At 34.5% G+C, this 108,690-nt stretch overlaps 6 protein-coding genes across 10 annotated transcripts; 1 reads left to right on the top strand and 5 right to left on the bottom strand.

Moving 5' to 3' along the window:
- Positions 1-18,284: 18,284 nt before the first annotated feature.
- On the bottom strand, positions 18,285-21,417 carry LOC128677210 (acireductone dioxygenase-like). Its single transcript, XM_053757895.2, has 4 exons — positions 21,200-21,417; positions 20,737-20,903; positions 20,139-20,271; positions 18,285-18,989 (listed from the first exon to the last, which is right to left on the bottom strand). Exons 1-4 carry the CDS (start codon positions 21,302-21,304, stop codon positions 18,858-18,860), a joined length of 537 nt encoding a protein of 178 aa, XP_053613870.1. The 5' UTR covers positions 21,305-21,417; the 3' UTR covers positions 18,285-18,857.
- A 217-nt stretch (positions 21,418-21,634) lies between these two features.
- LOC128677217 (acireductone dioxygenase-like) lies at positions 21,635-24,248 on the bottom strand. Its single transcript, XM_053757908.2, has 4 exons — positions 24,022-24,248; positions 23,266-23,429; positions 22,616-22,748; positions 21,635-22,246 (listed from the first exon to the last, which is right to left on the bottom strand). The coding sequence occupies exons 1-4, from the start codon at positions 24,139-24,141 to the stop codon at positions 22,151-22,153; spliced, it is 513 nt and encodes a 170-aa protein (XP_053613883.1). The 5' UTR covers positions 24,142-24,248; the 3' UTR covers positions 21,635-22,150.
- Positions 24,249-26,026: 1,778 nt separating this feature from the next.
- On the bottom strand, positions 26,027-29,255 carry LOC128677201 (acireductone dioxygenase-like). Its single transcript, XM_053757883.2, has 4 exons — positions 29,043-29,255; positions 28,246-28,412; positions 27,648-27,780; positions 26,027-27,307 (listed from the first exon to the last, which is right to left on the bottom strand). Exons 1-4 carry the CDS (start codon positions 29,163-29,165, stop codon positions 27,176-27,178), a joined length of 555 nt encoding a protein of 184 aa, XP_053613858.1. The 5' UTR covers positions 29,166-29,255; the 3' UTR covers positions 26,027-27,175.
- A 3,117-nt stretch (positions 29,256-32,372) lies between these two features.
- On the bottom strand, positions 32,373-86,555 carry LOC128677517 (uncharacterized protein). Of its 2 annotated transcripts, none has more exons than XM_053758441.2 (5): positions 86,372-86,555; positions 52,553-52,613; positions 44,332-44,425; positions 33,443-34,167; positions 32,373-32,931 (listed from the first exon to the last, which is right to left on the bottom strand). In XM_053758441.2, exons 3-5 carry the CDS (start codon positions 44,387-44,389, stop codon positions 32,821-32,823), a joined length of 894 nt encoding a protein of 297 aa, XP_053614416.1. In that variant the 5' UTR covers positions 44,390-44,425; positions 52,553-52,613; positions 86,372-86,555; the 3' UTR covers positions 32,373-32,820. The 2 variants fall into 2 exon arrangements, with proteins under 2 accessions (XP_053614416.1, XP_053614406.1); XM_053758431.2 differs by lacking the exon at positions 86,372-86,555 and adding an exon at positions 68,733-68,928.
- Positions 86,556-90,523: 3,968 nt separating this feature from the next.
- Positions 90,524-98,256, top strand: LOC128679424 (uncharacterized protein). 4 transcript variants are annotated; one of them, XM_053761675.1, is made up of 6 exons: positions 90,524-90,695; positions 91,120-91,336; positions 93,944-94,046; positions 95,375-95,637; positions 96,780-96,902; positions 97,476-98,256. In XM_053761675.1, the coding sequence occupies exons 2-6, from the start codon at positions 91,122-91,124 to the stop codon at positions 97,591-97,593; spliced, it is 822 nt and encodes a 273-aa protein (XP_053617650.1). In that variant the 5' UTR covers positions 90,524-90,695; positions 91,120-91,121; the 3' UTR covers positions 97,594-98,256. The 4 variants fall into 4 exon arrangements, with proteins under 4 accessions (XP_053617650.1, XP_053617658.1, XP_053617677.1 ...); XM_053761683.1 differs by having other exon boundaries at positions 90,542-90,593; XM_053761702.1 differs by lacking the exons at positions 90,524-90,695; positions 91,120-91,336 and adding exons at positions 92,260-92,345; positions 93,110-93,192.
- A 56-nt stretch (positions 98,257-98,312) lies between these two features.
- On the bottom strand, positions 98,313-107,251 carry LOC128679418 (epidermal retinol dehydrogenase 2-like). The gene is made up of 7 exons (XM_053761661.2): positions 107,062-107,251; positions 104,741-104,888; positions 103,115-103,266; positions 102,031-102,208; positions 100,429-100,617; positions 99,456-99,638; positions 98,313-98,694 (listed from the first exon to the last, which is right to left on the bottom strand). Coding segments are annotated over exons 1-7 (948 nt in total). The 5' UTR covers positions 107,064-107,251; the 3' UTR covers positions 98,313-98,598.
- Between the last annotated feature and the right edge of the window lie 1,439 nt (positions 107,252-108,690).

The raw sequence follows: 108,690 nt of genomic DNA, 5'->3' as shown, positions 1-108,690 counted from the left end.
GGGATACGACTTACATAATTTTAATTTTGACGCGAAAAAGTCCCTGTGAAGGTCTAATGTCAGAAAAAAACGTTTCGACTTTGAGTGGTGGCTTTATTCAGCACGATGTATTTCAGTCATTTGAGCAAATACTTCATTTTGATAACCAAAAATCGGAGTTCGAAATCTATTAGCCTGCTGTATGACTCCTGAGTTACACGGGAGCAAATTATTAGGTCGTCTAATTAAAATGAATAGTAAATTCAATAACCAATATCAATATTGTCTCTGGGACATTTGGCTCGTTATCAGCTACATTGGCCAGTAAACGGAGATTAGCTTCAAGGGAATATTGTATATTGTGATTGCCAACACTACGCGTACATAAAGAATGGGGGAGCTATGCCAAGAGTTTACGTCTCCCGGGCTTTTCTGGCTCAATGTTGTTCAGCAGTGGAGGTCGCTGGTTTTTAGATAAAGATTAAATTTGATCCGTTGTACAATACAACGGATCAAATTTTACAATGGTTAGATTCAATCGTTTCATGTGTATTTGTCACAGATTTACTTTTTAACTGTATTTCGATTAATAATACTTAAAACACATAAGCGATGACGCCTGTTTCCCATGGCAGACTAGGCATTTCTTCTTGCCACGATTCTGACAATCTCATTCGTTTCCTTTATACTCATCACTCTCGTTGTGCTTAATAATACTTAAAATATTTTTCGGCTCATGTTGTGAATCTCTCTTCTTTGTTTAAGTTTCTTTAGCTTGTTTTTTAAAATCACAATTAATTAAAAAGTTCCTCAATATCCTATGCCTATTACAGTTTATGTCATACAGTAGATATACACTTTAACTTTAACTAAAAATTATGTGTGCAAAAAGGTTTTTATTGCTTTTGCAGAACATGTATCATTGAGCTTCTTTGAAAGGATTATTATCTTATTCTCTTTGTCTGTAAAGAATGATAAATCCGGCACTTAACAATTCTGCATACCGCATTAGATCACTTGATCTCGTTTCCCATTCCCTATTGGTGCAGCTCCTTATTTCTAATGGCCGGTATAACTCAAGCACTTGTCGTTGACGTTGGAGTCAGGCGCACCCACGTCTCAGCCCACCATTCAGTGAATCAAAGCGGATGGAATTTGCTAACGATGCATTATGCACCAGACATCCGCTCACTGGCAACGGGACTTGGGCAGAAAAGTTAATGGGTGTTGATTATTGGCGATGTCCAACTGCATCTCTGGAAATACATCCTTTACGGTTGTGGGTAATCGCTTCCTGCGAGGAAACCATGTGCCGGTCGGCCATGCCATTTATCTTTGGTCAAGGCAGTGTACATAACAATATTTGAAAATGACAGAAAACTAAGGGAGATACCACTTGACTGTGGTATAACACATAGCTGTGTACATGGTCCATAATAATATCGGAAAATGACAGAAAACTAAGGGAGATAGCACTTGTCTGTGGTAGACACATATAGGTAGTGTGGTATATAAATAAGAGTGACAGAAAAAATCCACTCTACTCGTTATCCTGCTAAAAGAAGGGCTACTAGAAGATTTGATTTACAGAGCTAATGAACCAGACGGAATGAGGTAGATGAAATAAATAAATAATAAAATCAATGAAGAAGAAATGACTAATTATTGCGAAGCTATGAACCACAAGCACACTTTTAAAGCAGAATGATTATAGGAGTTGGAGAAGCCTAACATAGAAGTTCAAGATCATCTGTATGGGTACCTCACTAGCGTCTATGCATGCAATGTAATTACAGGGTACTTAGTAAAAATCCCTAGGCCTCAAATTCGACAACGCGCATGTAAGAACCGCGGAATACGTATAGAGACTTCGTGGTAACAACTCTGGTATTTAAGTGGATTTGTTATACATGTCACACATGCTTTTTAACTTTTTTTTTGAAAATAATAATAATAATAATGAGATAAAAAAATTCTGGAATCGAGCGGCAATGAACCCGCGCCCCTGTATAGGCCGGGACAGTGCTTTTGCTTTTAACCACTGACCCCTGACTTACTTAACCCGCTCGATTCCAGATTTTTTTCATCTCATTATTATTTTCAAAAACTCTGGTGTTGTAGGCGTCCATTTGCTGCGGTAGCCACTTTACACCTATAGTCTAATTGGTAGTATTAAAAGAACAGGAACTAGTGAAGCAATTGCCTTAAAATATAAGATTTGCTTGTGCGAATTACATTTAGATTGTGCAAAGTTATATAAAGATTAAACTTTATAAAGTCTACGAATCATTAATGACCTAATCTAACTATACGAATAGTAGACGAAGCTAACAGGAAATCTATCGATACAGTAGTAGCGGACTTGCTAAATATTGATAAGGTTGGGTATTTTGCAAGCGTCACGTAGCCAACTGCAGCAAAACACGAGTGACGTGACGCGCGTCACGATCACAGGTGTATACGTGATAATTGAATGATTTGTGTTTCAATACACACAGTAAAAAATAAACACTATAAAAAATGAGTCATTCGATTCGTTGGGTTATATAATAAAATTGAAATCGAGGAATTAGGCATCAAACTATAAAAGTATTATGTACAAGGAAATTTGCTTCAGACCACTTTTGCATTGTCCGTTTGTATGATGGAATATATTTAACTACTAGCCGCGCCCCGGGGCTGCGCCGTAAGAATTTCTAGATAAAAAGTACCTGGCTATATTCTACACGTGTATCAAAATTCATAACAATCCGTCCAGTAGATTTTGCGTGAAAGAGTAACAAACATGCATACAAACATACATCGTCATAAACTTTCGCGTTTATAATGTTAGTCGGATTAAGGACCTTCTTTTAGGATTATGTGATACTTCTGATCTGACACGGCTTGTGAAATGTGTATCTACTAGCTTTTTCGCGCGGCTTTGTCCGCGTGAATTTTCAGAGATGAAAGGTACCCTATGTCCTTTTCCATACTTCAAACTACTTGTATGCAAAGTTTCAAGAAGATTGGTTCAGTAAATAGAGCGTGAAGAGGTAACAAACAAACAAATAAACAAAGAAAATTATTTCCCATATATAATATTAAGCTTGACGACCTCGGTGGCGCAGTGATAAAGTGCTTGCCTCTGAACCGAGATGTCCCAGATTCGATCCCAGGTCGGGTCATGATGGAAAATGATCTTTTTCTGATTGGCCCGGGTCTTGGATGTTTATCTATATAATTATGTATATGTTATAAAATATGGTATCGTTGAATTAGTATCCCATAACACAAGTCGAGAACATACTTTGGGGCTAGTTCAATCTGTGTGATTTGTCCTAATATATTTATTTATTTAGGATATTATGGAAGCTGCTTAGAGAAGTGCTTATAAAATAATCCTAACTATGCTAATAGTAAGGATTATTCCATACAAAAGTAGATATAAATCGACAAAACTAATAAAAAGTCTCTCAAAATGAAAATTCATAACAAACTGTATTCAAGACAATATTGATAATTCTTTTTATAGAAAAGATACCTATAAAAACAAATTATATATACCGATCTAGGAACTAACAAGATGATTGTAAATGAGTAAGTAACTCATTCCTGATCAAGGGATTGGAACATTTGTGAATGGAAAGGTAAAATTATTAATTTTAACATACTATTTAAGATCAAATTCTGAAGGTACTATAATGATTTGACTGATACAAAGTGTTGAACTCACAACATGTAATTTAAGGACGAGGATCTTCTCAAATGAAAAAAAGAAAAAACACCAAAGCCCTTACATAAAATAAGATATAATGTAAAAAATATGTCACGTCAAATAAATCAACAAAACAGAATCACAGATGCTATATATAAAAGCTAGAATTCCAATAATGATCCTGGAGACTTGGCGAGCGGTTAGAGTGATCCTGTCTATATCTGGTGTGACCATGTAAGGTGCGCCGTGGGGATCTTAGTCCTGGAATAGTTCGGGGCAATGCAGCTGTTAGGGCTGCCGAGGATGCCGAACTAATATCTAAAAGTATTCAAATTGCGTCAATTTCCATGCGAACATTATTTTTCCAGGATGAGGGAGCAATGCCCTTCTAAGTGAAAATGGTTATATAACAATATGACGATATTGTTTCATTCGACTTCTCTTTTCATAATAATACTATATGCTGAAAATTGAAGCTAGAAGAAGAAAACAGAAGCCAAAAAATACATTCATTAAAGAAATAAATGACAAGAGAACGTGTCGTATAAGTAAAATCAATGAAAAGAAACTGACTAAAACAGAAATACTCCACCGAATCGAACCTAGTTCTGCATTTATTCTGCATAGATTTGAAACCTAGACATAACAAGTCTAGTCGTCATTACGAGAATTTCTTAAAATGAAAGAACAAAGCCTACATCAGAGATTTGGCCTAAGGTTGTATAAGATGTAAACACCAGGCCAATCCAACACTTTCTCTGCGTAGCAGCCCTGCGGCATGCAACCGACGCAAATAAAGTGTAAAGAGCGCCGACGATGCGCGTGCACATTTAGATCATACGCGGCGGGGTATAATTAACTATAAAACCTGTCATCCACTCAATAGATGTTTTATACCGCCATAAAACTGATCAAATGCGAATCTGTTGGCGATGGAAGATTAGGAAAGCTAACTCGAAAGAGAGAGGCGATAAAATTAAGATAAGAATTATAGAAGAAAGAAGATCAACATTGTCTATCAAATCATCGTGAAAGTGCGTAGAAACTACGAAAGAAGGATGTAGCTAAACGTAAATTAAGATAATTACGCTGAGATTTATGACATTGATGGACAAAATTTAAATTATATGATTGAAATACAACTATACCAAAGCATACGTTGAACCTTTAAAGAGGAATGATTAGCCTTGGTTAATTTGTACAAAGTTGATAAACACAGAAATAGGGCATCGCCTTAAGCACAAAAGAAACTAAACCAGTTATCAGTGATGTAAAAACAAAATTGTCAGAAGCTAAAATGTACGAATGAGAAATGATCAAGACACGAAATATAGCTGAACAAAAGAAAGCGATGAAAGAAGCTATACATGTCCATGGACACGAGCCTGAATGCAGCTTGCCGTTGCTAAGCGAACTCCCACATTGCCGGTAACAATAGTTCGCAGTTAAACATAATGGCTGGTCTGCGAGATTGAGGAAGTCTCCGGAGCATACGACCGGCCAGATATTAACGAAACCAGCAGATTTATAGCCGCTATGTGTACACAACATAAGATGATTTCAAATGTGTTTATGACGGTATACTTGTACTTGATTATGGTTAAGATGCTCTTGTTAAATAAAAAATAATTATTTTTTAAGAAGTTTAGGAAAAATTACAATATTTTTCTCTTCTTGCCCTTTTAAAACCAAAATAATCATAATTAGTGTATTTTTACATGCTAATTGGAGATGAGAGAAAAAGTGGAGGGGAGTAATATGTTGTTCTGACCCCATATCAAGTGTGGTAAGGGCAGGCGGATGACGTTAATTGGAGATGAGTAATACTGAGTCATGGATTGGTCCAACTCTTAAATGGTTATGAAATATTGTGGACCTTTGTAAGTCAAATAAAAACTTAATATTGAACACTACTACTAAAGTCACTGCTTAATTTCTATTTTGAATAAGGATCATTGACTGAATTCAAACGACTAGTATCGATCAATGCGAAAAATCGATCGTATTTCAAGGCTAAAGTAATTTTTACTGAGGGTTCGCCATTTGCCGTGCCGATAGATATCGTATGGCATATTTCCCATACGATTTGGATCATATGCGATGTCTCTGTCTATAAAATTAACATATAAGATGACGCGGCTATGGGTGGCCAAGGTCGGAACTGTTAACATTGTTATCAATGCAGCTGCAAATATCTCACGTTTAGTTAGATGAAATTGTAAATAGAATGGAACGTTGTAAACATGTAAAAAATAATTTGTAAAAAGATTAGCTATACGAAGACAACTCAAGTTAGCAACACAAAATTGCGACAAATTTAAAACAATAATTTATTTTAAAACTTACAAAATCGCATGCAATATATAATTGTATGTATACATATTTAATTAGAATAGGGTAGTTGAAAAGGTCAGAATTGTAAAAAACTATGTATATAATCTAGATAAAATAGATATATTAAGATCATTATGATAATTCATAGATTATAACAATGCAGCTGGATCATTATACGAAGAAAGTTGGTTGGAAAGTAAATTTTCAAAAATGTGTTTCACTATTATCATAGTATTTTTTTCACAGGTGTTTCGATTAATATAAGGAGCTTCGAATAGTCATCAAAACAAAAATTTGACAACTAACATAATGCAGAATGGTCAAAAATATATTTATAAGAATACAGTAACAATAAGTATCACCAGTATAATGAAAAATGAACTCAATCGAGTCTTGATTGAGAGCTGACTGATATACAAATGATATAGAAGATTGTTGATCAAAATTACGCAGTTGATATGAATTAAATTGATCCAGGCCTACAATAAGTCGTTACGTTTTATTTGGTCTCATCATTCGACTTCCAAAGCACAGACAGGCACAAAACGTAGTCACGCCTTATGTCGATTCCCACGCATACAGTGAAGGACACTAAAGGTAGAATTTCATCGAAATTGTAATTACGTCCTAAAATGACATACACTTTAGAATGATAAAAGATTCATCAGCAAACATTTTTGAAATCTGAAGAAAAATCTGGAGTAAATTCATTATTTGGAAGGGAATTAGTGAGACCTTGACCTAGAAAACTGGAAAAGAAACTCTGAAATGATCTTTATTTTTCTACTTCAACACACATTTTGAGGATAAAACTATAAAATAGCGGTACCCGTACATATATATAAGTATATATTTAAACGAAGAATTGAATATAATATAATAGATCACAATGATCTTGATAAAGAAATTATGAAAACTGTGGAGTGAGACGTGACACCAATAAAGTTTGTATCATTTCCTCACCAGGATAAAAGCAGATCTATGTAAACATGGTGACGGTGACCAAAGGATGTACAAATACCTTATAAATAAGATAGTTTCAGAACTCCACCTTAACCAGCACAGCATATTGTTGTCTCATTCTAACATGTACTAAGTCAAGTTCAAGGTTATTTCCAATGAAAGGCATTTGACAGGAAATTAACAATTCATGGAAAGTACACAAGCTATTTATATTTCGAATGTTTACTAAGAAGTGAATATTATAATTTGTATGCGTATCAGTATACGAAATCAGTTTTTTGGTAAAATACATATCGTCAAGCAAAATGTCCAGGTAAGGCAGGTATAATAAGATTACTGTGAAGACAAGAAAATAAAAAGACGAGAAGGTAAAGAAGACTACTGCGTTATAGGAAGTAGAAAGATTATGAAGACACAGGTCGAGCTAGTGGCAGAACACATCATAGTATACGGAAGGTTTAATCTAGATGTTTTAGCACAATCACGAGTAGTAATACAAATGGCCTATGTTGCGATATTGATAAAAATGTCATACAACAATTAACCTTTAGTACAATTAGCTTATTGACCGCATAAGACTAACCAGCGAACTGACCCGAGTTTATCAGAAGGAGGCAAATTGACTTGTCTAATTGATGCATTGACTTATGGCTGTTTGGGTTATGATGCTGATTATGAAATATGCAGTACAGTAGTAGAAATTGGTCTACACTATCCAATATTTAGAATATCGAAATTTACCAGCCTTCAGGGACACGAGCTTTGGAGATGGGAAATACTATTCCTGCTAAAACGGCAAACATGTTTTTAAAAATCTTATGATCTCAAATCAATCGTCCATCATCGAAAGTGATCACTAGATTTTCATGACTGAGAAAGTTTCAAGTCAAAAATTGTTTGCTTCTGAATCTACATAACTCATGAGTGAGATTATACCACCACAAAATTTGTTGAAGACAAATATGTATTTGATCCAAATATGCATAGTAAATGTAATATTGCACGCTGAAAATTAAATCTATTACTATTAGCATACAATATTCCACTACAATGGGTGCTTTGGCCTGATGGACGAACCTCAATGAGTCACGTAATGGTGGCTCGTATGTTTTGTACAAACATCATTGTATTTTGTACGGTCAACGCATCAGCCTACCCCAATTCAACGCAAACTGGCTACTACTACCATCACATAGAGGTCTTTGAAGGGTAGCTTGACATGTTGACGTACCACAGATTATACTAATATATTAGTAGTGTTGTATGTGGACTTTGCAACGTAATAGCCACAAATTATACGTATAAAGCTATGGTAATGGGCGAGCACTAAAAATAAATGGGAAGTTATTTAGTTGTCATTCATGAATTTGGATGGTGTTGATAGAAAAAAATGTTACTGTATTCGTGAATTGTTATGCCTCGTAGCAGAATTACAAATATTTATGGAAATTTAAATAATCATTTAAAGTACTAGCAATTCCAGTGACTCCACTATGTTTATTTGTAACTTCAACTTATTATCCAACATGTTTACATCATAAAATGGTCTGTCCGTGTCATTACCTGACTCTTTGTCAGTTAACAAGCTTGGTAGATTGACTAAAGAGTTTGCCAAGGTCGCTAATGCTCATCTACTCCCTGCACAGTGCTATAGGATCACGTGAATAGATCATAATAACTTGCATATTAAACAGAAAAATAAGATGAATCAAATCACAGAAGAAATATTTTTGGCAGATACGACTGTTTCAAAATGTTATAATAAAGCTTATGTCCAAAATTACACAGCATTAAATCGAACAGAAAGAACGAACATACTAACTAAATATCTTAGAAAAAATCAAGCAAGGAAAGCTTGGTAAAAGCAGCAGTCTAGATAAGACTTAGGTAAGCATTTTTGAACATGCGTTGACATAGATTGGGGTGGTACATCAAACATGGGAAACGCTGAATAAGGAAAACCTAGATTGTCAACTGTCATTTTGTGTTCATTCCAAAGCCTTGACTATTAGAAGGTATATCCCTGGAATTTCAACTGTGCGTAATTTCCAAGCCCATCCGTAGCTGATTGGCTCCTCAGCTGTGTCCGGTGACTCACTGCTTCCGGCATCATCATCATCATCACGAATATGACCGGTTTTATAATCGCGCCACTGTCAGGAAGATTGTCCGCTTCTACTTGTACCTATTTTTATTTAATGTATTTCTGTATTTCTTAAACTTGAATGAAATACAAATCGTTTAAAAAAGTACAACGTATGTAGTGTATACAACATAATGTGTAGGACAAACTTTCTTCGATGATTGTGAAAGGTTTTTCCTAATTAGCATATTATTTATATATATAATGTGTGTGCGTAAGTATTTGTCATCAAATGAATGAAATATATGAACACGCTCTGTACTGAGAGGATTGTTCAATTGGCATTGGATGTTTCAATTGGCATGTCACGTCACGTGTTTGACTGCTTTTGCTTGAGTCACCATTTCATATGTTACTTCAGTTTGCAAGTTCAAAGTACGCACTGACAAAACTGTCTCAAATAATAAGTTAGGTAAGGCAATTACACGGAAAGACGTCGAAATTGTTATTTTTAAGAATAAATTTCTGGAATATATTACAGTTAATTTAATAAAAATGTTTTCAAAAATTCCATGGCACACACTTGTCCGGAGAATCTAATTTAGATATCGTTGAAAAGTATCGTTGCGTGTGGACGACGCAAAGAAGAAAAAGTAGAAATCAAAAATACCATCCTGGAGAGTACCCGACTCGGGTCCCATCACACTGGGTAGATTATGGTAGTATTCTGCTTAAAGCTTCGTCTACATTACTGTCAAGAACATTATACTTATTAAACTTAAAATAGCCGTTGTCGTTTGAACAAGTTTCTAATTAATTCCTAAAATACCTACAAATACTGAAACAACAACACGTATTAATGGTACCGTATTGGACACATTAAATTTAACTAGTAATAGATTCACGGACCATTAATCTTTATGTCCCACTCGTTGAGTTGAGAAAAACAATGGACAGATATGAATTATGGATGTACTTGTGATAGGAACTCCACTTTATTGATTTTCTACTCCACACACCGAGGATTATCATCTGAGAACGATTTTGTCCTTAAGTACTTAAATATCGAGTATTTCAAGAACGAAGAACGATAGAAGTCTATAGAAAAAATTAAACTTTAATATCGAAATATGAAGAGAACGCCCTTCGTTCTCTTACATACTAAACCAGAAAATCTTCCGAGAAGCAGGCTGGTAAGATTTCCTAACAGTAGAGCTGACACATGCAAAAATCAAGGAGATAAACTGCTGTAACAATTTGCTACTAACAACTGCATCCGTCCTGGTCTGCTGGCCGACAATGTTAACTTTTGACTCATTCGAGGACAATTGCGTACGGACAAGACTACTGCAGCGGATAATGTAAGTGGCTCGATTTTTACATCATAGTAAAACTCTCTTTTATACCTATTGCAAAAATTTTCATTTATTCAAAAACTTTATTTTTCTGGGATGAAAGGTACCCTGTGTCCTTCTCCATACTTCAAACTACATATGCAAAATTTCGTTTTCATACATACCTATGCTGTCACTATTGTTCCTGGATGCCGAGGTCAAGTAAGAGCAGCAACTAGATTGACGGATGGATATAATAAGGACTGCTATATGCAGCAAAATCCATCAGGTCTTAAAGTACAGGCTACAGCTACTGGTGGTCACGACCTTCAGCCACGAGAATACGACTATGATGATAATGGCACGCTGTCACACAAGTATTTTTTTAACAAATGGTAAAATTTTAATAATGTGATGAAAATTTTCAGAACTCTATAGCTCTGTCAGAAATGTACTTATCTATCTACTAAAAAAGCTCTTCATTCGACGCATGGTTTCGCAAAATATACCTACATGTATATTTTATTAAACAACTTTTACAGACAGAAATAGCCAACTATTTTTGTGAAGAACGAGGCACGAACCTCGTAAACAAGATGCCTATAATATCAAACATCTAACTAACTGTTATAACAAAAATAGTTGTAGACCCAGGAAATCTATTTCAACCACAGCATTGCCAAGAAGGATTGTAGAACGAAGAGTGCAACCTTCCGAGCTATGAAACATTTTAGAAACAATTTACAGAATTACATGACATTTAAAAAACCGAAATGAATAAATGCTAGACTTTAGACATCACCGTCATCTTGGCAAGTCCATGAAGAACAATTGAAAGCAGCTTCAATCTCGTCATATATGGCGTGCCTTGGATCCAGTTAAATATTCACATCGATTGGAGAAGCCAATCATTTACGTTGATAGAGTCCTGACAACCTAACTTGCACAAACTCCTGAGAGTAACGATGCAATGGAATACAATTAGAATTAACAAGATATCCACGAAAGAACAACTTTAGACTAGACAGACATTATAAGAACCGTGTCTTTCAACGATGTTCCCTATTAGCATAATAATCTGTCACCTCGGCTGTTTGTTCTCAAGTTGCACATCTAATGAAGGTAGCTTGTATGCCAGCGATAATTATGCTAATACATTGCGATGTTCACTGCGGGCATAGGGGTAGTGACACCTTTGGTAAAACCTAATGAACAATATTTTAAGATTCGAATTCGAGTCGATTTTGATTTCGATACCAACCAACCAATATTAATATATTCTTCTAATTTCAATGATGAACCAGGTCTTTGAATTTTTCATCTTCTCTAGTTTAAGAGATATGCGGTGTTAATTTGTGGAATGTAGCTAGTGCAACTTCTTTTTTGGTTATTAATAATACGATTAGCATACTTAGTAGGTAAAAATCCCTCTTTGATCGAATTAACTTTACATCGATTAATAAACCTATCTTCAAAGAAATCGATTCTGTTTGTTGTTTCGAATGGAATGAGATTTTATTTCGATGTATCGCCAACCAATTACTATCCCCATTTGTTACTGAAGCCATTAAATTGTTTCGTGGTATAAGATACAAGAACATTTAGAGTTACATGATTGGGACAAATGATGTTGACAATACCTGACAAATAGCGGTTTATTTTATTTCGGTACAAAGCGTAAGCACTAATCGTTTGCACATGCGTAATTTTTTTTACAATATAATTCTAAATTTCAACTTTATAGTCCTACATACATAATGATAAAGCTTAAAATTGTTGTGTTAGTTTTTAGGCATTATTTATTCGCTCTAAAATTTTAAGAGTCATACATATGATTAGATTACAAAGATGCAATATTAATTAGCCAGTCGTTCACCAAAGTTATCCAATAGGAATGTAAAACCGAAGAGGGTGGTTTGCAGAGCGTTTCGACCGCTGCGGTCGCGCTGTCATTACAATTTTTCATATTTCAACAAAGACAAGAATGAGTTTTACTATATGACTTTACATTAATTACTCTGTACTGTAGTGAAAATGGATTTTGGAAATGATTCCTTCCTCAAGAAAATTGACGGATTGTAATGACGCTCGAATGAAACGCTCTGCGAACCACCAAGAACGTATATGAAGAGGGATGTGAACAAGTGATCACGTGACGAGGCGACGACGGAGCGCTGTAAGAATTATAGCGAACCCAATCTTTGCATAACCCGCGAGAAACACTAATATTAGATGGTTTGGAATACGAGGAGGATAAAGAGGATGAGCAAGCAAATATTTTGGTACAATATTTAATACTAAGTGTCCAGTGATATCTATATCAACGTCTTTTGTACTAAATAAACGTTTTTTCTTTTTTTTTTATATCATCTATTATTATAATCTAAAACTAATTTTACATTTAACACTGGTAAAAAACTACTTAGAGATGATTGACGCACATTACAAAAGAGAAAAATATTAAATCAACCACACTCAGTAACTTCATTTTACAAAAAGTTATACAAATATTCATTTTACAAATATTTATTGTACAAAAAAAAATGGTTGCCTGTAAAGTCGGTTTTACGGGCGAAGATTTTACGTGACAACGTCTTTTTACGCGCGCGGCAGACCGATCATAGTTGAGTGGGAGAGAGACGCAAGGCATTCGGCGGGCCTCTCTCTCGTTCGGTGACTCATCGTAACGTTACCGGGCGTTACACTTTTCCATAACACTTTTTCATACCCTCCTAATCTCATAGTTTGTACCACACCCCAAAACCAATATCTCAGGCGCGCGCGCATTCTACCCGATCTATCGTACGTTTAACTATCGTAGTAGTTTTATATAATCTGTGCAATCGTAAACAGCGACTCAGGAACGCGATACTGGAAAGAAGCCAAGTTGATTATACTCTAGCCGGGAACCTGCTCCTTATTATATTAGATCGGAGCTGTAAACAAGTCTGACTTATTTATATATTAGACGGCAAAATCGTTTAGAAGGTAAGGTCAAGTGGACACAGGAAACTGGTGAAATTTTTCACAAAGTTTTTTGGTATCGCAATTAAATTCTCTTCCTAAAAAAAAAAAACTAGATCCAATTCGGTTCAGCCGTTTGTGTGCTACTATGAAATAGACAGATACACAGACACGTTAAACTTATAACTTCCTCATAAAAAATGTAACTGTGAGTTCGAATATGGAGACTAATAGGTAGTAGTCTAAAGCGAAGTTTTGTCTCCACATTCGAACCCGTTTATTTATTCATGAAGTAATACAAGTTACCGATTCAAAAGCCAGGAAACGCCTGGGACTATAACACTGACATATCAGTGTTAAAATAATTGCTGTCACTACATGAATAGGTTTATCCACTTGAGATCTGAAACTGTCTATCCCGTTAGAGCTAAAGCGATGAAAACTGTACTGTGCATTGGAATCCCTCGTCAGCGCAGTTACGCAACCATCGGGTCGATATCGCGACCTTCCGCAATCAGCTACATAGTGCATGGAGTAGGTGTCTAGATGCTATGCTTTACGTAACCCACGTCGATAGACACTGGTGCCGCCATCTGGAGGGAAAACTGGGTAGTCGGGAGGGCTTCTGGGGTAGGGGCTTAGAAGGGAGCCTCCGACAATAATTTATGACCTATTTGACAATTTGATTATGAATATCTTGGTACCTAATTTGTTATTGTTAAACGTGTTTTTTTCAGCATGCACAGATAATATATGATTTTGTTTATTTATATTTGGTATGCAGATGTGCACACCGATTCGAATTGCACCTAATAGTTCCGTATGGAGAACAAGTCTATGATTTTTAGGTGTGATTCGAGAAATAATAATTAAAATTTGTTTCACATGAGGTGAATGATGATGATTTGAACACCTCGACATTATTGACACATACTGGATTACTAGTTCGATATCGAGGGCTCTATTTGTTATGAAGATTTGAAATAAAATAAAAATTTTGTTTCTTTCATTTTTTTAACACGAATAGACGCCGACCAACTGACTTATCGAAAGTTCGGACGCATCGAAGTTGCTCTTTTATGTTGAAAAACTATATACGATGTCTATGTATATGATGACTATGTTGTCAAAAGGTGCCAATCGACTGACTAATTAGGGATATTATTACATATAATGATCCTAATGTAGACAAAGAATTACAAATATCAAACAGATTTAAATACTCGCAGATAGTATTCATATACATGAAAATAATATACATCTGATACATATTTTTGACACTTATAAGTTACGTAATTTGGCAATACACGTGTAGGTACACGAGCCATACATACTATAGTACTATAGGCACACAAAATGGAGAGGCGCTCAGAACTCACGCTTCGATTCATGACAACCTCCCTCTCCCTAGGGGGTGAGGGTGGCGTGGGAAGCGGGCTAGGTCGTTATGTAAGCTGTGACCTAGATTCCAGTTCTTAAGCTCAGTGCCTCCGACCAAATTAAGGGCTTTTGAAAAGCTCAGCTCGCTGAAAAAGAAATCTAAAAAAACAGCAACGTTATGTAAGAGTGAAATTTTTCTTTTATTAAAAACGTTTCAGTGACATATTATAGCGAGATTTCGCACATCATTGGAAAGTACCTATGTAAAACCTATGTACAAATCCTTTGTAAAAAATTGATCAATATGTTTTCGAGTACTTCGCCGTTTATTTATTAAACGTGTTATGTAGATATTTCACTTAAATGCTATAATCATCTTATATTAGGGTATTTTGAAATTGCTATTATTTTATTGTGTTAGTTTACTAAGTATAACTATAAATGAAGTACTTACTTATAGTAATTGTAGGCTATAAAGATGTACCACAGGAGAAAGACGATGATGCCTTGTCCCATTCCGCTCGGAGCTTCCGGCACCGGCTAAAAACGAATTTAAATATTTATTTTTGTTCGGGGGTTTTTACAGTGAAATATAGGATATAATAAACATTTGTTTTTAACATATAAAACTACGTCAATCACAAGACTCCTTCTATTAATTTCAAACTGACAGCACAACAAATATGTATACAATAATATAACTTAGAATACAAATTAATATAACTTAGAATTAATTTATTAGGAGCCTTCCAATTTGGTCTGCGCGTGAAATAAGAACACAGCTACCGTTTTTTGCTGAAAGACGGAAAAATTCAAACGAATGAAAGGGCTATATGAACCTTAAGCTTAAGGAAGGCTTATGCTATATAAAAGCTTAGACTGGATTTAAAGGAAAAGGTTTCATAAACTGGAGATTTTTATCTTAATACTACCACCACCATTGGTATATTTCAACATGACCTTCGTGTTTCGCAGCTCTTGGCACAATCTCCCTTATAAGGTAACAGATAACGAAGTGATACTGTATCTGTGTTATTTGGAGCACAAAACATTTACAACAAAATAATAATATAAGCACATTCGTTTCACAAAATGTTTGTGTTATGATAGAAAGCAGTAAACAGACAGAGATTTATTATAAGAAAATGAGACGACTGGCCTATACTAGGTATAGTCAGAAAACTAAGGGGTCAGAATCTAAGCAACAACTTTTTTTAAGTCGTACATTCTTTTCATCTTTTTTAAACATAGTGCCCATTTTTCGCCAGGGCCTAAGCCACATTTCACATTACCAGATAAACAAAACAAACGCCTGATAAACTGTCATGAGCAAAGCCGCTTATCAAAATCCTATCGACAATAAAATATACAGTTAACACGGAACCAAGTTTCATTTGAATCCACAAATGAAACTTGGTTCCGTGTTTACTTATTAAATTTTGTATAAGTATCGTATGCAGTTCTGGTATAAATGTTCAGTTCAGGTATAAAAGCAATATTTCAGATGCATTTCTTTATTATTCAATCGCGCAAATTCGCATCGTGTAGGCATTTTTCTGGAAATTTATTACTACTAGCCAACCCCCGTGGTGGCCCAGTTCAGCTAGTCCACATTAACAGTATAATGAAAAGGTAAGATATATATTTTTGTAACGAATAAACTCAAAACCTATTCGACCAATTTTGATGAAATTGCGCACAGAGATGAACTAGACCTTGATAGGTTAAGCTATTTTTTATTAACCGCGGACAAAGTCGCAGGCGCAGTGCTAGTAGAAAATAAAACATTATAGTTCAACTTACGTCAGCAGCCATGGTGTCTGTTTGTTTACGTTTGTCTAATTTAAAAGTTTTGATATTATTTTCTTATGTTCTGCTTATCTTATATTTACTTGAATTGGAATACATTGTTGTGGTTGGACGGAGATTAAAACGACCCATGTTTTAAATTAACGTTTTGTAAAAAATATTTTTTCCTTTACAGAAGACATCGTAATTTTGACATATGACATAAGGGCAAGTAAGTCAAACTATACTTTTTTACCCATGGAAGTAATAAGGTACAGACTAAACATTTAGAAGGTTGTAAAAAGATTCCCCTGTCCTGAGCTTTGTCTGTCTGTAATCAAAACTTTAAAGCTAAATCCTACTTCCGCTTGTCCTATAGTCCGTTGTTTCATTTCCATGACAAATATGTCAATGCATTATTATGATAAGTACACACAGGATCGGCTCCCGCGAAAGAATTACTCAACGGTTTAATGCACGGATATGATTTTTTGCCACGATTTTAATGCTACAAGATTAAACGCAATGTAATTTTTGAAAAATATTTGTTAAAGGTGAGACCTGACGATTTCTTTAGGGTCACAATTGAAAATACACGACCGTTTCGCGTTCGTTGTGGGTATGAAATGAATAATTTCAAAATTTAAATTTACAGCATCATACAGATCTATATATCGGTAGACAAAGGAAGAGATGGAATATGAAAATTATTAATTACCTTGTAAAATGTTTAAATATCTTCAAAATGGTATGGTGATGAAGGCAAACGAAACTAAAAATCTACGGGGCCAAGGCTTACTTTTTTCAGTCACTGAGGCAAAGCCGCGAAGGCCTATCCACTCCTCTCTCTCGCATGGTCGCGTGTTTCATCCTTGGCCGTGCCCTGTGACGCCCCGAATCCAGGGCAGGGCATGAAATAAACCTTTTTGCCTGACGTAAACCCATTTCTTGCAATATTGCCTTAGTCGCCTCGTATGACATGCATGGTAGGATTGGTGTGATCCTATTCTAGGGCGGAAACCACACATCAGGCCTAAGGTAAGTAGCCATATACGTTCGGTATACAGTATTATTATGCATCGAGCGAGCGAAGCGAGCGAGGTCTAACATTCTACTTGGGGCAAAAATACATTTTCTGTATGTATACGTACGTATGTATGTTCGTTTGTAACGCGATAACTTTCGAACCGTTGGTCCGATTTTGATAAAATTTAAAAGGTATGTAGGATCTGTTAATAGAATTTTTAAGTTCGTGGGGCATCAAAATCGGCTAAGTCGTTTTCGAAATATTCGCAATTTTGTAAAATCTCATCAAAATTTATTGCATTCGCGAGGTCTACGTTCGCGGCGAACAACTAGTTTATTTGTATCAGATATTGCACTTATTCGGTATAAAGTATATTGTTTAGGATTGACCATGGTAGAAATTATCAATTAGTAGGATAATTTAAAAACAACATTGGTTGTTATTTTCTTTATTAATATGGCAAGTCAGTTTGACACTTCCTTCGGTTCTTCCGGTTAAAATAGACTTCACTTTAATTTTTGTCGTGTCGGAAGTCATAGCTAACCATCTTATAGGGTAGATCGTCCTGCGCAACTAGGGTGTGGTTTCGTATAAAAATCGTCTTTCGTTTCCTAGAAAAAGCTACAGTCCAAGAACATATATATATACTTTATAGCGAATAAGTGCATATAGGCTATAAAGTATAATTTATAAGTCTAGTGAGGGTTGGAATAGATAAAATTGAAAGAATCGCAATGTAAGTACCTATATTATTTTATTTCAGTTAAGAAAAATACCTAATACAGGATTTAGTGGCACTTTCTTTCATGAAACTGTCGTCATAAGCAAGAGCGTCCAACATATATTTTTCATAATCGAGTTGTTTACTTATTTTGTGTTAGTGCAAATACCAAATATGTAAACAATCATTCTTTATTTTCAATAAAAAAATATCTCGCCCAGATAATCACCATTGCCATACAACGTGGCAATGCTGCCAGCCTTCTGGGTACATTGCCTCAAGGCAACGAATTGCCGGGACTGGCATTTTTGTAAATATTTATTTTGTTATATTTTAGTACAAGTTTAATTTAGTTTTAATTGTATTTCTTTACATTTATAGATAAAATGTAATTCAAACAAAAATTCAGTATCAATTTCGGATTTTGAAAAGGAAATGTTAAATGCGCTCCTACTAAGCGCATTTAACATATGAATATATGGGAACATATGGGCCACTTATTCTGACGTCATAAGAGATAGGTCTCATATGACGACAGAATAGGTGTCCCATATGGATGGCGGGAGTCATCTCGCGTTCATGACACGTCAGTTGGCAGCCACGAAGCCCTGCCTGAGTCTGTCCACATACTGCTTCCTGCAGTCCAGCTCATCTGAAGGCCGATTGTACGCCAGCCATACTGGCTCCGCACTGAAGAACCGCCTCATCTTTACGTAGTTCTGAAACAGTTCAACAATGAGGTAAACTATAAAAATTTATATCTGATGAGGGTCTAATAATAGAAACAAAGGAAAAATTCATTCATGTATGTGTGTGTACTAGTATTTAACTTTTGTTCTAGGACTTTTGTCTAAACGTAATAAATACAAAAATATTTTTTTGGTTTTAATGTTGTTTCTATAAAATATTAACTCTATGTTCGATTCCGCTACATAACGCTACTGTACTGTCTCGTGTTGCTTGGCTATTTCATAGAGTTAAGATGTGTAGAATCGAATCGCAAATTAGGTTGTATTTAATTTATATAAAAAAAAAAGCTACGAGTCACGAAAAGTCGTAGAATAAAAGTTGCTTGTTTTGATGTACCCAAGTAGTCTTTAGGAGGTTTTGCGTTTGATACCAGTAACCCTGTATAAACTGGAAAAATACTGGATGTAATCCCGTCTATGGTGTGTTCAAATTAACAACACAAATAGTCATCTTGCGGTCACGAGTTGAACTGATGAAGGACCACCACACCAAGGGATATAATTATTTGATAGCTGATAAGCAACGACAGCATTCCCAAAGAGAGTTGATATGATGTCAGCCTGACAGTCGATCATAAAATCATAGTCGAATCTTCAAATTTAAAGGGTAATGTTTTTAGATGAGCAGGATTGGATAAACTCATGTGGCAATAGTAGTCTTCGAAGCTGAGACCATTAAGAACATAGTTGGATGTCTGCACCACTGGACTACCACCATTTATATTTTTATACCACCACACATATACGTATATTTCCTTAGCGAGTCGACTTTTAATGACGTTCAAAGTGAGGCCCAATCAATATTATCAATACTAATATTATAAAGAGAGCAGATTTGTATTTTTGTTTGTAATGGGTAAACTGTAAAACTACAGGACCGATTTCGATAAAATTCGGCACAGAGATAAACGAAACCTTCTGGAGTGACATAGGCAACTTTTTTATTATGGTTTTACCCGAGCGAAGCCGGGAGAGACCTCTAGTACTTAATAATTCGAGCGCTCAGCTATATGAACAATGAGCCGCGAAGGAAACGCCTGTTGCTATAAAGTCGCAAGTCGCTACCATATATTTCTTTTATTTATGTCGCTACCTAATTGTTTATTGTAAAGTACTCACATCTGGGCCAAGAGTGAACCGGTGGTAGATGCCCCCGGGCAGTATGATCATGTCGCCGGCTGACACCTCGATGCGGATCCACTGGTCGGAGCCATCACGTACATCGAAGTAGCCAAGTCCGTCGAGGATTAATCTGGAAAATTAGTTCAAAATACATATTTTTTATCTTTTCTTCTCTTGTATATTTATTTTCCTAGAAGAAACCCGAAATATGATTAAGTTTGTCTAGTAGAATTTCAGTACTCATTCTGCATTTGCTTCAACGTAATGTGGTGGCATGATGTTGTCAAAGACGATATGCGTCCCAATGGGCTGACTAAGGATGAAGACCGTGAGAAGACGAGAAAAAGTAGGAAAGCGAACTCTGGGCTCAGACGCTTTACTTCAAAGAAATCGGGATATCAGTCAAATGAAGGAGAGAAAGTGAGAGGTAGTGCTTAAACAAGTAGGTACCTATTTTTTTAAACGTTAAAACATAGGTACTCTAAGCTAAAAAAATTGTTTTGTCACTATATAACAGAAAGAGACAAAAAATATTTTGGCTTAGACAAAACTTAGACAAAATACCTAGACCGAAAAAAAAGAATGGATGAAGAACCTGATTTCCTCATCAGAATGCAGATGTTCCGTCTTGAAGGACTTGATCTTCTCCTCGTAGTCAGCCAGGCTGTCCTTGGAGAACACGAGCTCGTCTTCGTAGCTGTATCCTCGCTCCTCTTTTATTTTGTCCAGAACTCCATCGGTTTTGTACGCATCTATGTTTAGCTGAAACATAAGAATACTTGTAGAAATATATAGTCTGATATATATCCACACAAACAATAAATACCTCTTTGAGTAGATATGTATTTATCCAGATGATGTCGATGATATCGCATCATTTGTTATACACTATCGATAACTGATTTCGTATTATCTCCGCCCTTATCGAGAATCATTCGATGCAAAGTCAAACCACTCTCTTATCGTTATACTTGCGATTTTTATAAGAGAGTTGTCTTTTATGTTTTTAAACCAGTTAGAGATCTAAATAAATAAGTTCGAAGGAGAGTAGTACTCACCTTGAAATATTCCACTCCAGTTTTTCTAAATAATTCATCGACAGAAATAAATTTTGGCGGGCTTCGGTCTACACTTTCATCATTTATGTACCACACTTTAACCATTTTAAATTATTGCACAATAAATAATGATCAAGAATCAGTCTGTGATCAAGAATCCAAGAAACAATGTTCTCCGTGATAAGTGCGTCCGAGTTATGACAACAACATGTGGTTTGACGTAGTATATATTTAAATTTTAAGTGTGTCTGTACGTATGACCGCCAATAAGGTCTCTGTCGTGATTGATAAGTGATAGATAAGGATGCAATTTTCAATAATTGTCGTTACGCCTGATGATATTAAAGAGCAAATTATTTTTGAGACATCACTAATAACTTAACTCTGCATTAAAAAGTAAACAAAGAAAAGGAATAGTAAAAAAAACAACTTGAATTAAGTAGGTAGTAATATTTTAATTTATGTTGTGGGCTTATTTAAATTAAATAAACAGAAAAAACAAAATTTAAATTATTCATTCAAATGACGATTTTTTTAAATTTGCCTTAAACCTAATTTTCATTACGATACCTACTTACTCAGTTGTTGTATTTCAGGGCGATTTTAAGACCCATCCGCTATTTGGAGGTCGTGGGTGTATTCCCATCGCGGGCAACTATTTGTACTTGTGATCACAGATATTTGTCTGCGGTACTGGGAATTTAGTGCCCGTTTATGTGTTAGTGTTCATTGGACCCGCGATGCTTTGTGTGGGCTGTTGAGTATTTATTTGACGTTTACACGTGAAAATTTTTGCCACGCCACTTGTATCATAGGTAATGAAAATTAGACAATGACAATGAAAATTAGACTTCAGATCCTCGAATTTTCCATTGCTGACTTAATTTATCCGTGTTAGGTAAGAATAAGAATATTTATTTGTGAGACATAGGTATAGGTAGGTAGGTTTCTCTAAGATACGGTAGTCCTTCCCATCTCATAAGCCGATCGGTTGTATGCGCGCCACACTGGCGAATTGATGAAGAATCGTCTCTGCTTGATGTAGTGCTGAAACGACAGTCTTGTTAACAAACATATAAAGGGTAATTTATCAGTCGTAAGACGTTCAATTGGCAAGGCAAGGCATACTAGTAGCACTGGTAGTACGTTACTAACGTTCACGTATGCTGTCTCCTTTTCCCATATCGTATTGTGTAAAAGTGTGGACGCGATGTCGTGCTACGTGTTTCATTTGTTTCCTCTGGCGGATGTTTTATGAGATGGCTAAAGGACATAATGGGAAATATGTCCTTTAGCTACCTTATAAGACAGCCTATCAGCTGATAAACAAAAATATAATTCCCAGGGAGGGTTAGTATTAGGCACGAGGACCGTTATTACCAACTTTTACCAAATAGCCAGTGTGCAGGTACTCACATTAGAGCCAAATGTGAACCGGTGGTATATTCCCCCGGGCAGGATGATCAGGTCGCCGGCCGACACCTCGATTCGGATCCACTGGTCACAGCAGTCTCGTACGTCGAAGTAACCATGACCGTCTAGGAATAATCTGAATGAAAAATATACTTAAATAACTCAACAAGAATCCTTGGTTTTTGCTGTAAAGAGATACCATGGGTCTGTTTCACGACCAACCAAAATATTTTTGTAAATCTGACAGATGAGGGCTACCTATGCAACACTTGCGAAACACAATTCTTATCGCTTTCTTTTGGATATGTTGTATTTAGACTATCTGATACATTATCAGCAAGCTTTTATTTACTTTCACCTGTCCGGTCCCGATGTTTACCTGTAATCCAATCTTACAAGTAAAACAACTTCCGCTTGTCCTAAGTGCTTGAAATTTTCCACGTGTCGATTCAGTTTCAATGACAATGTAAATGTATTTTATTGTAACATGTTTTATTGTCTCGTATCGAATGCAACAAGATCTCAATAAAAACTTGCGGCAAAAATTACATTTTCGCAAAAAGCTTGTTTTGAATTTGAATTTTTTTGAATTTGAATTTGATTTTAAGTCTTGTAAGACTGATAAAGAAGTACAAGTTTTATTACAATAATACCTGATTTCCTCATCAGAATGTAAATGCTCCGTGGCGAAGATCATGCTCTTCTCCTCATAATCCAAGCACTCCTTGGAGCATACCATCTCGTCTTCATACGAGTAGCCTCGCTCCTTCTTTATCCTATCTAAAATCCCATCAGTTTTGTATGTGTCCAAGTTTAGCTAGAAATTATAAAAATATTGGAGATATTCGTGCCATAATTGCTGAATTTATAACATAATATTACAAATACGAATCTGTCTGTCGCCACATTTTTTACGACTAAAGTATTGGGCTAATTTTGATGACATTTTGAATAGATATAGTTAAAGATCCGAGGTCAAACGAGGCCTATGTATTAACAGTGCTAACAGCGTAGGTATGGTTAATATGGAAATGTTTTATTATAAAAAAATACATTCATTTACTTTCATAAACTAGGCAGCTAAGGTATACATAGCATTGACAGCTGATAGGCAACAATACCATTCCTAAGGAGTGTTGATGTCAGACAGGCGGCCGAATCTTCTAATTTGAATGATTTTTTTAAAGCTGAGCGCGGGTTTCGCGGCATTACAGCACCGAAAGGATGGACAGATGCAGGCGAGGTTCCTGATGTACTACAACTTTTAGTCCATTTTCATAAATGTTTTTACATAACTGGCTACAAAAAAGGGAATTTAATTCAGACGATACTTAAAAAATGTAGTCACTGTGTGCGGATGCGTTATCTCTGCTTTGATCTAAGAGATATCTCAAAAAATGAATGCTTACCTTAAAATATTCCACTCCCGTTTTCTTATACAGTTCTTCCACAGAAATAAATTTCGGCGAGTTTTTGTCATTGTTCAAACATTGGCCACTCTCGGTATCATTGTACCATACTTTAACCATCTTTTTATATTTTCTATATTTCTGCGCAATAAAAAGGCTCACACGGCGTCAAGTTCGTTCGAGTAATGACAAGTGTGATATATTTATAATTTATTTATATTATTTTAAGCAGTGCCACTGCACGAATAACAGAGTACAAAACACAATCATTACTAATCGTTATTAATAGTAAAGGAGATGCGAAGAAAGGAAAATTGATTTTTTTACGACTTTGGCGAACTTGATTTAAAAGCAAGCTGTTGATGATAAATATATCATAAACTATGTGTTTGACTGATGTGTTTCTTTCTTTATAATAAAACTATATGATATTCTTTCTATATGATAAATATCTGATAAACTATATGTAATGTTACATCGGACAGTTATCATTAAAAATTACATTTAAAAGCAAAATTTATCTAGAATAGAATATGATATTTTAATTTCGTGGAAACCTTTGTCCAATTGTCGCTTGCACGTATACTTACAGTATTGGTAAATAAACGTTTTATCTATACGTATTTTATTTGAAAGTGGTGAAACTGGCGCTTATTTTTATGACTGTTGTTTATGGCGTTCTTGTATCCGCCAAAGTATAGTGTGTGTGTGTGTGTGTGTGTGTACTGTTTCATCCCGGAACCAAGTACGGTTCCCGTAGGAAATCACGCGGGTGAATCCACGGGCCACAGTTAGTGAAAAAAGAAAAACTAATTCTTGGTTATTGAAAAATATTTTATATATATTATTTAATTATATAAAAATCTTATAACAATTCTTAAAACATGATATAACCTTGATATATGATACATGATCAGCAAACGATATTCTCCTGGTATGTACATATGTATAGATAGACTTAAGAACAAACAATAAAAAGTTACAATAATATCCAACAGCCTTCAGCACGTCAACGTACCCAAATGCAATGCAAACTCGTTGCTATTACCACACTAAAAGAGGTCATGCAGGGTGCCTTGATTTGCTGTTGACTGTACTAATATCAACATCCATCATTATCTTAAAAAACCATACAATGTAAATATGTTGTTTATTTATTTTGTGTATAAAATATAGGTGCATTTGGAATAGAACGAGGCGTTTATTCCATTTTTGGGCATATTCTTAATGCTGTTTCCCATATTACTAACCACCATATGCTCTCATTTTTCCATATCGTGTAAGCATCGTGTAAAAAAGAGAACGTGCTACGTGTTTTATGTTTCATGCTGTGATTTCATGGTAGCCCCTAGATAGTATTGTACCCGCGTACAAAATTCTCATCGAAATCCGTCAACATTTTCCATGATTGAGTGTGTGAACAAACTGTGTGTGTTTGATTTTGGATTTACATACAAATAGAAAGTAGGATTATAGTATTACTAGATGTTGCCCGAGGCTTCGCTCCCGTGGGAATTTGAAAATAAAATATAGCCTATAGCAATCTTGGATAATGTACCTTTCTAATGGTGAAATAATTTTTGAAATCGGTTCAATAGTTTCGGAGATTATCCTCCGCCTCAAACATACAAACTCACAAACTCACAAACGCTTACCTCTTTATAATAATAGTATAGATAGTAGGTTAGACAGATAGACAAAACTCTTTATTGCACCATTCACAAAGGAGTTATAAGTTACAACAAGATGTTCAAACATAATAAGCGCAAAGGCGGACTTATCGCTAATGCAATTTCTTCCAGACAACCTTTGGATTGAAAGAGAATAGAATAAGATATAGTAAGATTAATTTTATTAAATATCTACGATAACTTTTACGTATAGTTCAGCAAATGTAAGTAATGTTTTTTTAAATAGTAACCCATGTTTAAAATGCATTTTTGCGCCAAATAAATAAGCAAAACATTTTATTTTCGATCATTCATGCGTGTCATTCACATTCATATTGTTTTTTTTTTTACTGAAGAAGTAGGTACAAGGTCAAGACATCTCTGATATGTCGAATTTGCATTTAACTTTTCACTGTAGAATATTTTCGCAGTGAAACACAGCCGACCAATCAGTGTGGCACTGTGACGACAACCCATGGAATTAGTAGGTACTCCGATGAAGTACTTACTAAATCCATGCGACAACCATAACGCAACGCGATCGGTCGACGGCTTCTTAATGCATAAAGAGAATGAAAAGTGAACTGTATACCCGCACTACTGACTGGTAGAGACTGCATGAGTAAATGTCATATGCATATTTTAAAGTGCTTTGAACTTAAAAACAAATTGAAGCCAAATAAAAGACGTAAAATTGGCTGTAAGTAAAAATAACAAACCTAAAATGGTTTATGAAATAAAACGAATATACTCGTATGTACTCTTGAGATAAAATTTAAAGCTTTTCATCCAACTATATGAAGCTAATATATACTCATTATTCTGTTTGTTTCGTGTATAAAAATATTTGAATGCCTATACAATAACGATGTGTATTAATTAAAATATCACTGATTATTATATACTACATAACAACGATTAATATATGTATGTAAATGATATATTTAATATGAAGAAAATGGCGTCAAACGCCTAATTTTCATTAGGACCCAAAAACAGTTTCAGGATTAGGACACATGAAGCCATAGATAATTCAACTGTTTTTTTAATTTATGATGAAGAACTGTCTTTCATCTGTTACCCGACTTCTTGTTGCGCAATGAAAGTTATATTTATATGTAATACCTAAGTATACATATAACTCGCATTACATAAGGTTACAAGGAGATGAGAGAGATAGTAATATATGTATACACCTTGAATTAAAAAGTATCCTATCCTCCTGCTCCACAGAAGATCTGAATGAGGCTAATTGCTGTGACTACATACTGATTTAAATTAATTTGACTGTTCCGACTCGAATTATTATAACGATATTTCATTGTTTTTTCCAATTGTGAAATGTATATTATCTTTACTATTTTAATTTCATTTTTCATTTAGGGGTTCAGTTTGTATTTTGAGAAAAAGATGAAGTTCTTGGAAGTGCGGGTTCCAGTGTTATCTATAGATTCATGGGCTGAGAAATTCCCAAAATTCCCACCTCAGCTGGGTGCGGCGAAGCCCTGGCGAAGCGCGCGGAGGTAGCGGGCGCGGCAGGGCTCGCGCTCGGCCGGCCGGTTGTACGCGAGCCACACCGGCTCGCCGATGAAGAAGCGCTTCGCTTTTATATAGTTCTGTAATCATTCATATCTTCTTCAATACTTACGCTCTTGTCAGTCTTCAGTAAAACTTTTAAATATTTATTTTTGACGAACAAAGTTTTTTACGCCCACACCTAGGTGTAGCCAGGGGACGAAATCGGTATTCACCGAAAAACACAAGGAAAAAATTGCAGGGTAGATGACAAATTTTTATATTGGTTATATTGTAGAATACCACTGATTGTCATTTGTCGCGTATTTGCGACGTTATCGATTTTGTGACATCTTGGTCAGGTCATCACTTACTTACAACATATTATACTTCTTTAAATCAAGAGTAGCAGGCAGTATTAAATAAATAGACTACACTTACATTGGTGTCAAGCGTGAACCGGTGGTAGATCCCGCTGGGGATGACAATCATGTCTCCGGCCGCCACTGCAATCCGGATCCACAGGTCGGACCCATCGCGGACATCGAAGTAGCCAGAACCATCCAGAACAAATCTAAAATAGATTTCACATAGTCATTAAAATTCAGTAATTAAAATTAAAAATATCAGCTTTGTAATTTTTTTGTTATTTTATTTATAACTCATTAGTTATATCGAAATCCTTAAACTTTCCTCAGAAATCATACTATCTATTGGTGAAAACTGTATAAAAATTCATGCAGTAGTTTTTGAGTTTTTCGCAAAAAGACAGACCCTGCGAGGACTTTATTTTGTAATATGTGAGAATAAGGATCATTCTTCCTAGTGCACACAGTTTACAACTTACTGGTAAACAAGACCCTGACCTTAGTAAAGGTAGGCTATGTAACTTCTGAAAGTTTAAGTCTATCTCCAAGCCAAATTTTACTATAAATAATCTTCAAAATTTTATGGTTTATACTGAAGCTGAGCTTACAGGTGCGAATGCAAATGGGAATGTTCCCAGTTGTGAGACGGAAAGAGAGGGATAAATATACACCTGATTTCTTCATCAGTATGCAGATGTTCCATGTAGAATGACTTGATCTTCTCCTCATAGTTGGGCAGGCACTCCTTGGAGCACACAATCTGGTCTTCGTATGTGTAGCCTCGGTCTTTCTTTATCTTGTCCAGCACACCATCTGTTGTGTAGGTATCCACATTTAACTGTGAAACATTTTATGTAGGTGTATGTATTTTGCTTATTAAATTTGTATATGTATTTTGCATAAAGGATGCAGTTTACTCCTTTACATAATATTTGGATCCGGTTACATTTACAATGTTCTATGAGATTCCAATCCACGAGTTACATTTACAATGATCTAGCAAGTGAACACACTAGCTAGATCAATGTAAATCAGACTTAAATGTGCTGAATACCAAATTATAAAAGAAGGACAATGTGTGCCATGAAATATAAGACCTGACATATCTACATTTTGTCTATACTTCTTCTTCTTGGCGTGTCGAAGGCAAATCAACACTCAATTGGGTACTAAATATATTCTTGCCAGAACCGAGCCATTTGATGGCTTCATTGCAAGCTGCCATCAAGTCAGCCCGAGTACGGGCTACTTTGTAGATGATTTATTTATGGGCCATTTTGATATTGCGCAGACAAATCTTTCTACGTTAGATCTCATCTTTCGTGGCGCGTCGTGGAAGTTGTCAAATTATATGTATAAATATGAAGAAGAGGTCTCCTTATATTGTCTTATCAGTTCTTCGTTACGACATTGACTTTCTGATAACAGCAATGGGATAAAAATTGAAAAAATATATTGATAAACTTACGCTAAAGTACTCCACTCCGGTCTTTTTGTATAATTCTTCCAAAGAAATGAACTCTGGTGGATTTTTATGGTGCTCTAAGCGTTGATCACTGGTTTCGGTATCCATGTACCACGCTTTAACCATTTTTAAATGTTATTATATTTGTAATAAATATGAGTAGATAAGTGTAGACCTACCAAGTTAATCAAAGTTAGGAGTATCAATCAAATCATCTTATGATCTGACAGACAGATGAGATGACATTGACAATAAAGACAGAAATTTCGAGTTGCCATTTAACCAACCAGGCCCGAACGTTACGAACTAGACCCAACGCTATGTTAAGGTACAAGTTCAATTCTCAGTGTAGGTAAATGTTTAAACATTATATCCATGGTATCGTTATCAGATACAATACATGCTTACTACATATTATTAGCTTTTGCCCGCGTTAATTTCCTACGGGAGCAGTTATTTTCCGGGATGAAAGGTGTCTATTTCAGTACTTCAAATTAAAACTTCATGTCTATGAAAAATTTCAAGAATATTGATTGAGAAAATAAAGCGTGAAGTCAAAAATACTCGCAATAAAAAGGCATAAAATAAAAAAGAAATGCAAGTAAAAATAGATTTAATACCGTAATCTACAATTTATTACAACACTACTTTTCACAAACACGTCTTCAATTGTAAGGGGTTTGTCGCATTTTTGTCTACATACATAAAATATATCTCCTAGCACCTGGGAATTTCCAATACTTCTGAATACTGCCTTTTAGCCATGCCATAATTTATGGCCACTGTGTAAGTACCAGCTTTATGTAATCTTAAATGTACAAGTAATAACAAGCAGGCCTTGACTTTAAAGGGCTTTTTTGTTAATATAGGTAAGTTCATGACATTATATGAACCACTGACATTTTTAGATTTAAAATGTTAGGTTGTTCATATCATGTTAAGTATCACGATTTAAATTAATATAAATTTTTAGACTGTCTTATTTACAGAAAATGTCTAGTACATCAAGTTACCCAGCTCTATGGCGCGATAATAGTGGCGAGTTTGCAATGAATTTGGGCAGGTTGATGTGTTGTTGACTGTACTTTTTATTTTTCAAATCGAGTATTCTATTCGCACTATTATAGTCAAGACCGCGCCAAAAAAAACATACATGTTATTTTAAATAGAGAAACTTATCCTACAATGACATGGGCAAAAGGTTAAACACTATAACCAGACAACTACAGATTTATAATAATTTTGCTGGCAAATGAATGAGACACAAAAGTATTTTGTCATAACTGCTATATACTATATACAGTATAAAATATGAAAAAAAAAACAGGAAAATTTGAAAGAGCCAAACCAGAGCTCGCATGGTCCATTGACCACCCAAAGTGTGCAAAGTATTTTTTTATGAATTTTCCTGTTTTTTTTCATACTATGTTTTTTCTGTAAAAAAATACATTGACGAAATAAAATGACAATAGAAATATATTCATGGGATTATACTTTTTTTTTTGTACCAGAGGTAATCCATACTTGCCTTATCATATAGATATAGTTGTCGGGCAATTTTAGAAGTGCTACCATCTTAATCTATAATTTCACACAAAATATATTATTTTGAAACACCATATTCAGTATAATTTTTTTTACACTAACTCTGATATGACCATTATATAAATCTAATATAAAGCTACAGACACATATCAGTATGTACTAACAGCAGATATTTACCAAATTAATTTTTATTTCGGAGGAATATGTAAATATATATAGTAGAAATTGATTTTTGATAATAAACAATATGTATTCAACAGTATTTCTGACTGGTTGTTGTAGCAGTTTTGCACATGTGAAATTAACAAATTACGAAAATATAAGTAAGGATATTTTATTTAAAAAATCATGCAATTATTGATTTTATAATGTCATTGTCGGGTCAATCATACAATTTATAATTTTTATTAATGACGTACTTAGTTTAAAACTTTTCTATTAAAAAAAAAACAATTGTTTTGTTTAGTTAAATTAAATGCATTTCTAAAACGAAAAGAGAATACAATGGACGGAAGTTAAAATCACAATTTAAAATAAATATTCGTTTTTAAAATCAACAAATAAAAATAACTTATACATTTGTCTGTTACATATAATTACATACATAATTTCAATGATTAAAAAAAAATAATTTTAAGATTCCTGATATGAATTTAAGCCAACGTCCTAAATTACACAATATAATTAATTTTCATAGTCAAACTTTTACGAGAGCATTAGATCAAAATTAACTTGTATGTAAATATTGTAAAATAATGTGTCTGCTCTAAATATATAACTATATTTAGATACAGATATAACTAGAACAGCAAGTTGATCCCGAATGAAGTATGTTTTAGAAATACAGAATAAAACACTTAGGTTCTAATTCTATATTTGGAAAATTTAATTCAAAACATTACGTGGCTAATACTGCAAATACAAAATACTCATATATTCCTAATTATGATACATACAGATACATCATAACTATGATATATTTAAGCGTTATAAAGGATACACTAATACTAAAGTCATTTAGCAACACATTTTTGTCCCACGTTGTTTTACAAAGTTGTTAAATTCCGGACAAATTAAAATTCTAAGATACTATTAAACAACTTGATGCACTGAGATCACAAATCCACTAAAACTAAACTATAAAAATGGACCCTCTATATCTTTGTCTCCAATAAACGCATTTTTAACTTTCAGATCGCAAGTATGACAACACATAGGACCATAGGACCATTGGTTAGGAAAATTATTTTGTTTACGATGAACAGAGACAAAAATATAGGTAATTATTATTGATATTATTACATAGGAAACATTTTTCACTGTATTAAGTTAATTACTACTTAACTACAATTTTTAGAAGGCAATTTAATATTCAGATTAAAATTTTTTAGCCAACCAAAAATGAGGATTTAAAAATTTTTAATTGGCCATAAAATGTTATTTTTGTTGCTGTTAAGTTATTACTTAACAGCAACAAAAATATCATTTTATATATATATATAAAATGTTAGATAAAGTTGTAGTTATGTAGTAATTATTTATTAATATCGTTATTATATCAGCAGATCAATGTATTAGCTATATTTTAACAATTATAGGCAAAAATAATAAAAGGAAATCCTGAAAATCAGTGGTTTTATTTAACAAATATAGTGAAACTAGACTTAAAAGGTTAAGAAAATTATCACAACGTAAATTATTTACAATTACGAGTATAAACTATATTAAACAATAGGTACAGGATGTACTATAAATAATATTAAGATTAATTAAAATATAATGACATTATTTTTTCTTCTTTTATTATTGAATATGATAGGTAATAATAGTTTTTCATTGTCATGTGTTTCACTGCAAAGTCAGGGGACATTATTTAAATCAAAAATATATAGACAAGTTGCGTTATATAAAAAAAAAAGTTTTTATATAAAGTCTAATGCTCCAAATCAACGAAGAATGTTTAGACTAGCCAACTATACAAACTATTTTTGTTTTTTCTGTGATTCTGAATTTGAAACAATATTTTTAATTTTTTTTGTGAAATTTTGTTAACATTTCTTTGGTTATTGCAAACAAAAGAGATATTTATTTCGCAAAAAAAATTTAAATATTTTATCTATTAACGTTGACATATCAAATTTACATTATAATTGGTGGCATATAAATATTTGGAAAACAGTCTCTGAGCACTTTGTTACACGAAGTCGAGATATGAACGTACAGTCGTCAAAACAAGTTATAGCTTGGTGTGTTTCACCGTGTCAGTCCAATAGTTCTGTATCGTCATGGCTTCCAAAGAGTTCAGGAAGGAATCGTTGTCGAGGCTGTACATCTCCTCGGAATTATCCTGAAATATATAATTCATTATTGTCAAAATATTCTTCAAGTATTTCCATTTTTCGGATAAGAGTTTTTGTTGCTCGTTAAACTTTTGGAAAGCAATTATTTTGCACAAAGATCTGGAAAAAATTTATACAATTTGACAACAGTCAGATTACTTCGGAAAAAACTTTACAATCATAAGAGGAGTTAACAGATTTTTGGTCATTTTAAACTCTGATATGAGTATTAACACTGATATGAGTGCTGACTGTTAGGGAACCGAATAAACTTAACAAATTCGAAAGCAATGTGATTGTTAAAAAATGAAAAAAACTAGCACCGGGCTCCCGCAAGAATTTCGAAATATAAGAACCCTATGGGCTAGTCCAGGTCATATTCTATTATATAGTTGTATTTAAAATTTCATAGAAATCCATCCAGTAAATTTTACTTGATTGAGTAAAAACCATGGTTTAAATAAATAGTTTTAGTACCTATAGCTTGAGTTTTTTAAATTATATTAGTAGCATACATACCCTGATAGTGCTGTCATCAAGATACCCACTGGAATCGGGGTTTGAGCATTTGTCGTTCAAAGTCTGGGGCTTGTTCAAGTACCGCCTGCGATACAGGACGAAGGCTGTACTCCCGGCCAGGGCCCCGAGCACCAGAGCCGCGAACGAAATCCCCGCGATTGCCCCAGTGTCCATCCCACCATCACCGTGGTCCACCACCATTCTAGAAGATTCTATGTTAGGCGGGATCCTCGTCTGGACGAACGCCGTTTCGAGCGACAGAGGCTTCTCCGTCACTATTCTACTCTCAGACACTCCATCTGCGCTGTCCTCTTTGACAAAATCTTGCTTTGTCAGATTAACTTTCTTTATAACTATCGTCGTATTCTCAGCATCCGTCAGGTTTGCGATCACGGGGATCACTGACACATTTCTGCTGTCCGTCACAATTGGAAGGTCCGAAGAATTCTTTATGTCTGTCACGTTGGTATTCACTTGTGTCCATTGTATCGTGGGATGGACAATATCGATTGTTGTATTATTCGCAGTCGTGTTTACATTGGTCACGTCAGTTCTAGTAAGGTTAGTGTCTGTTTGGTTGGTTGGAGGTTTTGCGATGTTGAGTGGGGCTTTAGTGAAGTACATGGCTCGGCCTTGTCTCTCGGACGGCGCGGGGGGTTCGATCATATCTGTGGTTAGGTGCTGCAGCTCTTCAGATTGCGGTGCAGCAAAGGTGTTTGCGCTGCCTGGAACAGAAAAAGTTAATCTCTGAAATAGTCCAATTTATTTAGTATTAATAAAATCAAGGCTTTTTTGGGTCTATTATTCTAAATAGTTGGGATTTAAAAATATACCAGTTATTATAAAACACATATCATCAATCATCAAATAGGAATCAAAATCAATATAAGTATATAGAACTCTTCCGTAGCTGGCTGATAGTCATCCACAGACACTAACGAGCATAGCACGGTTCTTTAGGGTGTGCAGGCGCGCTAAGAGAGGGTATTCCAAAATTTCAAGCCAGAATAATGTCGCACAGGGAGGTCAAAACGATGTCTGAAAATAGAGAGAGATATGGACGAAGTTAAAACTAAATGTTCGAAATGAGTTATTGTACTTTATCGTTGAAATTAACGAACTGTAAAATGACTCATTCATTAGTATACATTCAGTAAGTACAAAAACTTGGTAACGATTTCTTTTTGATTTAATTAATTAATCATTTGCGATTGGCATGTTTTTGTTAAAATTAAGAGACAATAGATAAATCTACATTTGTTTGCACTTAACATCATGTATAGGGACAATTATCGGAATAAAAAAACGTAGGTTCAACGCTCCGATGGATTTGAAATTCATGAAATGGCTGTAGCTATTTACATACACGCGTGTATGAACCGCTGGTGGGGTAAACAATTGTGTAACAAAGACTTGTTATTCTAGAAGTTCATAATTGTTAACTGTTGTTCGGCTTGTTTAAATGTTTTCGTTGAAATACGGAATACATAATTCAGTGAAAATGTGTCCGTCCGTCGCGCTGGTCTTTACACAAATAATTATATTGAATAAAATATTTTGGGGATTATGTTAAAAGTACAACAATTTTGACGTATGCCTAGCAGTGGGACACGTCGCCTAAAGGTTAAATACAAACATTTGAAAAGTAATAAAAATAGAATAAATATTTGGTGAAAGTTCTCTATCGAAAACTACTTTAGTACTTACTACTTAATAAACATTTGCAAAATTTGTGTATGAAAAAAAAAACAGTATTTATACAGTTCTAAGTACATTAATCATGATCAATCACTATCGCGTTCAATGCCACTACAGCTTGCGTGTTTCACCTGTGTCGTTTTCTAATTGTACTTGATTCACAATATTTACAACTACTTAATATTAGTACAACGCAAAGATATATAAGTTTACCTATAAACAAAATCTGTACATTATTCCGGGTGACAAAGGCTATTCAAGTAGTGATGCCTATCGATAGATCACTGTCAATATCGATATTGCGACTGTAATCGAAATATTGAATTTAATAATAAATTTGGCATTAGATTTTATTTATATTTCATTAGAATTTAAGAAGATTTATGGTAAATAATCAAGAAAAGGGTTGGTGTTGATATCTTTTTGTCGTATTAATATAATTATAGACACGAAATCAACAATAATTTTGAGTGTACAGCCTTTTTTCAAACTCAAACAATTCAAACGTCTGCTCTGGTCTCTCCGACTTTTAGGTTTGGCGACCTGGCAACCCTACCCGCAGATATCCTAGCTGAATTTCGAGGTCGATTAACTACAAACCGTTAAGTCAGAATAGCTTTGACATTAAGATATTCTACATAAATTATAATATTTCGTATAGAACCGAACCCCGAACCAAACACGGCAATCGGTAGTTAGCTGAGTAGTCACGTCAATGAAATAAAGCGGAGGATATCCGATGGTTGTGGCATAGATACAATCAAAATAAACATTATTTCCAAGGATGAATGCACGCATAATTTGACGTTGTCGACGTGGAGAAAATATCGTATTCGTACTTGTATTTTTTGTTGATTGATATCTTCGTTAAAAAACAATAACAATAAAAATAGCGGAATGATCGCGTAATTTACAAATATGCCAGACGCTTGTAGCGTCTAAGACTAGACTAAAGGCCGGTGCTCACGAGTACGTGTACGGGCCCCTTGGTTCGGTTTTAAGTAATCTAGCTAATTAGGTACATGGGAACAAATATCTGGCCACATAGGATAAAACTAGATCTATCTATCTAGAATTAGGGCAAAATGTATTGCTCTTGTTAGAGGCTCCGCAAACCCTAGCTATCCATAGATACCCGGTCGCGCCAACATATCACATTTTAACAAATTAATTTTATTTTTATTTAATTTTAATTTAATTTTCTTGTATAAACGTTTCTCAGGCACGGAAATGCAATAAACATTTTCCATTTGTGCGCAAAAAATTACTAAATCACTTCCAACCAACACTGTTTTATGTGCCAATGTCACGAAATGGCCAAGGGAGTGTGAAAATTTGTGAGGCAACAGCTGGTCCTAAAAAAAAAAAACACTTTTCCAGGGGATGAGAGGATGTGAGCCACTTCGGAGTCAGGGGTTGAAAACGAGTAATTTAATTTTTATTTCTAATTTATTTTCAAAGGTTTCAAGTAAATTCGCAATGGAAAAGTTCAATAGATCGGTCCTTTTGATTGTACGTTTTCCATAGTGATTTTCTGTTTAAAACAGACACTGATTCAAAGTTTTAAAAAAAATGGAGATAAATAATTAAATGAGATTCGATTAACTGAGAATCGAGCCCCAGTATAAAGTATAAAACCACCGTCGCACATGCGACGAAATGGTCCTAATCAAACTATAAAATAGACAAACTTTCCAACACAGCGACACCTATTTTGAGACTAACCGTAATTGTGTCATTTGTCCTTATCTAAATTCAATTCAAATCCCTTGACCCCGTAATGTAAAGCTATAATGGTACTATCCATCTCTATTTTCCGTGTAAAAAACAAGCGGGACGTCGATATATTTGTGGAGTTATCAGAAGTGGATTATCGTGTTGTTTCCCGCCAATGCCAGGAAAAGGCTGAAACTGAGTTACAGCCAAATTACATTACTTCAGCGCGTCTGGCTTTAAAGAATACAAGGAAAAATTACATTTTCTGTGATGCGAAATGATAATTGGACTTTAATAACTGAGTGAAATATCATTCAAGTTTAAATATTTAGTGTTAATTCATAACACACTAGTAAAAGGGATAATGGAGTATCTCTATACTATTTCAGATTCTATCAAGTTTTAATTCGACATGGCCCGAATCAGTCATCTAATTTTGTCTTCGAGCTTGTAATATAAAGTCTTATCCATGCTGGACTAGTTGCCAGCCATTGGTTAGACAGCCAGAGTGATAATAAAATGAGCATTCGCTCGCTTGGTGTAAAACAGTCATCTACATACATTTAAAGTTTTGTCACGATCGCGAGTCACGATGTTTTCTTTTCACGAGAAGATAGTTGTCAATAAACATAGTGTAATCAATATTATGTATATAGCATATAACATAGTTGATGTACAGACAACTGTAAATATATTAGAACAATCTAGGTACAGGTACGTGATAGGTTATCACGGTAGATATGCATAGGATGATATGGTATGATGCATAGGTGTTGTTTCTCAGAGCATTTAGACTGCTGCAGTCCGCACTGTCATTACAATTTGTAATATTTTAACAAATACAAGAATTCGTTTTACTATCTGACTTTAATATATTTAATCTGTACTGTAGTAATGTCAATTTTATGAATGACTAGCGGCCCACCCCGGCTGCGCCCCGGTTAAAACCATAATAAAAAGTTGCCTACTACACCCCTGTAAGTTTCGATAATCTCTGTGCCAAATTTCATCAAAATCGGCCCAGTAGTTTTTGAGTTATTAATTACAAACAAAAATACAAATCTTTTTTCTTTGTAATATTAGTATTGATTGATTTCGGAAATGATTCCTTGCTCAAGAAAATTGACGGAACGTAATGACAGCGCGGCTGCAGCGGTCGAAACACTCTGTGAACCACCCAGACAAGATATATACTTATTTTTTTTGCAAAGACACAGTATATAATCACTACAGCGGTGTAATAACTACACTATTATAGCAACGTCGTCCATAATATTGCGATCTAGAAAACGATTTATAACAATACAAACGCGCATGGGACTTATTAGGAAAAGTAATTACTTTTTAACTCACGAGCTACAAGATTGTTTGCAATTAGCAAAAGTAATATAAATTACATAATTTGTTTATTATATGAGTCTAGCGATCAGTCAAGGCTTTGCTCGGGTTAAAACATAATAAATTATACACCTAAACCTTCCTCAGAAATCATACAATCTATTGGTGAAAACCGCATGAAAATTCGGGCAGTAGTTTTTGGGTTATCACAATCAAACAGATGCAGCAGAAGACTTTGTTTTATAATATGTGTATGTATAAGATTACAAATTAAAATACTGTGCTGGTATCTAGTATTTTCAGGCTGGTTTATGATCGAATATTGAAATACTAGCTGCGCCTCGTGGGAATTCGCTCTTGTGGGAATTTCGGGATAAAAAGTACCCTATGTGTTATTCCAGGTTATTTCATACCAAATTTCATAACAATCGGCCTGGTAGATAATGCGTGAAGAGGTAACAAACAAACAACTTACTTTCGCATTTATAATTTTAGTTGGGATACAGTTGAAACAGCCGTGGACAAAGTAACTCTACTCGTGACTCTATTATTAGTATATGCTTGTAAAAACTATATTGTACGAATAATATTAACATAAAATGAATACAAGATGCGAGAACATGTTAATGGTCTAATAGAGTATATATAGTTTTGTAATAAGTTATTTTAACTGCATGCTTTCCGAACAAAATAAAAGAAAAAACAACAACGGCGGACTTATCCCATTTAGGGATCCACAGGGCATTGTCATTGCACTGAGTATCTCTGTAATGATAGTGTATTTTATGTATTGAATAAATAAATAAATAAGTTGCACGAAAAAATTGTACAATTTAAAAGCATCCCAATCGAATAAAAGGCGCTGAGCATGTGGTAACTTTCTCTTCAGTATCAAAAAAATTCTAGAAAACCCTTAATCCCAGTTGATGTTGATGTAAACGAGGCTGTATTCAGAGCTGGCCTAGAAAACTGTGTAATCTCGTTAAGAGTATGCAAGCGTATGCTACATATGCTGCTAACAAGATTAACACTGCAAAGTGCGAGACTACAAGATAATACATTCTTTTTCGTATATGTGCATTTATGTTACCTTATATAAATAAACCTTCTTTTTGAATCACTCTATCATAAAAACCGTATCAAACTCCGTTGCGTTGTTTTAAAGATCTAAGCATACAAAGGGACAGACAGCGGGAAGCGAATTTCTTTCATATTATTTTAGTGATATGTGTAAGTGACGTCACATGCCAGCGCCATTTAGAATGGAGCGTTCGGACGATACCAATAATTATTGATTTTTATTTGGTCATATCTTTGAAAGCTTTAACTTTTTCAAAGCGATAATTTCACAAACGCTATAAGAATATTATTTATTTCCAAAAGAGAAAAATGTACATAAGATGTAAATGTGAAAAATAAAAAATTTAAGGCACAAGGTGGACTTGTCGCATATACATTACAAAGGAAAATGTGTGTTATAAAAAGTCAATTGCTTTTTCTAACAGTTTGGTCTAAAGGTTACTTTCTATATATCGGTATAATCCTTGGAGTCACATCCCTGAAGCCTTTCATATCAATAGTAGTCGTGAGCTGTTTGCGCAACTTGCCAAGGTTACTGGATATACGGCACGATGATAATGCCTACATTTAGAGCAAGGATGTTACTCAACGACGAGATTAAAAAAGGTGAAAAGAACACACATTTTAGAAATATCTCAGAAATAAGCTATAGCATCTTTAATTAAAGACTGCAGCCCGCGAATTCGCCTACGCCCGTATTTCATGATTCTAGGACCAAGGAAATAAATTGCAAAAATTCAACGTTATCATATCAACGTTGCGTCGTGCAATGACTAATAAAAACTTTTTCACAGTTGCACGAGACCCGAGTATTTTAATATAAGTAACTTATAACGAACATTTTCTCGAGAACGCTTAGACCTCTAAGTGTTAATCTAAGTGATCCTACAAGACGAGACCCGAGTATTTAATATATGTACTTAACTTATGACGAACATTTTCTTGAGAACGCTTAGACCTCTAAGTGATACTCCAAGTGATCCTACAAGGCTTCGCTTAGGAAACCCTAAAAAATGACTACAGAGTGTCACTTCTTTGTGTTGCTTATGCTGTGATACAATTCAGTTGATTGATACTGAGATAATTTTTAAGCGTAACAATAAAAATATGATGAATTGTTAAAATGTCATCACCCTAATTGCATTGCGATGCGACCGAATGAAAATTCTCGCAAAGTATTTTCATTTGCTCAAATAAAATATAGCTTAAGGCCAGAACGATATAAAAATATGGATATGAATATGTTTACATTTTCCACAGGAAACAGCGATGACATGCCAGTAGGGTAACCAAATCCTTACTTTCTTTCGTGTGGTTAGGAATAAAATATATAATGGGCATCACCTACTTATTATGATCTAAATTTTTTTCAAATCTTATTTTTTTATAAATTTCCGTAAAAATTCTAACGGCTGGTTACCCTACCCATGGGTCATTAAAAAGCAATATCTGCAGAGTTAACATGTTCACTCATAAAGTATGGATCTATGGTCCCATAAAGCCAACGACCTTACGACCCGAAGATTTCTCGACCTTTTCTTTGCCATTTAACGCTTCCATCATCACTTAGATTTATAGCAGGGATTGGTACTATTGCTATACGATATCTTTACATTGACGGTGAAAAAAAAATATTAATTTTCAGCTCTATTGTCTAATAGAGCTGAAAATGAATAGACATATTTTTTCTCCTTTTTGATCGTCTCAACTAAGTCGACATTGAGCTTCCCAGAAATGGGTAAAATAATTTATAAGAGTCAATATAAAATTATTACATATTTCTGACAAGACTTCTTGTACATCAACAGGATAAAATCATATTTCGTCTGAAAATTTCTTAAGAGTTTCACTGAATAATAAATGTGCTCCGTTAAGCGACTTGTCCGAATTATTTCGACCGTAAATGCGTCTTCCGCTTTCCTGCAATTTTCTCCAGGTGTCCTTTGAAGGCGGTAAAGGGAGAATACAATATGGCCGAAAATACATTTCAGTATTCTTTTCCGTAATGAAGGTTCTAGGAATGGTATGTATGGACGTAAGTCCATACATACCTACCATAAAAGTAATTTTATATTACTTATGTTTTTCAATAGATATATGAAATTTTGAACAATGATTTCAATTGTCCAAAGTAGATTTACACACAATAGTATTTTATTGAAATTGAATAAGGAAGAAAAAGAAAGGAGATGTGAAATGGCACTGAAAGAAGAGGGAAGATAAAGAAAGCCAACCCCATAAAGATATAGCAAACATAGGTATGCCCCGTGGACCAGAGAACAGACCAGACTAGTATCAGAGACGGGTTTTAGGCCCAATTATTTCTGCTTTTATTCCCAAAAACGGTAGGACTGACGAAGATGAAAGACTATACCACTGCTATGATTTAAAAAAACTGAATATAACATTAAGTTATCGCAGTCACATTGACACAGAAGCTTACATTTTGTAACCAAGACAATACAAACCACCAGCTGAATCTAAATTCGTTACGCTGCCAGTGGGTCACAGTGAATCACTTAGCACCAATACGTGATATTGCCTTGCAGGTCCCTCATATATATCATAAAAGAGATGCTAAACCAAATAAGAATTGTTAGTGGCATTGTGACAAGAAGATGGTCCATCTTAAAGCTGTCAGTTCTCTGGCAAATTGATAATTATACGACACGATTAATAATTAAAACCAGCCGTTTCGAGGGGAAATATTTAAAAGAAATTCTTTAGATCTTAAGAACTAGTACCATCAAATTCTAGTAGGTTTAAGAAGACTGATTTGTGATAATTAATATTTTAAAACTGATAGCGAAATTAAGTAAATATAGCTACTTAGAGTTAAAATATATTATATATCCTTTTATGTAAGAAAATATGGAAAAAATCTTATACAACAGCATTTTTTTTACCTGGACGATGTATTCTTTTTCTGGCATAATGTTTCTTAAACTTGAAGTAACTTTAAACAATTCCTTTTTTTACTTTTTTGCCCACATAAATACTTGGTAACTAATTTGCGAGCTACTGAATAATGTAGGCAGTCCTTAGAGCTCCGTTTGAAAGATTTGGTATGCAAACAGGAACACCTCGTGTATCGCAGACTCTCACATAGCTATTTGAATACTTCACACGGCTGGTGTTACTCCGAACTAGTTTTGTGTTGAGAACAAATAAGTACAGTGTCAGAATGTAGACTATCAAAATCCTAAATAACCATGGGCTTATTGCTCTACGTTTTGGTTCATTTTTTTTCCTTCCAATTACTTGTTATGTTGGAAGCATTGGAAGAATCCTTTTCTACATTGCACGCCTGTCTCTTATTTGTTGCTATTTCTGTTCTTTTTTTTCAATAATCTGTAGTATTATAGAAATAAATAAATCAAAAGCAGATATTGAACTGAAGTCGATTTGCCTTTAATTTGTCGCTTAAATTTATTAAAGGAAAGGACTAGAGGACTTTAATGTACAAGTACAAAGTACCCATATAAAAAAAATCACATCAAGTCGTTTCTCAAAGAGACTTTGAAAATTCTTGATGTCATGTCTTTTTAATTTCTGCATTTGTATCAACAAAACTTTCGATGCCCATATGTGTAGGGTCTACATAGTATTTTTATGTCAGCAAATGTATACGCTAACATGGTAACAACAGACAGGCTCATGTTTACGTATATGCCATGCGGTGTGGAGTGTTGGCAAACGACTATTTCTCAGACCTGTTCCCAGCTAATGTTTTAATTTAAACTTTTATGAGTTGCCCCGAAGTTGTACCTAATGTGACGGTAAAAGGGTTTCGAAGTTTCTACATTTATAACGTCGCAAAGACAACACCAATTCAAGGTTAAACATTTTATGAAACGTCTATGTTTTCTCCGATTAAAAAAAAATCTATATCAATATAATAATAAAGATTTACCATTATGTAGAAAAGAAGGAAATGTCAAATGATAATGAATTTATATATTTAATATTAAAGCTATTACTTCCAGCAACACAATACACTGATTTGAAATTGACATCAGAAACAACTTCGGAAAACGAAGATAACTTTCATTTAAAAAAGTTGAGACTGCAGTTTAGTTTAAAAACGTTTGACTAAAGAGTTTTTTAAAAAGATGTTTTTTGCTTTTTTGTTATTGGAAACTTAATTCGTTTTCGGAGCCAAATGAATTTGTCGAGGTTGTTCTAACTAGAGCAACTTTGTAACGAACTGAATACGGTTTCCCAATTAAGCCCCTAATGAAGAGTTTAATTAGTTTTACAGCGGGAAAACCAACAACTACGCAGTAAAATGTTATCAAGTACACGTCTTTGTGATCAGAAACGTAGAGGAAAATAGTTTGTTTAAAATAAATCAAATTAATTATTCCAATAAATGTAGAGCCAAGTTCACCGCAGGTAGAAGAGGGAAAAGAAAGCCAATTTCATAGGTGAAAGAATAAAACAAGACACAGGACATGTCATATAGGGAGGTAATAGTTATTTAATTGATTGTATATCATTGAAATGTAATAATTTTCATACAATAAACGTTATGTATACTTTCTGACTCAACATTTCGATATACTTTTAGAGAATAGCTACTGCTAATAAAAATCACTATATTTAGAGCATATGATTATAACGAGCGATTGATTGAGACGAGTGCCCTCACAACTTCCGTCGATGCATATGTATGAGTTGAAATGGAATTAGTCCTTCGTTAGGAGAGCGACTGTATGGAACGACATGCAGAGATTGACGACGACTTCTGGGAAGCAGAATATGTAATCATTTTGCAAGAACTCACAACATATCCACGACCAAAGATTGACTGTTAGATTGTGCTTTTAGCTTAAGTCCACCTATTTTACTTTAACGAATTCTATTTTTCTATTATATACCATTTAAGTAAATAAAGAAATTTCCAAAGCTTTATCATCAGAAAATGTCAGACACGCGGCCAGTTGTAAAATCATAATCTTCAGAATTGTACGCTTTATTTATTACGCTAAACTCGGGCTATCGCACCCTCACAACCTGGAATGTAACCACGCGAATATGAGCGAGAGGACACTTACCAACAGCTACGAGCAGCGTCGTCACCCAGAACCAGTGCATCCACCAGTGCAACGTCATGACGGCAGCGTTTTGGCGGCGGGGGGAAACTGCGACCTGTGACAAAATTATTATTTCCATTAGTGGAACACTAGATCGAAACAAATAGCCTTTTAATCTTCATAACTAATTTTCTGCTCTTTTATTTTCGACCTCCTTGTTTTAAGGCTTTAAGTGAAGCGTAACTTACATAGACATACAGTGAAAGTAATATAAATAAACTTTTATAATAGTTCTAAAGTGGGGTAATTTAGGTGGCTAATGAGATAATTAAATAAGAATAAGATTAACTGCATAATCATGAATACATTTATATATAATAATACCTAGGCGTGGGTAAACTCAATACAATTTTTATATAATTCAAGCAAGAGAATAACAAAACATTGCAGATACCTTTATCCCTTACGACCCCAAGGGACACGCACTCAGTGAAAGGCCAAAAAATTTAATCAGAATAAAATGAAGGTTGCCAGTTACTTGCCATAAAAATGCAACCTGGGAGAATTCCAATTGTAGACTAATCAAACGAAAAAGAAAACATTTTTACAGTAACAAAACTTTTGCTGGCACCCTTTTTATCTCGACTTTAATATCCTGATATAAAAATTTACAACGAAAACTTTAAGCTTCATTTTAAATTTTTAATGGAATTTTTATCACCTTGTTTTAATTAATGAAGATAATCTAACCAAGCATTTTGATCCAAATTTTATTTTAAGATTAGTGCAGATGGGTGCAATATATTTTCAGAAAATACTTTCGGGTCATTCTTTGTTTGTTTTATTATTTAACCTTAGACATACGAAATATACATTCCAAAGCAAAATTCAAATCTATATATTTGGTAGTTCTGCGTCAGTCATCGTTTGGCTTAGTTCCTAGTATTTAAGTTTATATTTTGTTGTTAAAATTTACAAGAAAGTGTTCATAAGCCTTGATAGATAAACACACTAGACTGTAGTGTAGTCAACGCATCAACTATACCAAAATAATCATCATTTGTTATGATACGCGATAGTACAGAGTATAATAAAGCGAGGAAAGTTAACTTCAACGTTATTAGTCTATTAAAAAGTTACAATCTGAAAAAAATTAAGCCTGACATATAAGCCACGAGAAAACCAAGGTCGTTGCTGTACATATGACGTTGTAACAAATAAGACCATTATGCCCAATGTTTTAAACATATAAGGAGTCGCAGACCGTGAAGCCATTAGATTTTGGGCTCAAACGCCTCGGCCCGATGCGCTTGAGGTGCGCCTGCGCCGTCACTAAGTTTACTTAGGCCTTGTTTGAATACAATTTGAACTGAAACGCGGCGATGGAGATCATTTTAAGCATGTTCACAATTTTTTAAAATTACGCTGTGTACGAAAAATAAAAGTGCAAAATATTGAACAATATTGTTAGTAATCATTTGCATTCCATGTAATGATACAGACAATAGCATAAGCTCTTGAAAAGTTAAAAGAATTTGCTAAATTGCCGTCGTTGTTTGCATTGGACGATATTTTTCTAACTCGCTTATGAATCAAGCGGTTTTGATGACCAATTTTTAAAGACAGACTGATGTTTTTGGCAAACTTATTATTTTTAGTACGGGTGGGTTATAATGTGACAAAGTTAACTTCTCGAGTTTAAATAATGTATTCGTACGTAGGTTGTCATCAAGATTTAGAATACGACGTGCTCCTCGATGCATTAAAAATAGCCTTACATTAAATAGCTCTATCATGCCAATTGCGGACCATGTCAGTACAATTACTAATTACAGTGTTACTTTCATAAAATATTGTTGTTTTTAATTGACGCAATTTACTTCCAGATTAGCCTCGATATCTTTCGAGGGAATTAAGGCCTTTATTAATGTAATATTATACATCCATTATGATAATGGAATCTTGTTGGTTTCCTGTGAAATAGGGCTTAACTTTTTAATTCGGAGTCGCTTTAATTTCCGTCGCTCTCTTTTGGTAGACTTTTTTCTTATGAATAAATTTTGTAATTTGTTAGTGTGGTGGTATACATATAAGAGTACAACAAACTAACCAAATTAATTGCGAATTAATCGCTGCGGCATAAAAAATCGCAGGACTTGACATGTGATCGATAGTACAGTTATATTCAATTGGATGTTATTGACCTTATAATAGATCTCATTTATTTTTTTAAATGAAATTTATTATTAGATTAGACTAAATTATTATTTCCATCCAACTACGCGTGTAAATTAACAATAATAGGGTCAAAGTATACAAATAATACGAAACACAGATGTTGAAACAAGGATATTTTATAAATTCTCTTTTGGTTGCCTATCGCATATCAAAATGGTGCCAAAAACACAAGAACACGATCGTACAATGACTTCACTTAAGGTACATTTATACTAAACGAACGAACATCAGCAAGAGCATTCAAATAGTGCATTGCTTTGTTCGAGTAGCGTTTAAACCAAAGGAAAACTAAAGCATGTGGCTGTCCAACCAATGGTTGGTTATAGCTTGACAGCATGTCCGGACCGGGCAAGACTGAAGAGCCAGGCATGGGGAATAAGCATTCGCTTGATGTAAATCAGCCTGAACAAAACACAAGCCCTTCGCATGCTGTATCGAAATTTACGCCAAGCGAACGAGCATTCCTAGAATATTCCTAGAATCTGATAGAACCACGAAAAATTCTCTATATCTGTTTAAACTAACATCATTTGTCGAATCGGGATACAATGAGCTCAATGTGCACTCGCTCGTTTAGTGTAAATACACCTTTACCCCAGATCCCGAAATGCTCAGTGAGTAAGGACAATGGCCCATTGTGTAGAAGAGAGAGGAGGCTTCTTGTCCTTGTGTTCTGGCCATCTCAGTCAGCCGGCCTGGTGTACGCTGTTGATCATGCTAAAGAACTGGCTTTTATTTAGGATATATTTTTGATAGCATGTGTAGGATTTTGATAACATTTTAGATATAGAGAAATTGTAATGATTGCTGAATTGAAGTGTCAGGCACAACTAAATATGGAAATATATTTGTTTCACGCATACTCATTGTGTGTATATGATTATGAAGAAACACAATCATCTGTGTCATTATAGAAAATGGTATGATTGAGTCAGGAGTGTAACTAAACATGACTATATTGTTGGTAAATACGTACGGATACGGATCAAATATATTTTTTAAACAAACTAGGTCGCAAAGAAAATCTGGGTTATTTGTTGGTTGGTTTTTAAAAGGGCCAGTGGTTCTCAAAGTTGGTTTGAGTTGTCACAGACACGCAAAGGCAAAGAGATGCGGTTTTATTTCACGTCTAAAATAACGCGTGGAGCCGTTTTCTTTGACGTACACGGAATGAAGCTGAGTCTTACTTTACACTTTCTTGACATTAGGGTTGGCAGATTACAGAATTTTTTTTTTGTTAGACAAATAAAAATAACCCCGACTTTCAATATTCATTTCGCAACTTTTGAACGGCTGAACCGATTTTTACCATATCTAAGAACCACCGCATAAAAATTAGCTATTAAACAAAAAGAAACCGTATTCAAATCGGTTCACCCGTGACGAGCTACGGTGCCACGTACACAGACAGACAGACAGACACATTTAGCGGTCAAACTTATAACACCGCTCTTTTCGCGTCGGTGGTTAAAAACAGACTTAAAGCCTGGGGCTTGGAGCTGGGACCAACCAAGCGGCTCTAATGGTTTTTTATGATATTTCTTGCTTCCATGCTGGTCTGGGATCGAAAGAAACACATTTTTTTTATACTATCAAGCAGGCAAACAGGCAGATATGCCAGCTGCTTCTCAATTAATTAAAGTTTCTATTTCTGAGTGTAATCTACCAATAAGCATCAGCTATAAATATGGCCTTTCGGTCTCGCGACTCTTGGCTTCTGAAAGACATTTAATAAAAAGCTGAACTGTAAGTCAATGTCTGATGATAACTTAAAAATGGGAGAAAAGTGCTAGATTTTTCACTTGATCTATGTGAAAGGAACAACAGCGAAATGTTTAGGCATCTTAAAAATATACCTACAAGAAGATCTACTTTCGAAAAAAAAAACAATTTTATTTAAACACATGCTTTTATCCCCACATCGCTTAGGTATTCGCCCATTTGACATTTTTAGGTGAATGCCGACGTGACTATGTGGACAATTCTGCAATAACATTACTTTAGCGTAGGCGTGCTTGCTTCAATGTGTTTAGAATTCTGTAGTATACGTTGGCAAAACGGTAGAGGTAGAATACGACCTAAATAGGTTTCAAGTGAGCATTGCCCGATCTTATCGTGTAGCAATAACAAGGGAAGATGTTGTGGGAGTTGATATAATATAGAGAATATTTCGAGTTCCAGGAATCTTTTGAAATTAAGATCATTTGGTTTTTAACTATTCTAATAAATAGTGATGTAGTTAACGCTATCTATATGTTATGCTGGCTATCAAGTCAATATCTTTATCGTAATAATGCGTTGTCATGGGAAAGGACTTGAAAAAGTTCACCTCTGTAAGATTTGATACAAGAAAACTTCAGGACAGGTGAAACTAAATAAAAGCTTGTGGAGAAATTTGGAACAAAACGTATTTTTTGCTGCAGTGTAATTTGCCAACCCTACAGACAAAGTGTTACATTTCTTAGTATCTGCGCCCTTCACAATAAACAATGGAAGACGCCACTGCAGAACGTATGCTTGTTACATTCTAATTTTAGCGCTCCTAGATAAGTCTGAAGTCACACCTGAGTCTTGTTGAAGTACAGTCTTTCTTTCTCACAGTTTGTGTCATTGCTAACACTGGTATCATATTTATTCAAGTCGTCTAAATTCAAAATTCTAATTAAAATTGATTTATTCAGAAATTAGACCTTCACAGGAACTTTTTCTCGTCAATATTTATAGTTATTTCTCACAAGCTACAAACTACTGGTATCTAAGGTATTCGTGAGACATGACATTGACTTATTATGAAGAACAGTAAACTGTAAGAAGTAATCTAGGGTAGGGAGGATAATTAAATATAACCGACACTTAAAGATTTTCGCCTCTTAGTAGAGTTAGCGAGAAGAAGTCGCACATAGTTTCCCTTTCATTGTTTTAAATAATAAGTAAAATATATATAAGAAGGAGGATGTACACACAAGATCATGTTGGCTGTGAATCGGAACGGTGTTTGAGAAGATTATGGCAAGCGAATTATTTTCATTTGGCAAAATAACCTAACAAATGAACAATCTCGTGTCGTCGGTTTTTGTAGATTTTAATAACAACGCTTGTGATCTGTACCATATGTTTCATGTCTCACCAATCAAAGTCGATCAGAGTAACATTTTTATATATTTTGTTCTTCAGTTTAGAGTTTAGCTAGGTACGCAGTTATATTGAAAGTTATTCGTAAAGAGAAGCTTGTGAAAAGAAATGGCTTGTAAGAAGATTTAATTCAGCGGGGTCAATTTGCCGTGACGAAAGACTGAAGGAGACTAAAACGCCCTCTGCCGAGATGGATTGCCTTAAACTTGAGTCGTGTTGTTGACCCTTTCTTTAACGAAGTCTGTCGTCGGGAAAGGGTTGTGAAAAATGATCAGTGACAAGGACAGTTGAAATTATTTCAACGTATTATTATATATGGACATGGAGTTAGAGACCTCAAAGAAAGTTCAGGATATGTGTTATGGGATACTAATTTATACGATACACTTTTTATATATGTATTTGTGTATATTTTATATATGTAATATATGTATTCACTTCCTTCATGGACATCAAAAATATATAAATGACTCGATTCGACACGACTATATATACACACAATATCACCTTTTACACTTAGGCACATTATGTCGAATGGCACGCTTTGGATCTATTCAAATATTTATATCTAACAAGTCAGCTTATGGAATTATGTCTGACAATCCAACATGGAAGCTTATTATGGACTTATTCGCGATGTAGAAGATGATAAAAAACTAATATTTAATGTCGGAAGTGCACGGAACAAAAGATCATTATATTATGACAGACAACTGTGAGACGGTTGCATTCTGAAAATCGACGCTTTGTTTTTCTACGTAGAGCTCGGCCACACAGGAAGTTGCTAACAAGAAGACAAAACAAAAAAATAAAACATTATTATCTCGTTTCAACCGGCCGGTAAACCACCAGGCCGCTGGTCAGGTGACATTGTTTTGGGTCATGGGAAAGCGATGGTAGAGACTGGCACAGGAGCGTAGGAAGTGGCGCGAAAAAAGGTAGGTCTATATCCAGCAGATGTTTGATATAGTCTGAAAATTATGACAATGATGTTGATCACGTTTCAATTATGCTTTGATATTAGCAGAATATTACTATTCAATCAAGATCAAATATTTCTAAAATCTGATTCTTCTAATCACATAAGGGACTTAATTATCCATACTAATATTATAAAGAGAACAGATCCATACTAATATTATAAAGAGGACTTCAATGAAATGTGGCACAGAGATAGACGAAACGTTCAGAAGTTACATAGTGGTTTGATCCGAGCGAAGCAGGGAAGGGCCACTAGTATTAAATATGATAGAACATGTAGACGCTATTAATTAACACTATCGCATTAACTCCAGCTATCAGCAGCAGGCTAAATTATATCGCGCTGGCGACTCTCCAAGGAGGCAATGAACTAATAGTTTCCGATCAAATTGCTCCGAACTGTCCACTGCATGTATATCCAGCATGACCTCTATGAGACAGTGATAGAGGCGAATTTGCTATGAATTTGGGCAGGTTTATGTGCTGCTAAGTGTACAATCACACCGGTGAACTGGAATAGATATGGCTTGTCGCATCAGATGGTTAACTTCAGATATAAACAGATACAGTATACGGTTTTAGAAATAAAAAGTTAACACAGATAAAGCATCACGTCTTTAAGAAATGCATATAGAAGACATTGTAGAAAATGTATTTGTTAATATCTCGCTTCGTTCTCCCGTGGGAACTTATAGATAAATAATACCGTACATATTAACTGACGTCATATAAAATTTCATTAAAACCGTCAGCGGTTGAACCGTGATTGTGTCACAAACATCAACAAGACTACATACAGGAAATCCATCCAAATCCTATCATATATATAAGTATTCCTAACCATATTGTGATGGTATGGAACATGGAAGTTTGCTCTTGAACTAACTCTGGTCATATAATCTCTGCTTTCGTGTTACATGACTAGTTTCAAAGCAATGTTAACATACTTAGTTAGCAACTTGAATGAACAGGAATTTAATATAAGTAGTTGATAATCTTAATACGATACCCAAGAATGGAGTTTCAGCTAACGTTAAGTCATAATCGTGTCCATAATTACAATGTGAATAGTACTTTTGGAAATGTATAAGACACGGTTTTATTAAATGTACAACAATGTAGAACAGCTGAATCTACAACTGAAATCTGATACTAATAATATAACTTGTTGTTGAATGAAGATACAGATTTCAAACTTGAAGACGTTCCGTGTAAGCATGCCGATTAAGATTTTTGCTATAGTATACTAGCAACATGATTGCCAAAATACGATAAAAATAACAAAAGTTTAAATACAATATCCGCATATATCAACATTGTCCAATAAATGTCAAAACATTTTCAAAAGCTCATTTGGAAGTGGCATTTAAATAAAACAGGTCACGAATATAAAATTGCAGAACACAAAGCAAAAACGCCTGGGTTTTTGGTTCGTTTGGCTCGCATTCATGTCGTAAACCATCACACCGACACAAGTAACACAGGATGCCATGGGATCGCTTTAAAATAGCAGGCATGTTTATCTATTCAAATTTAGTGCAATGAATATGACACTGAAGAAAATTCATATTTCTGCCAAGAACTCGCAAACATTTTCATAGTTAATGTTTATAGGTGAGCATTTAGGCTTTTCAGCATAATTAGGTTGGATTTCAAAGAACATAACATACATTCTAAGTATGATAACTAATGCGTTATGTGTATTCAGTAAGAGGCTTAATAATTCTACTTTCTGGTTCTAGAAATCGGAAATGTAAGTATCATGATTACGATTTTTTAACATGACAATATTTTTCCATTTTAAGGGCCTTCAACTCCTACACCAATAGTAGTTAGGACACCAATATTGGATGTGTAACATTACTACATAGTTTTTTAAGATGTTACTCACCGAAGGGGTTCGGCCGATTGGTTCACCGCATAAACATAGGCTGGTCAGTTGATAATGTTATCTGTAAACAAAGAAAACTTACAATTATGTAACCATTAAATGTATAAGTTTTAAGGTACCCACGGAGTTCTGAAACAGCGATAGCCAATCAACTAGGCAGGTGTAGTAATAAATTAGATGTATGAGATTCATACAGTAATTGAGAGTTCGAGGGGTCCCAGTTGTGGCCATTAAATTAGAAAATATGACTACAATCATCGTTTGAAGGAAAAGAAGCATTAGATAAACCCGAAAGACACCTACAATTCTACATACGTCGAATCCATGGCAAAAGCAAGCGCTTAGACTAAAACTTAATACAATGACATGAGCAATACTGGACAATAACGAATTAATTCAAACACAATCAACAGCTATTTTAAATATTAAGCCGCCCGTGGTCCGTGGTGAAACAGAGCAAATATTGTCTTTTTCCGGCCGATGGGGCTCTGTTTGCTCGGAGTTAAGTATTCATTGCTTGTCCACTTATTTATTCGAAGCGAGGTCAAGGTTTGCGTTGTTAAATTGCTAATGACATTAAATTCACACAATAATACTTTAAAATACTTATTCCAAATGAATATGGTAGGTATGTAATTCTTTTGGTATAAGTATAGTTTGGTATAAATATAAATTATTGGATTTTTTTAAATCTGTGCAGGTAACATTCGCAATGCTGGGACGTAATGGGTGAATATTGATGTAAATGTTAATCTAACTCCCTCACAGTCTGACATCAAAAGCAAAGGGGAAATTAAAATGGCTGTGATAATGAATCAATGTCATTTACAATCGACCTATGAACATGGATCTAAAAGTGATAATACAAATTAGCGGAACTTTAAAAAAGTGGCGTGTTACTGATTCATCCTTAGCATGTTCAATTCAATACTATAATGAAGGGAAATGATCTTAGCGAATTATCTAAATGAGGTCGACTAACCACGTTTGGTTGTTTAATGGCGCGTGTTTACGCTAATGATATTAGTATTGTATTGATATAGTATAGTTTTTATTTAGTCCTACATTTTCAGATAAACTGTTTTGCATATAGGATACGTTTATTTTGCATAGCCAACTTTAGCAACACATTTTGTTAAGTATTTATAAGTATGAATGCTGAAATTATCCTTAAACAAAACAATACAAATAGTAAACAATGTATAAAATTCCGTTATCATAACTAATGTCAATTTTGGAAATATACCCGACAACTGCGCGAATCTTTTGGCTAGCAACAAGGTTTGGATTACGTCCAAACTCGAATTGCAAACGAATGGATCACTGATAAGTATCATAGACAAAGGTATTAAAATAAATACAAAACATAACATGAAATAACAGCTACGGACTTAAATGCGTGTTCAAAACCGTATTTCTTTTCTTGCACCAAAAAATCAAATTCAGATCCAAATTCTGACAACTAACACATTCTGACAACAAGACACAACAAAGCTCTATAAGGCTAGTTAATTTGAAGATTAGTAAAGATTAGAGAATGATGATATACCTATACACTTCACAAATGAGTCACAGATAGAAGAGGCACGCACGTCTGAAAGCATTCAAACGTGTTGAGAGAAGAACTAGATGACGTCATAAAACATATTCCAGTAACCTGATCTTGACTGATCGTGTTCGTGGCTGATTCATAATTTGTATATTATTGGAGGAGCAAAACATTTTCTTACTCTTGATACCAATGTGATGAAGGTTGTAGTTGTAAGGGGTAAAAATATTAAATTGGTTTCACCCAGAACACAAAAGTATATATGTATACGAGTATATAGTAACATTCTTGTATTTCGCTTGTATTTCACATAAAATATACCTACCGAGTTATTAAACTTCAAAAAAACTATATTCCATAAACATCTACAATTTTAATAAAATCACCAATGATGAATAGGGTGATCTAATTCAGAGAACCATACTTATTATTACTAGAACAGTTAGCATTCTGAATTCTTCGTATCGCGTTTTCAAAGAAACTAATTCAGAAAATTGCATGGAATTAAGAAAATAATTGTATATTCAGAGTCCACAATATAAAGCGCGACCTTGGCTCATGTGACCATTCAATAGTTACTACATAGCTTGCAACATTAGTATAGATGTTTGCTTAGTGACACTTGTGTCATCAAAGATCTGAATAAATTTAGTTACCTCGGTGAATGATAACAACCAACGAATTTATGGGGTACAGAGATATGATAATTTGCCTCGAGTTTACATATTATAGCACTAACAAGCAACCTTTCGTAAAAGTATAACGTACATGTATTTGATTAGTAAATATGTACATAATAAATCAATCAATCAATAGCGTATATAGTTAGTTGCTTTAACATATAATTTTATCGTTAAGTGAAACTATGACACGGTGAAATAAGAGACGACTACAAATATCTCACCAATAAAGTCAACAGAGGAAACTAACTCCTTTACCAGCTCAACGATATCCGATAAACCAGATCTAGTTTTGCAACTTTCAATGTAGGTACTGACAAATTCTATTTTAGTTCGCTTGCTTTTTAACATTATCGTTACGTCTTTTGCACAAGGAATAGTCATTTACACTGTATTTATTTTTGATACTGTTAGGCTTGTTATCTGATCCAGTATATGGTAAGAGATTGTAGTTTAAATTTCTCTAAAATTGAAAACTAAAACTAACATTTAAAACAGTGTTTGTATTATCATAAAATTTTCGTTACAAGAGTAATTTTTAAACAGAAATGATACGATACTAAAACGAATATTATCTATATAACATTTTACGATCTTTTGCCTTTTATCGACTCTTGAAAAGCTCTTTTGTGCTCGTTCAATGAGTGCCAGTTGGGTGGGCGGGAAATGCGGCAATCGCCTTTTAGTCCTACGACATAAGTGCTACAATCAGGAGTTTTGATGGACGAGGTTCTGTCACTCTAGTCTTTGTTGCCATTTCCAAGTTAGAAACTATACTTTGCTGTTGACTACGTCGTGGGATTATTTAGTTGATTAATTAGATAAAGGGTTAAAATGACAGGTGATGCTAGGATTTTTCGTCTCGTATTTTTTCCCACTCCATTTACAGAGAGAAATTTGAGTTAAAATCCTAATTCGCGACAAACAAAATTTAAAAATCGAATAGATAATTTATGGAATATGATTCTATGGATTATGATCGTACCATGGAATTAGTAGTTGTACGGAGTACCTACTAACTCCATGGGTTGTACAAACAACTCGATATTTAGCACGATCGAACACATTATGTTCGCCTATAATCCCGATACAAAATGTTGTCCTAATACAAATACAAAACTTGTCTCTGTCACGTTCGAATTCAATGTCCGATTGCGTAGAATTGCGTAAAATAAGATCATTTGAGATCAATACACTGTATTGTTGCTTTCGCTTCATCCAAATTCATCCATTGGCGCACACGATTCGTGGATTGTTATGTTATGAGTGTAACACACGTAACGTTTAATCAGAATTTGCGATTAGCTTTCCCTCACTATGTTGTCACAGTCAGTTTCGAATTTAGGAAATATTTATTTTCTTGACGTTTTCGCGTCATTCATTTATACTTGAAACATTTGAAAAGTCAAGTTCAAATTTAACGTTATCGATTTAAAATTATAACGCGGTGAGAGATGATTTTTGATTGCTTAAACCAATTAAATAGTAAATCTTAATTAGAAAAACAAATTCTTGGAAATATGATTAAGAGTATTGGTGAAGAAATTAAGAATAATAGAACCGCTATTAAAATCTATACATAATGAGATATTTAATATTGAGGGCAATAAAAATAATATAAAATAATATTTTATACAAAGAGTAGAACACAAATAAGCCGTGTAAGAATCTCTGCTGCTCAGAAATCTCCAGCTTCAAGTTCATAACCTCGTTCCATACACAATTCACACTGCGTTACAAAACACGAACACAAACATTCGACATAAAGTAATAGAGATTGCTGATATCGTAACCGATATTGTGAGATTAAAATGTGTGGTCGCATTCCCATCATATCACAATGCGAACGCATGTCTAGCTATTTGATTGGTTCTACACTGGTGCAAGCAGTATGGGCCATTACAGCGTGGTAGGTGATGATATTACTCCTTATCCATCCTTATTATATTTGTGGGCATTTTAACGCCATTCATTTATATGAACCCATTGAAATGTCAAGTACAAATTTAACGTAATCGATTTAAAGTTATAATTTTAAATAACGATAAATTTAAAGAGATTGTTTTTCTATATGTGAGAGATTATTTTTTCATCGCTTTAACCAATTAACCAGACATGATAAAGCTCATATATATCGTTGTCATAAAAAAAAATCTGTCTAGTCTTGGCTTTGATTGTGTAATGCGATGGCCAACTAAGAAAAACATAGATATTCCCACGCATGCCCAAATCAAATGCGATAAACATTGTCTGTTTAGGTCAACAATTACAAAGAAATCGATTTACCGATTTCTTTGACCTAAACAGACAATGTTGAAGAAACACGTTGGAACGTGTTTCTTTAGATATATAATATGATCTATTGAAAAATAGTATTAAATATTAAATTACATACATTTGAATTTAATTTAAGCAATTATCATTATCACTAAGATAATGAGAGGGCGAACAATGTAACGAAGAACAGACAAGAATGGCACACGTGAAGAGCGGCCTCTGCTCAGCAGTGGGCAGAAATACGCTAAAATGATGATTGTGTTGACTTAAAAAACATATAATATGCAAAAAAATCTTATTATGTCATGTAGCAATTGGGATCGCTTATTAATTAAAATATATTATTATCAGAAAACAGTAAATTCTTTTGTTACATACAGGTAATCTTATTCAGCTCCAGGGGCTGACTGCGTCAAAACATACATCAAATAAAATCTTGTTAGTTTTTCTGTTGTTCGTTCGAAATTCAATAAAGAGATTTTTATAATGTAATGAAGGAGTATCATTACATTCATCCCCCGTACCTTTTACATACCTACCCACTAGGTGTGTCCTAAAAGTAAACAAAATAAATGCGGCATAAAATCTATTTCGGGGCTGGTTTTTATATGCCTGACTGCCCAAAACTGCTATGGAGGTGAACATGAGGTAATTTCGACACTGTATATAACTATGTGAACATCAAATACAACAATTATATAATGGTTACTATAATTTGTCGTACAACAACAGAATTTGGGAAGATGGTTAACGAGAGCGTGCGAAATTAGCACAACAAAATTAATGGCGACTTGTGTAACAGTTATTGGATGAAACGAATGACAACACGATCGTTAGAACCGAAACGAACTATCTAATTCATTAAGCAACATATACTGATGTAGATAGAAACAAAGAAGGAATATGTTTATTTAAGTTTGGGTTTTTAAGACAATATAAAAAAAAAACTTAAAATTAGTGCTTGTTGAGAACAAAAAACGAAATCTTAAAAATATGTTTGCTCAGAATAATCAGCAAAGTTATCATGTTTTGTGTAGGTTTTTCAAAGTAATTATTATAAAAGACCCTCTTGTCTTTACAGGAATCTACCTTAACGTTAATTTTAAATGATACCTACTTTACAGAATAAATAAGGAAAGTGCCACTTTAGGCCGGAAAACTGGGTATTTTGAACACCTGTTCCAGTAATTATTCAATTCCTTCCTTAAGGCTCAGAAGGATAAGACCTACAAAACAATACGTTTGTACACATACATATGTCACGTAGGGTAAAACCTTATTCTGAAGTAGAATTATTCCGGTTTCCTGTCACCGAGTCCCCTCTGAGAGTGCATGAATACCCATATCAAGAGATTTGCATAGACGCAGTCCGGTTTGGTCTAGACTAAACCGGATTAGTGACCGGTACAAGTATTATACAAGGAGTGCGCGGAATTGAGACCTCTCGTAAATTGTCTGGGAACGGACGGATTAAACCGTTTTCGAGTTTAAATACTAGCTAGGTTACCAGCAGGTGGGCGATTGCAAACAAGAAACGAAAAAAAAAACAAGTCACCATAACATTTACAAAACATTACAATTGTTTTTTATTACCCTATTGCATCCCATCTCCTTCCAAGCCGTTCAACCCGATGTCAAATACAAACATTTCTTTAACATTAATAATATGTATAAAAAATGAATACAACAATGTTAAGTGTAATTATCAACATTCTGAAACAGAATGTTACAAAATTCGATATTGTTGCCCTGTAGTAGAGCTATTTAATTATTTTTTCTTCGGGCCTAATGCCATATCTACTTGAGGTTTGCTTCAAATTTGATCTACTAATCTGAAATACAAATTAATTAAAATAAATGACTTTATTTTGGCCAGAGATTTCTGGCTCGCTTGAAGGCTGTGAGATATTCATGAACCACATAAAGATACACACTTTAACGCTTTTGTTCTATTAATTAGGGTTTTAGGATAAAACTTTATTTAAAATTTACTGCTACGCCTTAACCACAGTCAGATTTACTTTCGCTCAACTTATTGTAAAATACAAAAGTTATTTCGATGGTAGCGGTTAATATCGTCAGTACTACAGTTTAGCACCCATAGTAATTTTAGAAATAGGCATTATTGGTTATCTACATGATGTAGCTGAGGGATCACGAAGAGGGTAAAAAGTCACTAATAGAATAAAGCTTAATCAGTTTAAAACTAAATCTCCAAAAATCCGCGAATATCGTACCTATGAGGCGACTAAGCCTAGGCAGCTGATTACCAAATTTCAACAAATTAATAGCTTTGTTTAATATTTACACCATCCAGTAGTGATTTTTAACAAAATCGCCCACATCTTGCTAAATAGTTATTGCAAGTGCTCTACAGACATAAACATCGTTTAGTGAAAAATTTAATCGTATATACGTTCGCACCATGATTCGGTATTTTTATCTCTTTGATCTTATTTTTTTAGGAATCCAAGGTAAGTGGATATATTCTTCCAACTCAACAGTATAATAAACATGTACCTACGGTTTTGGAAACAACTTCTATTAGCAGAAGCATAACCAGTAAATGATCCGACGTATGAATTTGAAACATAAACACAGACACGCAAATCATCAAGTTACCGCAGCTCCTTTAAAATGCTCAAACATTTGGCGTAACCTAGTTAAAACTGGCACCGAATGATAAGATACAACCAAGTCGTTCAATAAATGAATTTACATGAGAACATTATGCGTAAAACATGAAATTACTACAACGTAATGATCTATATCAATAATACCGTCTAATGTTAAACTATTTATACTAAAATAATGAAGTGGAAAGATTTTCACGTTTGTAACGGATAAACTCAAAATTTAATTTGGCATATAAATAGATTTTCATGGGTAACATAGGCTACCTTTTAGCGCTTCACGCGAACGAAGTCACGGACAACCGTTAGTTATTGAATGCAGAGACGCTAATTTGCAATGCAAATAAGGTCTCAAGGACTGTCGTTAGATTGTTCATATTTACATTTAACACGAATATGATGATTCAATTTGCAAAGCTCATTATGATCCTCGGCACGTGCGTGCGATTCGCAAAATACCACTGCTGATTTGTCCATAATATTCCTAATGGCTCTTAATATGTCTTATCACAATTAGGGCGCTTAACATGTATAAGGAGAATTAACAAGTGCAAATTACATCAATTTTACAAAGATTTTTTGAAATTTAGGGTTCTGTGAAATCACAAAAAGGTTGTGAGAAATTACGCAAGACTTTATCGTTATTAGTCATTGATTCAATCAATACTGTATTGATGAGTGAAATATAAAAAAAAACAAGCAAAGAACCGAGAAGATTTGTCTTTCACAGGCAAATAACATTATTCCGATGCTTCTGTTTATTTCCCTTTTCTCTTCCACGCCTACAATAAATAAAAGCGAAACATTTGATTATCAGAACGGCGATCGAACAATTTATTTTACGGTAGGTACTTGTTCCAAGTTTCGGATACACATCCAGAAACTTTATTGTACCACCCTTCCTCCCCTGGGAGACATGCTCACCGTGGTTTCTCGCTCGAGTGTTTAATTTTATTCTAAGCAAGATTTCAGTCGCAAAAAAGGTAAGGCGATTGATATTCAAAGAAAGACAAGAGAAAGAGCAACGTACACATATTTCTCAACAGTTTCCCCCATTTGATTAACGCTTTGCACCTTTTGCCTCGGAAGTAACAGTATCCTTATCCACAGTCACAAACAAGCCGCTTTAAATTTCAAGGGTTTCGATGTCGGTAGATAGCGCCTGGTCAATGTCGCGCATTGTCTGATTATCTACTACTCGGGTAAAAGTCAAGACCTTGTATTTGTTTTGGTATATAAAGAAATAGGGTTGTTGCAAACTACTACTAATATATAGTAGTATGGCATGAATGTAATGTTAAATTATGTGTTTAGATAGAGCTAAAGGTTGCTATGTTTATAGATTACCTAATATTGATGAAAATAGATCAAATTAACTAGTTAAGATAAAGAAAAAAAAGTATGACGCAGTGCAGCAAAGGCAGCTGGATTTGAACCGGTGTTTATTGCACTTGCTCATTTTTTAAAACTTAGCCTTTATCAGCTGCCTCGTAACTTGAAAGTTCGTCTTTACCTCACTTTTTATATTGTTATTTTTATTGAGCAAATAAGTGTGTACGTACGTACAAGCATTGACGACGAGCTCAGAAAATACTAACTTATACTGTTTGCAGTAAAACAAATTCTAAACTTGGTAATATTTGCTAATAATTTAATAGGATGGAAATAACAAGCTTCTTGTCCTGTTACATGATAAAAGTTTAGTACATAATTAAGAACAAAAACAACAATATAATTTTCCCGTTAAATAATAATAATTTAAATACATTATCAACAATAAGTAGTCATTTAAAATGTTACGTTTGCGGGAACGACAAAAATTACAATTCTCAGCGGGGCTATTCAAAAGGATTTCAAAATATTTCTTATCACATAAGAGAATTAAATATGTAATTACATTAAGTCGACGTTTCTCAAAATGTAACCACAATTTAGCATCCAAGTGGCAACCCTGTCAGGTAACACTATCACGTCTAGGATCTTCAAGACCCACTCAATGGAGATAAACTATTATGATAACGTCTTTTGGCAGTTCAGTTCAGTCTAAGTTCGACGTGGGTTGTTAGCTGGAACAAAGTTTTGGCTAAGAATACAACTAAACAGTTGTTACAGAGGTATAATCGCAAATTAAAAAATTCGTGTAGACACTATCACTGACATATGAATAAATTCTTTCTCAACGCGATGCTTATCTATGACTACATTTTCATCAATTCAATTTTGTACATTGCCGTGTCTGTCTTATGTCGGCTTCCTTTCCCGAAATTCCGGATATTGTTTTGTACTAAATTTTCCTGTAACCCCAATTTTCTTTGTCTAGAAACCTGTTATAACTTTGTATACAAGTTCTTCGAAGTCCTGATTATCCAAGTAGGTTTATATTCTTTGGCATCTCTGGTTCTGTTTCTAACTAGACAAATTTTATCACAAAAAGTAGCACGACAGAAGTAAGGTAAAAAGTACAGAACAACAGAAGCTACAGTCTTTCACAAATATGCTAAAAAAAATTAATTCAGGCATCAGTTTCGGCTTTGTTTTGAAACCAAACTATTTCGTGTAATAGACATAAGGTATTCGCTTAATGAACATACATTTTCTTAAAGTTTGACGCATTACGCTAAAGTTGCGAGCAACTTAACACATAGCCTCATTTGTCTAACTAATCTGCGTAATGTTTGAGTTCCGTGTAGTTTAACGTGATTAATGGAAGTTTAAATTACACAGCCAAATAAAGGTAACCAGAATTATGGGAGAACTTTCAATGAGTGTATGATTTTTACTCTCAAAGGTGAGTCAACAATTTGCTCAACAGTAGGCCATATAAAAATGTGATGTGTAAGAGTATGTTAAACCATACAATTACAATGTACCTATGACACCATTAGATAAATAATTATCTAACGATGTTGTAAATGTATCAATAGTTCTAATTATTGTTATTTCAAGCTCATCAATCACGACTTTATTGTTCACAAGCGTACCAATCACTGAATAATTATACGGTTCATAAAAAAGGACACCAGTACATTGTTCGGTTGCTCTATTTGCGCCTACGCATCTGGCATAAGTTCAATGCACTTTCATTCACATTTCACAATGTCAATGACATTGCTTAAATATAAACATGGTAGTAGATCTGCAGATTGGTGTTATTTTTTTGCTATTAATCATGTCAATGAGAAAATCCCATCTATTTATCGGCGAACTAAGACAAATGCCATGTAAATTAACATTAGGCACGTTCATTTGCGTGGCATTAGTCTAAGTTCGCGTATAGCGTAGATTGCATGTAAGATATTTTTTTATCGCAAAGAAAATCCAACAATGCACGGCGAACTGTTTGTCAATAGTGCCAATAGCCAGCATAAGAACTAAAAGAGTGCATGACGTGGTTCGTCAGAATAATATTGACCATGCCTTCCTGCACAGTACAGAGTTGGAATTGTATACACATTGATTGTGAATTCCATAGATTGATATATAAAATTTATAATATATTCGACTGGTTAAACATACAGAAATGTAACCATTTGAAAATGAATTTACATTAGAAAGTGTAATGTATGTCAACAATTATCTCCAGTTTCCAAAATTGAGCAAAATATAAATTCTAGCCACTTACGAATGAATGCTACAGATCACTCATATGCTTTCTTTCTAAAAATAATCACGGACAGTTGTATTTTTCACTTTACAATTTGATTCAACTATTTGAAGTTGACCTTAATTAAAGATATGGAACTGCAATATCGGAGTACAAAATCAACTCTCACTCAATATTTAACTCTAAATTAAACATATTAAGGTCGAAAACTTATTAGAGCAGTGGTCTAGTGATGATTGATGAATAATATAAATAACAGATATTGAAAGGCCAATCAAATGCTCGAGATACGGTGAAGTAAATTTAAATGTAGGGTGAGTTCCAAATAACCAACCAAAATATACTTTTATTGTTTGAAAATTGCAAATCAGAAAGTGCAAGTCAGAATCTCTAAAGAAAACTAAATTTAGAGTGATATGTCCAGTCATTTTGATAAAGCTTGATGGTGACTACATTATTAATAGATAATAGAGAATAGAACTATAGAGAAGTATACTAATACTTGTCTATAGTTCTATTCTTTTATCCATTATTTTACATTGTCAAATCTAGCAATGATATTATAAACTTTGCCGCTACCACTTTCTATTCAAATCCGTACCGAAACCTAGACCTGTCCAGCTGTAGCAAACTCATGAGAACTTTCCCTAATTATGCACTCGTAACATACGAGTGTCATGACCAAACAGCGAATCAGCACAATGTCAGAATTTATTAGCAACTTGGTTGAGAATTGAGAATTCACAAACTAAAATTGCGACATTTGAATTGTTTTAGGTTACAGGGAGACCAAGAAAGAGATGGATTGTATGAAGGAGGAAATGAAGGAGTCAGGAATAAACGTGGTTGTGGTAGGGAAAAGAGACATATGGTGAGAAAAGACATATTATAGACATTGGCGACATGGTAGGGAAGATAATGATGAAATATAATATTTGGACTATAGATTCCAATGTTCGCTTTTGATGTCATGGTCCTTTTATAGCCTTGCCGGCTAGTTTACCGTTTTACAGTAGAACAAACAACGAATATAGAATTTCACATCCAGTAATTTTATTTGTTGAATTGTGTATACTGATACAAAATAAATATACTGATACTGTTGTTTTAAGCCCTACTTTTCCAATTATGTTAATCGTGTGTTGGAAATATGTGTTATGTTCCCTTTATTGTTAGAACGATTTCTAATCGCGTTTCAAATTGTTTTTTGCTTTTTGGCAATTCAACCAGTCTCACAAATATGATCAGCCCTATGTCTATGACATTCCTGAACTGCGTGTATATGGTACCTAATTGTGCCTTTTTTAAATCTGTAAGCTTCGATAAGCGCCATTTCAATAGCATAACCAAATACAATGTAAATTTATATAGAACTCCATGCAGAGCTCCGCACGCTTATGACACACGATTCGTAGAACCAACGACAAATTTTAATCGCCAATGAGAGTGATGACATATTAATAACAAATCGTGTTACAATATTTGCTGCTGGTGCTGTGAGGCAAGCGATAATGGCTGATGAATTGAACGTTATTACGAACAATATTGGACCTCGGTTACCATCTAATGGACTTGTGGCAATTGCACTTAATGCGTTCATAAAATTGCTGAAAATCGAATTTCGATTACATTTCATAACTTATTAGGAGTTTTTGTATCATAAGTGACATATTTTCTAGTCCCACTGGTTTCCACTGGGTTATTGGTAATGATTTACCTATGGTCTATACCTATGTGATATGAATAAAACAAAACATGTAACTATTATCAAAGTGGTTGAAAATATTGAAATGGTAAACACGGGTCACGTTTTCAAAATAGATTAGCAAAGGTTTGCTATAAACTTCACCAAAAGTACATGTGTTACTGCTAGTTTACTGAACGATATTTCTAACTATATTCCTAGCTATATTAACATCGAGTGGAACCAGATAATTTCCAATGTAAATTTGACATTCCTCTTCATTGTTACCGCCTAGAATACAGACCTAAATATTTCAGCTGGCCAGCGACCCTTGTCCGTCACATTTTAGTGTCCTATATTAGTTATTTATGGCATTGAACTAAACCTAGTACGAACGCCACAAGTAAAATATGATATCGCTAAAATTACAATGAAACCAAGTATACTAGTAACTATAGTTATTGTTTTGTAGAAGCCTTTACGTGTAAATTAGGCTTTCAGCGAAAAATACAAAACCTCTAAGCACAGATTCATATTTTCAGCCGGCATAAAAAGAACCCATTGTAAGCGTCGAAAACGATGCAAGATAATATCAGATTCCCTGATGTCAACAAAGCGTGTATTGTACAGGCAACAATTATTAATACGGAAAACAGCCGGAACGAAACGCATGCAGGTAGCATTTAATTGACTTAAGTAGAAAGTGGCATGAAACCAGTGACAGTTAAATAAATAAAAATCCATTGTATAGAAAAAAGACGTGCTCCAGATACTAACTTAACATGGAGATAATTTATCTTGTACTCTGAGAGAAATATAGAACAGAATGTGAGATGACAATGGAAGCAAGTATATCTTCGGCGTCAAAGTAACTTACATTATATTCTACTCTGTGTCAGTATTTATTATCAGATATTTATGGAAAATCTAGGATGCATATTATGTGGAAAAGTAGCAATGACAGATTTTTTTACGATAAGAATAAGATTTGGCTAGATAAAAAAATGATTCCGTTAGAATTAATTGAACAAGAATCAGTGTATTTGTGATAATAATTTTCCTGCTAAAAATGTGCACGGCTATTTTTACAAAGAACACAATTTATAAAACACGTGATTTCAATTACATTGTGGTGTAACAATTTTGAATAGGTAAATGGTTTAAAACGATAAGCCTTCATGGAAATTATTTTAGTGCCAAGTTTAATATGCAAAAGGGTTTTAATTACCGGTCTATAAAGCGTGGGTGGATTAAATTAATCTCACCGAAAATTGCGAATGCCGAAGAAGATAAACAACACCTACCTAAACATTTTGCTGGCTTTTGTTCACAAAACCAATAGAGAGAGAACTTTTGAAACGTAACTGTTGATTCAGCGTCAAAGGTCATAGAATACTGGTCGAATAACATTCTCGTTAAAGGTTCCTTAGGATTGTGGTCACAATTGTCTTCCACGAGTATTTCTGTGTTTTAATTTGACGTTTCTTATGTCTAAAACATCATTTTTATAATCCTCATTATAGTCAAAATTATTATACTATATCATTATCTCGTCGACTATTATTTGACTATAATGTCACCCATAAAATTAGTAATAGATAAATGAACCTTTGTAAACAAGAGTTTCAATTTTCTTTTCAGATGTATTGATAGTCAAAAATGTACATAAAGTATTAAGTTTTTTATTTATTTACGTAAAGATTATGAATGAAGCCGCACGCAAGTCACAAGACGTGATCTTGTATTTTTAACGAAAACATCTTTTTCAGACTAAAATTTCATTCTCTTCGTTATTTACGAGTTACAAAAATTCCCTACGTAGGGCTCGACTTGAAAGGCTTAATTTAATCTTAATTAAATCGCTCCTGGATCAGAAATTTACGAAAATATGACTAAACGATGATATAATATTTTGCTTTTGTTTGTGGAGTTCTACATGGTTGTATTTTGGGACCTTCATTATTTTTGCTGCTCCTAACATCTGTGTCTATTCATACTAGTATTATAAATGCGAAAGTTATCTGGTTTTGTTCCACTTCCACGGCTATAAACCGCTGGACCTTCGTAAAGACTCCATTTCTATTAGACTCCAGTTATATAGGCAATTCTTTTTTAAATCATCTCCCAAATTTATTGTTTTGAAGTTGATGGAGAATGGAATTTTTTATGAGAATCATGTTGAAAAGACGACCAAAGAAGACTTAATTGGCTATCATACAAAAATATTGGGCCTAGAAATTATGTTGTCAGAAGTAACTATTTTACGCTGACGAAGTAGTGGTTCAACAGCTACTTTTACATTAAAAAAATATATAATTTAGTCAACAGACAAAGCTTTCGTTGCACTGATGTCGTCTGCAAAAATAAGATAGCTATTCTGTTTCCTTCCTCATATTTTAGTATCTTCGGGAAGGGTGGTGTGTGCGAGTCACATAAATCTTGACAATGGATTGTCGACTCTACTACTTTACGCACTCGGATTGCACTAGGTTTATTATTTATTTTTATCTACAAAGAAAGACTGCGCCAGATAATAGTCTACTAATTAATACAAATTCAGTAGAAGCCTTTTTTATATATTTTTTTAAAGTTAGTTTAAAGTTATACCCTGCATTGCCTGCATCTCTATGCGGTGGTAATAGCGATGAATTTACAATTAATTTGGGTAGTTTGATGTGCTGTCGATTGTCTACGTAAAATCGACAGCACATCAAACCGTTTTGTAAAAAAAACTACAAAATTCGATGTTGTTTTCCTGCACGTGACATCATGTCTTTTTTATGATATCACTATTTTTGAAGTGTCCTTCCATTTGTGTTTACTTTAGTTGGTCTATAGGTGCAAAAAGGAAAGGTTTAAGGTATGATACGTGACAAATTTCACATTGTGTAACATTTTCTTAATACTATACTACTTTACTACTATAATTTAAATAGATATATGTCGAAATTATTTGATTTAAATATAAATATTATTATTAAATTATGCATTAACGAGTTACGATATAATACATCTAAATATTGGCAGTTTTTTGATGGATGAACTTTCACTGATGTTTCTATAATTAATCAAAGGCACAAACATTGTATCTGATATTGATAAAATATGGAAATGTAGAAATATGCTGCTATTTTCAAATGTCAGGTCGTGAGCAGTCGGGCCCGGCAGTGTTTGGCATTTGTGCCCTATTGTGGGCCCTATCCATAAACCGTAACCGCGAAACAGCTGTCGCCGGTTACAAACCCTTAGGAAAGGAAGGGTCTGCAGAAGCGGTTTTATAAAAATTCATTAAACTACATACATTTTATATATTAAAGATAACACTGCAAAGTACAATAAACCAAAATGATAGCTTTTAACTCTTAGGCGAAAAAGATCCTAAACAAAACGCAAGTGAAATAAAAGTTATAAAAACACACGATGTTTATTGAATATTATTTCCAATTAAAATAAGGTATAAATAAAGGTCAAAATTGCACAAATTTTATAGCCGTGTCGAGAACTTTATCTCACTAATAATACTGCGCTAAATCCTGCGATGGACCGAGTAGGTAATTGGTCATCAGCAGTGTTTATTTATTTATGACGTCTAAACTATGAATCACTGTATTAATCACGATTATCTGATGGTTACTCATGAAGTCTACTAGAAAATAGTGTAAAACCTATTAGGGTCTGAATACACTGTTTCCTTCTACCTGCTCTAAACGACTAGGCTGAAAAGGCCGCTGAAAATATAGGGAAATTCTTTACCTTATTTTTTTTTATTCCACCAGTAACAAAATCCTCAGTCGCTAAAATCCGGTATAGGAGACTGTGAATCACACACACACACCAAAATCCGTTTTTTTAATTCATATTCATTCCAGTGAAGAGTACGGTAATGTACCAGGGATATAGAAATGGCAAGGAAGAGGCGTCCGGCGACGAAACGCGCCTATCCGCGACTGCTGAGCTGCGTCAGACAAGGTTTACCGGTAGCGCCCCATTCACTAATAAATCGCCTGGCACACGACTCTTTCACAAACCATCACGTCCATTGCGTAGCTTGTTAGCTCATTTTAAGTTCTTTAGGGTCTTCACCTATCAGTGAATATGAAACAAACTATACGGATCTAACGGCAAACAATTAAATTATATTTAATTTGCTGTTGATTAGCCAATATTTCGCAGAGCTACAGCAGGAACACAAGTAGGAAGCAATGACGATAATGATTTTAATTTCAATTAAAGCATCTTGCACTAAAGAAACACTTTACATTATCAAAAGTTTTATATGGGAGGATATCATACCTTTTACTAATGTAAACAGCTTCTTTAGTGTTTATATCGTAGATGTATTTCATTTTAAAATATTATACAATACCTACAAATGGGATGAATAATATTAAGTCACTGAAAATATGTGCCATGTCGCAAAATCCCATGAGAAAATAAAATGAATAAAATACGAACTTCTCATCAAAGTGTTCCAGGAAAAACTGTATATTGATTGAGTACGTTTCGTTCTCTGGAATACGTCCAAGTGAAAGTAATGTTTTAAAAGGGGAAGAGATCATAAGAACAAATGTATAAATGTCAACATAATAGTATACCTAAATATTAAATTAGATGAGGTTTTTGTTATATTTTTCACGAATAAACATTTGAATTATTAAAATCAATCGTGCCATGAACATTTGTCGCGAAAATCTATAAAACGAATATCTGTTTAGCAGCTAATCTGAAACAAAATCTACATAAATTGTATAATTTACCATCACCAACAAATCAGCACTATATAACAGTTAATTTTAAATTTGCTGAATATTAATAGTATTTACAGTTTCGAAATATTTCAGAAAAATGCCGAGTACAAAAGAAGTATCTATCTAAAACCCTATATAGATATATCATCGACATAAACCAAATCTAAAACACTTAAGAGACGACACCAGCCTAATAATTTTATTTATTAACCAATGAGATAAACCTGTCCAAAATCCATCTAAATTAACTGGAACGGGGCAATGAGGACATCTGAAACTTCCCTTTGAGGTCGCATCCTTTACCTAGGGTATTGTCGATAACCACAGCAGAAATCAACAATGCAAGAGCACGATGCTGGCCTATATCCGGAAGGTTACGCATTCTTATCTAAAACGTTGTTGTTTACAAGAACTAAAATTGAAATCTTTAAAATTTTTAAAACATTGTGAATTGCATCATCCAATATTTTTTATAGAATTCGTTTGTAATCTGTTTCCGCTTTTAACACCTAATCGTGTCTAAAAGAGTCAAGTAAATATTAATGGAATTTTCTGTACAAATAGAGCTTTGCCTTCGACTTACTAACCTATTTCATAAATCATAAAACCATTTCTATAAAATTATTTTAAAGAATATAATGTCCAGTTACAAAGATAAAAGAGACATGCATGACAAAGTATCTGGAAACGTATGTGATGTCCTTGACATATTTGTTAGCAGCTAAAACATTATGTTATTACTATCACCATGGTAGACGGTAATGTAAATACCAAGGATAGTATTATTAGTTGCCATTGGTAATACCATAACTTCCATATTACTGATGATTGTCATATTACAAATAATATACTCTTAATCAGACTTTTGTGTAAGAACAATCGAATTTCTGAATACATGAAATGATCCAGTCGAGTGAATTTCAGTTTGTGCGTACGAGGGAAAGTTATAGTTTGACATGCTTCCTCGTCATATCGCGAAGCAGCGTTACCGTATTTGTTATGGCTGACTTGTATTCATCTGACGACCTCTGTGGCCTAATGGTCATCACGCTGGACTGCTACACTGGAGGTCCCGGGTTCGATCCCCGGTCGGGTCATGATGGGAATTGATCTTTTTCAGATTGACCCGGATCTTGGATGTTGGTATGTATTTGTTATAGAATATAGTATCGTTGATTTAGTATCCCATAACACAAGTCTCGAACTTACTTTGGGGCTAGCTCAATCTGTGTGATTTGTCCTAATATATTTATTATTCTTCAAAATACGCCTACACATTATCTTCCACATGTCGCACTTATTTATAGCTCTTTACGAATTTTAATAATAGCAGCTTTGTACTTTAATAAGGATTGATAAAGATAACAAAAACAAAATTAGTCAACGATATCCTTGACCGCTTCTCACAATTCACAAAAGAATAATAAAAGTCATTGACACTGACCAAATTAGGAATTAACTGTAGGAGTAATATTAATCTTTTCTTTTAAAGGCGTGCGAAGGTATAACTTAAAAATAGACTTGTTTTTATTTTTTTTGGTATATGTCATAATTTATTAGAAGCATTTTTGTCTGATGTAAAAGATAAAAAGCTTGTAGAAATATGACCGAAATAACTTATTTGGTATGTTCTAATTCGATTACGTTAGAAGCAGACACTAGACAGGCAATTAATAAGCGTGATTAGGCAAATATTGCTTGTCATTGTCATGTAAGTTTCAGTGTCCCATTTTATGTTAAGAATGTAATAAATACGTTCATTAAAGCTTCAATATTTCGTAGAGAAAACATGACAATTGGCATCATAATTTTAATTATTGATAATGCCAATTATTATGTTTTTGTATTAAATACGTTCAAACCAAGAACCGAATCTATTCAGATTCCTGAACGACAAGCGAGGCTTCCTTCTTTCCACGGCTCAGCGACTCAAAGTAGATCTTGACCTTCGATACGAGAATTTTTAGATTACTAGAATGTTACTAATTTTAGATTTCTATTAATATGTTACACAACATGTAAACTAGACCAGTCAAGTAAGCTATTGAAAGTCACTAAAAAGCTGATGGAAGAAATAATTTCAACAGTCGCGTGCGAGATATCATTCGGACAACAATGACGATCGATATACACGTGCATTATTGTCGACACTCGTGATTCATTCACGTAGCATTAAGAGATAATAAGTTATGAGGAACATGAGGCCAATTGATAAGTCTGTTTGTATATCTAAACATTAAACAACTTTAGCTAACTACAAAACGTCTAACATAATCAAGAAAATTTTAGCATAACATGTTAAAAACGGAGATTGAAATGGTGCAAAATTTTGATAGTTTGGATTGCAATCACAAACTTGTTAAAGCGCCGTTTCGTGCAGCGGTACAAGTTCAGAATATCCAACTATAGTATTAACAATAAGTGAATATTAACACGAATATACAGATATCTATAATATAAATAGGTTAGGAAACGAACCAAGAGTTAATTACGATATTGAAACAGTTTTCTAAGCTACTCGACGATACGATAGCAATAACAATCGAGAAGTGTATCGATTCCACGAAGGTAGCGTGAAATCAAATGATCAAAATGCATTTGAAGTCACACATTTTATTGTATATTACAGTAATGACTAACTATAATATGAAAATTGCATGTATATATACTTAAACCACGTTGCTTTAACGTGCAGATTTTAAAATCAGCAAAAAGTTACTTTATACACTATGAATGAATACATTGCGTCGTAAAATATGTTACCCTTACTGCTATATAATACATTAAATATGAAGCGAGACCAAAGAATCATATTTCATGTATTATTATTTTTATTTAGATTAGTATTGTCATTTTTTATTTAGATTTAAATTTGGGGCGGACGTTATTAGGATTAAACATACCTAGCATATTTTACTGTCAATACTAAAAGAGAAAGAGACGGCATTATATTAGCGGAATGAACTTTGTTTTAAGATTTGAAAAGAAAACATGATTTCAGAATACCTAAATTTGCTTGAGTTACAATACCACATATCTATATATATATATATATATATATATTTTTTTTTTCCAGGATGAAAGGTACCGTATGTCCTGCTCCATATTTCAAAGTACATGTATGCAAATTTTCAACAAGATTGGTTGAGTAGATAGAGAGTGAAGAGGTAAAAAACAAACTTACTTTCGCATTTATAATATTAGTTAGGAAGTTAGGATTAGTATTAGTATTATAAAACAAAGTCTTCCGCCGCGTCTGTCCTTCAGTCTGTTCGCGATAAACCCAAAAACTACTGCACGGATTTTCTTGCGTTTTTCATCAATAGATAGTGTTGCGTTTTTCATCAATCAATAGACTCCTTCCTGAGGAAGGTTAACGTAATTTATTACGTTTTTACACGTGCGAAGCCAAGACGGGCCGCTAGCATATATGAGAATAGTGGTAACCTATTATGCCGTTCATCGGTGATTTAAAAAAGCAAACAAGGCACGCAGCCGATGCAATTAGAGCAGTTTGCGGACGGTACTGAACGCCGCTTCCGCCAAAGCCCATTACTTGGGCATGCATATTTATAATGCGAGTTTCTTTCACCAGACCGGATAGAATGTCTGTTTCCCGTTGGAGTGGATTTTCAAGATTTCAGTTTATTTTTTTAACAATTCTTCTTTTTTCTCTCTCTTGTATCTGAACTTTCTAAACGTATTGTAGGCTGTGACGCCTAAACGCCCGCGGTCCTCTTAATAAAACTTTTAAATTTTGAAGATTCTATAATTCTGAAATTCTGTAATTTAAATCACCTGACTGACTATCTAGTGGGGTACATTTTGCACTTATCGGATTATACTTTATTGCACCAATTTGTGCAATAAAGTATTATTGTGCTATATTGTAACTTACTTTATGACTATCTAAAAGTAGGATCTCCTAAAGTTCTAAGTTAAGGAAAAACATTTTATATCTTTTAGAAATGTTTGCACCGATCTAATTAAAATATTATGAAATTTGACAACTCTAACGTCTAAATATATCTCAAGTCTTATTCAATCTTCCGTTTGACCGTAGATTAATATCAAGATATTTCTCTCCTATGTCCCAAATTATTACGTAACCAAAATCAATCACACAGTGTATCAATTTCCGCTTTGCATAACATCTGGGTTAAAATTTTAGTATCACTTTTTGTCTTTCATAAATTATGTTATTAGGTACATTGCAAACAAGCTTGATTGACTGATTCGATTTTTGAATCCATCCATCTAGGATGGAAAATACCAGAGACAGGGATACATGGAAAGTGTGGGGAGGCTACTGCCCAACAGTGGGACATTTAGCAATGTAAATAACATTTGTATATATTTGCCAACTCATAACTTCCTCACATTATAACTGGACTGGAAAATATAAAATTTATTAGCTGTGTTTTTATAATATTATCTTCGTTGAAGTTTTAATTTGATGGTCTTATATCTTGATGCATTTGTGATCCAATAAGACATTTTATTCGCTTTCATCTAGTACTTTAGTAAAATTGAACGTCATTTAACCCTTGAATCCTGGAAATAATAAAAAAAATGGAGCAACAACAGGATCGTAATTCGATCGGGCCGTGCGGGAACTAAAAGGCTGCGATCCGATCCGAACATTTTGTATATTGTTTTTAAATATTGAATGGGATCGCAGGTGGCATACATGATGAATTAAATGCTACAAAAATTAAAGCTAATGGTCTCAACAATCATACCTTTCGTGTTTCATGTATGACACGCATGTTGAACATTGAAACAGCTAGTCATTACCTTGTATCTTCCGGAGGTTTCGTCAAAGCTATTGTCCATTTCCACCTCTAATGGGTTCTTGATTGCCCTGTCGAGAACACGAGCAGAAATGGAAAGTGATTTGTGTGAATCAGGTCGGCCGATGTGGGTGTGACGTCAGGCATTGTAGGGAATACGCTGTGATTGGTTACGGTGACACAGTAACGTATGACAATGCGGTATATCGTGACATAACACCAAACAAAATTGGTTTGAAATATATTTACAAAAATTCCAAAACAATGAAAAACATTGTTTGCATAATGAAGATATTGCATAATTAGAATCAAAACAAGATACTTCAGAATTAAAACAAGATGCCAAATAACAAATAAACCTTCTAATTAATTTCTAAAACTGTACAAATATGTTTTTTATACCAGAAGATCACAACACTGCAATCTCACGACTGAGTGACAAAAGCACGAAGTTAACGGGGCGCATCGTTGCGAAGATCAGATCAAATCACGATGCCACTTCATCCAGGAGGAAAAGAGTTATGAACGACGTTATGTATGACGTTAATTAGTTTCAAGACGAGAGTTAATTTTTAGAAGGTTTAAAGATATAAATAAAATAGTACACTTGGTTAACTCGTAGCGATATCTTTTGGGGCTTAGGGACGTTGGCTTGTATGTGGATTGTGTGGGCTTGTTATGGCAAAGACCCTATTGCAAATGTCTGCAAACGCAAGTTTAAACATACAAGTGGTTATTGTAAATAATATTGACAATATTTTACTACCAATAGATATGCTTATTTCATTTTTGTATCATCATAAACTTACATTTTTGAAACGAAAGGAACCACAATAACATAGAGTAAATTTGTTAAAAACTCGGGATTGTCCATGAAAAGGGACTGGATTACAAATTTCGAGCGCAAAATTTAAATCAATTTGGTTTGGATGATTATACGTACATAGATTAAGATGGAATAAACTACAAGCTACAAATTTTGAATGGAATTAAATAATAAATATATTAGGACAAACCACACAGATACACACTGAGCTAGCCCCAAAGTAAGTGCGAGACTTGTGTTATGGGGATACTAACTCAACGATACTATATTGATGAATTGATTGGTTTATCAAATGTTGAATAAAAGTATTGCAAATATTGCAATACCAAAAGGTCAGGAAAAAGACTGCCGACAACCGAACCGTGAACCTTATAATTTGATAAAAGATTTTGCAAGACTATTTAATTTAAATTTCATCACTGATTAGATCATTAAAATAACGGCACGAAAATTCGAACTTGATGAAATCATCGATTTTCATTACAATTGAGAGTAAAATTGACAAATTAAAAAAAGTAAATATGTTTACGTTTGATGTAAAAGAAAAACTCAATTAATAATTTAAGAAAACGTCGAGCTTGTTGTTGGCATCCTCTCATCTGCTAAAAATAGAGCTGACGGTTTCCAAATTTATGAACACATATTTTTCAAATTTAGTTAAGAGCACTCTCGATTAAATTCTCTTTCAAATAAATAAAACTAGGTCAAAACTTGTAACTCCCTTCTATCGTCGGGGGTTAATAAAAATAACATAGGACCGTTACAAAAGACTGGGCTATTAAATAAAAAAGCGGCCAAGTGCGAGTCGGACTCGCCCATGAAGGGTTTCGTAGCAGCAAGTAACATAAGTTCTTGTTGATCCTTTTTTGTATATTTTTATATTTGCGTTGATTGAATGAAAGGTAAATTGCGGTTCGTTCAAACCAATTTTTAAGGGTTCCGTTTTTGCCATTTGGCTACGGAACCCTTAAAACGTTATGGATCAAACGGATATTACACTTTTCGCAATAGCTTTATCAAAGGACTAGTTTAATAGACCTATAGTATTTCTTTATTTACAGGTGCCCAGTCTAGTTATTTGAGAAAAGTAGTGTAACTAGGAGGTCTCTTAACGTTGGTGAAGCTACGGAGAGCCAATGTCAAGGCTGTTTCCGTGACGTGTTTACATGAGGAATCAAAGTTAGTATTTATAATGTAGTGGTTGAATGAATAAGGTATGACTTCGGAATTTCTGATATCGGTGGTCCGGCGTCAGAAAACGAAATCAATGTCGGAATTTTAACAGATTTCATACAAGTAGCTTCACAATCCGAAATATTCTTTGTTGTTTTTCAACCGACATTTCACAAAGGACTTATAATACAATGCAACAATATTTTATTGCACAAATGGGTTTCAGTATAAGTACAAATAATTAAATGATTTAAATAAATTGCGCAAAAAAATGTTATTAATTCGTCGATGATTTTAGGATAATTTCAAGCCTATTTCAAATTTGATTAATTAGATTTGTTGTCTTTTCAAAAGATGCAGCGCAATAAACTTATACAAATTTGCAACGTAAAATAATGTAAAATTTAGGCCCCGTGGAACTAACATGTTGATTGTACGAGCTAGTGAGTTTAAGATTTGAGTCTTAGCTTTTTGATTTGATTCGATTTTTATGAAATAGGTATTTAAAAAAACACTCGATAAAATTTACGTTTTTTGTTACGCGTTACGAGTGAAAACGTTTTTCTCTAATCAAATCATTTATATATTTTATTTTTGGGGTCTTACCACGAAATATAGGGTAAAGTTAGCATATATGTTTCGATATATCAAATGCTAATTATAAAACTCCGTCTACTGATAAATCTCTTCGATTTTGGTGTCAATTGTTGCAGCATATTAATATTCTAGGTTAATGATGATGAATTTACACAACTTGTATGCGTTTTGATCTCAATCAAATTGACATAGTCGAGGCAGAATTTAAATTCATTCTACGGTTTCGATTAAAAAATTAATAAAACAGATTGCATTGGACCTACCTCTCATGAATAATGTAGATCCAACAATGACCCGTCGCCCGATATTAATGCATTGTCGAAAACGAATTGTGAGTTGTGTAGTCATCCGTTGAAAATGGACAGATTACTAAATGAGGTAAACATGAAATCATGGAATAAAGAAGAATCGAGTGACGCCCTTGTAAAATGTATAGTATTTTTAGTGAATACAAATATAGACTTCAATACACTGAACTGACACTTCTCTGGACAATTTAAAAGATAATTCGACATAAGATACTCTATAAGCTTGAAAATTACTAAGTAATTCCCAAAGATAAACGAATATAAAGACCTACCGATGATGATAATACTGATCCCTATACTACCAAGTAATTTTCATAAAGATTTTAACAAAGGGGCAATAATCTGACAGTATTTAATTCAGAAGTCAGTTCATCTAAATAATAAAGCGTATAAGAATAAAAAGAACCTGCTTGACACTAAATAATATACACTCGTAATGCTTTTGCGATTTCAGTAGTTGTTAGAGCAACAATAGGAGAGAGAATATAAATCATTCACAAAAGTCATCTAACAAAAGTGTGTTAATCTTTTGTTAGACAACAGTAGACAGTTTAAACATCACAATTACATTAAACATTCACATCATTCATTTTGATGTCAAAAATAAAAATATTGTGACTTTCGACATCAAATAAGAAATTGAAAAAAGATCGAAACTGGTTGTATCAAGACTAAAACAAAAACGAAATCTATTAGTTAAATTGAGCGTAACACAAACGTAAGTGCTCCATTACGTCTTGAGATATGGATACTAACAGTATTGACATCGTGATCTTTAACTTTGTGATATTAAGGTATATTTCAGCACAATACACCAATCTTTTAAAACACGCTCAAATAAACAGACCAGACTTTGCAGGAGAGATTATGAAGAATACGGTAATAAACAGGTTGATTAACTTTCCTCTGCCATAAATATATTTGGTTATTTTTGTTTGAAGGATGTGAATCGTGGTTATTCTTTGATATTAATATAAAGAGGTAAGCGTTTGTGAGTTTACATGTTTGAGGCGAATAATCTCCGAAACTACCGAATCGATTTCAAAAATTCTTTCACCATTAGAACGGTACATTATGCAAGATTGCTATAGGGTCAATAGGCTATATTTAATCTCAAAATTTCCACGGGAGCGAAGCCCCGGGCAACATTTAGTTCTTTGACACAAAGGAAAGTCGAAAAAAATGTGAACGATCGTTGCTCAACAGTGGACAAAGAGATGATGAATAAAGAATATCTTTCATCATAATGACTTGTCTGTATATATTTTGGGTTTGTGACAACATTAATCACAACACTATCTAATTATCACTATCCTATTATCTTTTTATCCTCTAGCTATGTATCTTGCACCCCGGTTATCACCTTCTTCGGGTCACAAAAGTAAACTGACAGACAATGCTTAGCATAAGTTGTAACTGTATTATTGTATGTATTTTTGAGTGCAAAACTTTAAATAAAACTAAATACAAAATTTCAGAAACCTCAGACTTCCAAGTAGCTGTCATCATGTCATCTGCTAGGAAAGAGCTGACGGGTTCAAAACGGTTGAACGCTCATTTTCCAAACATGACTAAGAACACAATCTATTAAATTATCTTTCAAATAAAAAATAAACTAGTTCAATATCGCTTGAAATGTTTGGCTGCTACGTTGCCACAGCCAGACATACAGATACACAGACACGTTAAACTTATAACTCTCCTTCTGTCGTCGGGGGATAATAAACAAACACTAAATAAATACCACTAACGCGAGGTTCCTCTAACAAGAAGCCAAACCAATTCCAATCACCCAGGGTACTTTTTGCTAAGCAGTGTTTGGTAACTTGCGCCATGACTAATGCCAGTTAATTACTTGCTGCAAGTTGCTTCCGCTCCACTGATCAGTCCCAGTCAAGGCCGGGGAACGCGAATGGTGTCCATTCCGCTACGTTCACTTTATTGATTTATTTTAACCGTGGATTTTGTTGAGCACAACGTTTTTGGCGGTTTCAAATTTGTTGCTTCTTCTTTGCGCTTTGGATTTTGACGTCAATATTTGATGATCATGTTGAATCAAGAATTTTGAATTAAAATTTATCACATTTTTGTGTGTATATAAAGATAACAAATAAATATGATTGTCCGGATGGCATCCTGCAATCATTGATGTACTTATTAAAATTAATACATCTATGCCTGCAACTCAATTTTGAAGGAGATATCTTCGATCTATCTAGCTGATATTTTACACAGTTTGGATGACAAATTTCCATGTCTCAGATTCGGGTAACAGCAACTCAGAGAGATAATATAGACATCGCAAAAAAGTAGTCCTAAACTCTAAATCTTCCCTCAATAGATAGTGATCCGCTGCCGGAATATAAATATCATGTCTTTGATATGTGATATCACGGTGACAACCCCATGATCGTACGATATGAATAATGAATTATTGTGATGTGACAGGACTTTTGATCATATGGTAGAAAAAAGTTAACTTGAAATATATGTACGCTTGAGTTTCAGCCAAAGCCGTCACTTCAAAAAGTCAAAGCCGTCACTTCAAAAAGATCTCATTAGGTCTCCTAGCCTTTCTGTTAAGTAAGGAATAAATTCTTCTGTGTATAAAGTATTCATGATAAATAATTTTTTCTTCAATTTTTACAACAGTGCCTCAAAACTTTTGATCAGTTATTATTGGGAAAATGGTAAAAATATTCGCTAAATAAGTCTCGTAAAGGAACATGATAAGAGGACAAACTTTATAGAACATCAAGTATATTGCGTAATTTCACTGCACATAGTAAACTAAGCGTAAAAAGCCCTCTAATAGAAAAGGGTTCAATGGAACAAGGTTCGATCATGCAAAAAAACTGAGAGCTACTTCCACAGCTACGTACATTCTAGTACTTCCGAGCGGGTAAAAAATAGTAGTAGTAGAGGGCCCTGGGCTACAACGCTTATCGGCGGAGGAAAATGCTCATCTGAACGTTTCATTTAGAGAGAGAGAGATGTATTTTACGTGTCCAGACTGGTGGTTAGGGACACAATTTACTTCTCATTTATCAATAACGAAATATTTATTTATGCAATAAAATATATGCACTTAATTATCCATCATAATCATTAGTTTGGTTCGACATAGTAATAGGTTTTGAATTGAACCGAGCTGATAAATCTTTTCATACGACCTATGTGGAAATAAACAGCGTATTAGCCAGATTTCACACGGTATCGTAAAGCCGGGTTAAGTCGATGGTCGTGATAAGAGGTTATCACGGTGAGAAGTTCTTTGTGGTTTTTCTGCCTCGGAGTTGATAGAGGCTAGATCACGGATTACCTCGTTTCGTGATAAATTGTTATAGCGGGTTATGTAAGCTTGTGAATTTTAACATTCCTCTAAAGCTGTTGTGTCACGAATCGAGACTTTAAATATAAAATAACGCCATCACGACATAAAATTACAACACAAAAGTATATGAAAGTGCATGTAAATAATAGAAAAAGAAATAAAAAAAATTGGTATCCGACAGATCACCGACCTTCGTCCAGTACATGATTCATAGCTTGGACAGTTGACTGATTCATTTTAGGCTTTAGATCGTGTAACACCTGTATGTAATTTATGTAATTTTTTATATGAAACTTATTTTGGAAATTATATCTTCATTTGATGATGACTGAGAAATGCAAAAGAAATAAGAAGAAACAGAGCAAAATGGATAACATACTGAGCTGATGAAAGACATTTACATAGGTACTACAAAATTATGTTATGCAGATAATGAATATTTCATACTGATTTAACTACCTTTCTAATATACCTTTTAGGTAAAGTGTTCCGGAACATTCTGATGATAATAAAAGTATCTAAAATAGAAATCGAGAGCTAAGTCTCAGCATTTTCGTGACCATGAATAAATTAGGTAGCGAAAACCACTTTTATAAAAGTACTAGCTTCGTCCCGGGGTTTCGCCCCCGCGGGAATTTTGGGATAAAAAAAGAATCTTGTTAGTAATTAATTTGACAAAAAATAACAAGTTCATTAGATCACGGCGCTTCTTGTATCTATTCAGCCTAACATCATATGATTTGATTCTCTTTGCCTTACCCTCTGAAAACGCGAGATGATACAAAAACAGTTTTTGTATCCTCTCTATCCTCAGCATGTGTGTTGCGTAATGAGGTCGCCACACCACACAACCATATTGTAATATAATTCGGACCAAATAGTAATATAGTGCAATTTTAGTTTTACCATTTTTAAATTCTTTAATATTACGGAGAACAAAACAGTTGTAGGAAGTGTTGGTATTTACCAATATACTTTTTATAGATTGGGACCGCGGGGGGAAATAAAACTTAATTTACATAGCGGATGTGTAATAAAACGTCATGTCTTTTTTAAAAGAATGCGGTCCCAATGGATCTATTCCGGTAAGGGTGTCTGAGACCGCGGTCCCAGTGGACCCATTCAGAAACAGTGCTTGAGCCACGACCTAAGTTGATTTAAACTATAATAGCGCCAAAAAAGTGTAAAATATTCCTTTTGTCTGGGACTGGCGCAAATGTAAATGAACAAGGGACAAATTATTTTGAAGAACTAACGCTTATTGAACCGCAGATTTATCTTTACTTCCTGAATTTCTGATCCTGAAAGCGAACAAAAATATTCTCCATGATAATTAACACTTGAACTTTTCGAAGGTACAGCAAGTTCGGAAATTTGAAAAACAATTTAAGACATCTCAAGGATCATATAATGAGATAAAAGATTTTTATTTATTTATTTATTTATTTATTTATTCATTCATAAAAGCTTAAATCTATCTTTACAGTTCTCACCAATCATCAAAAGATCTTGTAAGGGACCACGATGTAATTTCTAAAGATGAAGAAGCGTTATATTACGTGTTCAAGTATCATTTTGAAACAAAATGCGCATAATTTTCTTTAAACACTGTATAATATTGTTATAAGTTTTAACTTGAAAAACAAAACTTTAATTTATAGTAATAGTTATTATAGTTGTAACTAAATGATTAATTTAAAATTATTGAACGTGACACGTAAGTAACACGAAAGGAAAAGTGCATGCAATGGAGCAAAAAGTTGGTTGTTGTGTTAAATTAGAGTTCAGATCAGGTAAAGAGTAAGATGTGGCATGTGAGCGAGCTTAGCAATTTCGATATTTATAAATCAATTAGAAAATAATCCTGCAAAATTATGTAGTATTCCTTTATGAGCAGAAAATAGTTTTTTTTTTTAAGTAATCTAATAAAAATGTAAAATTTAAAAGAAATCCAACACTATAAGTCCTTAAAATTAAACAAATAAGTATACATATTTATGTAAGTGCGTTTGACCTCAATCTACCATGGAAAGTAAAGATAAGGTGGCAGACTTTTGATATGCAGAAACTTAAATTTCAGGTAAAACAGCGACGCGAGGAGAGGATTCTCGATCATAACTATTCGCAACATAAAGGAGGAACCGAACAGTATACATTGGGAAGAAATATCGACCACATGTGGTCGGAAATCCAGACACATCTCCTCGACATCTTGATCTCTGTCTGTACTAATTGTATCGACGTCGGTCGTCACGCAAAGCTTGTGTAATACAAGGGGTTATAGAAGAAAATCTATGGCGTAATTAACTTAATATTACAAGATATAGGGAAGTAAAGATCAATCGTGAATGAACTCCAACAGCCAAGAGATATGACTTTGGCAATTTACACAATTAATTTGTACAACAAATTTACACGAAGGCAGTTTATTTCACAACAATAATAAATCCATCCAACCAATTTTACTGACTGGCCACTAAGAAAATAAGCCAATTTTTCCTTTTCTCAAATTACGTCTACTTTCGTAATGGCAACTGTTACGAGATGTTGTCTGTTATAGTACAACAGCTCATCATCCAAAACAATTTCAACGAAATTTTATGCAAAGAAGAAGAAAAAATATTTCATTTTGTCTGGAAAACATACGGTCGCAATATCTTATTATTATTTTGGTACGCATTTTCCGCCACGGGTCCATCGGGACCCGGTCCTTTGAGGCATTCATGGGGCCGAAGCCAACATTGAAGAGGCCCTTTTGTACCTTTTTATTTCAAAATGACATGGCTGCATCTGTAGAGATCTATCTGTAGGATCCCTTGGTGTACCATTGGGAAACACCAAAGGACAGTCTTCCACAGCTTTATGTTTTATAATATATTATAAAGACCATAAACAACCGTCCGCTCTCGAGGGAATTTCGGTATCACGCTTTGCTCTCGTGACTCTTAAAAAGTTATTGCTGTTTGGCGACCTTTCAGTATAATGGCCGTCATGTCAAACTGCCACATCGGCCCCAGCTTTGTTCCCCGGTTAGGCACGCTTGAAAATTATATTTTTCAGATTGACGAGCATATCTCTTAAAGATGAATAGTGAAGCACCATCAGACTATTCCATTTTGCTCTCACGAAGTGTCTCAATGGCACATCAAGACGAATCTCCACAATGAAGAAGTATATTAGTTTATTAGTCATTTCGAACTGAATGCCAGTGCTCAACTTTATAGCTAATAAACTCTGCTACAGGGTTTTAAATTATGGCTATAAAGACTGCAAAGTGCAGACCATTTGCTCTATGCAGGCGTCTACCGTCAGATGCAGTGTTTTGCAGCATAATGCGGCGTCGGTTAGTGAATACTGAACTCAGTTTTTCAGGGTGATAGCTTTTGTATACGTGTACAATTAGAATAGTTTGAAGAGCTTAACTGAACTAGTAGACCGTCCCGGCCTCGCTCGTGTAAGAACTAAAATAAATAAATAAATTATACACTTAAACCTCAGGAACCATACTATTTATTGTGAAAACAGTTTTTGAGTTTATCATTTAGACAAACGCGGCAGAGATTTATAATATATAAGGATAAGGATATACTTAATTAATTATACATTGAACCGATATTAGCGATTGACGCGCGTTAAGTGATTGAATCTTTAATTCCCTTCAATTGATTGACTTTAGAGAAACAGCTGGCTCATTCTAACTTTTACTTCTGCGCTTTGGAAATCGGCAGTAGATTTGAGATTTACGTTTTTTTTTTATGTCAAATAAAGAATTTTGCGACTTCGACTCTGATGAAACATTTCTTTCGGTCCCGGAGCAATCTCAAAAATATTATTTGTTATTGACATAAAACTTTCAGAATACGGGTGCACTCGACCTAGTTTCAGGAACTGCATCGAATGCGGTCAGGGCCATGTCACCGCCGTGCCATGTAACTACAACATCCTTTCTAAGTGCTCAACATTATTATTGTCTAATTTTCGCTTGTTTCCGCTTGCGTTCGGGGTTGTGACGCCGCGATGCCCGTATACGTGAACGAGATAACGTAAGTATGTAAGCAACTTAAGCTCGTCTATGGCTATGTATCCTGTAGGCTGGGGTCAAGGACCGTTAGCCAACCCGTCTGTCCAGTCTGGACGGCAGGGCTTAGACCTGTGATTAACTAGAACTAGATTTAGTATAATGGTCGTTGACTTCGATCAAAAATAAAAGTCTAAATATTTAAAACCCAAATGGTGAGGTAAGATAAAAAAAAAGTTAATCCTTAATTTTGCAATTTGTAAGTTTAATTTAACATGCAATAGGTAGAATATGCTGTACCTTACTCTTTTAACATCACTGTATCACACTGTTCTAAAGAATGATGGTAATCTTTCCCATAAGCGACCAAAGATCACATTGCCATTCCAATAATTTTATCAAGGTGGACTAAAATCAGGCTGGTCACCAAATCTTCAAAATTTTAAGGTTTATTTTTTAAGCCGATCCTAGGATTCACTCTGTCACACACAACAATGAGAATCACTATCTATAATCACAAATGTAATAGCAAACTGTATTATGGCATAATTATAACTTAACTTACACATAACAGTTTACGCATAACTATTTGAGGTATGCCAAAAATTAATTATGCCTTAGACCTATTATGCCAAAATAGTATTTTATGTTACAAAAACCGGTATGCCAAAGAACAATAGGACAAAATAAATTATGTGAAATGGGACCACAGATAACAGATATCTAATAAATTAATAAATTCCAATTTCAAATGATGCATCACTGAATAAAATATTATACATTATATTATACATTCATGGCAAAATACCCATACAATGCAGGGATTTTTCAGTTTTCAATTAATTTAATTGTGAAATTAATCAGCTAAGAAAAAAAGTTTAAATCAGTAAATTTACATGAAAAATGCAATGTCCATTGTAGAAGATGTTATTGAAAAACATTTTAGTTTAATTAAAGTGAAGAAGGTTTTAAAATATAATTCTGATATGATTTGTAATTGTTGAAAAAAAAAATAGGAATCCTGCTAGCAATGTTTTTTTAAAATTAATAAATAAACAAAATATTATCTAATGCTGGGAACAAAGACATGACAGTTAAGTGGAGCAAGGATGTCTCAAACAATCATAAAGATCTTTTTCAAAAATATCCCCCATTTAAAAATATACTTATACATTTATATACTAAAGTTTTGTGGGTGAAAATTTACTGTATAAGAACTTTAAATAAAGTCGGCCTAAATGTTGAAATTTAAAATTGAATACTCCCAAGTATGGTTTAGGTTAGGTTAAACTTCTAGGGTTAAATATCTTTGTTCTATATTATTACTTTATTAATTTTTATGTATCAAACACAATTATGAATACATTATTTATTGATTGGTAAACATAGAATATATACTAATTGTTGTCTCAGTCATATTTTCGTAAACATTACACACACATATCCAGAGATAAGTCTTTATAATAACATTGATCAGCAAACAATGGGCTGTAATTTGGATATATGGAATATGTAATGAAGAGCAAAAAAGATAAACTAAACAGAACCTTGGTATCTATTACCAAAGCACTCATTAGACCAAAAACACAGCTTACCTGGATAAAACCCCTGTCTGAGAAGCCAAATTATCAAAAACAAAGCCTTACAACACACGCTTGTTTAATGATAAACACACAATAACACTCGTTTCGACGATATTTTATAGTTAAAGCACAAAAAGTAACCACAGCAACAAATCCGGAATGCAGGTACCTATGCTATGTTTTTTGTTTGTTGTATTGAATCGGTTTGTCAGTGGGTGTTGTTGACGTTTGACGTCTGGTTGGCAAATATGACATTTTGTTCCCAATACAACTTCATGTTAGTGCGTTTAGTTTTTAGTTAGTACCTCCTAAGATACCTTCTAGGCCCCCAACAGCTAACACCGATGGAACATGCGCCGCTCGGCATCGTTGTTGGCAACATGAATTTAGTAAGTAGTTCGTACAACCTACTAATTCCATGGTCAGCAATGTGTGGTAACCGAAACATAATGTTTACCCGACAATTATATAATTTACGGTAGCTTTTCTATCCTTCCATACATTTTCGCGAAACAGTTCTACTATAGGTATTGTATAGTTTGTAGAGGTTTAGCCGTGAAAGAGAAGATAAAAGAGAAGCAAGTCAAGCCTTCCCGTTCTATGAAATATGTATTTCCATTTTACTAATACATGAATGTGTGTATTACCTATATATAAATATATGAGAAGAAACGAAAAGAGCACTGACATTATTTTGGCCCTCATCACGTGCACAGCCCAAACTGCTGTTTTGTATATATGTGTATATATTGTTATCATTTGGTTACACTCGTCCGTGGTTTATATAAGGTTGGTGTGCGCTATATCGCTCTGTTACAAATAAAATAAAAAATCTTTTGTTTTACTTTATTCAAAAGTAGATCCTTGCTTTAACTTTGTTGTTGAACTCTATTTAGCCAAGCACTAACAAAACGCCGCGCGGACAGCCAGCCCCCGCGACTCATCTGGTTAGCAGCTAACTTCATAGTCACCTACTCAAGAAATCAAGAACTGTTAGTTCAACGCAATACTGATAGATGTCGCTGCCAACTGGCTAGAAACTTGGGAATATCAGACTTACAAAAAAAAAGAAGTTATCCTAATACGCATGTGGAATCATCGCCGAAATCAGAAATTTCCTTTGATTTTAGCCACCATTATGCTGGGTAGGTACACCTATCGCCGAAATCAGACAGATGCCGACGCGAATGAATGAACAATGCGTGCTTTGTACGAGAGCATATTTACCGCAAAGAAAAACCAGCAATGTACCTAAACCTACCTATGGCGAATCCGCCAAACATGCATGAAAAAGTTATGTTACACTTTAATGTTGAAATACAGTATGTTTTGGCACTAAATATCACACTTATATTGTCAGAACCAGACAAATTAAATTTTAACTTAGGTAGAGTAAGTATACCTACCTATGTTTTAACTTTTTATGCACAAAAAGTAGTACTTCCCTACTAACGTTAAGGTGGCAAAACGGCAAAATACCGTGGGCTGTGCCGTATCTATATAATACAGATCTAAGTATAATATAAAAGTAAGATATTTTATTTATTTATTTTGTAATTTCATGCAATAAAGTATTTACATTATATATTACATTATAGAGAATCTAATGATTGTATTTTTCAATGGAGAACTTAATAATAACTTTATTAAGTTTAACTTCCTCATTTCAAATTTAATTTAGTTTTTATGTATGAACCAACTGAATCACTGTGAAAGCAGTGTTCTGTTTGTTTGAAAGTAGGGCACACATTATTAGGCAAAACTGTTCAATAAGTACCACTGTACTACTGCCGAAATCGGTATCCTAGCAACTCATAGCAGCGAACAATTCGTACGCATTCTTTGCGTTAAATCATATGTAGCATTATACTATAATGTATGTGTATAGTACAGTACAGTGTATTGTGAACATAGAAGCATAAATCACGCGAGTAAGTACGATATTGCTGTTCCTTTCTGGTCGTTCCAATTTCAAATTACAGACATTAACAGTTTTTGGCGGTTCATGCGCTGATCGATAGTGCTTTGTTATTTTTAGGACCTGTCAGTTTTATGTTTGGATGGGGTTTTGAACGCAAGATTTAGGTTCTAATAGGATGATAAAGACAAAATATTTCAAAACAAAAATTAATTGAATTAATGGAGATCTCAGCTCAAATTAAATTTCGCTTGTACGAGTATAGGTAGCTGTGAGGCATCCTGAGAACAAAGGGGTATATTGCATAATTTACTTAGGTATGTCATTTTGTCACAGACAATTTGCCAAGGCAAATAGATGTTATAATGACATGTATTAATAGTTAAATTAAGTGAATTAATGAAAAAAGTGAATTTGCTACGCCAACTAAGTACTCTTATTGACAAATGATTATAGGCAAGTCGACTAAGTATAATCCGAACAAAGAAAGTTGTAATGAACGAGTAAACCTGGGGAAAAAATGCATAAAATCCATTCTAAGACAAAGATTATTTATTTGCAAAACATGAGTTTAAATTTTTTTACAATGTGGTGAAAAGAATAACTTAATCCTACATGTCTCACCGTCCACGGGTATGTAAATTTAAATTGAGAGCATGCTATCATCCCGCAAAACAAAATCTAACTAATAAAAGTAACTAAATTAATTAATTTTTTATCTGAGTCTATAAAAAAAATCGTTCAAATTATAATAACATTTATCAATCAGTCACTAAGGACCTGAGGTGCTTTTTAAATAAATTTAAATAAATTTATATATCTACAAATATTATTTGATTTATTTATAAATCTAATATTATAAATGCGAACGCCTATCTATCTGTTGCGCTTTCATGGCTAAAATTCCGTTTAAACATAGGCTACTTTTTTTCCAAAAGTCAACCCTCAAATGACTATAGTTTGTATGACAATCGTGTTCCGCTTTCGCAGATAAATTCACGCGGGTGAAGCCGCGGGCAAGAGCTAGTATACTTATATCAATATTTACTACCTAGTCTCTCACTATCATCTGAGCTGAGTAAGACGGAAGCACATAGTCAGACATTTACATAAATCAAAAATTTACTATACTTACTTACGAAATTAGGTAGTTTACGCAAAACGGAACCGTACGAGTGAAGGCACATCTGGAGTTGGTCTGCTACGTCACTGTGGTCATTAACATGAAGTCAGCAACAAATTCGCGAGTTCCACACGCCTGCTTTAGCTAGGACTAAGTACCTACCTAGTAGGATAAGTACTAAGCACAGTAACTTTTCTTCTTTCTAAACTCTCGATCAGTTGTTAGTAGTAGCTAAAGCGGATTTCCAAAAATTCCTATAAGACCGAAGGCATGGACAAAATCCAGTTTAGTAACAATGCATGTGACATCGCGTGTCACATTATGCATTTATATTTCTCTGCATACGAAGTATATAGCGTGCGTGTGGAGATAACATCTAATAGACCAATACAATTCTGAATAACACTGATTTAGGTCGAAATGATGACGGAGTAAGATGGAGGCTATATGCGAAAACGCAGCGAAGTTCTGATGAAAATGTTATGTTATATTACATAGATAAAATAAATATATTTGTCTATTTTAATCATCTTCCATTAATTATTAAGATTAACAAAAGCTAGTGAGAAAAGTACAAGGGATTCGGATGTCAATTCATTACTCGTATGCTGGAACACCATACACAATAGTTACTTATAGAATACATTCTTGAACAGATTCGTACTTCAGCTCTCGATGGGTTAAACAGGATAATAGAAATTTCATTAAATTTTAAAATACAGACAAAGTCAAACATACATATATACAAAGTCACAAACTGGCCTGTGGAAGTTGCTTACATTCTTTCATCTGCTAGCACAGGCCTTTTAGATAACTGTCTGCTAAAAAAGAGATGAACACAATTTTTACAAACAAGCTTGGTTAAATTCTCTTTCAAATAAAAATACTAGATCAAAACTGGTTCAGCCGTTTGACTGCTCTCGGACTGACATACAGGTACACAGACACGTTAAACTTGTAACCCTTCTGACGTTGGGGGTTAAAACAAAAAAGTGTTAATGGACGTAGTTAGGAAAGAATTTTGGAAGAGGTAGGTACTTAGTTCATTGATTTGATGAATGTTAAAATCCCCAAAAAATCTTGGGGAGTTTTAAAACTTCGTTATCTTATGTTTCAGGGCTAGATAGCTAATTCGGAAGTTTGGTAATTAGCTAAATGATCGTTATCGAGCTACCCTACGCTACTGGTGCGAGGTACGGCCTGGAAGGCTGCCTGTAGTCTTATAGCAGATAATTATAGGACATTTATACAGCTATATCAGTTTGATCGTTACCGCTGTGCATTAGGCGATCAAGGTACATTTTTAAACAGAATTTACAATATTTGCAACGCTTTTTTGCTGTTGTGGTTCCTAAAACTTATCGTAGTGTATCTACGACTTGTTTATTTTTAGTTCATATATTGAAGACAATTTTCATACATTTTCCTTTCTATCCTGAACTTCTGTTAGCTAGAAAGAGATTTCACGTATGTCTTCATTTCTAGATCATTTGCAAAACTAAAAGTTTGGCAAACTGTTCGACGACAGTGTGGAGCCGACATTAGCTATATCCTGCCGAGCAAACTCCATCCATCTCTTCATCTTTCACCATTCATACATATCCTATATTGTTCTTCTGCCTTCTCTTATAGTACGTCAAATATACTGTAGCTTAAATAAACAATGTGAATTTACTTGGAATAAATTTTTGACAACACTAATTTTGTTGTTTCTTACAGCCATGGCGTCGAAACAGCAGCAATCGTTGAGTATCACAGCCACAACGATAGCCCTACGTGGTGTGAGGATCTTCCTCAACGCCGGCCGTGCTGCAGCAGAGAGGAGAGTCCCTGAAACTCCAGCTCCGAAGGCCAAGAGGCCAAAATCTGTTGTACAGGGGACCAGGCCGCCGCAGAAGGTTTTCGATACCCTCGCGAAGACAACCAGGTTTAACAAGTAAAGATGATTTAAATTTCCTGTTATTTTTACTGAATATTCTCCAGTGTCAATCATTAATGCCTGTTATCCTGCACGCTTTTGTGTTTGATTGTTTGGATATTCTGCTACCACCTGGGTTTTGCAGAAAGGACAAACTCAACAAATGCTGGCTTAATGCCGCCAGGTACGATATGCGTGCCAATGGTCTGATAACTAAATATGCCGAAGGTCGTGCGCAATGAAGATAAAAAGCAAGGAAGTAGACTCTGCATGGGCTCCGACGCTCAATGGCGGTGGTAGAAACTATGACAACGCTAAGACAATAAGAGGGAGATGCATGGTTTTATACTACACTGATTCACTTCTAATCCTCAAATAAAAGTTCTTTGGTCATGTGGTTTCCGCCTCATGGTGCCACTCACTCTTGAATGTCGTACAAGGGATAAAAAAAAAAAATGGTTGCCTGTAAAGTCGGTTTACGGGCGAAGATTTTACGTGACAACGTCTTTTTACGCGCGCGGCAGACCGATCATAGTTGAGTGGGAGAGAGACGCAAGGCATTCGGCGGGCCTCTCTCGAGTTCGGTGACTCATCGTAACGTTACCGGGCGTTACACTTTTTCATAAGTGACTCCCAGCCGCAACCTAATTTAAGACGTTGTCACGTCAAAAACCTTAAAAGATGAAATTCTATGGTGTTAAGCAATAACATAGATTCACGAATTCATTGCCTCAATAAGTTTCTAAATATAATCAGCGTGACTAAAGCACTAAACTACAGGTCTACAGTCTACAGGTACAGTGAACAGCATATCAGCCTAACCAGGTCTTTGAAAATTATTCCCTATTACTATTGAGTTCAATGCGTGGCATCTTGTGGTTGACTGTACAATACCAAAGCTTTTCCGTGAGCTTTCATATTCCGGCAGTAGAGCGTAGAGCGCCGGACAGCAGACTCGCGGCATGCCTCACAAAAAGCTCAAGGAGAAAACTTTAGACGCTTTGTACAAAAGCACGCATTTCTCTAAGTGAGTTCGTTGTGGTTGTAAATTCTGTGATAATAAAGTTCGTGGTGTAAATTTAATACAAAATTATTTTATTGTTAAATCAAATGTTACGAAAATAGTTACGAATACTAACTCTCGACAAAAAATAATTTTATATTTTTTGTCGAGCGTTAATAATCATGAACTTTTCTTTTTGCATTATTTATTTATCAGATTAATATAAAAAATATAACTTGCAATTAGTACAGCTGTCTCTGCACCTACACGAAAGCATACAAATTGACAAAAAAAAAAAAACAAAACATTTCGGTGTTTAAAAATTAAAAGTTCACTTTAAATCAGCGAGACATTATTAGAGTTCTTTTATGAGAGAAAACTTATTTCATAAATTCCACTTATATCTATATACATACGTACTGCAGATACTGTTTTTTCAATTTTTGTTATTTGTTAATCAACTTTTTTATCAAGTTTTATTTTGTATACAATTAAAATGGAAATGGTAATTTATTTTGTTTGTTAGTTATATGCCATATAAGTACTACATTTTGAAATTTTAAAAGATTAAAAAGTTTTTCGCAACCTGGATAATTATTGTATAAAGTAGCTGCCTCGGTATTAGTAGATACGCATGTTCAATCCCTGTTGGACTCCGATATTTTTATCCAAATAAATTTAAAAAAATCAGAATGGCTCCTTTCTTCACCCAAGATTTCTTCACTCACATCACTTCTTTCTTATTTGCTTTTATTTTTAGTAGTATCAAAAATCCGCTTGTTTTACAGAGATAGTTGCACGCCACAAAAATGCAACGAAAACTGAAGGAGAAAACTTTACTCACTTTGCTTAAAAACACAAGCTTTGATAAGTAAGTAAGCTCTTGTAACTAATAACTATAATTAAAAAAAACCCGTCGCTGTGTTCTAATATCTAAAAATTCAAACCCCATTAGAACAAAAACTGTATCTAAGTACATTTTACCATTTCTAAAGTCGATGAACGCATCATTCAATAACTTGGCTAGTTGTCCTTTTGTCATTCAATAATTTAACCATTGTTGAATGCGATAGATCCAACGTTTTGATCGGCGTATGGTTAATAATTGGTCTGCTTATAAAACTATTCTTTGATTCACCATAATTTGATTCTGAAAGGCTTTCTTTTTTCTCGTAAATAGGCTAGAGTTTATCCATTTAGGAGCTACTATGTCATAATACATATAAACTGACAATACTCAACGGACCACACTAAGCAAGTACATAAACTGTCACAACACAACACTTAGGTGTGTTCGCAGATGAAAATTTCTTATCACAGGTATATTTAGTCGCGTTGGGAATCGATCAGTAATTTTACGAAACAGTCATTGTCCTAATGACTCCAGGACCTCCATATTTGGAGGTCTTTGTGACCACTACGCCACGGAGGTCGTCAAACATTATACATATACAAAGAAACGACAAAATTCTCGAAGGACACTGTCGAAGTTTGAAAATACAGCTTTTATGGTTCAATTTATTCTGTCATTAAATGCAGGATGAACATCGGAACACGAACATTACCTACAATATTTATCAGTAGTTGACATCGTAGGTAATAACAATGATGTTTTATTACAGAAATGAGTTGGAGGCTTTATTCTCCATGTACAAAAAGCTGGTGATGTCGGCGCAGGCCACAGCTCCGCCGGCAGCCATAGGACAAGCTCCAGCTAAAGTTGATGTGAGTTACACGAGACTACTCAACGCATACGCACGTGGCGTGTCATGAACAAAAATCCCCTCATCATCATCATCATGTTAATTTACTATGCTTCAATTCTAGATACTATACGACGTCCACTATAAAAAAAAAAACAAACTAAAATTCGTAGAAATTTTTAGGTTATCTGAAAAATTTCCATGAAATTAGTAGGTAGGTAACTCCGTACAACGAAGTACTTACTAAATCCATGAAATTTTCTTATTATCGAAAAGGTGTCATTTTGGAGGCGAGGTCTTATTGTCTTTAAAAATAGTTTTCGTAGCATCGAAGTTATCGTGCGGCACGGTTGGATTGGATATGCTTTTCAAATTTACTGACTGCTCTCATTTGAAAATAGCATTTTTAGAACTACTGTCTACCACTTACTCATAATTTTTGTATTCCAGACTTATTTAAGATCGCACAAACCTTAGAGATGAACTTAAGTTACACTCATCCCACATGTATATAGGTATAATCATTATATCTATATAAACATAATTTGCCAGTTCCCATGAATCCAAGGAAAGTTTTACCATAAATCATGTCCGTAGAATGTATGATGTGTACGCACGCGACGCAATCAGATTTTGGAAACAAAAGACGAACAATTGGCCTCGATGGAACAAAACACAACACAACTTGACCTAAATTAAATTATCTAGTCAAAGAAACTTATAGAAGAAAAAAATTAATTATACAAGTGTGTGGATATGGAGGCGAAACAGAGTGTGTAATGATCAAAGGATGCGTCCTTTGATCATTACATATGTCATTACCTCATATCGTACGAGGTATTTTCAAACGACAATGTAATAAGTCATAATACGTCTATTAAAACACTTGTTTCTTAATATATTGAGCTCACGTGTATATAATAGTAGATTATATTTCGACTTCGTCCTCTAGATTAGCAAATTTATAAATACTTTTATTTACTTGTAATGGGTGCTCAGCGATCGCCATACATTTATTTTTTTTTAACACCACAGGTGAATGTCAAGGTTTTCACTTCCGATTGCGAGAAAACTGACAACGATATTATAAATAAGCATTTAATTATAATATTCGTTGATATATGTATGTGCCTGTTTATCACTATATTACCTATACCTAGCTAAGTAATGTAAATTACTGGCCAATTATAAGTTGATTGCATATTTTGCTCTAGAGCCTTTTACTTTTGTATGAGTGAGTTTTGTACTTTTATTTTACGTTCTTGAACTATAATAAAATTCATAGACGAAGATTTTACTTTGCAGCTCCCAAATCTAATGTCAAACTTAGACAATATATTATATTTTCAGGGTATAGACCAAGGTACATTCCGGGATGTGATGCACAACACCTTCGACCTGGTTACAGAGGAGACTATACTAGAGCGAGCGTGGGTCACGTGGGAGCGCGGTCCCACTGGTGGGGAAGGGGCGTTGAAGTTTGAAGCCTGGGTGCGAGGTCTCAGCATACTCTTGAGAGGAACTGATGAGGAGAGGATGGCGCATTGCTTCGCTGTGTATGACCTGAACAGTGACGGGTTCATTACTAGGGATGAAATGTTTTTGTTGCTCAGGTGAGTCTATTGGTTTTGTGACTGATGAGTCATCACACTGCACAAAAACAATGACTTTTGAGTCATCACACTGCACAAAAATTAGTTTTTTCATGCGCATTTACAATTATCGCAAATAATTTATTTATCAATTTATGCACATAAGAAACTTTTTACAAAATTGTGAATATTTCGAAAACGACTTAACCGATTTTGATGCCCCACACCCCCCATACCTTTTAAATTTCATCAAAATCGGACCATCGGTTCGAAAGTTATCGCGTAACAAACAAACAAACATACATACATACAAAAATGTATTTTTGCCCCAAGTATATGTTAGAACTCGCTCGCTTCGCTCGCTCGGTCAATAAATTACATTATGAAAATGACTTATTTTAAATCTCTTCCCGCGAGATGACATGTGGTAGGTAGGTACGTAGGTAGAGTATTTTTGTATGTATTCATATTTTCTTAAATACGGTCTAAAAAAAGCTTATAGTCACGTACATTATAATATGGCTTATTTATGCTGTTATTTAAATCAATAAAGAATAGTGATACATAGTCTAAGTATTTTAAGATTGATAAAGATTAGCTGTAAGATGGTACTATTATTTACTTATTCAGCCACATTGGTGTAGACAAAACCCCTGTAAATTAATAGTGCTCTATACATACCAATTGACTGAATGGTCATTTAATTTTCACAAATTTCACAGGGTGATTTATTTACATCCTAGTTCAGGCACCTTATTAATTTGTGATCCTTTTATTTATATACTTATTTCTGTTAATTATTATCCTGTAAGAATTGAATAAAGATTTTTTTTTATTCTCACTCGGCTGTCCAACCAATGTCTTGCCTAGCAAGCTATTGGTTGAACAACAAGAGTGGGGATAAAATTAGCGTTTTTTTCGCTTGCTGTAAGTCAAAATACTATATGAATAGTTTAGCTATAGTATAGGCCATAGCTTGCGGTGACCATTCCCCATCAGCATGCGTGTTTGCTTATTCAGTGGTATAAATAAAATTTACTATGGCTTACTGGACAAATGAACTGCAACCTCAAATAATATAAAACCACACAAAAAAAGCCAGTTAAAACCAAACCATATTCTCTCAATAGTCTATTTTCTTTCATCTTTAATAATGTTCCCAGGAACGCCCTGCTAAAGCAGCCTGGTGATGAAGATCCAGATGAAGGTGTGAGGGACCTGGTGGAGCTGGTCCTCAAGAAACTGGACGTGGACAAGGATGGGGCTGTCTCGCTTGATGATTACAGGTAAGTTGACGTTTTTCATTAATGTTTCCACCTTAGAATAGGACTACTCCATATCCCCCGTGGATAACGTACGAAACGATTAAGGGACACTTAGCCTTGGCAGCTGATAAGTAACAATTGCAATCCCAAGGAGGGTTGTCATCAGACAGGCGATCTGTTGTAAAATCTCAGCCGAATCTTCCAAATGTTTAAGTTTATTTTTTACGATGACTCTGCGCTCTGTGGTATCGCAGATAAGATTTTCTTTAACATTTCTTAAAGATCTGAAATATATAAGTAATTTGATCCCGAACTCCTGCATATAATTTGCCAGTTAAAGATATTTGACTGGTTCCAAGGCACACCAAACGATTCCTTCGACCTGAGTGTCTCGGGTATTTTTACTTTAACCCAATACTCTCTCATGACTGAAGCCAGGACGGAACTAGTGGAAAATCAATTCTAACTATGTATTGTCATAAATTGATAATAAAGTCGGTCACGGTGACAACTTCAAACACTTTGAAGTCGCTAGTGTGGGTGTCATAAATTATTACATTTAGAGACCGATTAAGATTTGTTGCTCAATTTCAGACAAGCCGTGGAGCAGGAGCCACTGTTGCTGGAAGCATTTGGTCAATGTCTCCCAACCAGGAGGCAAGCCACGGCCTTCCTCAAGACTCTCAGCGCCAATAACAATAAATCTTCCTAATTATTGCATAAAAATAGCTGTCTACATTCTGAGGAAAATTTCAACTTATGTTTAACTTATCGACAGTGTTATTAAGTAACAATTGTGTTAGAGTTTATTCACTCCGCCTGAAGGCATGGCTTTTACGACTACCTACCGCCATTAAACAAAAATTCGCACACACATTAGAGAGCTAAAATAACCAACCATTGCGCTGCTTTCCTCACGATGTTTTCCTTCAACGGACGCAAGCGTGTTTGAACTTTAACATATGTTTATTCTCAATTTAATGCGACTAGATAGCTTGGCCAAACACAAACTTTACGAAGTTTGTACTTCTATTAGATTTGTCATGTTTCTTTCGGTATAGTTCATAAGTGTACATCAATCTACACGTAAAACTTACAATTTTTCAAATGGTTTTCTGTTCCACAATTGTTAAAAATCTGTAAGGTAGAAAAAGGAATTTTATTTATTCGTGGTATATTTATATAATAAAATTGTATTATAAAAATATACATGAGTTAGAAACCCGAATAAGTAATTGTAAAAAACATTTAATGAAATATTATAGAATTTTATACAACAATTTGCATTTTTCTCACATTAGCACATATTTTTGTGTATTGCACTTTAAACGTTGGTCTTCCTTTCTTGACATTAACAATAATAATACAAAAATATAGGTAATCCAAACATAAACTTAGTCATCACGTGTTAGAAATGAAAGATTTGTGGACTTAGGTAGGTACAACAGCGTTTATTATCGTACAATGAGGAGCCTTAACACTTTACGGAACATTTATCTTAGCACACACGACTGTTACAAGACGAACGACGACACAGACTGACTTGAAAGCGGGCGCGGGAAGCGGGAACACGTGATGCTATCCACGGACTATAGCGACTGCGAGCGCCAATCACGATCGAGGACCGCGAACATTACCAAATAAGGCGCGTTATTAGCGCGTGTCACAGTATAAGTAAAAGCATAGGCATTGCCGCCAGCCCGCAGTATAAATTAATTCAAGGGACGACTGTATCGATACCATCAGGATCCAGGCCAGTGGCAACGAAGTCGTTGGCTACCAAAGCAACGTTGAAGGGTAACATTCTGTACAGCTGAAATGACAAAAAAACCGGCTTCATTTAAGTACAATTAGCACATCGTCTACTTCTTATCGAGTCGACTCGGATTTTGTGAGGCCCAATACAACGTTACACGGGTACTGAACTCCTGCGACTGCATGAAACATACATATACAAAAAAGTGGTAAAGCAATTTATATAATAGGTATGGAAGGTAGGGTAGTGGTAGTAGTAGTGTTGCCGCTCGATAGCCAACTATCGATTGCGTTTCGGTTGACAATCGATAGTTTGAGGAAAAGCAATAGTATCGATAGTTATCGATGGCCGGGTTTAGTGCAGTATTATTGATAAAAAGCAATACTATCGATCTATATTGCAGAAAATACTATTGACAGAAACAATCGATTGAAAAACTATCGATAGTTCGGCAACACTAGTAGGTAGGTAGCGGGAGTAGTTAGCTGTATATATCGCCAGGGATACTTTCAAGACCATAAAGAATGTATGGAAGGAGTTGGGGAAAAAACTCAGAAGAGAGAAATTGGTATTTAATAGGCTTCATCATAGAAAATTCACTCATGTGTTATTCTATCGACGGAATATCTACAGTTCATCAAACTTTTAGAAGACAACATCAAATTTCAGCTTTCTACGCCCAGTAGTTTCCGCTGTGCGTTGTCTGTCAGTCAGTCACTCAGTAACGCAAGAGTTTTTTATATAAAGATTTCCCAATCTATGCGACTCGGCTAGCGACCTGTTATGTACGTTTCTCAAGTGAGTTTTGATCAAATTACCTTAATGCAGTAGTACAAATAACTGGGCACGGTGATCTCCAGGTACTCCCTGCGGATCGCGTCAACGATCTGGTCGGCCGCTTCTTCGGGTTCCACCATCCTCATCAGCGTGGGGAATTTTATGTTAGGTCTGTGGCAGAGACCGGTATTCACCATCGTTGGGCAAATCGTGGTTAGTTTTATCTGAAAACACAAATTTATAAATTAGACACTTCCATTCTTGGAAGATGGAGTCAAGGTGGACAAATAGAACACTGGGTGAATGATCTTAAATGTGGAGCCGATAAGGAATGGATGGGGATAGCGAATGATAGACAAAAGAAGACTCTAAAGGAGGCCTATGTCGACGGACAAACTGATAGAATAAAAAGTGATTAAAGTAAAGAAATATATTCAAGTATAAACACTGAACAATGAACACAGCTAAGTAAATATAAAGGCTTTTTTTATTATTTAACTTGATACTATACAGTGGTCGTATATCGTACGTCGTACATATACAACACCAGCTGCGCCCCGGGGCTTCATTCTGTGGGAATTTCGGGATAAAAAGTACCCTATGTATTTTTCCAGGTTATATTCTCCCTGTGTTCCAATCATTTGTAATATTAGTAGGATTGGCAGACCTTTATATCCCACTACTGGGTATAGTCCTCTCTGTCACGTGTTGATAGAATGTTGTAACTATAATTAACCATAACTCATAAGAACATACTAGGTAGTGTTGACGAACTATTTATAGTTTCAATCGAAAAAGGCCTAAGAAAAATGCCATACTAATAAACTATTGATAAAGAGCAATACTATATCTATATAGTATCGATAGCATAATCGCAGAGAAATATTATCGAAATTATCGATAGTATTCTCGTCATAACAGTTCGATACTATCGATACTATTGCTCTTCCTCAAACTATCGATAGTCAATCGAAACGCAATCGATAGTTGACTATCAAGCGGCAATGAACATACCCCGTTAGTATCCCTTGAGCGGTCTTCGTGTAGTTCCACCTTCAGCGCCTCCATGATGCCTCGCACCGCGTACTTGGACCCGCAGTAAGGGACTATGTTCCTGAGGCCCATGAGACCGGCCATGGAAGCCATGGACACGATGTGGCCTTGGTTGCGCTCGATCATTGTGGGTAGGAAGGCTTGAATGCACTGAAATTAAGACTTTATTTATTAACATACATAATCGATATTCGATTACCATCAAGCTCGCTATACAAGAAAAATGAGGTCATCAAATTTTGCAATTCTATGATTCTAATTTATCATTATCATTACATAAATAAATAAAATAATAAATAAATACATAAGAACAAATCAGACAGATTGAGTTAACCCCAAAGTAAGTTAGAGACTTGTGTTATGGGATACTAACTCAACGATGCTATATTCTCATATACATAATTATATAGATAAACATCCAAGATCCAGGTCAATCTGAAAAAGATCATTTTCCACGTAGACCTGACCGGGGATCGAACACGGGTCCTCCATTGTAGCAGTCTTACATGATGACCATTAGGCCACGGAGGTCGTCGAAACGTACTTATAAAACAAAGTCGCTTCGCGCTGTCTGTCCCTATGTATAATTATATCTTTAAAATTACGCAACGAATTTTGTTGCGGGGTATTAATAGATAGAGATTAAGGGTATTAATACAAGAGGAAGATTTATATGTAGATAACATGTATAATATTGCATGTATCCGTGTGAATCCGGGGCGGTTTGCTAGTTGAGTATAATAGCGACAATTAATTTGCAAAGCCCTAGTTTAAATATTTAAGATCTAATTTATCTACAAAAAATTAAACCAATAAAGAACTATATAAACTCCTGGCTCTGCCTATTCCGTAAGAAACAAATACGTGAAACTGTATCAGTGATAGTTACGAGTATAATATCTTTCCAGTCGATTGGATAGGTGTCCGTTGTAATCCGTAGTGTCGGGTCAGTAATGTTTAATTGTCTGAAACACCATAGATATAAGAACGTAAGTAATTGATGTCAATAAAACAATAATTTGCAAGTCTGGGCAATATAGATACATTGCTTGATTTGAAAACCTTCAAATACTATTTTTTTTTTAATATAAAATTTATTTTTTAAATAGTAAATTTTCTTAGTGACTACACAACCGGGCCGAACTTTGTTTTTATTAATTTTTTTTTACAATTCACAACTATCATTACAGGCTAACCCGATTCGATAGTGGAAAACCTTACAATGTTTCAAAAGAATAAAAACTTACAAAAACATTTAGCCAGAGGCTTATTTCAACAGACGATCAATATGTGATACAGAACGAAAAGAATATTAACAAAATAAACGTAAATTTACACACTCCATTTCCTTATCAATCTGTGCAGTAGAAGGGTCCGAAGGGCGCAGGTGTCGAAGTAGATGATGATAGTACGAACAAGATGGCGGGATGATTTAGACAGGTTTCGGCGTGGTTGACAACAAATGGCACAGGATAAAGACCTTTAGAAGACAGAAGGGGAGGCCTTTGCTCAGCAGTGGGACATAAAATAGAGGCCAAAAAAATATATGTGCAGTAATCTTACCCACAAAACTCCATTGACGTTGATATCCATCATGGTTCTGATCTCTTTCTCACTCTGTTTGAGCAGAGGCCTGCATGGCATGATGCCGGCATTGTTGACGAGGATGGTAACATCGCCAACTTCTTTTTGGACTTTGGATGCTAGCTCAAAGACTGCAGCGCGGTTTGTGACATCGCATCTAAAAGAATATCATAATTTTAATATCGATGAAGGGACGCTGTATTTTCACAGTTTTATATAAGTACGTGTGCGTTGCAATTTTTGATAAGAAATTGCGAATGTTCTGGGCGTAAAATCACTTCAATTAACTTTTTGTATGTTGTATGATTTTATTGGTGCGGATCGGTGCCAGTAACTAGCACACTTGCGTGCCATGCACCGGCACTATACCTATGTATATCATCTATATATAGAAGGCATATCAATGTCGAAAATAATTTAACGTTGTACATACCAGCTACCGGCATGCCAGCTACTTGTCCGTTTTACTTGTATGTATATGTATCTCCCTCGCAAGTAAATAATGTTCTTTTTTACATAGCTTTGCTTATGTTAGTAGAAATTAATATAAGATATTTTATCATCCGGATCTAATGATCCACGCAATCGATGAGAAATAGTTTGACCATCTTCTTCTGTATATGGCATGTATGGATGGTGCACAGAAAAAGAGAACAGTGGTGTTAGTGGGCAGAAAGGACTATTGTTATGAAGAAGTACCAACAAAAACATCTTACTGATATTTGTGTATATGGCATGTATGGATGGTGCACAGAAAAAGAGAACAGTGGTGTTAGTGGGCAGAAAGAAAATTTATTTAAAAGAAAATTTATATTTAAAAAATGGTAAGCCCTTCTGGCATAATAGGGACCAACACTGTTTGAATGAGTTTCTTTCGGCATTTCTTCTCAGCAGTGGTCGTTCCGAAATGCTAGTAGTTTGTAGCTTTGATAAACATCATTTAATTTAGATTATGACGTGAAAAAGTGCCTGTGAAGGCCTAATTTCTGAATAAATGATTTGATTTTGATTTTGATTTTGAAAGGACTATTGTTATGAAGAAGTACCAACAAAAACATCTTACTGATATTTGTAAGCAGATCCTTTCTGGTCCTTGATCATCTTTACTGTTTCCTCATTCCCTGTGGGGTTGACGTCCACACAGACTATCTTCGCTCCTAAATTGCCCAGTCTAAGAGCAATCTCTCTGCCCATGCCATGGCCAGCGCCTGTGATCTGTCAAAAAAAAAAAAACAATAATTTTAGAAATCTGTGGAAATCCCTAGTGCTACTGCCTGGTGGGAAACAGGTGTGATGAAATGAATTTAAAAATCAAACTCAAATACTACTGCACAGCTTTTGATGACATTTTAAACCTCCAGAAGTACCATATGCTACTTTTTTATTATGGTTTTGCTCGACTGAAGTCAGGACGAGTCGCTATGTAAATTATATATTTATGCTATTTACGGGCATGTTGACCAAGTTGCCAAGAACGAGATGAAGAGAAGAGACGTAAGACAGAAAAGCGTGGAAGAAATTAGGAGAGGTTTTTGCCCAGCAGTGGGACAGAAATAGCTAGAAAAAAGTAAAATATAGGTACACTATAGCACTTGCGTACGCCGAATTATTTGTTGATCTATCTATAAATTATGGTTAGTAGGTAGATGGATTCATTCGTCCAGTAGTAAATATGTATGGGATTTATAATGATTAATGAACTAATCATGACAAGACAAGATATTATAAATCTTATCTACTAAGTTTATCTGTACTACTTTACATTTGGATTTTACTCCCTGACATATATATTTTTTGCACATCGAACATTACACGTTACGTAAGAAATTCGATACGATTCGTAAGAAATATCTACTTGATTAGAAAATTATTTGAAAACATTCACATCAATTCTTATTGATGTCGATGTGAATGAGTATTTTTTTTCATGTAAAAGTTAAGCAGTATTTATATCAATATACTCCATAGTTATAACACTTCGAACGAATTATAATATGACTATTTTGTCGTACAATTTATTTGAATTTATTTGACGACGTCAACTTTCAAAATATTCATTATCTGATCTAGTGGATAATATGCCAATATCTGCGGTAAAAAAACATCAGTGATACTCGTAGTGCCCAACACCCCTGATAAAAGTAGACTTTGTCTTGTGTTGGAAGACTTTGTCCGACTGTGTTAAAACACAGTCGGACAAAGTCTACTTTTATCAGGGGTGTTGGGCACTATCACTGATGTTTTTTTACCGCAGATATTGGTATATTATCCACTAGATCAGATAATGAATATTTTGCAGAAAATACATAAATAATGAAACCTACTAATAATATTACAAATGCAAAAGTTATCATGTGTTACCTATATGTGAATGTTGCTCATCATGAAAATTCTACTGAACTCGATAAAATTCAGTACAAGGATAAAATATAATCTGGAATAGAGTAATTTAATTTAATTAAAATCTTACCTGAGTCCCGGGGCGCATAAGAGACAAACCTAAGGAGTGCTTTTCATGTCGTCATGGGTGATATGCATGGCAATGGTCTGTCAATGAAGAATACGAAAGACGGTGCGGATTGGATAAAAAGAAGTAAAAAAGCCTCAGCTACGACTGTGTGTACCTGAAGGGAATAAACCGAAAATGAAAGTGAGAGATACGGTATCGATAATAGTTCTAGATACTTACCAAAACAATGTCTTCGGAAATGTCTTTAGGTTCACGTGGCAAGAAGAAGTTGTAGACAGCTCTAAGTATCTCAAAGATCAGTCTGAGGATGGTCCAGATGATCTCCACGATCAGTCTGATGACGAAGATCACTTGTGGCTCTTCCGCCCTAGAAACAAACACGATAATTTGTAAATTTACTGACTTTTCTTCTTCCCATTATTTGGAGACGGCATTACCCGACTCCAAATAATGGAGTGACACTAAATGTGACCGAACTCACAAACTTATATTAATAAGTCTGTGGGTTCGGTCACAAGTCTGTGGCTGTCGGCTCCTCGTTCGCTTACGCCTGGTTGGTCGATCCTGGATTACATATCATTCAACTGGGTTTGACTCAAGTCTTTGCCTCTCTTTTAGTGCGATAGTGTGAGGGCTCCTTTACGACATGGCAATAACATGCCCGTTGTAAATTTACTGACAAATTAAGGTAGGTCTCGTTGTTCTTTCGGTTTTTACTTCGGCCGATGGTGCTTAAATTTTTATGTATTTGTCTTCAGTTAGTCCGATCATACAAAATCTGTCAGCTAAAAAAACACTAACGGCAACGTTAAATCAAAATTCAAGCGTTCAACGGAGATGTACCTCATATGATATGAGTTGATATGATGCAAAAGTTCTAGATGCGAAGAAAGCACGTTTGATCGACCGCCACTCTGAAGTCAGTAGTTTAACAAGGGAATGGTACTTAAAGTTGGAAATCTAAAGAACTTCTAAAAGGCTTTCAACTTCTTTAACAGGAAATCCCTCGTCGGGAGCCAATTCATTCATTTTCATGTTGGGTTTCAGTTATAGTGGACTACATTTTAGAAATGTTTACGTTAACTTGAAATCGTATAAACTGATTTACCCAAGATACCGTATGTTTATAAATATTATATAACACCTATTGATTTCTTTCTCGTAATTTTAGATGTTTTAAAAAATTAGAAAGTTTGATGAGATTTAGTTCGATAAACTTGCCTCTTGTTTTGAATACTGTAATATGTATGTAATTTATGGACACAAAGTCATTGGATAGATGTATCTACCTATCTAAGTCTACCGTATTCAGACTTTTGTTAGACATTATTAAACTACAGGAGGTATATTTTTTTACGGTATATAGTTATTATAAACGATAGATAGATACTATACATGGTACTAAGATTCGATAATCATTGCGGCAATTTGATAAGTCGATAGTAGACTTAAAATTAATCACCAACATTATACTTTATTAGATAATTAACATTGATAATTAAAAAGTGGGTATTGAGTCATTGTCATCGGTGGAAATCACATGAAAACAACAATGATTCAACTTAAACAATACTCAAGTACCAACATATTTAATTTACATAGCAGTCAACTATGAATTTTCAAACTGTCAACTCAAGCCAAGTATAATGTGTCCTTCCCGGGTTCGCTCCGGTAAAACCATAATAAACATTACACATAAACATTCACACTTCAAAATCTGTTGCGCAGTTTTAAAGATCTAAGCATGCATAGATATAGTCAGCTGGAAGCGACTTTATTGTTTACTGTAAGTGATAGTGATGGTTTAGTAGAAGCGAAGTCCTTTTCTACACTTTTCAACAAATGGTTGGTTAAAAGAACAATATACTATTAACAATTACATTAAATAATGGGCATATTACGTTTAAAATTACTTATAATAACACGTAATTACATGTGTGCTAAAGTGATTAAATATAATTTTCCATCACGTTTTTTTCTTGTCTAAAGAAAATAATATGTTTTTCCTCCACGAACCCAAAACGCGTAAGAAAATTATAAGTATACTAGATGTTGCCCGGGGCTTCGCTTCCGTGGGAATTTTTGAGATAAGATATATAGTAAGCTTGGGTAATGTACTTTTCGAATGGTGAAATAATTTTTTAAATTGGTTCGGTAGCTTTGGAGATTACCCGACTTAAACATAAAAGTCACAAACTCACAAACGCTTGCCTCTTTATAACAATAGTATAGATATAGATTTTATCCATGTTTTTTATTTCTAAGTCCTGTGTTAGCTTCTTTCTATTGTAATACAACAGCGCTTTAGGGGTTTACTATATAATACTGCCAGTAACAAACTTGTGAACACAGTTATGTGGTAAATTTGTTACTGAGATAAAAATTATTACACGACGACGGCGTATAATTTATTTGTATTTATAATTTAGTTTTATATTTATAATTTAATTTAGTTGTTACATAATTTTATCGATAAATTTATCCAATAAAATTAATATATTGTTCTTCAATTACAAAAATTAAAATAATTATTGACTCACATTTTAATGCACTCGATTGGCGATATCCGTCCGTAATTGCTAAACTGACACTAACACGTACATATTAACCCCCGATATTACTAGATAACAAATGATAATGGCCCAGATTAGAGAACAACCGAGCCATTTTGAATTAGTTCTCAACAGAGCAACACAGGAGTTCTGTACTGTAATTAGTGTTAGCACTAACAGAGATAAGACTCAATAGAGCCGGGTATAAAATTACGACGCCCTTGGGCTATTCAATTTTCGACGCCCCTTCTTTGTCGTGTGTGTTTGGTGTGAGGGCCCACTTCTTCAAATTTGACTGTTACGTTACTGACGATTTTTTTTTCTCAAGTTGAAAGTGCGTCATCGTACCATTCGTTTATGGTCCAGATGGGCAGCAGGGGTATTTGGCACTACTATTAAACACCCGGGTGACTCATAATACCAATATCGAAGAGGTTCGAACAGTGTAGTTGTCATCAATTTATTTACAGACAAAATCTAGGTCTAGCAAGTTCACAATCATTCATAACATTTCCTGTTGTCAAATTCAAATCAGAAATTAGACCTTCACAGGCACATTTTCACGTATTTTTTTATATTATATAGTTATTTCTCACAAGCTTTAAACTACTGGCCTGTAATTAAATTGAAACTTCACGATTTCGTTTTATCGTTATGATCATAGATACTGCACCTGTTTTAAACGGTGGTGTCTAAAACATAAATGGACTTACGAGTAGTAGCGTTATGACTACGCAAAGTGCAAACTCCATTGTGAACTAGGGCTTTACTCGGATATTTTTAGATTATTCATAAATTCAAAACAGTTAAATTTTTGAGACTCGTTTCCTGTATTTCATTTTATTATTTTTGGTTCAAACTTGGCGCCCCTAAAAATATACCTGTCTTAAGCTTCAGACTACTTAATCTGTAGATACACACGCCACTGCGTTTGTTATAGGCCGGGGTCGACATGTAGTTATATTAGATATTTCAGTACTAAGATTATTATAAGCATCTTAAGTGTTCCAAATTCATATTGTGATGACGTGATGATAGTCGCCACCACCAATAAGCGGCTCCAGGGCTCCAACGCACTATGGCTAACGAAAGATGACCTGCTATATTGCTTTAACATAAAATGGGCAATTGCTTTAAAATATGTTGAAATAGAAGTATGAGACGTTTCATTTCGGTTAGGTAGTATCAATTTTATGGCCATCCAAAAAGCCGGCAGTGTTTACTTACCCTACAGCATGACGATTTTTTTTGTTGCCTGATGGTAAGCAAACACCGCAGCCCATGACCACAGGCAACCTAATACGGGTCACCGGTGCGTTGCCAACTTTTTGAGAAAGCGATAAACTCTTTTCTTGAAAGCCCCAATGTCGAAACTGTTAGGGAACACCGGTGAGGGAACTTTACCATACAGCGCAGAAGTTACTCGAAAAACGGACTGTAGTTGAGCGCCAACAGTCAAGATGATTTGGGTGGAGTTTCTCCATACGGCGAGTGATGTGATGGCCGAATAGCTATTGTTGAGAACAGAACACACTTCATTAAGATTATGACTGAATAAAAATGGTGATTTAAGCGCATTTTTTTCATTTAAATTAATTTACGTGTGTATATAGATTT

The sequence above is a fragment of the Plodia interpunctella genome, chromosome 2, assembly GCF_027563975.2.
Source record: "Plodia interpunctella isolate USDA-ARS_2022_Savannah chromosome 2, ilPloInte3.2, whole genome shotgun sequence".
NCBI classification, from domain to species: Eukaryota; Metazoa; Arthropoda; class Insecta; order Lepidoptera; family Pyralidae; genus Plodia; species Plodia interpunctella.
The sequence above is the reverse complement of the archived record's forward strand: the minus strand, read 5'-3'. Positions and strand labels throughout refer to the sequence as shown.

Excerpts from the sequence above, each read along its gene's own strand:
- LOC128679418 (XM_053761661.2), bottom strand. Across the intron at positions 103,267-104,740 it reads TTTCCGAAGACATTGTTTTG|ATCACAGGCGCTGGCCATGG; the intron begins GTAAGTATCTAG and ends TTTTTTTGACAG. Across the intron at positions 99,639-100,428 it reads GCTCAAGGGATACTAACGGG|ATAAAACTAACCACGATTTG; the intron begins GTATGTTCATTG and ends TTGTGTTTTCAG.
- LOC128677217 (XM_053757908.2), bottom strand. The coding sequence starts at position 24,141 with ATGGTTAAAGTATGGTACAATGATACCGAGAGTGGCCAATGTTTGAAC. Across the intron at positions 23,430-24,021 it reads CGGGAGTGGAATATTTTAAG|CTAAACTTGGACACATACAA; the intron begins GTAAGCATTCAT and ends TATAATTTCTAG. Across the intron at positions 22,247-22,615 it reads GGTTCACATTTGGCTCTAAT|CACTACATCAAGCAGAGACG; the intron begins GTGAGTACCTGC and ends CTGTCGTTTCAG.
- LOC128677201 (XM_053757883.2), bottom strand. The coding sequence starts at position 29,165 with ATGGTTAAAGCGTGGTACATGGATACCGAAACCAGTGATCAACGCTTA. Across the intron at positions 27,781-28,245 it reads CATACTGATGAAGAAATCAG|ATTTGTTCTGGATGGTTCTG; the intron begins GTGTATATTTAT and ends AATCTATTTTAG. Across the intron at positions 27,308-27,647 it reads GGTTCACGCTTGACACCAAT|AACTATATAAAAGCGAAGCG; the intron begins GTAAGTGTAGTC and ends GAATGATTACAG.
- LOC128679424 (XM_053761675.1), top strand. The coding sequence starts at position 91,122 with ATGGCGTCGAAACAGCAGCAATCGTTGAGTATCACAGCCACAACGATA. Across the intron at positions 94,047-95,374 it reads AAGCTCCAGCTAAAGTTGAT|GGTATAGACCAAGGTACATT; the intron begins GTGAGTTACACG and ends TTATATTTTCAG. Across the intron at positions 96,903-97,475 it reads GTCTCGCTTGATGATTACAG|ACAAGCCGTGGAGCAGGAGC; the intron begins GTAAGTTGACGT and ends GCTCAATTTCAG.
- LOC128677210 (XM_053757895.2), bottom strand. The coding sequence starts at position 21,304 with ATGGTTAAAGTGTGGTACATAAATGATGAAAGTGTAGACCGAAGCCCG. Across the intron at positions 20,272-20,736 it reads CATTCTGATGAGGAAATCAG|ATTAATCCTCGACGGACTTG; the intron begins GTTCTTCATCCA and ends CTAATTTTCCAG. Across the intron at positions 18,990-20,138 it reads GGTTCACTCTTGGCCCAGAT|AACTACGTAAAGATGAGGCG; the intron begins GTGAGTACTTTA and ends GAACTGTTTCAG.
- LOC128677517 (XM_053758441.2), bottom strand. The coding sequence starts at position 44,389 with ATGACGTTGCACTGGTGGATGCACTGGTTCTGGGTGACGACGCTGCTC. Across the intron at positions 34,168-44,331 it reads GACGCTGCTCGTAGCTGTTG|GCAGCGCAAACACCTTTGCT; the intron begins GTAAGTGTCCTC and ends TTTCTGTTCCAG. Across the intron at positions 32,932-33,442 it reads TTGATGACAGCACTATCAGG|GATAATTCCGAGGAGATGTA; the intron begins GTATGTATGCTA and ends TATATATTTCAG.